Source organism: Lissotriton helveticus, chromosome 11 (assembly GCF_964261635.1).
Source record: "Lissotriton helveticus chromosome 11, aLisHel1.1, whole genome shotgun sequence".
Classification (NCBI taxonomy): domain Eukaryota; kingdom Metazoa; phylum Chordata; class Amphibia; order Caudata; family Salamandridae; genus Lissotriton; species Lissotriton helveticus.
In genome coordinates this window covers 1,041,288,648-1,041,432,826 of record NC_136072.1, presented here as the reverse complement: position 1 = coordinate 1,041,432,826, position 144,179 = coordinate 1,041,288,648, and the positions used below count along the sequence as shown (strand labels likewise).

General features: G+C 45.5%; 1 protein-coding gene across 1 annotated transcript; it reads right to left on the bottom strand.

Moving 5' to 3' along the window:
- Window positions 1–24,227: 24,227 nt before the first annotated feature.
- GPN3 (GPN-loop GTPase 3) lies at window positions 24,228–140,482 on the bottom strand. Its single transcript, XM_078667491.1, has 8 exons — window positions 140,284–140,482; window positions 130,439–130,547; window positions 122,022–122,189; window positions 107,728–107,852; window positions 92,085–92,200; window positions 62,517–62,613; window positions 26,424–26,552; window positions 24,228–25,850 (listed from the first exon to the last, which is right to left on the bottom strand). The coding sequence occupies exons 1-8, from the start codon at window positions 140,329–140,331 to the stop codon at window positions 25,782–25,784; spliced, it is 861 nt and encodes a 286-aa protein (XP_078523617.1). The 5' UTR covers window positions 140,332–140,482; the 3' UTR covers window positions 24,228–25,781.
- Window positions 140,483–144,179: the final 3,697 nt, after the last annotated feature.

Genomic DNA, 144,179 nt, shown 5'->3' with positions numbered 1-144,179 from the left:
CTCATTCTGCAAGATTTGACAAATGCCCAGCAAAAGGGGTCAAAGTGTTTAGAATGTGGTATAATTGGCTATTTTGCAAAAGTATGCAGGAAAGAAAGAATTGAAGAAATTATAAGATTCTGGTATTATTAAGCAAACTGAAGCATCCAAATGGATTCACTAGTGGTCATCGCCAGGAGAGCCAATTAAAACATCTATTTATGTGTAGATCTTAGATGTTTGAATGACAATATTGTGTTAGATTAGCTAGCTACCGCAAAAGTCACAAAGGATACATGTGAAAAGTGCCAGAAAAATTGCCAAAGGTGAGAACAGATTTAGCAAACCTAAAAGGATTTTCAAGATAATGAATAATACTGTTGACCTAGAAGATGGTGGTGTTTGGCATATGATTTGTATTGCCATAGTAAAAACCGGGTTGTGTATCAATGGGAGCGCTGCTAATCCCACAAGCAGATATTGGTGCCTGACTTCTGGAAATATGGGCCCAAGCTCAGCATCATCTGAGGCTAGTTCCATGAACTGTGATGTAACTTGTGGTACCAGAGACAAAGAGGGTATAACGTGTACTGATGGAGACATTTGAACAACTTGTGGGAAGAGAGTGAGAGACCATAGAAAATTTGAAACTTATGATAACTTGTTCGAATAACTTTTTCTTTTTGCCTTGTTTTATTGTTTTTAGGGGGGATTGTGTAGTGTGGTTATGTATATGTAAGTATATAGTGAGATATAAAACTTATTAAGAATTTGTTTTAGTTCTATGTTCTGGGTATTTATGTGGAGTTTAGAATGATAGAAGGTATTTTGTGAGGAGTGGAGGCATGTACTGGTGGCGTCTGGCTTTGCTCTGCTTCGCCTATTTTTGGAGTTGAATTGCACAATAAATATTTACATTCTTCACCTCTGCATCACTACTACAAGAACCTTTGTAACTTATTGGTGTAGTGAAGAGTTCGTTAATGGCGATGGGGAAGGTTTGGCTGCATTATAGGAGTGTGGAAAAAGTAACAGATGATAGGCTGAACATTTTTGGAAAAATCCAGGATAAAGGTGGTTCAAAGGAGCACGACTATATCTGTTGGTGGAAATGTGAAGAATGACTGAGTAGGATGGAGTCTTTACCTAATGGTACCAGGACTAGGTTATTGTTGGGTCTAGCTTCCGGTAGAATGTGTGATGCAATAATTACTAGAGACAATGTAGTTAGTTGATTGTCCTGACAGTTGCTGTTGGTGTTCTGCTCTGCTGGTTGTTCACTTCTTATCTGAAAATAAAGAAGTTATTTATCCTTATCTGTGACACCTTTTCCTTTATGTATTACATTTTTGTTTAACAGAGAGAGGTGTGTGTGTGTGTTGTCCATCTGGTGCTGGGCTGTGTGTGCTGGTAGTCTCGTGCCTGGGTGTTGTGGGTCTTCATGAGTGTGGTCTGTCTCAGGGTATGGTGGTATGGGGTAATGGTGTTCCTGAGACCCATAACATTCTTGGGGTTTGGAATGTGTAGACTGGAACTGCTCAAGGATCTGCCATTGCTCATACGGGCCGCTGTATTTAGATGGCCTATTAAACTTCAATGCTATTTCAGATAGCATCTGAGTGTGTCTTCATTGTTGACAACAATTACTCCCCTAGATACATTTCTTCTGCCATTGGGCAGTTCATGAAGATGATGAAAACCTTCTGGGCAGTGTATACACGGCTCTAAGCTCTAGATCTTTCAGGCAGCCCCTTACAATGCACCTCAAACAATTTCGGACTACTGCAAGATGGCAGCCTCTGCCTTTGCTGATACTGTAAGGACAGAAGTGTTCAGCACAGAAGCCTTGCATGGATTGTGAATTGCTCTTGCCTGTTCTCGTTTAATGCATTCTTACATTCTCCACGTTTTGCAAGACACTCAGCACTCTTATGTGTTGTTCATACGCCACCCATATGACTTGCAATACCCTCATTAGGTAAAGAGTTGAAGAAGGTAATGATATCAAGTTTCAAGTTTATTTTATTTGTTTTGGTACTCTACTGAGGACCACAAATATTATACGATAAAATTCAGTTACAAGTACTTTTAAAATATTTCATATTAGTACAAAGCTAAAAAAGGTTATATACATTTATAAAAGTTATAACAAACTAATTCGTTGGGGGGAAATTTGCATACAGTGATCAAGTCCTTTACGGTAGTGATACAGCAATTAATGTATATAGGATACAGATGTTTTGCCCTAGCTGCCACTACTTTTTGATTAGGGCATGTGAATAAAAGATGTTCTACATCCTGCTCCCCTCCATAACAGAGGTTACATAATGAAGTTCCATTTGAGTGCCAACTTGATGTTAAAGATAGCACTGGTAAAATGCCGAGCCGTAACAGGGTAATTGATCTCTTTGCGCCATGCGAGAGATTAAAGGCTATGTATTGTTGTACTTGCTTAGGTGCAATTGTTTCCGCAAAGCTTTTATACAGAGTCAACTTGGCGCAGTGTGAAAAATCAAGATCATAACTGAGTCTGGAAGTAAAACATTTTAAAAAGAGTTTCAGTTGTGATGGGGTCCATGTAAGCAACAAGTTTGCATTTATCTCAGCCAGTTTAAATGCAGTGGACATATTACTGAAGAATACTTGTTTCGAAGCATCACAGTCGAAGGTCTCGGCTTTAAGTAGAGAACGGAGAGTTCCTTCCTTTGCGTGCAGCATGTTATATGCCCACCTGATGACATTTGCGATGGCTCTTGAATAGGAACTCGTGATTGAGAATTCGAGGCGAAGAGCTTGCACCGGGGTGGATTGTGATACCTTCAGCATTTTCCTCAGTATCTTCCCTTCTTTTTGGTCCAGGAATGACCACTGTTTTATTGGAATATATTCCAAAGCAAATGATAAAACTGGAGGTATCTTTGTACTATATACTTTAAGAAGGGATGAGAAATGTCGGTTACCTGAGGCCGCATATAGTCTTTGAAGGGCTCTGGCGTGCACCTCGGATTTCCTGGTCAGGTTATTAACCTGTGAATTGTTTTTTAAGGTCTTAGTGAAAATCCTGCCCAAGTAGGTGTATTCCTCAGTCTCTTCTATTTTTCCACCGCCGAGTCTCCAGCAAAATTTGGTGCTTCTTTTTCTTCCTGAGAAGGAAACTATTTTTGTCTTAGTGAGATTCGGGATTAAGAAGTTTTCCTGGGTATATTTGTTCAGAGTGTCTAGAAGTCTTTGCAGACCGAAGGGCGTGAGATCTAGCACTACGATGTCGTCTGCGTATAAGAGGGCGTGAACGTTTTGGGCTGCGATCTTTGGAGGCAGACTTGGCACTTGTTGCAGGTGCTGAGGCAAATCACTAAGATATAGTGAGAATAACAAGGGGGCTAGGAGACACCCCTGCTTGAGTCCATTTGCTGTTGGAATTATGTTGGTCAGGCCCTTTTCACACCCCATTTGCACTTGACACCACGTGCGCGAATGTAGTGTGATTATGATTTGTAATAATTGTTCTGGGATTTTTAGCTTCCTCAGTTTTTTCCAGAGAGATGGTCTGTCAACTCGGTCGAATGCAGTTGAAAAATCAATGAATGCTGCGTATACCGGCTGGGATTTTCCTACAACGTATTTGTCGAGGATTGTTTGTAGTATCCCAATGTTATCGACAACCGAGTGCTTTGGTCTGAAGCCGGCCTGATATAGGGGAATTAGGTCCTGAGAAAATGCCCAATTTTTGAGTTGGTCCAATACTTCGGCAGCGAAGATTTTCCCCGTGGCATCTAGTAATGCTATTTGGCGATAGTTACTAGCCTGATGTCTTGATCCTTTTTTAAAGATCGGTATTATGATACTCCCCTTCCAGGATTTTGGGACTGATCCTGTTTTGAAGATGAAGTTAAAAAGGGGAGAGAGCATCTTACTTCAACCCTTGGGGTCTGCCTGTAGGACCTTGATTGGTATTTGGTCTGGGCTCCTGTAGATCTTGCCTTTCGGATGTACATTTCTATTGAAAACGGGGAGGCGGTTCCAATCGGAGCGTTGTTTCCTTCGCTTTTATTCCCAGTGTTATCAGCCTCTTCATTACTCGTGTTTGCTCTATACAAATCTGTCAGGTAGTTTTCCCATTCTTGAGGTGGAACTGGGATGGCTTGCAGGACCTTTTTTGTACCGGTTTCCTTTGCGATTAATGACCAGTAGGATTGTTGGTTGCGCTGTTTTGCCGCAATTTGTAGGTCGACCCAGTTTTTGTCCTGCATTATTCTTTTTAGACAACGCTTTTCTCGCTTGAGTTGATTTTTCAGTTTATTAATTTCTGCCTGTCTTGAAATTGAACGGTCCACGTATTGTGCTCTAATAAGTTTATTTAATCTTTTTGCAATTGATGAATTCAAAGTTTTATTTTTATTTATATTTTTTACTGGTAGAGCTTGTTGCAGTTTGTTTTGAAAAACTTGGTTTAGTTTCTCGATGATGGATTCAAAGTTTGTTATTGGGTCAGCGGAATATTCTATGGATAAAAGATGGTTTGTGTCAATTAAGGTGGTTATTTTATCTAACATGGTTGAGTTCCAATAGATCCGCCTTTGATTTATTTTTGCCTCTATTGTGCTATGTTTAAACATGATATTACTGGATGAGCAGGTTCTTATTTTCCATTGCGTGTGTAATAACAGGATTGCGTGGTCGCTCTCTTCAGTAAAATAGGTGCGAAAATGTAAAGCGGACTCAAACGACTCCAAACTGCAAATCATATAATCTAAGATTGAAAAAGTTCTATTTCCCCGTCTTGTGTGGGATGCAGGGATGTCACCTTCCACGTTCCCGTTCAAGATGATTCCATTTAGTGTTGGGAGTGACGCTAATAACATTTTCCCCCTTTTGTCAACCCTGCTTCTGATCGGGAATGTCGGCACCAGAATTTCTAGAACTTCATCTTTGTACCAGTTCGCCCAGTTGGATATTTCAGTGTTTGATATTTTGCCATTGAGATCGCCCATGATCAGGTATGGCAAATAGGATTGAGCTTCGATTGTTTGTTGAATGGCGTCGAAAATTTCCTCAAATTGGACATCATTCTTTGATCCGGGAGGAACATATACATTGAAGAGTAATAGACCTTTTTGTGGGTCTGAGGGGTGAGTCTCCAACCTGATCTTTATACACTGGAATTGGTTAGATTTTGTGTCAACAATCTCTTGAGCCCAGAGATACTCATCCCTTAATAGGATAGCTATCCCTCCCTTAGCATGTCCCCGTTTGGCTTCCTGTGCGGGGGTATCGTAAACAAAATATCTGTCCTGGTTAAAGGGTTTTGTTGACCAGGTTTCCTGCAATGCCAATATGTCCGGTCGTTTTTTTGTGGCTTCCGTCATTTTGTCTGTAGTTTTCCCTGCCATGTTCCAAGATGTTATCGAAAGGCCGTTGCTAAACGGTATGAGTCGTAAACTTCGCATTTTTCCTACCGTTCAGCGACTCAGTGATCCATGCCCATGACTGGAGCGTTTTTGCTGCTTCCTTTGCTTCTGCATCGTGGCTCCAAACTTCTCTTTCTCCATTCTTCACTGAGATCTTTAGATTTTGATTTAAATTTGAATTTGCTGCTGAGTCTTCAGTACTGTAGGTAGTTTTATTTTGAATATGGGGGTTTTTCCATAAAGGTCCTTTGAACCATATTTTTGGATTGTTGACTGTAATTTCCTGTGCTGGGATCAAATCATAGCCACATTTATGTAGGGTCTCCTGTTCTCTTAAGATGATCCCTGGTAACACCGATGACCAAAATACTAACACCGCTATTTTGGTATTTTCTTTATCTGGGAATATTACTAAATCGATTTCTTTGCTTGTTAAGGTTTGTAACGGAATAATACGTTGGAGGAGGTTAACAATTCTACCTCGATTTAGTGGGACATTATCTGTAGGAAAGAGCTCTGTTATTTGTAAGTGTTTTGACGATGTTTCTTCCCCGGGTGGGGCTTTTTTGTCATGGTCTTCTGGCCCTTTAAAGCGCTCCCTTAACCCTGTAATTGTTGGATTAAGGTGAAATTCTTCGGCTCTTGGGTTTAAAATGATGTTTTGTTGAGGAGTTTTATTGTCTGCGTTTATAACCACGTTTCGGTTTATTCCCTTTGTGGGAGTCGGTGTTTTCGTACTTTCTTCTTGGTCGTGCTGGGATGCAGAAGTAATTATTACTTTCTGGAATTTGAGCCTACGCGCTTTCTTCTTTTTGATTCTTCGTTGCGGCTTTCCTCTTTTTTTCCCAGCTCCTTCTTGGTTCTTCTTGGTTTTTTCTATATTCTTCGCTTGTTCGCCGTCGAGGATAATGTTAGCCTTCATTCCTTGATCAGTCACCGATTTGGACGTTATTAGTTTATTTTTGGTGTTAGTAAAAATAGGATATTGGTTATGGGTATTAATTGGATCTTCTCTAAAGAGCTTCTTTAGGGAATATATTGTTGATTCCTGGTGGTTATTCCGAGTTCCCTTATATGATATTCCTCTCGTTTGAGTACCGATTTCGCTTTTTCCCTGGACTTTCAGCGTGTTGGTGGTATTGTTGTTACTTATTGCCTCTTGAATGTTTACTGGCGTTTCTTGTGTTTTTATTGGCTCGGTGTGATCTTTTTTCCTTTTTTCTTCTACTAGGAATTTTAAAATTCCTATTTGGACGTCAAGAGTTTGGTCTGAATTCTCCAGAATGTGACCTAAGAGTGAAAGGACAGACTCTAAGATTTCTTGCAAGGTAAAAAGTGACTTAGACACAGGAGTGTTATAATTAGTTAAGCTGGTAGATTTGAACATGTAGAGGTCTGGTGAGTATTCGAGATCTACTTCTCGATCCGGGGATTTTTGTAGTGTACTGGTGAATATCTCATCTGGCCATATGTGTGGTTCGAGCTTCTTATCGTCCTCCTTAACAATTGTTTCTGGACGTGGGTTGTTACAGTCAGTACTACTTTGGATATTTAATGGACTCGGAGTAGTTAGGCCAGATGAGTCAGATTCCAAGGGGGATTCCTCTATAACTGATGGACTGATTTTTTGTTCAGGTTCAAATACGGGGTTTTGATCACCTGATTCGTCCTGTGAAGCTCCCAGTTTATCTTCTCCACCCTCCTACGACTCGGGTTTTATACCCTCTTTTTACGAGGAAAAATAATTGGTTATTGCCGGAGTCGTTGTTATCCGTCCGCTTTTCACCGCTTTATTGGAGGACTTTCTGATTGCCTCTTCAGTTCCCATTCGTTTCATGAAGATGGTTCGCGACCTCAATTTCTTGTAAGCCATTACCTTGTCCTGGGGCGGTTGTTTTTCCGCCTTCTCGGGGGGGGGGGGTTGTTTTGGGCTACCCCAAAGCTATCCAGAGGATAATGGGCTATAAGGAGGTGTTAGAATCTCTCTGGGCGTGAGTTAAATGGTTGAGTGGATACTCTTTGGAGGCGTAGGGCGCTTTGGGGGGGGTCGCTGGGGCGGGGGGTGGTAGTACTGACCGCTCAAGTCACCGCCACCCCTTTCCCCGAGTCCCAGGTGCCCCTCTCACCGTCCTATTGCAGGAGGTTTCCGTTCAAGTTGGCAGTCCCCTGCCTCAGAGTCCACCAGTTCTTGGGGCTTTATACTAATGCTTCAAGCCACTTTGATGCTGGCGTAACGCTGGCACATCGGAGTGTTTTTTCGGGTCTTCTCCTTTTACTCCGATCCGCTTCGATCCGTTCCTCGGTTTCCTCCACTCTGCCGATCGACGGCAGGCCTTTAGCTGTGCAGGCCGTGTTCGCCGCTGGGGCCGCCCGCGCTCTGCGTTTTCCGTTTTGGATATCGTCGGCAGATTGCGGGCTGATTACCACCACTTGGGCTACCTGCTGCGCTTCGGATCGCGCTGCGGGGGCCCAACAGGCTGGCGAACAGGCGGAGTAACTCTCGGTCGTGGAGTTGCCTTTGAGCCTCCTGCTCCGCTCCTCTCCGCTCCGCGCTATTAGAGAGACCCGACTGCTTGATCTCGGTTTGGTCGTTGCTGCAGGTTGCGGGTTGATACCGCCGCTTGGACTGCCTGCTGCGCTGCGGGTCGCGCTGCGGGTGCCTGATGGTCCGGTGGGCAGGCGGGGGTTCTTTTGATCGTGATATTGGCGGCAAGCCTCCCGCTCCGCTCCTGCTCCGCTTTGCTCCGCTCCGCTCTGGTCGGCGGTCCGTCTCTCTGGTTCTGCTCTCTGGCGCCACCGTCAGTCAAAAAAAAAAACGGATCTAAGAAGGTTATGAGAATATTCAGATTAGTTACAGTAATCCTCATTACACCATCCACCAACCCACCCTCTAGTGCTGCAAGTGCCTCTAAATGACATCGAGCGCCACTTCGTATTAGACGATGTTTATGTTCCTAAAGAGGATAACATCTCATATCCTGAAATATAGGAGGAGTAACAAACATCTTTAGGGTTGCGCTAATTAAATGTTTTGTTCAGCGGTGATTGCCCTCAGAGAAGGAGTGTGATGAAAGATCGAAGGATTCAGTGTAAGGAGTAGTTTCTTACCTGTAACTCCAGTTCTGTAGTAGGGGTATCTCTGTTATAGTCATAATCTGGTGAATAGTCCCGTCCATGTGCATGGACCCTGGAGCAATCAAAAATAATCTCTTAAATTGTCCTCAGTGCAGTCCTGCATAGACACTTAAGAGAGAATTAAAGACAATAATGCAGCCTATACCTGTAAGGCTACACTGTCCAGTACTTCAACTAGAAATGCAAAGGAAATTCCACCAACATCACATGCAACACAGTCTGTAAAGTTTCACCCATAGAGAAACTCTCCTTTCACAAAATCCTTGGAATGAAAGAGAGGAAGGGATGGACAGACAAGTCCCCATAGGCTGTCATTGTATGTCTGGAGAAGGGATACCGTGCCTTTAAGGAACTCTCCAGAGACCCTCGGTATCCCGTGATGCACAGCAAACTCCTTTTACTTTCAGTTCTTTTTGAAGGTGTATAATGTAAGGCCTGTAGCATACATTACAGTACCATTTTCTCCACCGGGGAGGAGGGCGGGCGCTTAGGACTATAACAGAGATACCCCTACTACAGAACTGGAGTTACAGGTAAGAAACTACTCCTTCTGTAGTAGGGGATCTCTGTGTATAGTCATAATCTAGTGAATAGAATGGCAAGCCCATCCCAACAATCCAACCAGCGGTGGAGAAAAAGACAACACCATTACTGTGCAAACAGATTTCTTAACGAAGCCTGCCCAACCTGAGCATCTGCTCTGGCATCAGAGTCCAGACAGTAATGCTTAGCAAAGGTATGGACCGACTTCCACGTGGCAGCCCTTTCAGATCTCTGCAATGGGAACATTACGTAGCAAAGCTGTTGTAGCCACTTTGCCCCTGGTGGAATGAGCCTTAGGCTTACCTCCTAAGGTCTTATTAGCCTTCTGGTAACATAACTGGATACAGGACACAATCCACCTAGAGATGGACTGTTTCGAGGTAGCAAGACCAGTCCTGACCGACCCATAGTTGACAAACAGTTGGTCTGACCTACGAATGTCCTTGGTCTTATCCAGATAGAATTTCAACACCCTTCTCACATCTAGGGAATGAAGAGATCTTTCCGCTGGAGTGGAAGGATTCTGGAAAAACGTAGGTAAAGTTATAGTCTGATTAACATGAAAATCAGAGATCACCTTAGGAAGGAACTTAGGGTGAGTACGCATCACAACCTTAGCAGCATGAAAAACAGTATAAGGTTCTTGACAACATAATGCCTGGATCTCACTCACCCTTCGGGCCGATGTAATGGCCACAAGGAAAGCCGCCTTCCACGATAAGTGCTGCAGTGAGGCCTTATGAATGGGTTCAAAAGGATCCTTCATCAATCTGGACAGCACCACATTCAATTCCCAGGAACGCGAAGGACTCCGAACAGGAGGAAACACTTTCTTCAATCCTTCCAAAAAATCCTGAATCACAGGGACCTGGAAGAAGGAAGTCTGTGAAGGACATTTCCTGTACGCAGTTAACGCTGCAAGGTGAACCTTAACAGATTCAAAATTAAGGCCAGACTGAGCCAAATGCAAGGGATATGGAAGGACCACATCTTCCTTGCAGGTTGTCGGATCATAGTTCTTGGACGTACACCAGATACAGAACCTCTTCCACTTGTAGGCATAAGACGTCCTAGTGGAAGGCCGCTTAGCCTCCTTGAGAATGTTCATGCAATCCTCAGGCAGATTAAGGTGTCCATATTGCACTATCTCAGGAGCCATGCCGCCAAACTCAACGATGAGTGGTTGGGGTGCACCATCTGCCCCCCGAACTTCGTGAGAAGGTCCGGCCGACACGGCAGTCGCATGTGAGGCTGAAGAGACCGGTAGAGCAGATCCGTGAACCACCACTGTCGAGGCCACTCCGGAGCAATGAGGATCATCCGTGCTCTGGACCGGGACAGCTTGATGAGCACCGCCGGAATCAGGGAAATGGGTGGAAAAGCGTACAGAAAGCTGTTCGACCAGCTGATCCATAGCGCAGTCCCCAGAGTCCCCGGTTGGTAATACCTGGAGGCGAAGTCTCTGCATTTTCTGTTTTCAGCGGTGGCGAACAGATTTACGTCTGGAGTGCCCCACCTCCCGAAGATGCCTTCTAGAACCTCGTCGTTCAGAACCCATTCATGGTTTTCTTGCACGAGCCTGCTGAGGGAAGCCGCCTGAGCATTCTGCATACCTGGAAGATGAGTGGCCGTTATTGTCAGTCCTCTGGCTAGCAGCCAGTGCTAGATCGCCTGCGCTTCCAGTGACAGTGTGCGCGATCTCGAGCCCCCCTGCTTGTTGAGGTAATACATTGTGGTCGTATTGTCCGTCTGCAAAAGCAAGGAGTTGGTCTGGAAGGACGGATGAAAGGCCTTCAGTGCCAAGTGCACAGCTCTGAGTTCCAGGAAATTGATGTGATACGTGGATTCCGCCGGGGACCACGTTCCCTAGATCTGTAGATGGTCTGAATGCGCTCCCCAGCCGTGGAGAGAAGCATCCATGACAATAGTCTGAGTGGGAATGTCCTTGTGGAATGGGACCCCCTTGAGGAGATTTTCAACAGAGCACCACCATCTCATGGATTTTTGAGCATGGAGGGACAGCTTGATCCTGTCGTCCCAGCTCCCTCGCTTCTCGTCCCACTGATACTCCAGACATTCCTGCAACGGCCTCATGTGTAGGCTTGTGTGTGAAGTGAGGAAGATGCAAGAGGCCAACGACCCCAGTAGAGAAGACACCGTCCTCACTGTTGTAGATGGAACAGCTATGAGAGCCTGAGCCTTCCAAAGGATCGATAAGCGTCTCTCCTCCAAAGGAGACACGCTTGCTGAAAGAGTATCGATGGAGGCTCCCAAGTACTGTAGGTACTGGAAAGGCGTTGGGACAGACTTGGACATATTTATGTGCAACCCCAGTTGGTTCAGCAGAACGGCCGTCCTGTTGAAGTGCAGTTGTGCTTCCTGGAAGGTGGAGGCTTAGCTCAGCCAGTCGTCCAGGTACGGGTAGACAAACACCTGGTCTTTCGCAGGTGCGCTGCCACCACTGCCATGCATTTCGAAAACGTCCTGGGTGCAGACTTCAGTCCGAACGGTAGCACGGTGTACTGATAGTCATTGGTGCCGACCAGAAATCGCAGGAACTTCCGGTGTTTCCGTGCAATGGGCACATGGAAGTACACATCTTGCAGATCTATTGCGCAAAGCCAGTCTCCCTTTTGTAGCTGAGGATAAATCTGGTGCAAACACAGCATGCAAAACATTTCTCTGCAAATCCACTTGTTTGCTTGTCGCAAATCCAGAATGGGCCTGAACCCGTTCTTGTCCTTCTTGCGCACGAGGAAGAACCGGGAGTAAAGACCCTTTCCCCTTTGAGACAAAGGGACGTCTTCTATCGCCCTCTTTCTTAACAGGGTATCTGCCTCCACCGGGAGCTCGCGCAGTTGGAACTGCGAGCAAACCGGTGGAATCGCTGGAGGCAGGCTGACGAAACGAAGACTGTATCCATTGCAAACAATATTCAGCACCCACTTGTTCTGAGTAATTTTTCTCCACTCTGCCAAGTAATGTTGTATGCTTCCCCCCCACCGGAGCGGGTAATGGATGAGGGGGAAGTAGAACCTCAGGGCCTAGACCCGGCCGGGCCTTTAGGCGTCGAGGAGGACTGCTGGCCGCCTCTACACCTCTGGCGTTTCTGGAATGGATGCCGCTGGTACTGTTGCTGCTGGTGTTGCTGCTGCCCAGCTTGATGACCTTACCCTCTGCCCTGGGCACCAAAACGTCTCTGGAAGGGGCGGAAGGTCTTCTCTTGCGGCTTTTCTAACCCGACAGCCGTCAGGGTTTCCGCCTCCGTCTTCATGCGGGCCATCTCTTCATCCACATATTTTCCAAATAGCGTAGCACCAGAGAGTGGCAGGTTGGCGACTCTCTGCTGCGCCTCCGGTTTCAGCGAAGTCAGGGGCAACCAGGCATGCCGGCTCAGGTTAATCCTGTGGCAGTAACCATGAGCCGCCAGGAGAGAGGTATCCGCAGCCGAGCTGATCACCTGGTTGGATACCATCATGCCCTCGTTGATGATCTCCTGAAAGTCCTCCCTCATGTTCCTAGGAAGGTGCTCTGGAAACTGTTGTAGGGAGTCCCATAAAGGCCGGTCATACCGGCCCAGGAGAGCCGTGGCACTAGCTGCTTTCATGGACGTCGCTGCCGTACCACACACCTTTCTTCCTGCAGAATCCATCATGCGGCTCTCCTTGTCAGGAGGCACCGTAGAGGACGTGGCAGTAGCGTGCTGCTTCCTAGCCGCCGTGACAATCACCGAATCTGGCATTGGGTCCGATCTAAGGAATGCCGGATCGGAGTCTGGGGTCTGTATTTTTTCTGCAGCCGGGAGGGCGCCGATCTTGTCGACCCAGGAGTCAGGAAGAGCTCCATAGCCGGCTCCTCCAGCCCTTGTACCAAGGGAAACAAAGGTCGAGACAACTGCCTCTTGTGCAGGGTCTCGAAGATCACTGACATCGAAGGTGTAGGGACTGTCAGCGTAATTCCCAACTTCGCCGCCCCTCTCAACAACACCTCTTGGAACGACACAATGTCATCCACCAGTGACACCCTCGTAAGCGGTGAATCCGACAAGGTGGGTGAGTAGTCGCGGGCACTGGAAGAGTTCGTGTGACGGGACCTGGACCTGCCCCTCCGGTGACGGTGTCTGGACCGTGTTGAAGAGCGACGGTCACTCCTTCAGTGGTGTCTCCTCCTGGACCGTAACCTTGACCTCCTAGGTCTAGGGTGATGCACTGGTCTTACTGGAGAGGTAGGCTGCGGGGGCCGGACCGGAAGCCTAGGTTGTGGAGGCCCTGCAGGCGGCGACGGAAGTCGCGGCAATGATACAGACCGTGGAGGCCGTGGTGGAGGAGGAGGAAGGGATGTATGACGTTACAACGCAGGCTATTACAACGCCTGCCTTTACAACGCGGTTTTTACATCGCAAACCTTTACAACGCATAGCACTTAGAGGTGCTGGATAGTGGTAAGTATCATTTTCTATTCCAACTCCAGTCCCCGTGGACACTAGGGAAGGTGTTGGATAGAAAATTAAACTTATTCCCTATCCTAGAGCGCCCCCCAGCGCAATGCGTTGTAATGGTTTGCGTTGTAATGACCGCGTCGTAATGGTAGTGCGTTGTAATAGTTTCGTTGTAAAGGTTGTTCACCAGGAGGAAGATGAGGCGGTGGAGGAGGAGTAGGATTACGAGGAGGAGGATCCTTAGGCAACGGAGGTGTAGGCGTCCTGGGTTTGGAAGGCGAGTAGGTCTGAGAGTAATCAGAGTCCGCAGACCGCACCAGTCTTGAATTTTTACCTCAAACAGGAGAAGTTCAAGATGTTGACCCTGGCTCAGGTTCTTTTGGCATTGCAGCAAGAAGACTGGATGGTGTTGATCGGTTTTCAGGATGCGTATTTTCACATTCCCATCCTGAAGTCGCATCGGAAGTATCTCCGATTTAAGGTGGGGCCTCAGCATTACCAGTTTGCAGTCCTTCCGTTCGGTCTTACTTCTGAACCTCGGATTTGCACAAAGGTGATGGCGGTGGTGGCAGCACATCTCAAGAGGTTGGGGATTCCTGTTTTTCCCTATCTGGACAACTGGCTGCTCAAAGCAAAGTTGCCAGAGATGGTGCTGTATCATTTGCAAGTAACACCACAGCTGTTGTTCAACTTGGGTTTTCAATAAATGTACCCAAAATTCACCTGGTGCCTTCTCAGCACAACCTGTTCATAGGTGCAGTACTGGACACTACTGTGAGTCGTGCCTTTCCGCCTCTACAGAGGATTGAAGACATGCAGGCTATCTTTCCACTTTTTTTAAATGGAGCGGTTGTTCCAGGCCTGAAGGTCTTGCGCTTGCTTGGTCTATTCGTTCCCTGCATACTGTTGGTCAACCATGTACGCTGGCCAGACCTCCCATGCCCTCACCGACCCGGAGGGCAGATACGTCATCCTACATGGCCTTCTGCTCGCTCAGCCTGTCACAATTGCCGCAGTCTATGGCCCTAATTCTGATGCCCCGGAGTTTTTTCACCACGTTTGGTACCTAGTTTCCTCCTTCGGCCCCGTGGCCATGATCTGGGGAGGGGATTTTAATGTCACCTTATCCGCGACGCTGGACCGATCGGGCTCTCACCTATCTCACCCGCGAGCCGCCGACGCTCTTTCCTCCATTTTAACAGACAACTCGCTTTATGACGTCTGGCGTCATCTCCGACCTGACGCCCGGGAGGGCACTTGCATCATGGGTGCAAGAGGCTGCTGGTCCAGAATTGAATTCTGGATCACCTCGCCCGACGTCCTGCCTTGGACTGTTGAGGCCACCCTCATGGCCCACACTCTCTCAGACCACGCGCCTGTCCGGCTCCTCCTCCAGCCTCCAAATTCTCAACAGGCCTTTACCTGGCGTCTTTCTCCCAATGCCCTTAAGGACTCGGTATTCTGTGACGAAATCCAGACCGCCATAACTAACTACTTCGAGTCCAACACGGGCTCCGTTGACTCTGCCTCTACCCTTTGGGAGAGTTTTAAAGTATTCATTCGCGGAGAATGCATCTCCAAGCAGGCGGGTGTCCTTCGCTCTATTCGCTCCGCCCTGGCTCGTTTGGAGGGGGAGATTTGGGACCTAGACACCGCCCTCGCGAGCGGCCTTGGCCCCCGACACTTTAGCGCGACTGCGTCAAAAACATTCTGAGTTTTCGGACGAGGCTGGCCGCGAGCTGTCCTTCCTTTGGAGGGAGGGTCGTGCCCGCCGCTTTGGTGAGGGGGACCGTCCTGGGCGCACCCATGCCAACCTACTGCGCCCGCCGCGCGCTGCCTCCTACATCACGGCTCTCAGTGATGGGGGACCGGATCGCACCACATCATCGGAGGAGATTAGGTCCCGCTTCGTCGCCTTCTATTCTCGACTCTATTCTGCTGGCCCCACTCCACATCCGGAGGAGTTTGATCAGTATTTCGAATCTATCGCCCTTGTCTGGCTTGCGGATTACCACCGCAAATTCCTCGACGAGCCATTTTCAAGGGAGGAAATACTGGCGGCTATTAGCAGCCTCCCAGGCGACAAGGCACCGGGTCTTGACGGCCTTCCTGCCTCTTTTTATAAAACATTCGCCTCTTTCCTGGTCCCGCATCTGGCTGCCATGTTTAACGAGTCCTTCGACACAGGCACTCTTCCGCCGTCTCTCCGGGAGGCCTCGTTGACCCTGCTTCTCAAGCCCGACAAACCCGCCGATCGTTGTGATTCCTACCCACCCCTCTCCCTTATTAATATCGCCAACAAAATTTTCGCCAAATTGATTGCCTCTCGTCTCCTTTTATTGATGCCCACCATAGCCCTCCCCGACCAATCCGGCTTCATCCCAGGTAGGGCCACCTCCCATAACCTCCGTATCATCTTTTCAGTTTTACATCAAATTAATCCTGACCTTCCGGCAGTGGCTGCGCTACTCAATGCCACAAAGGCGTTCGACACCCTGGAATGGCACTTCCTTTTTTTTATCCTATCGCGTATGGGTTTCAGTGACCACTGTCTGCGGAACATCAAGCTCTTGTACACCAACCCCACCGCCCGGCTTCGTATCAATGGCCATGTGTCTGACCCCATCAACATTGCTCGCGGAACCAGGCAGGGGTGCCCATTGTCGCCCATGTTGTTCGCTATCGCCATGGAACCCCTTGCTGCCCGGCTACGGCAACACCGAACCCACAGGGGTATCCGCTTTTCATCCCGCTCCCTCCTGGTCTCCATGTATGCGGACTATGTCACTCTCTACGTTCGCCATCCCCAGGATAACCTTAGTGCCCTGGTGCGGGAGGTTATTCGATTTGGCGGGCTCTCGGGCATTCAAATCAACTGGAATAAGTCTGTATTTTTCCCCTTGACGGATGCCACTCTCCCATTTAAGCCCGACTATCCCTTTGAATGGGCGTCCGGCCCCACACGATATCTGGGCATTTGGCTGAGCAGGGACCCGGATGAACCCGGGCGATCCAATTTTGGCCGCACAGTGGATTGGTTTGAGTCTAAGATCCCTCAGTGGAGCCGATTGCTGCTGTCCTTGGCTGGCCGCATCGCCATAGCCAAGATGGTGGTCCTCCCCAAATTTCTCTACCTCTTCTCCAACATACCTATCCCCCTTACCTCGTATTTCTTTCTCCGGCTACGGTCGCTGAGCGTCTCGCTGGTTTGGGCGGGGCGGCAGCCCAGGGTTGCATATGACATCCTGACTTTACCCATGTCGGCTGGCAGGCTGGGCGCGCCAGACTTCCGTCTATACGCACTTTGCGCTCAGGCTAGCTTTCTTCATTTTTGGCTTCATCCCACCCCCTATCAACCACACATTGCGGTGGAATCAGATGTCGCTTCCTCCTGGCCTCTATCTACTGCATTATTTGCCCCTGCGGTGCGCCCCCGAATGGAGGTGAATACGGTGGAGACGCTGCGTTGGGCGTGGTCATTTCTGCGCCGTCTCGCGGGTCTTTCTTTTCTATCGGCCGGTGCCATGCCCATCACCGACCACCCGGATTACCCACCTCTTCAGTCTTCCAGAATGTCTTGGCATGCGGTGCTGCAGGGCCTGAGGACTTTAGCGGATCTGTATCCTGAGAATTCCTACTACTCACTTCCAGAGTCCCCATCATTGATGGATACACTCCTATTTTACCAGTTGCGTGCCACGTGCAGGAAATTGCACCCGACTTTTCCGCAGGCCCCGCCTACCTTCCCAGCCCTGGATTTTGTATACTCCTCCGCATCCCCGCGTAAGCTTGTCACCAGACTATATGCTTTTGCCCTGGTATCCTCTCCCACTTCCTCGTCCCAGGCGCGCGAGGCGTGGATCTTTGCTTGGATATCTCGGATGCCGACTGGCTCTATTGCTGTAACCAAACTACAAAACTGTCCCCGAATTACCAGCTCCGCTTGGTCCATTTCAAGTTTCTGCACAGGTTTTATCGCACTCCATTGCATCTTCATCGCCTAGGGCTTATCCCCGAGGACTCTTGTGTGCGCTGTTCTGCACCAGCTGCGGACTTCGCCCACCTGGCCTGGCTCTGTCCTAGGGTGCAAGTATTCTGGCTGGAGGTCTGTTCTACTATCTCCGATATCACTGGTACTGCTGTTCGTCCTGATCCCCTTCTCTGTCTTCTCGGCTTCGTTAAACCTTGCCCTGATATTTCGCGCCGTCTGGTTTCGATGCTCTTGGTGTTGGCTAGGCTGAGGGTGGCGTTGTGTTGGGGCCGTCGGCCTGCCCCTGTAGTTGCACATTGGCTGGAGAATGCCTCCTGCTGTCAACCACTCCTTTCTGAATTTTGGGACCTGCTACCTGCTAGATCTCGCCCTGTCGACATTTGGGGCCCCTTGGTCACCTATCTCCTGTCCCGCTCCCCTCCTAGCGGACCTGCCTCCCCTGCGCTCCCCGCTGGCCCGGCCAGTGCATGACCCCCCATATGCTCCTCCCTCTCCCCCGGTGCTTCTGTTGTTCCTGGGCCCTTCAGCCGGTGCCTCTGCTGCTTGCCCCGCGGAAGGTGGTGCTTCCGGGGTGGCGGTGCAGGGATTGGACCTGGCCAACCCTGCTGCATGCTGGGCCGGATGGGATCCTGCCCCTAACTCCTGCATCCCCCGCTCTTGGCGTTGCCTCTCCTGCGCTCCTCGCCGGCCTCTGGTCCGCGGCAGCAGCCAGTGCAGGCTTGCGCCAGGCTCCTAATTGCTCTTTTGCTGGATGACCCTGCACCTCTGGCCCCCTGGGGCTTTTCTTTTCTTTCCTAGACTAGCCCACCTGGGAGTATATGTTCTCAGGGAGTACTGAATAGCCAGAACACTGTTACAGGCTTTTCTTGTTGATGATATGCCGCTCACTGTAATGGACATGCCTATGTTGGACCGTACCTTGCCACACTGCACTGTGTATCTGCATGGAACTCCTGTCTTGTATTTTACTGTTGTATTGCAATTACCTTAATAAAAAACTTTAAAAGAAAAATAAAATAACCATGTACGCTGGCACATGAGGGCCCTCCAGTGGTGCTTCCGCAGGCAGTGGTTTCAACACAACGGAGATCTCAAAGAGATGGTCAGCAGATCTGTTATGGTGGAGTGTTTCGTGCAACCTGTCTCAAGGGAAAGTTTCAACCTATTTCTCCGGTGGCCACAGTGATAATGGATGCCTCCACTCTGGGGTGCGGAGCACATCTAGGGGATCAGGAGGTCAAATGCCTTTGGTCTCAAGAGGAAAGATTGTTTCACATCAATCTTCTAGCATTGTGGTCGATACGTTTGGCTCTCATGGCCTTTCTTCCCTCCCTTCGCGGTCAGTCGTTTCAGGTCCTGACAGACAATACTACTGCGATGTGGTACATCAACAAACAGGGAGAAGTTGGGTCATCATCTCCGCAGAGGATCTGCGACTCTGGTCCTGGGCTCAGGACCATCAGATTTCTGTGATTGCAATAATGTGGCCAGAGAGCTTAATAAGCGAGCAGACTGTCTCAGTCGGTAGTAATCAGCCGCTCTCCATCCAGAGGTGGTCCATCACATTTTAAGGATGTGGGGATTTCCTTGGTTGCTCCAATTTGCCACTCACGAGAACACGCACTACCTGTCGTTCTGCAGTCTCCAGTATCCAGTGGGGGGGGGGGGGGGGGGGGGGGGGGACACGTTTCAGTTAGATTGGGGCTCACAGCTTCTTTACGCGTTTTCTCATACCCTGGATTCCTCAAGTTCTGAGGAAGATTTGCCAAGACTGGGTCCAAGTCATATTTATCTCCCCGGTTTGGTCGCAAAGGGTGTGGTACACAGACCTCCTTTACCTCTCATTGCATCCTCGGCTCCGTCTTCCCCTCAGGGCAGACCTCCTCTCGCAATTGCGGGGGCAGGTTCTACACCCCCACCTTCAAAGCCTGCACCTTCCTGCCTGAAGACTGAAAAGGGCAACCCGAGTCCTTTCTCTTTCCCACCGGATGTGGTGGATGTTATTTTATCGGCCAGGAGACACCCCAACAAATCTGTCTATTCTGGTAGGTTGGCCAAGTTTGTTAAGTGGTGTGGAGAGAGATCTATTGAGGGCCCATTTGTCTGATATTCTGAGTTTCTCTCTTTCCCTTGCTCAACAGGGTTGTGCAATAGCCACTGCTAAAGGCTAATTGTCTGCCTTTCTCTGTTTACCAGATCAACGCTCGTTGTTCAAATCTCCCATAGTTATGAGATTCTTTAAAGGGCTCACTAATAGGTTTCTTCCCACTCCCTTTATCATGCCTCAGTGGGATTTAAATGTAGTTCTTACTTTCTTGATGGTTTCTCCCTTTGAACCTTTACATAGTTGTCTCTTAAGGTTCTTGCTGTTTAAGACAATACTTCTGGTTGAAATCACTTCCGCTAGGAGGGTGAGTGAGTTGCAAGCTCTTAGCTCCAAGCCTTCATTTACTTCATTCCATGCGGATAAGATGGTTCTTAGGACCAGAGTTCCTTTCCTGCCTAAGGTGGTCACTCCTTTCCACCTAGGGCAATACATTACTTTGCCTGTTTTCTATTCTTCCCCTCACCCTTCTAAGGAGGAGGAGAGACTTCACCGCCTGAACCCTAAGAGGACAGTCCAATTCTACCTGGACAGGACTAAGGACTTCAGGTTGGATGACCAACTCTTCATCAGATATGTGGGCAAGATGAAGGGCAAGGCTGTCCATAAAAGAACGCTGTCCAGGTGGATTAGCCTTTGTATCAAGATCTGCTACACCTTGGCAAGAAGGAGCCTCCTGAAGGTATTCGAGCTCATTCTACCAGAGCGAAGTCATCTTCTCCGGCTTTGGCCAGAGGTGTCCCTGTTGTAGACATCTGCAAGGCGGCAATTGGGCCTCCCTCCCCACTTTTGAAAAGCACTATTGTTTGGACTTGGATGTGAGGAGGAACGGCCATTTTGAACGTTCTGTACTGCAGGATTTTTGGGTATAGGTAGGCAGGCATCCTCCTCCAAGAGCGGGACTGCTTGGGGATTCAATTAAAAAAGTGAGGAATTCACACGCAGATGTATCCATCAGAAGAACAAGTTACTTACCTTCGGTAACGCTTTTTCTGGTGGATACAGTATCTGCTTGTGGATTCCTCACTTATACGAAAAATAATTGATATACATTTTAAGTATTTTATTGTTGGAATAATGTGATATTTGACACTAGGAAACGTCTATAATTTAGAGTTTCCAATTTTAATTGTATTTTGTATAGTATCTATACTTGTGGAAATGTTGTCGGTTCACCCATTTGCCTCGAAAGCACAGAAAAAATGGGCGGAACTGACGTCAGCACGCCAACACCGTCTTCTTATGGCTACGAGGACGTCTCGCAGAGTCGCCTGCGGTGCCGTTCCATTGTGCCGTCCTCGTCGACGTGGAAGAGCTGAGGAGAAAAGTTTCTGTGAAATGCTGGGCAAGGTCTTGCTGCTTGTGGTTAAGCGCCCGGTCCACGTCCTAATTTATGCAAATGATGCAGTTCTGCTGGCCAGAACTGAAAATGGGCTACAGAGGATTTTTTTTATTTTTATTAATTCACCTCCTTTATGAAGAACCTGGATCCTAACACAAATTTAACTAACTCCTTCACTATGATATGTGGACCAAGGAATACAAAAGAGCGTATCCATGTAATAGACGATTCTACAGTGGGTCAGATTAAGACCTTCACTTACTTGGGTATTCCTTTACGCTCATCGCTATCTTGGGGTCATTTAATTAACATCGTATCTCAACACTTTTGCAGATCGATACAGCCAATCTTCAGGTTTACACAGAATGTGGTCATAAACCTACTAATTAAATGTATGTCTACGTATGGGGCTGGTTTGTGGGGCGTTGAAGCAGCAAATCGACTTCAGATAGTTGAGAACAGATTTTTAAGGAGGCTGCTGGTGCTCCCCCAATGGTTGCCCTACCTTCATTGGTCATAGTGAGTTGGGCTAATTTTACATCAAGGACTACATAAAGATCTGCCCACTTCCATGGTGGTTTTTCCGTATGGCGAAAGCCTACGCCGAGTCTCACTCAACAGATTATAAAATACTGTTTAACTCTGGGTAGGGTCTATTGTATTCCTTGGTTGATATATATAAAGGATACTTTTCAGTCCTTAGGCTCCCAAGAGCTTTTTAGTGACCCATAAAAAGCTACATTAATAAGCAAGTAAGTGGTGAAGCTAAAGTATGCTGTCACACTTGAAGATCTTAGGAGGTAAGTAAGCCGCTAGTTCGGTATCATGTTGATTTATTGTTGGGGATGGACCGGCATCCTACCTCTTGTGAATTAATAATCCTCAGCACATATTTTATTTATTGCGCTTCAGATTAAATACTGTGCACTTCCTAGTTACGTTTCCCAACTCTGGTCCCTGGTTTGAGAAATTGACAGACTCCTATTTGATCAAAGCACCACCCAGAGCACTCTGCACTTTATTATGGTTTGCAAACTTTTTTTGCTGCCTATGAAACTGTATCTTCTGCCTTTACTGTGACTTGAAGATAATAAGGGCTAGACAGGCACTACTAGCATTACAGCAATTAGCCTCTGTAATGACTTTTTTTTTGCAGTAACCAGATTTTTACAATATGCCCCGAGACTAGGGAATCAATGTGGTTAATCAGCCTCATAAGTTGCACTTTTAAGTATCTATTTCCTCGCTGTGCATTTATGGCTCTTGACATAGTGTTTTTACTACAATTGTACAAGATTCATTATGCGCTTACTTTTTCAGCTTTAGGTGATATTCATAAATGGGGGTGGGGTCGCACACTACTCACACACCGGCGGTGTCGCCCCTAAGGACTCTGGTCAATGTAGTAAAGTGTTCGCGATGCATCATCTTTCGATCTTCTGCTATCTTCGCTATCCCTGGACACGTGTTTCGGGGTATTACCCCTCGTCAGCAGGGATAGGCCGTGTACTGGGGTTGCCGATGGCTGCCAATATCTGCCAGGTATAGTACCACTCAGGCGCGTAGGTGCGGGATCCCAGGCTCGTCAGCCCACTGCTCACGGGAGCTTAAAAGTTACAAATGGGGGTGGGGTCGCACACTACTCACACACCGGCGGTGTCGCCCCTAAGGACTCTGGTCAATGTAGTAAAGTGCCGCTGGTCGGGGACGGACTTCTGGAGGGTAGTAGTAGCCCACATCCGGAAGGTCGCGGGACTGCGTCTCGACCTGACCCCGATACATTGCTTGTTAGCCCTGGTCCCCAAACCTAAGAAGAGGAATCTATCATATAAGATGCTCCAGCTGCTTTTGGTGCTGGCTAGACGGCGAGTGGCTATCACCTGGATGGGACAAAGGGCGCCAGACATGACGTTATGGCTTCGGGATGTGGGGGAATGGACACTAGCTGAAGAAACGCACATGCAACATTCACGTAGAGATGAGCGGCTACAAGAGGACTTGCTTGCATGGCGTATGATGTGTGCTGTGGGGTCGACTGACAATGACTCCGATGCTACTAGTGCTGCATTGTTCTCGTCCGAGGAATCGGGACCTGAGGAGGGGGTGGCGGGTGGCGAGGAGGGGGAATTGGGGCTGGGGTGATGCCCTGACTGCTGCGCACATGTTCCTATTGTCAGTTTCTATACTTGCACTGTATCCCGTGGATCTGATTCTTGTGTCTCCTGTACTATCTGCAACTATTGAAGCTGTGCTGGGAGTGTGAACTGCGAACACCTGTATTTATGTATACTGATGCCAATTTTGGGGGGGTACTGTATTGTTTATTCTGCTGAAAAAATAAAGTTTATAAAAAAAATGTAGTAAAGTGTTCGCGATGCATCATCTTTCGATCTTCTGCTATCTTCGCTGTCTTCGCCATCCCTGGACACGTGTTTCGGGGTATTACCCCTCGTCAGCAGGGATAGGCCATGTACTGGGGTTGCCGATGGCTGCCAATATCTGCCAGGTATAGTACCACTCAGGCGCGTAGGTGCGGGATCCCAGGCTCGTCAGCCCACTGCTCACGGGAGCTTAAAAGTTACAAATGGGGTGGGGTCGCACACTACTCACACACCGGCGGTGTTGCCCCTAAGGACTCTGGTCAATGTAGTAAAGTGTTCGTGATGCATCATCTTTCGATCTTCTGCTATCTTAGGTGATATTCATGGTTTACTGGTAACTTTGTTTAAAAGTGTTATGTTTTAACGAAATCTTCGCATGGTATTATTAACGTACTCCTTTGTGGACACATTCAACTTTCTTATCACTGTTTCTATATGTTATGTACTAGAGTACATTCGTGCTAGGCTGTGATTGTTAAATAACTCAAATGTAAATTGTGTTATTTTTTGTGCTTTTATGGCTTTTCTTTATCCGAATAAAGATATTTGACTGACTTCCCTATCAGAAAGTGGTAGTCCATAGTCACTGTAGTTCACGTACCATAGATCTTAATTATGCTGCATAACCTAAATATTAAAATTCCCTTAAACACAGGATGTGTCTTTTTAAAGTAATTTTTTGTAAACGCCAGAAAAGAGAGAATTTGCATTAAATGATCCATACAATGTTAGGGAGCAAAGTGGGAGGTCGGTCTGACTCTTCTCTGAAGCGCCTGTTTGGTGTCTCACACATCTTTTTCCCGTCAGGAATATCAGAATGAACACTTACCCTATTTTGAACTGCTGACCCGTTACCAAGAACAAAATGAAAGTACGAAATAGAGCAACATGCTGCAGAGATCAATATCTGATGTACTATAATTTTATTGTCTATTGATCTGATAATACAATGGGAAAGGAGACACTTGTAAAGCCAAGATAGAAAAAATAGTTGCGCCAAAGAACAAAAAAATTGAAAACTACAACTCATTTCTTGGACATTCGGTTTGTGAATACAATAAGAGTGAACATAAATTTGTGGGGGAACAAGAACCCGTCCTGAACCACATTTTTAATAAAAAACTGGCAGCTAGTCCGGTCGTTGTCTTTAGAAAGTCCAAATTTATTAAGTGCCATTGGACAACAAAATACCATTAGAACGGGCTTATGTGATTGATAACTGTGCTACCAACTAAACTGACTTGTCATGAGGATGCATTTGAAATACAAAGCTCTCCAAGAAGGAAATGCTTACACATATGAAAAAACTGGTCTGGGAGTTTCATTTCAGATGCAGCAAAAATGTGCTTGTGGGAGGCATTTTCCATCAGCCTCACAACTTAAAACGTTGGTGCTTAGTGTAGGCTATTCCGCGGTGTATTTTATAAATCAAATTGACCTCAATTGTGAACACCGTCTGTGGCTTGATAGTAATATAATGTCCAGGTAAGCCTGTGTTTGGCTACTTTCCACCAGAAGCAACAGTGAAGACACTGGTTTTTCCCTGATCATTCCTGGAAGAGCTTCCGCAGATACAGAATGTCTTCATAATGAAAGGATGTAAACAACACTAGTAGGAAACACTGCATCAACATAGGTCAGTGAACACTACAGAGGCATGCTTCTCTTCCAATTTAAAATTAAAAGGATCAGTACTAAAAGGCAACTGGACAGCAGTGTCAGCGTTCGGAAGTGTCCAGGTAAAGAAACAAGAATTAGTAGGCTGGGGCTTGACAACAGGATTATCTGAAAACTAGGCCACAAAACAAAAAAAATGATTTTCTGTGTTTTTCTCGTTTCTAGTTCAGGCTACAAAAAGGTTTGATTTTACCTACCACAGTTAAGCGATTTACTTCCTTTAACATTTTGTTTAAAAGAATATAATGGAAATGCGCGAAAGGGCACACCCTACTAGTGTAAAAATGCGGGCAGTCAATTATAAAAGTTATACATTAACCTGTATTACAAACACAAAGTCTTGGAGTGGACAAAACGGTTTGCTTAAATATTGAATTAATACAAGCCTATATACATCCTCTATAGCAAGATGTGTCCACAAAAATAAATAAATACAGTCTCTGAAATAGGTCACGTTCTTTTGTTGAATGTCCATTTATTTACAGATCACCGCACTAACGGCATGGCATGAGTGGAAAAACTACAATGGGCTTCAGGGTGTACAATTGTATGTGAAAAGTGTGGGCGAGTGCTTTCTGATGATCCAAGCCTTTCAGAAGTTAAAGAGCCAGTACTGCCACTGCAGTCATGACTATTTCCTTGCATTATTGTCACACATTTGTCTTCGTGTCTCTGGATCCAGAGGCGTCCAATGTAGACATGTACAGCACACGTCTTAATAAAGGCAATCTTGTCCGTCTATTTGTTGAAAAGTAATGAAGAGGGTTTAAACTAAACAGTGAGCTATTTTTGGTTATCGACTTGGTCTTGAAAAAATTCGTCGTAGTTGGATGATGGATCTTCCTCAACCTCCTGTAACAAAAGAAAACATTAATTATTATGGAACATTACTGTTGAGATGCAATTAGCCCGTACAAAGGAAATGTGTTGGAGAACCTTATTCTGCCCCATGTTCATTAAAAAGGATGATATGCAAGTAGAACTCAAAGGAGAGACAACATTAATGAGGGACACCCCCTAATTCCCTGTCCAGAGGCCGACCGTATTTACTCCACCCTCAAGCCCCACTTGCTGTGCTTCCTCTTCCATTCCGAGCTTGGGTCTGTGAAGTTCTTTAACTAAGTTTAGCTACTCAGACATCAAATACTATAGGAGAAAGTGTTCTTCGCAGGGTCTTTTTAAATTCCGCAGTCCAAAATCTGTTAGAAACTGCACTAGGGCTCTTGAGTCATGTAGGCCTTCTACAGTGTTTAGGGCAGCAATTGCTAAACATTGCAAAAGGACTCCATATTTGGCTCAGTGTAACAGAGCAATGTAATTGTTGTATCCGAAAGAGTTTTATAGCTAAAGTAAACACTGACGTAGTCAGAAGGTTTTACTTCACAGTAACAACAAAATCTGGTGTGGACGAGACACAATCTTTACCTTTGGCTCTTTAAATTCTAAATCCTCTCCATACTGGATGGCGAAATCAATGTGTTGTAGCACAATGTTAATACATTCTTCATCAGATCGATCGAAGGGTAAAAAGCGTACAATGCTGTAGTCATCAATCTAGACAGCAGAGATTGAGAAGAAATGTCAGCTTGAAAAGTAGATACATTCAATTATTTTCTATAACTATACGTTTGTTTTACTATATACTTTACTGCCTATGCAGTCTGTTGAAGAGCAGGCGAGAGTGGTTATTGTCAGTGTGCATAAATGCCTAAAGTATGCTCATTCTTTCAAAACTGAGATTTTAGGAAGCCGGGAATATGGCTCCATTGACTAACACTCATATTGAAACCAACATATTGCACAACCTGCGATTTGCAGGTACTTCAAGATAGGTAACATAAACCTTAACTATTTGAGGAGCCTTTCATATATGTGAAATGAGCACCAATAAATAAGAACGTCTATGGTTTCTAGCATTGCAAATCACATATGGTTATCAGAGAATCTATATAATCTAACGCAAGTCTCACAGGTTAGAGATCATCTGGGGTAAGATTGAACAAAATGAGAACTATCAAATGTGTGCTTTGGTGCTGTCCTAGTCCACACAATAGAAGCAGGGTAGTTTCCTTTTACAATGTCTTGTTCTAATCCTCAAATATCATTCACTACTAATAACAAGGTGGAACTTCTTTGGGTGAAAATTCTAGAAGTTCAGGAATCTTATGTGAACCAGAAAGACCAAGGGTCTCTTGGATTTTTTTTTATAAGCACATTTTTATTGATTTTAAAACATAAAAACACGTCAGCCAATGCAAGGAAATCCCAGATATAAGTTCATTTACACCATCACTATACCCCCCCAATCACGATCCCCATAAAATAACCTAGTCGAAACTCGAGTCCAATGAATCCGGACCCTCCACAGCCCTCAGCCATTTCCCCCACACTCTACGATAGTTCTTAACACGCCCCTTAGCTTTATACATAGCTTTTTCTTGGGTCGCACACAAGTCCACCCCTCTTCGCCACCTCTCCAGGGTAGAAGGATCAGGGCTTATCCAGGCCGCCACAATGTCCTGCTTGGCCACCATCATAGCTATGTTGTAAAACCTCTTATCATTCCTGGACCCATCCAGCCCATCAGTGATCCCCAGCAAGGAGTGACGTGGGTTGTGAGGAACCTCCCATCCCAATACCTCCATCAGCTCCACTTCAATGGATCCCCAGAACTGCTCCAAGCGGGAGCATGACCAAACCATATGGAGGAAGTTGGCCGGGGCATGCTTGCATCTGGTACACGCCACGTCTGGGCGCAAACCTGCTCGCTGTAGTCGCTGGGGAGTGAGGTACGCAGCGTGTAAGTAATATAACTGAATCAGCTTGAGTTTGGCGGAGACAGTGACTATTCTGGGGGCCATAAGGGCATCGCGCCAGTCTACAACATCAAGGGGGTCCACCCAGTCCACCCATTGGTCCCTCAACTTGTCCAGAGATGTGGGAGTGTTATTAACTAGGGTGCGGTAGATTCGGGAGACCCCCCCACACCCAAGTCTCCCAGCAGAGTCTGAGCCTCAGTGGGGCTGTAATCGGGGAGCCTTGTGTCGCCCGCAATGTGTTTGAGGAGGGTGTGTCTTATTGTGTTTTTATCCAGGAGCCTAAGCCGATATTTCTATTTTATGCCCTTGTTCGGTTATAATCAATAATATCCCTATAACGGCATAGTAATCATATCCATATTCAGTCGTAGCACATGCTGTCACCTTAAGCAATTCAGAAAAGGGGGTGGTGATGGACAGAGTATCTGAATTAAGCAGAACACTCCTACCCAGTCAAAAGATCAGGGCTTGATCCATCACCGTTTTTTAGCTCACTGCACCATCCCAGTTCAGAACCTGGCTACATGCAAATTAGTCTGTCCCTGGCCCAGTGCATCATGGGAACAGGGCAGACCAAACTACGAAGCCAATTCTTTACTGGAAAGGAAACAAGCTTTCGGGGACCGGTTTCTGGCATTACAGCCGTCTTCGGCCCGGCTTGCTTGAATCCTGATGGTGCAGTGAGCAAGGGACTCATGTCTGAGCATACCCTTCCACTCCTATAGTGGCCAAAACGATTCAGAAAAGGGGGTGGTGATGGACAGAGTATCTGAATTAAGCAGAACACTCCTACCCAGTCAAAAGATCAGGGCTTGATCCATCACCGTTTTTTAGCTCACTGCACCATCCCAGTTCAGAACCTGGCTACATGCAAATTAGTCTGAAACTAAGTATGCACACTTGACTGAGTGAAATAGCTGTCTATTGTTTTCACATGACTCTAGAGATACACTCTTATTCTGAGGTAGCAAAGTTATCATGTTATATGGTTGTCGGAAGCTAATCCCTTCTTGTCTAATCAGGAAAGTTAATTCCTTCTTGAACATTCAAGAAAGTTTCTAGTGACCTCTGAGCTAGCTGGCAAACCTTAAGTCTAATATAGTCAGTAAAGACCTAGTCGACCTCAGTCCTACGTCTACACTGCTGAACATATTATTCCAATGCGCAGGGCCTATTGGGAATATAGGAACTACACTACATGGCGCCCAACGTTTGGTAAGGCGATAAATCTAACGTAAATCAGTCGTTCCTTTTTCACATAGACCCTTTTTCCCGTAAATACTCCAAAAGACATCTGGAGTGGGTAAGAGGTTAAAATCCGCCGGAAATTAGTAGGAAGAGATTCCTATGTATAGTTTTTGGTTTAGTCAACGTTGAAGGATACAGTGTTCCAAAAATATTGTGCACCTAATCTTGGTTTCCTTGAAACTTGATCTGCAACAAAAACCTTTCTGTTAGTAAAAATGTCAGAAAGTGAAGAAGAAAGGGAGGCAGCTAGAATAGCAGCTCAACTCCTAGCGGATGACACAAGTCTCCGAGACAATGACCCGAATGCTATAATCATTCCGGTCAACATAAGAAAGACTATAACTCTTAAACTTATAGAAAATGGACTAACACCGAGATGTGGAATAGTCGTATTCGTAATTGAGGCCCATGAATATCGACACACAGGTATTCTATTCATGGATAAACTTTCCAGCAGCAAACGCTGTCACACACGACTTCCACTATTATAAAATAGAGGAACCTCCGGATGAATACACTCCTTTCGAGGAGGTTGAAATACCATTAAAATATCAAGAGCACCTGCTCTGGTTTAAAGGCGCCCTAAAACATAACAATCACATCACCAGGCTCGGTCCACTAGGTAGACCAGGAGCAACGTGGCCGGTTCTAGCTAGCTACACACCACATCCAGACATTGAAAAAATGTCAGGACCAGAACTTTTAGTCCAGCTAAAAGTACTAATTAAAATACATAGACAATTAGTCCAATATGTAATGCGGACGTCAACAGTCCAACCAGCTATTAACATTCCACAGCTGACCCCTCATCAGGGGAACACAAACAAAATTACACCACAGAACATAAATCATGTGTGGGTAAAGTACCCGCAAAACGGGAACAAATTCCATTCTGGTTAGCACAAAAAATAACTCAAATAGAGGCAGTATTTCCGGATACTACCCCTACTGAGAAACACAGAATTCTGACTATCTGTCTTCCAATGGGGATCGCACCACATGTGGAGGACTGTGACACTTGGGGCACAGTCTTTGCTTCCATTTACACAAAAACACATGGTGTTCCGTCCATGGCGATAATACCAGATGTACTAAGACAGATTCAAAATGAATACGGTGCAGAACCTGCTTTAACTCTGGGTATGAAATTACTGAAAGACTTCAGGCAGGTCTTGGCTATATTATTAGCCAACATAAAAGGAGAAGCAGCATCTGTGGCGATCCGCCAGAAATTGAAAGAAACAGATATAGCAGACCAACCAATTGAACTTGCCAGAATCATAGAAAAATCCTATGAAGAACTAGGAAGAGATAGTTTGGGTGGGAAACCAGTAAAACCCCAACTAACTGAAAATCCTGAAAAGATATTTATAAAAAATAATCTAAACACTCCAAAAAAGAGCTGAGATGGAAATAAACAATCCACTCCCAAAGAAAAAAGATTCCAGTCCAGAGGTAGGTCTCCTCGGCGGAGAGAAAGATCTCCGGACCAAGGACACAAGTCTCCCCAGAGGGAGCCCTCTAAGAAAAGATACAACCTTAGAAATAGGGATAATCTGAAGAAACCTGATAGATATCAAGACATTGATACACGTCCCTCTCAATCTTTTCAGACTTCCTCGCAGAAATCGGAAAGAAGAGGACGGTCAGAACACAGGGAAGAGCACGTCAAGTCCAAAGACAAAGAACCTGCTCATCAAAGTAAAAAGCTTACAATTTCCAAGAAACAAGGTAGCCAGTATTAAAATAATTAAACATGCCGAGGATACTGAGGACACAACTGAAAAACGGAGAGTGGGCCCAGACAATGCTAGACAGCGCAGCAGAAGTGACCATAGCTCGCAAGATCCTGATGAATCATCTGGAGACAGTGGACACGAATGAATACATTCAGGTGGAAACTGCAGATACTAGGGTTAGCAAACCTCATAAAATATACGAAATAACATTACGTATAGAGGGAGATAAGACTAGGAAAGTAAGGGGTCTATTTTGGGATAACCTTTCCAAAGGCTATGACATCCTATTAGCTGAGAAAGACTGGCCACCAGAGTTTGTCAGGGAGTGCCCTCATGGCGAAGAAATGATTATGCCTGCCTTCTCAAATCATATTCCAATTCATAAAAAATATACATATGCAAGAAAATGGGCAGCAGCCCAAGCCCCTGCATTATATAAAAATCATGTAGGATGGGATGAGGAGTCTCCTCCGCACAAAATCCAGTTAAAATGTCAACCAACTGCACAAAGGCAGTACCCAATTAAGCAAGAAGCTAAAAAACAAGTCAGGGAGATCTTAGATCAACTTGAATACCAGGGGGTGATTGAAACATGCACCTCACAAATGAACAATCCTTTGTCTCCTGTCTCCAAGCCAGACGATTCATATCGTCTAGTTTTGGACTACAGACACCTTAACTCATGTTGCAAGACATTTGCAGTACAAAACTCACACAGTGCAGCACTAATGAATAACATTGTGCGCAAAAAATACAAAACAACATTAGACATCTCTAACGGATTCTTTTGTCAAAACATTGCACCTGAAAGCAGGTATTTGACCGCTTTCTCAATAATGGGGTCGCAGAAAAATTTCTGTCGACTCCCACAGGGATTCAAGAATAGCCCAGGATTATTCTCAGCAAGGGTAACAGAATTACTACAAATATATGATGATGAAGCATTATCATATGTAGATGACATCTATCTAACAGATGATGACTTGGATACTCACTTGAAAATAGTGAACACCATAATACTTGGGTTCGCAGCAGGGGGTTACAAATTCAACTTTAAAAAATCACGAATTGCCCATCTAACAGTCCTGTTTTTAGGATATGAATTATCAAGTGAAGGCAAAAGCCTAGCAGACAATTTCTTAGAAAAGTGCACTGTACTCCAAGCACCTAAAACGCTGAAGAGCTTACAATCAATACTAGGTTTCCTGAATTTCGGAAGAACTTACATTCTAAATTATGCGGAGAGGGTTAAACCTCTCTTTGAATTAATAAAACCTGATTTTAAACCAATCATTTGGACTCAAAAACACACAGAAATTTTGAGATCATTGCAAACAGACATGTTAGCTAAAACAAAATTGCAAACTCGCGAAAACACACGCAACCTTGTAATCCGAGTCATCCCAGGAAGATGCGGATTCACGTACCTGACCTCTAATGAGGGAGAAACGGTACCAATAGCTTACAAATCACATTTGTACACACAAGCTGAAAAAACATTCAGTCTTACGGAAAATGTTGTAAATGCGGTTCAAACAGCTGTAGCAAAAGAAAGGGACCAAGCCCAAGGCAGAAGGATAACTGTTTTAACAGCAGAATCAGCCTTTGAGGCAATAACAAGCCCACATAATTTGACTACCGTGGCATTAGATCCAAAATGGATACAATGGGAAAATTCTCTTGCTACAGAAAAAGTGAAATACTATTTTGACCCGAGCATGAAAAAACTGAAAGATCTAACATATGAAAAAGAACATCCTCTGCCAATCGAAATTCTGCCCATACAACTTTACGCCTGTGTAATATATACAGACGGATCTGCTCAACCCTCAGTTTGGGGAAAGCAAGCTTACAATGCTACGTGCGAGGTTGTGAAATACCGGTGGCACAGAGGTAAATTGAGACCACTGGTAACTATGTCTCAATCAGTAAAAGACAATTCAGGTCAACGAACTGATTTATTCGCTTTAAAAATGGCGCTAGATATTGCCGATCGCGAATTCCCGACACTAATAGTGTGCGATTCGCATTACTGCGTCAAATCTTACAATAAAGATTTGCAGAACTGGGTTCAAAACGGTTACAAAGATGACACAGGTGCCACAATAAAGCATAAAAAGCTTTGGGAACAGGTAGTTCTTTTGCAGAAAGAACTACAAAAGACTCACGTGATACATACACTGAAGTCATCAACGTGATGGCGTTCACGTTGCAGGGAATTCATTGGCTGACACAGCCACAGCGGAAGCAACTAAACTGGCTTCCGTAGCCACAAAAAAGCGTTCAGAAAAATACATAGACGGGGAAACCATGCTGGCGGTAAAAACGTCTTCAAAAAGCGACTGTGCAGCATTACCCGTGAACTATCCACTCAATTATACATACATAATCGATGCAAACTCCGTTCCTTTTGCTCGAATCCCTGGAGTGGGGGATACCCGTGAACTATCCACTCAATTATACATACATAATCGATGCAAACTCCGTTCCTTTTGCTCGAATCCCTGGAGTGGGGGATAGAGTAATTCCAAACACAAACAGGAGAATCTTCTTGATTCAACAAGCACATATGGGATTATTAGGTCTAAGGCACCAGAAGATCAATGAATCTCTGAAAGAATTACAATCAGAATACTGGTGGCCGGGGATGAGCCTGCAAAACTACAATTTGCAATAAACTGTCCAAACTGCAACAGAGATCGCAGTGGCGAACCGGCCGGAGTATTGCCAGGACCCCTATTAGAAAGCATAAGGCGATCTATACGCAAAATCAAACAGGAAAAATGCGTCCCAATTTATATCATTTAAGACTAGATTCACTTAAAAATGTAGACACCAGCGCTCGGCTGACGCCAGAACTGTTATAAAAGATTTGCGAGTCTATATCGGCACATACGCAATTGGCATGCTACATTCTGACCAGGGTCCTGCTTTTAGCTCTCGAGCTTATAAGGAGGCCATGGCCAGCATGGGCATTGCATTGCGGTACTCTTGTCCCTTCCATCCTGAGGGAAATGGGATTGTGGAAAGAAAAAACCGAGACATAAAGCAATCTATAACGGCGAGGGTATTCGGTTCGGGTGATGGGTGGGTCCAACATTTAACAAGTGTCCAACGTAGTCTTAACAATCTGCCAAGAAATTCTCTAAAAGGTTTCAGTCCGTACGAACTATTGTTCGGTACTAGAATGCATATTCAGGACTTAGATTGTCAGACTTCAGTGGTAAAAGAAAAATGCTTTGATATCAAAGATCGTTTGGCTATTTTACAGGACTTAAATGAAACAAGAATATACCTGTGCAACGTAAAGTTAAAACAGCAGCCAACAACCACTGAAGATAAACCACCTGTCCCAGCAAGGCCTGTCTGGATTCCAAAGATTGGGGATCTAGTCAGAGAGAAGATTGCGGTGAAGAAGGAATTTGGGCCTTCTTACAGAAAAGCAGTACCTGTCTTAGCTGTTAGCGGAACAAGATCAGTTGTCCTCCGCCCCTTGCTGGTAAAAAGGAGAACAGAGTTGTATCCATCGACCTGGTAAAACCACCATCATGTGGCCAATAATAAGTAGTAGGCCCAGTGGACTCCCAAGAAGTAGCAGAACACCAAAACTTGCTACAATACAAGAGGTTCAAACTGAGAGAATAATCACAATCGATAAACCTACAGTGAATAAAAAAGGACTATGCAATAATGCCATGGAACTTGTGCCTCTTGAATCCCAAATTGCAACAGTTCGTCAAGAAACACCTGTCTACAACGATGTAGCCTCAGCCTATGCTAATGAAACAAAGAAAATTCCGAAAGCAAATGAAAATCCGGAAGCGATTCCAACAATTGACAGAACTGCATCTGGCTACTTCATCAATTTTGATGACTTTTCTGAGGATCCAAGCGAGCCTGAAGAACAGCCAACAACAAAAACTTTTAAAGACAAAGCAACAGAACTCTTTCATCAACTCAAAGAAACATATCCGATTTCTCCATGGATTGAATTTTGGATTGTGTTAGGTGTACTTTTCCTCCTGCTTTGGCTCATCATGGTTCTTTGTTTGGGAAAATTCATTGAGGGAAAATATAGTACAATGGACACAGCAAGTCAGAACATCAACTTGGTCCTAAAGCCACACAAGTCATCTCACATCGAGAAAAGAGAACTTTCATCAGTGAATGTCACAGCCAATTCAATACCCGGTGGGGTAGCTTGGGACAAAACGGATTACGAAATCTATGGCCCGGTCGAGCTCTTGAAATATCCACACCAGTTCAAGGTTTCATTAAGTGACTTTGTAAAACCGAGCTGATGATTGGGACTTTGAAAGCATTAATGATATGTCAGATTTAGTAATGTCAGCAAAATTTACAGAACATGATTATTTACAGGGTTCATCTAATTATGAAGAAATGTATTGCTACAACCACTTTGCACATCACTATTTGCATAAATCTGCTCAGCCTAGAAATGTTTTTATTATAATCAATGGGAACATTGTGCAACTCCACTAAAAGGTAGTTCTAAAACATTTTACGAGAAATTCCCATACTTCTCAGGGTTTAACACAAGTGATGCTGAAACGTTTTATTTCAATAAGACAGGGGTAAAAACAATGCTGACAAATACTAAATTGATTTATTCAGAAACATTTTATGACAAAATGACTACATTTGGTTTTGATTTTTGGAAAAAGAACATTGAAACAAAAACCATCTGGGGTACCAAAGATTGGCAGGTCCAAGGTCTAGAAGCATTATTTAGGGCCTGCATGATTCCAGATCAAATAAAAATTCTTGAATTACACCATTCAACAGACTACTTGTCTTGGCCTAGCCAAGATAAAAGATTTAAACAAACCTTCAATTCCAAAGCCAACACCTGACAGTAATAGCACTACAGATGTTGAGATAGACGTATCCCATATTTTAAACCAAAACAGAACACATCCTGATTGGAAAAAATGGTTGATCTGGCCCACAGACACAAATAACTGTCAAGATAGATTCCTGAACAAAATACAGGGGTTCAAATTGACCAGGCCAGACCCTAGATACTCCCAGAGACAACATCCAGGGACAGTTACAACATACAGTGTAGGAAAACTCTGCCTCGAATGGCTACAGACATCCACACTGGCAGAAATTAAGCAACACTTGACTTTACTTAAAGACGGTGCTGACTTGCGTGATTTCTTAATGGGACCACGCAAACAGCGTCAAAAACGCTTCATAGCGGCCGGTGTATACGCTGCGTACAACGAGGCTTGGAAAGTAATGCAAATTGAAACAGCAGAAAAAATACGGGAAACTGACCGTATTAATTTGGAAAAATCCCTTTCTGTTGTGGACAATGGGTTAATGACTCGGTCTTCCAGAATATATTCACTGGACAGTATTGTATCATCTGCTATTGATATAATAGAGCAGGACTTACTAATGTTACAACACAGTCAGTCCCAATTACGTTCTATTGTACAGCTTGGCTGGACGTTGCAAAATCTGCGTTCAGGCTACGTGCCCTGGCGTTTAATCAACACAACGGCATTATTCTCCATCTTTAACGTTACTGATACACAAATCAGTTTGGCACAAAAAGGAGCAGACTATACGATTCTGAGCATTGAAAAACTTGATAGATTACCATTGACAATGTCAGAAAGACCTGTCATTGAATGGATAATACACGGAATAATAACAATTCCGATAACAACTTTCCAATTTAAATACTGTCAAGAGTATATACCAGCAGGCCAGTATGAAAGGTTGGGTAAAGGGTACATTAAGTCATCATGGAAATTGCCTTACACACACACACGTGTTATAGTGAAAAGGAACAGAATGTATTTCTTAGTGGTAACAATTGTAAAAGATCACTGAGCGGTATACTTCTGTGTCAAGGTATTAACTTGCATGGGGCCTGTGAGGGGACTTCAAATAACCTTTCATGTCACCAGCATGGCACACCTGCAACACGAATAGAGCCATTCTTTAGACGGCTTTCTAACGGGAGCTATATTCTAATAGTGGACCACAGCTGTTGTGGCATGGCACCAGGAAAAGCTTATCTTGTGAGCGTTAGTTCCATGGTCACTTGCTGTATGCAAGTATTGTATCCAAACAGCACTCCAGACACGGAGGCGAAAATTTGGCCTTTTTAGGTTTCGCCTGGCGTTTACTGCGCAAGCAGTATCGCGCAGGCGAAAACTTTTGTAAACAAGTATGGAGCTTTCTCCCGCGACTGTCTTCCATTGGCTAGCTCCATAAATGGAGGCTAGCCATTGGAAGACAGATCTGTCCGTCATTGCCGGAGCAGATTCGTGGGCGTTCCCGCGATTTTTACTCATCCCGCCCCTTTAACGTCGTCATTGCGGCGGGGGGCGGTTCCTATTTATTTTTTTGGGATACCATGTTTTTATCATTTGCCGCCGGAAGATGTCCAGGTGAGTGCGTCCTTGTTTCTTTCTCAACCCTCTTTGCCTGTTTGCCTCTGTTATTATGCATGTCCCCCTCCCGCTGTCCGTGTGTGCCCGTTCCCGCCCCCCCTCCCGCTGTCCGTGTGTGCCCGTTCCCGCCCCCTCCCGCTGTCCGTGTTTGCCCGCTCCCGCACCCCCCGTTGTTCTTGTTTCCATATACACAGGAGCGCCTCCGTGTAAACTTTCATCGTTTATGTCCATTTTAGATTTTGTTTATTTTTTCCGTGTGATTCTTGTTTTAAAGAAGTGGTTGCAGCTGTTGCTATGACGCACCACGGCACTCTGGCACCCTGGCAGTTCAGTGCCTCGCTGTATTTACACATGATAACAAGCAGGCTGTGCATGCTGGAAAAGTGCAAGCAGACAACAACGTTTTCTTGTTTTTCCTGCTGTGGTTGTCCGCCGGCATAGACGTTGTGTGCCCTGTAATCAAGCGCTTCAGTGCCGCCACAACTCTACAATACTGGAACTGTGAAATTTGAATGACCGGAAAGTAGTCACCTGTAGTACTTTTGTCATCTTAGAGCTGGGGAGACAGTGTGGCACGAATGCCTGCAACTTTGGCGTTTGCATTTTTAGAAAAATCTCTCATTTGTGTAAACTGTAGACCAGAAGCGCGTGGTGTGCAGTCACTGCATGCAGTTCTTTTGTCATTTCACTGTACTATGAGGTCTTTGGGGACGCAGCAGCTATGATTGCTTCGTACAGCCAATCGGCTGCTCTTTGTCACAGCACTGGAGACGCGGCCAGAGCTAATAGGCTGCCAAACAATAGGAACACGAAGCCCTAATTTGCAGTGTTACAGCTTAAATGCAGGATAATTTCCAAAAGACTGATCTTGGCGATTAATAAATGAGCAGGTGGCCCTACAAAGCGTGTTGACTAGCTCTAGCCGTTCCACACTGAGCACAACAACGCATTTTATTGATAGCCTTCGGCCATCTGTTCTGCTGATTTATTCATGGCAAACAGAATATGTCACTTTGTTTACACTGTTTAGTTGAAATGAGTAAGAGTTCCCTATTTCAAGATGGCAACCATGCTTCTGTAACACCTCCACACGCAAGTTTCTAAGGGACTACGCAGTAACTAAGATGGCAGGCCCGTGTTGACATTAGTGATCCCTTGGGAGAGCAGATCGGTGGCTTTAGGAGCACTCCTCCATCTCCCCCTGTGCCCCCTCTACTGCGGAATCATGGCAGTATCTTTAGTGTCCTTGGCTGGGCCCAGTACGATGAGTTCCTCCGAGTCCCGGCACCCTTGTTACCACTCTCTGTGGATTCTCAGCCCCTCCCCGCCTCCTGGATGCAGAGAGAAAGCTGCAGCTCCCCAAGCTGAGGGGGAGCTCCGAAGAGGAAGAAAGCGACAGGGAGAGCCAGGACATCGTGCAGGAACTCTCCATGGAGAAGGTACACGTGAGTAGCACCTCTGGGGGCATATTATGCTTATAAATGTGCTGTTAACATTAATGTTATTAATGCTAGCATTCGTACGATCATAATCAAAACATTATTGTCATATCATATTACTGACCGAATTGTTCATATCCCCAATAATGATTGCCTGTGCCCGCCACATGTGACCAACTGCACAAATTATGCACTGTCTTTTTGTTGCCCCGTGTCCGGGGTGATGTGTTTTGTGCTGCATTCCTACCCTGTATGAATAATGACCATGTTAATAATAGAAAATTAAATAATATAAATATAATTGATATATACATTTATAATAAAACCAATACTAACGATAATTTCATTAACTGTAGTTCCCCTGGCTGTGCTTGCTCCCCTGCAACCTGGCTGTGCTTGCTTCCTTGCCACCTGGCTGTGCTTGCTTCCCTGCCACCTGGCTGTGCTTGCTTCCCTGCCCCCTCGCTGTGCTTGCTTCCCTGCCCCCTCGCTGTGCTTGCTTCCCTGCCCCCTCGCTGTGCTTGCTTCCCTGCCCCCTCACTGTGCTTGCTTCCCTGCCACCTGGCTGTGCTTGCTTCCCTGCCCCCTCGCTGTGCTTGCTCTCCTGAGTGTGTGTGTGCCTCTGGGTGGGTGGGTGTGCCTCTGGGTGGGTGGGTGTGCCTCTGGGTGGGTGGGTGTGCCTCTGGGTGGGTGGGTGTGCCTCTGGGTGGGTGTGTGTGCCTCTGGGTGGGTGTGGGTGCCTCTGGGTGGGTGTGGGTGCCTCTGGGTGTGTGTGTGTAGTAGTAATTGCTGTCTGCTGAGCTCGTCCGTAGGGTACAATAGGTCTCACATTTGCAAGAGATTAAGCTAATGGCAATGTAAATGACAATGCCATTTATTTATCTGTTTTCAAAACCAACACATACATACAAATTTTGTCATTTACAATGCTAATAGCTCTAACTTTTCCAAAGGCGAAACCATTGCATTGTAAATGCTTGTTTGAATATCTCTTCTATTCGAATTGATACTTTAAGCAGAATGAAGTCTGTTCTTTTACAGACAACTGTGCCCTTGACGTCATCAAAAGAAACATATGATCTGCAGGTTGCAAGGACAACGGCAGAGATACATAGCCTTTTATCAACAAATTGCCCCGTGCATTTCGCAGAAATGCTAAGCCAAATCCTAAATATGTCTGATACCAGTGGTATCCCACATATATTTAAGACAATTTTTTCGGGACTGTTAACACCCTTCAAAACAGTTCTGGGCATTTTTCCTAATTTTGTCCATTCTGTCTTTGGCGGCCTACCACTCCTTTTGGGACTCGCAGCAGGAATTTTATTTTTGATACTTCTGCTTCGATATGGCAAGCCAAATTGCAGACAAGACTCCAGCAACGATGGAAGAAACGATCCTAGCTATACGCTATCGGGACCGCATAACTAAAGTCCTTGGATTAGCCCGGCTAAGAGATCTGAATATGACCTGGTTTCTTTCATTAAGACCCATCTGGCAGAATTTATCTTACCTGTGCTTCGATGTATGCTATGCGGAGAAGAATGCGTGTTGGACGTCTGTCTTACACTACCATCAGCAGTACCATTGGATACAGATACTTTGCTAAGTCCTGTAACGGCTCATGCATCGTGTTGTCCCCAGCGGCTACCCATTCTGATGACAGCATTCGTTGAGACTTCACCACTACGATTAGGGGGTAGTGAAGTACGAGATGAGAGCAACATCACCCAGGTACGACCTTCTGTGAGCATTGCTGATCCGGACATCGATGATAGCAATCATTCTCACGACTGCATAGTTGCGGCATTTTCCAACTTGGTCGAACTTTCACCTGAAGCGGTAGACCACTTTTTTTGAAAGTCTGTCTGAAATGATGTTCTCCCCTGAGCAAAAAGAATAACTTTTAAGCGACAAAGTACACAGCGTTCCCTGAACTCTGAATTCGGCCTTCGGCTTTGATAAACAAAAGCTACTGAAAATATTTGGAACTATTTTTTCTCTTCTTCCCCTGAAAGCAAAATTATTTTTTTCCGATTCCAAAATATTTACCTTTTTTCTGGCACATGTACTCTGCTTAAAGTAGAACTCTTCTTAGAGAACAGAGCTTCTATTTTTAGGAACTCTAGAGACAATATATTACCTCAGCCTCTAGCACATTTACAGCAACTGTATTTATGTGTGATGGAATGGTCTCGACCTTCTTTTCTGTATTAAGAGCCATTTCATGTGTAAATTTCGCAAATCATTCATGCTGATATTTATATGCATCTTTTTTACTGAATGATTACACTGCTTGAATAGCGTACAGTACCTATAATCATTTTCGTGTATATCGCATACACCATTTCAAATGCAAAAAAATGTATTTTGGGGTGGGTTGGAATACACATGCACCTTTAAATGTTTACTATTGCTTAGTTTTAGTAATGATGGACATTAGATCGTGGAGTGGGTATTGTGTTTTTATCCAGGAGCCTAAGCCGATATTTCTATTTTATGCCCTTGTTCGGTTATAATCAATAATATCCCTATAACAGCATAGTAATCATATCCATATTCAGTCGTAGCACATGCTGTCACATTAAGCAAGGCTACTTCCCCAGACTCCTAGAAAGCACAACGAGTTCTCTAAACAAACCAAACCTCCAGCAACCTGGGAAATCCCCCTTGCTTTTGTTTTGATTTCGTCCTAGAACTCCTGTAAAGCACTGTAAGAACGGCCAGTTCTAAGTGACATCTTTATTGATGTCTTATGTCCAACCTTACGTCAAACCCGGCACCTTTCAGGTATAAATATACCAACGTTGCCGTAAGCAAACACACGGTGGTGGTTTTGGAGCAGAGCAGCTATCTACTTGCCCGAGAGCCCAGCTGATGCGAGAGCTCACGGACGCTGCCCCTCCCCTTTGACGCACAGAGAGACGCTGTCTTTTCTCCTGCCGAGAAATCCAGCTCCGGTGTTTCCAGATACCTTCGCGGGTTACTGGGATATCGAGTCCTGAGAGAGAGAGATACAACACCTCCTGCTTTCTAATTACCCAGGTACGGAGCTGACTAAACCCTTAAAGAGAATTCATGAGTCAGATTCTTGGCAAAAACAAACTTAACTTAAACTGCTACTTATTTACTCCTTCTCACGTATTAGGCTTAGGTCAGGTACACAGGGGTAGGCGTATTTAGAAGCACCAGTTGAGTACGTTAGTCAATGTATATATATTTTATCTATTTTAAAGTATCATATGGCTAAGAAACCATATCAATGCTTTTACAGTATTATTTTATAATCCTCCTTTTACTGTACGCACTTTACTTTACTATGAGTATTGCAATCGTGGCAATTCATTTCTCTTGCATGAGAAAGAAGACTGCTCAATAAATAACATCTTTTATTGAAAACGCCCGTCTCTCTTTTCTCTGCACTCTGGTGAAACTAAGTATGCACACTTGACTGAGTGAAATAGCTGTCTATTGTTTTCACACGACTCTAGAGATACACTCTTATTCTGAGGGAGCAAAGTTGTCATGTTATATGGTTGTCGGAAGCTAATCCCTTCTTGTCTAATCAGGAAAGTTAATTCCTTCTCGAACATTCGAGAAAGTTTCTAGTGACCTCTGAGCTAGCTGGCAAACCTTAAGTCTAATATAGTCAGTAAAGACCTAGTCGACCTCAGTCCTACGTCTACACTGCTGAATATATTATTCCAATGCGCAAAGCCTATTGGTTATATAGGAACTACACTACAGTCTCAACTGCAGATGTTTATAGAGCTGGGATGAGTGTAGGGAGTATTGAGTTTGGAGCACCTGGAAGGACAACATCTGACCCCATGCCCACACGTCTCCTAGCTGGGAGATACCAATAAGGTCCCAAGTTTTTAATCCCCGCAACTCACTAACCTCCCGAAGCCAAGCCCCCTGCCAAAGGGGAGTACACTGGGTTAGCTTCCCCAACCACCCTGTGTGTCGGAGCGAGGCACGCCAAGCTAGCATCACCGATCGCGTCACATCAGGTAGTCGGTTCGTAATGGCCTCCCCATATAGCATGGCTAGGATGTCCGTAATCCCCAGTTTCCTCAATTAAGAGCCTACAGGCTGGGTCCGACCAACCCCCACTAAACCAATCGTGGACCACTAATAGGCGTACTGCCAGAAAATACAAATACAGGTGCGTCATCCCCATGCCGCCGTCGTAAGAAGGAATCTGACAAGCAGACAGAGCCACCCGGGCCCGTCCTCCACTCCAGAGAAACTTAGTAATTAGACTGCCCAGCTCCTTAAACCAGGCCCTAGAAAACCAGAAGGGGGTGTTCTGTAGGACATAAAGGAACCTGGGGAGGATCATCATCCACCCTCCCAAGGGGGTTCAAAGGCAGCGTTTTCCATTCGAGGAGATCATCCTTAGCCTTCTTAACCAAGGAGGTCACATTGGGGGACCAGCCCAGTTTGGGAAGAAGGGCCATCCAGATCCCCAGATATTTAAAGGATTGCCTCCAGAGTGGTATGGTGGACTGCCAATCTAAGCACTCTAGAGAGATGAAGGGGAACCAACACAGACTTCCCGGGGTTAAGCCTCAACCCCGAGACCTGCTCGAAATCATGCAGGATCCGGAGGCACTGTGGCCCGGAGGAGGCGGGGTCAGACAGGAAGACAAGCACATCATCCGCGTATAATGCAATCTTGTCCGCAGCGGTGTTTGGCGATTCCCATCCACGGAGGTGGTCCTCTGCCCGCACCAGGGACGCCAGGGGTTCCATCGCCAGGGCGAACAGCAAGGGAGAAAGGGGACATCCCTGCCTAGTGCCCCTGGCGATGGGGAAGGCCTTCGACAGCACCCCATTAACCAGGACTCACGCTCTCAGATGGGCGTACAGGACCCGGACCAGAGAACAGAAGTGGGGCCCAAACCCCATCTCGACCAACACGCGCTGTAGGTATGCCCAGTCCACTGAATCAAAAGCTTTTTCAAAGTCTATGGACAGGAGGGCTAAGTAAGGGGTAAGCAGGTGCCGATACGCCAGGGCCTGCTACAGTCTTCGGAGGCAGTGGCGGGTCTCCCACTGAGGCATGAACCCGCACTGATCCGGATGCACCACCGAAGCCAAACAGGGTTTGAGCCGCTGGGCCAGAATGGTGGCATATATTTTAATTTCAGTGTTAAGGAGGGATATGGGGCGGTACTCTGCACACACTCGGGAGGGAGGCTGAGATGTTGGGAGAACCACAATGGTGGCAATATCAGTTTTTGGCGGAAACGAACCTCTGTCCACTGCCTCCTTAAATAAGTTTGCTAGGTGGGGCACTAGAGTGCCTCGGTAGGCCGCATAGTATTCCTGCGGCAGGCCATCCGGACCTGGGGTCTTACCCGGGGAGACCAGAGTGATCCCTTCCTCAATTTCTTTCAGGGAGATGGGGCGCTCTAGATCCCTCTGGGCCGCCGGCTCCAGCGTAGGAAGGCGCACCCCGCCCCAGTCAAGGAGAGCAGCAGCGGTCAGCTCAGGGGCTTGTGCGGTATACAGCTTCTGGTAGTACACGGGCAAAGGTATTTGCCATTGCCATGGGAGCACGGTGTACCACTCTGGCTGTGTTGACCACTTCCGGGATGATACGGTTCGCCCTGGGATATGTACCGTTCTGGTCTCCCCAGCCGTAAACTCTTGCCACCGAAGACCTCCAGAGGAGCTGGGCCGCATCCAGGGACAGTTGCTTAATATCATCCCGAATATGGGCCAACTGCCGAGTCTGAGCGGCATCCTCTGACGTGGATAAGAGATGTTCCAAGTGAAGCGCCTGCGCTTTCTTGGCAGAGATCTCCTGCCGCTGTGCTTGCCTCTGAATTTTACGCTGCCGCTTTGCGAAACCTCGGATGGTCGCCTTCCCCGCCTCCCACAGAGTACCCGGGGATGTCACTGAACCCTCACTGGAATCAAAGTATCGCGCAAGCTCTTTCCCTATCTCTTTCTTGAAATCTTTGTCTTGGAGAAACATTCATCCTCCATGTTTGACAGGCCGCAGAAGGGGGGCCCCCGATCTAAGGAGTATGGGGGAGTGGTTGGAAATGCCTCTAGGGAAGATACGGACATCGGCAATCATTGAACAATCAGGCGCGGGGACGAAGATCGCATCTATGCACGCTTGGGTGTGGTGGGCCGCAGATGTGTGCGTGAATTGGATGGTGCACGGGTGCCAAATGCGCCACGCATCACAGAGTCTCGGACCATGTCCACAGTTGTTTCGCAGTCGCGGCCCGAGCAGCTGAAGGGGTTCCCGATGTGTCGAGGGCAGGGGCTAAGACTGCATTGAAGTCTCCCACAATGACCATGTTGCCTGCGGGCATGTCGTGGAGCAAAGTAGCTGTGTGTGCCAAGGTGGGCGCAAGCAAGGTGGGAGGAGGATATATCGACATGATTGAGGGGTGTACCAGCCAGCGACCCACAAACTATCACAAATGAACCTTGGGGGTCATGCACAACTTAGGAAAGGACAAAGGGCAATGTACGCCTTAGGAGGATTGCAACCGCTCTCGCGAGCCCCTGGAAAAGCCAGAGTGCCATACCCTGTTGTAGCCGTAACGCGCCAAGAAGGGGCAGCAGTTACCCAGAAGGTGCGTTTTTTGGAGCATGTCTATGTGGAGACGCTGCGCGTACCTTAAAACCGCTGTATGTCTGTGACGGTCCAGCAGACCGTTTACATTCCACGACAACACGTGGAGAGATCCCATAGGGGAGATGTTATCGGTCATGTTAGACTGCTCTTGGTCTAAGCGGCCGGAGCGCGTGGCTTGGAGTGTACAGTCGCGCCTGGGAGCCTAAGGTGATGCATGTGATTGCGCATTGCGGGGGCACTCCCACCCCTCCCACCGGTATGTTGTGGCATTTTGTGATAGCTGAAACAAAAAACAAAGCAAAACAGAACAACATACAGGGAAAAACAACCCCCCCCCCTCGCCCCCACCCCACACTTCAGGAACAGAAGCATCTGTCGGCCCCCTAGCAAACAGCACACAATACACAGGGCGAACAACCAAACTACTACGCTTGGGAATGGGGAAGCGTGGAGGACCCCTCCTCGTGAGCGGATACGCGATTACAAAGACCTTCGGGAAACTAGGAACAAATCAGAAACACTGCGCCGTCTCCGGCCACGGAGCAAGGCCCGGCGGGCAGAGACCAGTTCAGGCAGGGTCCCTCAACAGCAGCGGGCTACAGGAGAGGTCTGTGTCTGGTAGGTCATTCGCGGAGGGCCGGGACACACCTCCACCGTCATCCAGTCGGCCAGAGGAACCTGAACGCCTCCCCCCGATGCTCCAACCTCGGCCCGGGGAGGCTGTTGTGTGTGACCCGGTGGGGAGTCCGAGCGGGCCCACCTCCAATCTCGGCGCCTACAGGAACGATTACGGGGAGGCTGAGGAGAGGAGGGAGCGGACTGACCCGGCCCGCCCCCCGCTTCCCTCCCTCCCATGGCGCAACCATCAGCCCATAGAGGATGCTCCTCTGTTGCCCAGGTCCAGGCCCCTGTCGGGCTGTCGAAGAACAATGTCTTAGTCTCAAAAACCACCCTCAGTCGAGCCGGGAAGAGGAGCCGGTACTCAATGTTAAGTGCCCTCAACTTATGTTTGACCTCTCCGAATGAGCGCCGTTGGCCCTGGATTTCACAGGTGTAATCTGGAAAAATCGTAATAGCACATTTCTCATGGAAGAGCCGAGGCGGTTTGCAGGCTTCGGACAAGATAGTGTCACGGTCTTTGAAATTAAGAACCTGCATGATAATAGGGCGGGGGGAGCACCCGGCAGTGGGGGCCAGGGACCGATGAGCCCGCTCGATCGCGAACCAAGGGGACACGGCTCCTTCAGGGACCCATGATTTCAGCCACCTCTCCAGGAATTCCACCGTATTGCCCTGCTCTGCCCCTTCGGGAAAGCCCACCAGGCGGAGGTTATTGCGTCTGGACCTGTTTTCTGCATCCTCAGCCTGGCGATGCAACTCTTGAGTGTGGGACTGAAGACAGGCCACCTGCCCCTTAAGTTGCTGCACGTCGTCCTCCACAGTGGAGAGCCTGGACTCAGTCTCTTTAATCCGGGCATTTGCGTTGCGAAGATCTTGTCTAATGAGAGTCATATCTACCCTTACTTCCGCAATTTTGCCCTCCACGGAGGTCTGGAATGTGTGGATGACCTGGAGAATGGCAGCCAGTTCTGCGGATGGAGGAGCCTCCTGCCCGGCCCCCCCTCCAGTAGTCCCCCCTCTGGGGTGGTGAAGCGGCCCATTTAGGTTTGGTTGACAGGGACTTTCGGGGATCTGTCTGATCTGCCCATGTTCTAGCCTCAGTGGGGGCCAGGCGCTCAAGAACCATCCAGTCAGATTCCGTTCCCGACCACACCCACCGTCCACAAGGACAATCCCAGATCCAGGACTGAAGGTACAGACGATCACAGAGGCGCAGCACCAGGCCGGGCCATGCCCGGGAGGGAGAGACCCAGCCAGGTAAATCCACCCTGCCCGCAGGGCACAGGAGAAGCGCTGGAAGAGGGGGAGGAGACGGGGCGAAAGGAAGGAAGCCGCACTGACCAGGATCCCCACGCACCCGCCAGCCCGGCGGCCGAGTCCTCCACCTCCACCCTGATGCCGCAGCACCCCCACTCCTTACCACCACGCCAAGGCGTTGAAGCTCGCCGGGGCCCAGGCCACATGTCCTACAGGAGCAGGCAACGAGCAGCAGGCCTCACCACATGTCCTCCTCGGATCCTTCTCCTCCAGAGATATTGTTCAGGCCCAGGGGTTGATGTGAGGAGAGCCCCCTGCCCTCAATGGCCATCCAGGGCAGCGGTGGTGTCTCTTCCTGGCTGTCCTCACCCCCAGCATAGCCCACAGCCGGCAGGGCCCACAGTGCAGGAAGCAGTCCACCTAGGCCTGGGCAAGCACCAGCCCAGCACAGCTGCCTCCAAGCCCCAGCAGGGAGCCTGCGGCACCCGGGGCCTTCGGCGTAGGCCCCAAGGGGTCACCTAAAGCAGACCACAAGTCCCCGGACTTTTTTTCAGTGAGGCCCCTCAGCGCCGCAGACCAGGACAGCAGGGCCCACCCCCGCCACTCGTAGAAACCTCGGGCAAAGGCCCACAGTGCCAGGTACCTCCGCTCGGCGTACAGGGCAGCGCCGAAGATCCTCACTCGCAGCAGGGCACACAGTACTCACAGTAGACGTCGCAGGGCCTCAGGCCTGCAGGCCTCCGAGGTCAAAGATCTGGGGAGTCTCCACACGTGGACCTCGGCACCCGTCCAGGGGGCCGGAGAAGCAAAAGTCACCAATCCGCGGCAGAGCAAGGTCTCTGTGGAATCACCGTGTTGAAACCAGCGGCGGAGTCAGGCTCGCAGCAGGGCAGCAGTAATCCCCCACGAAGCAGCTGTAGTGGTAAGTGTGCGATGTCTAAATGTTCTTTATTACTCCTACTTTAATTCTCCTGGATTTCCTGGATATTCATCATTAAACAGCAATGCTGCAGGCACTCAGTGGGAGAACACTTCTGGGGTTATCTCCGTGACGCAGGGCGTGCTCGCCTCCAGGCCATGCACCATCCTCAGTGTGCAACAGGCACTCGGGAACGCAGCCGCAAATCAGGCAGGGCCCCCGTTGGTGGCAATTCAGGTCCAGCAGGGCGGCGTGGGAGGCGGGCTCGAAAGAGGAAGGTCCCCACCCACACCACTGCCGCCCGCCCGACAATCAAGGCCGCCGCCTCGCCAGGCCTCCGGACGGGGTCCAAGCCACAGCCTCAGCAGCCCCCAGAAGCCATCACCGGGCAGGACAGCGTGGATGTAGCAGGGGGAACAAGACCCGACTCTCCCGTCCGCAGAACGCAGGCCTCGCTCACGAGGCCACAGTCGCGGCAGACATCGCAGCGCGAGATCCGCCCCAGGAGATGCCACGGGCAGGATCCCGTGCCTCTCTTCGCGCCCTTTGCCCAGCCGGACACACACCACCGGAGGAGGGAGGAAACACAGTGCCTCCGGTGCTGTCCGGGACAGTGTCGCCAGGCCCCTGGAATCGCCGCACTGCAGGCACCTCAGGATGAGATATGAGCCAGGACCGCCCGAGGAGCTAGGAAGCCGAGCCACCATCTTGGGGACGCAGCGAGGCCAAGGTCTCTGTAGGGGCCTCACGCGGCGCCCGCACACCACACATACCGTCACTGAAGGAGGCACAGGACTCAGGACAGACAGGTAAGTGGCCTGGGATGATAGGCGCTCCTCGATGGCAACGGGTTCAGAGACGGATGACGGAGGGGTCCGCAGCACTGCGAAAGTGCGACCGCCATCTTAACGCTCTTGGCCACGCCCCGGGTCTCTGGATTTAAGACAAGTATTAGGCTCTTACGTAGGGGAGAGGACAGAAGGCGAATATGAGGCATGCTGATCCTTTCTTGCGGTGTCAAGGCAGCAATCAACCAAGTGCTTCGCCTCTCAACTTCACAAGTGAAGGGTTCTATTCTGACTAAGGCCTGAGCCACATCTCGACTAGCCCTCATCCAACTAGTGCTAGAGAAGGACTTTGGGCATGAAACCCATGCTTACAATGGTGGCTTCCATTGGACTAGCAGGAGGAGGTATAATCCGCCCTTTTAAAGATTGTGCACTTTGTGGTCAGGTTGCCTGCCTTGATTGGTCTGCCACTTCCTTCCCCTTTAAAGTGGGGTATTTGTTAAACAGTAGGCTGTATCCTGGTTTTAAAATAAAATTGAAAAAGTACTTTGCTAATCCTCATTCCACCAATTCTAGTTCTTGCCCTTTTTGTATCCTTTTACTCATATCAACACCATCTGTGCCTGAAGCATGCAACCATATAGAATACTGTGCCTTCTCTGATTACCCGCTCTCTTTTGGTGTACACACGCTGAGTTTCCTACTGCCCATATGGCCAGGCTTGTGCTGTGTAGCTGCCTATATGCGTTAGAGCTTATTAAGAATATAATTTGCAGGTCCATCTCTCACATACCCTCACCCTTCACACCACCACACGAAGTGTACCATAGGTTAACTGCATCTCGGTGGTTATCATGCACATTATGAGGACACTACTCACATAGGCGCGATACAAAAACAGCACCATTTCAACCATCTACCCTACACAGCATAGACTGCTTTCAGTGTGGGTAAGCACTATACAAATTTTGCGAGAAAAAAACATTACAAACAGCACAAAGGAAGATGAAGAGACTGCATTTGTTAGACCAAGACCCTTTTTCCCCCTTCATAGATGAAGTGCCATTATTTGTCAACTATACTTTACTTTTGTGACTAGATGTCAAATTAATATTTAAACAAGGATTGGCAAAGCCAATAAACTCTCCTTTTACCTGCCAGTGCAGACATATTGGCTCCGACAGGGTTTTCTGATGATGCTAAAAGAAGCGTGCCATGATGTTAGCATGCGCATGCATCATGATGATCTGGCAGCCAGCTATGCATGTATGTATACAAAAAAAGTGATGGATGGAATGCCTGAATTAATCTCAGCCACTGGTATAAGTCTGGGCCAAATCCCAGTCCATACTTATTTTGCACACTACGTCACTTCAGTTTGAATGCAGGTATACACGAATCAGTCTTGACTCTGCTCCAATAGGACCAGTCCAGTCCGAACAGCCAGGCCAGGTCCTCCCTGCCTCGGAACACAAGCAACCTAAGCTCTGATGGGGCTCTTTAGTTGGGTGTACCGTACGTGTCACCATGGGTGCTCATGGCATGGCACAGCCATCACTTTGCGTCTTTTTTTCCCCTTTAGATTTACTGTTCCAAAAATGGCGGTTGCCAATCTTGGAGCGTTAAATAATAGAAGAAATTAATGTAAGTGTGTGCGAAAGTGCATTTTGTAAACGAAGCAGCCTGACAGCAAATTACCACCACTTGGCCCTCCCAAAAATGTAAAAGAAAATGTTTAAAAATAGATTTATATTGTAACGGGAGGGGTGGGGGACCACCACAAAAGTGGGAAGACAATACAGGAGGCAGGGATAGCAACGGAGTCTGGAGTAAGCGGGGGTGCAACAGAGCTTGAGGCGAGAGGGATTTAAAAAATAATAAAATGCAAAAATAAATAGCCCGGAAAAGGTGAGGGGAAACAGTGGGAGGTGTGGCTTTGGATGAGCGAACACAGGGCCAAGTAGCTGAGGAAGAGAAGTGGCACACGAAGAGGAGAAGCAGCATAGGAAGGAGAGAGCAGGAAACACATGAACTCCATACAGTGCTGAATAAAAAAGACAAAAGTACTTCCTTGAATGTGAGCAGTGGAAGGACAGAAATCAATCAAAGTGACAGTAAGGAAGCTTTGCTCCAGGGGAGGGGCAAACACAAGAGGTAGGAAGAAAAGCCATGAAATAAGAGGCAAGCAAATGAGACTAACTAGACAGCCAATCAATGCTAAAGAATTGGCTGGCCAAAACCTCCTTGTGAGCATTGGTACTGTCCACAATAGTCCTCTTACAACAGACAGCTAAAAGCAGTCTTTGGCTGAGACCTAAAAATGTTACCACCGGAGCATCAATATGTAAGGCAGCGTGAAGAATCATCATGCAAGTGCAAATCTAAATCTCATACTAGGTGAATTATCACATTTAATGGTTTATCGTTAAAAAGAGCACATCAATATGCAGATTGATGTTTTTCCATACTCTAGTTTCGTATCATGGTCCCATCTTACTAGAGATACAATGCACTAGTCTGTGGTTAATAGCAGATCTGCACTTGTTAAGATCCTCCAATTTACCCCTAACCGATGTCCATCCTGTCTCCACTAAAAGATTCAACAATGGTTTGTTGCCCAGGCACACGGTGTGCATGGTGTGCATTTAATTAGAAACGAGACCCGATTCAGCTGATAGTCAATGTGACACCATTAACAGGCATTAATACTTTTGCTCGATTAGTACATGGGTGCTTCACCAGTGAATCGAAGGCTAACTAGGCTAGAGCATTCATTGGAAATATGCAAATAGTACTGCACAACCGTAAGGTACATCTACCAGAGCATCGGACAACACATCATTTTGCACTTACCTGGGCTGAGCAAAATCTGCAAAGTTAATGAGGTAGTTTGTAAAAGTCAAACAATAAGAGGTAAGTGTCTTAAGATTTAAACGCTGATTAGACAGATTATCGGCCAAGCAAATGGCTTGGTGATCCGTTGGTTTCTGAAGTTTAAGTCGCCATCAGGCGTCAACCCCTCTGTAATGTACAGACACAGAAGCTTTGGGTACCGTGACAGTCATAAATGTCTAGGTTAACAAATATTGGCAAAGCCAATAAGTTCGCCCACTTTGCCAATGTTTCTTTTTTTAGCCAAACTGTACAGCAGCATGGCTTAAAGTTTCTTATTAAATAAAACATTTTCAAAAGCGCAATGATGTTGTCAGTGCTGGCAGTGTCACAGTGCTTTAAAAAAAAATAATCTTTCAGCCATCCTGCAGTGCAACTGCACTGTTCCCCTATGGCTAAAAAACCCACTGATAAAGCCATTTGGCTTTATAATGTTTTTGTGGCGGGAGGGGTGCAAGTGGGACTGGGCAAGCAATAAAGGAGCAAACATTGACACAGGAAATTGGGCGAACAAAAACAACAGGCAAGCAAGATTCATAAGGAGGCTAGAGAAGAAGAAAAGTACCTCAATCCCAGCACGAGCAGCAGAAGGACACTAATCAAAATAACAAGCAATCAGTACTTGGTAAATTCTACATAAAAAGAGAACAAAACGAAGAGAAAGTGAAACTGGCATGCGCTGACCAACCATACGCCAGCAAATAACAATCGACCTTGACCGAAGTCAAGATCTGGTACGCAATGGTTGGGCTCCAAGCCACCTTTATGTTACGAAATGTCATGCAGGATGATGTCTGGTGACAACACCATCATGCAGAGAGACAATTCACATACTACTCCCCTCCCCATTATCCAGACTAAATTATTTCTTGCTCCTCTCCTTAGAGGTGCACTCATCACGCAAATGTGAATCTTCCCAAGGGGACTCTCAGATCACTCCCCGGCGTGGTTGACTGTGAGGAGGAGGAGGGTGGACAGTTGGGGGAAATGGGTCCGGGGGGACTGAATACATGGTGGTTTCTGGATGGCACATTTGCGGAGCTGATCTAAACCACTATCACAGATTATTTTGACCCAAATAAAGACATAGCCTCTTCACCAGGCATCATCTGGGAGGTGTTTCAAACAGTCCTTCAGAGACTGGCCTTTTCATTTATTCATAGGTGCATCAAACAAAAGGGGAGCACGCTGCTCCGGCTAGAAGATGAGATTGCCCATGTCGCGCGTGCAACCTTTGCTTCCCCTTCACTGCCTATGCAACGTAGACCCGACCGGGCTCTTCTTGCTCTTTGGCAAAAACTTTTAGGCTCAGCTCCACTCCCAGCAGCGGGTATACATGATGGGAGATAAAATGGGGAGGTTACTTTACTGCCAACCGCCAAAACACTTTGGTGACTGAGCTGTGGAATGGGACAATCATTAAAGGGCAAACCACGTGTCCAGAGAATCTGCTGCATACTTTCACTCCTAATATGCCCATTAGGGATCTATTCATGTGGTCCCTCTTGGCAGAGCGGGGACCTTCACCTCCCAATTACCACTGAAGAATCCAGCAGGTGATCCGGTCAATGCCCTCGGGGAAGGCTCCAGTCCCGAATCGGTTTCCACTTGAGCTCTTCAAGACATACTCCTCCTAATTGATTCCGCCTCTGCTGGCAATATACAAAGATGTCTTTGACCGTGGGAGACTGCCCTATGATCTCTTGGAGCGGGAAAGCAACAATTTCAGTGATACAGTGATCCTTAAACCTCACAAACCCCCGAAAGACTGAGGTTCCTACCGCCCAATCTCCCTTTGTAATTTTGAAGTCAAAATCCTGGCTTCATGCCAAACAGGAGCACTAGACACTTTATGCCGTCTGCATATGGCATTAGTCCGTGCTGATTAACTACTGGGGGATGCTGCACTTCTCCAAGTAGACATAGAACGGGCCTTTGACACAGTGCACTGTCCCATTTTGATGGCAGTCTTACACAAAATGCGCTTTAGACCCTGATTAAGGAGGTGAGTGTCCATATTATATACAGAGGTCTGGGCCTAGGTACGAGCCCTCTCGCAGGAATTTCAGATCGAAAGGGGCACCAGGCAGTGTTGCCTGCTCTCCCAGTTATTATTTGCCCCCTTGCAGTGCTCATATGAGATGTTTGCCAATTTCAAATGAACCTTTTGCATTTCTACATGAAACTTTTTAGGAAAAACTAAACCTATATAACAAGTCCCATACCAGTGGTCTGGGAGGTTGTAGTAAGCTTTGTTCCCACATACAAAATAAATCCCAGGAAAAATTGGATATTTGCCTCCTCCTTTAAATCCCCAACCCCCCATGATACGATAAGTGTCTTCACATTGTTTGATAATTATTTTGTTGGTGCAAGTCAAAGTATTATCTCTTCTAATACAGAATTTTCCACTAACAGGCGTATCTATGTTAATTGCAACATTCTCAATTCTACCATTAAGTTTTTCATCTTCCATTTGCCAGAATTTTGACTTAGTATGTTTCAACATCTCATTTTTCTTGTAAATTGCCCTTCTCTCTTTCACCAAATTTAAGAACGACTTTTCTTCAGCTCTCAATTTACATGTTAAATTATTTCTAAAAGCACACTCATAGGTGAGTTCATTAGTTACTAGGAAAAATTCCCTCATCTGTTTAGCATGTTTCACTTTATTCAAACTATCTACAACTTTAAAATTTTCAAAAATGTCATCAAAATCCGAGTAGTAATATTCTAAACGACCAGTTTGATAAAACAAGCTAGCTATTACACTACAAGTAATGCCATAAGTAAGAGGAAGCATATTGTAAGTGACACCTTCAGACACAGAAGTAGGTAATTTTACACAGATGTAGCAATCTTTGGCATCCATCACCTTAACATATTCAGATAAAAGTCTAGAAAAGGTATTACTTGAAAAATCTCCTACAGATCTATCTTGATGAATTTCTGGACGGTGTACAATGATTTTATCAGATTTTTCAGTTTTAACATGATCAATCACAACTTTACTAGTCATATTAGTTTTATACATTTCATTATCAATTCCAAAAGGGAAAATGACAGCTAGAATTAACCAAACTAAAATTAACAAGACTACACATATTGAAGACATTTTGCAACATCTTCTAAATATAGAGCATCTAGAGTTATTATTATAAGAAGGCATTTTTACTAACAAACAGGAACCCTAAAAATAAAAATTAAAAATTAAAATAAAAATTAAAAATTACTAAATATACACCCCTCTTTTTTTTAACAAATGATTTTATTCTCTAACAGCTTTTCTTCGACCTTATGTCATACATCAATGTGTTTTCCAGCTAACACAATTTCTTCGACCTTGTGTCGCCTAACACAATTTCTTCAACCTTGTGTCACCTAATAAATGAAATCAATCACTATCACTTGCATCATCAAAATTACTTTGACTACTATTTACTTCAACTATTGGAGGGATGATAATATAAGTCCACTCAGGGGACTTGTACTTCTGATTTGGCTTTGTTACTCTTTTTGCTCTGCTGTTTATCACTTCTATTCTTTTGCCTGCTTGAACTTTCTTATTTGAGACTTCTTCTTTTTGACTTGAAATCTTGTTAACCTGCTCTTTTGCTAATTTAAACTTTAGGCTTTTGTTTTCATCTGGCCAATTATCTCCCTTTCTTGATAGTTTCTTCTTTGGTTCTGCTAAATTTTGTTCCACTCTCCAAGCTCTTTTTCTTGAACTTTTCACTTTTGATTCATCTCCACTTTCATCCGTTTCGCTTTCTGTGTTATCAGCTGATTCATTGATAATCAGTTTTACTTTGTCAGATTCTTTTTCAGATTCAGGAACTTCTTTACTCGGCAGCTTCACTCTGTTAAGAACATCATCCTTATAGCTGGTACTCGGAACTTCTTCCTTTTCTTCTTGGATTACTTCCAACTTCCCAGTTTCAGAACTTTCGTTCCTGCTTCCAGAGCTTCCAATCTGCTTTTCAATACTCTCCCGATCTTGAATCACTACTTCTTCAGCTTCTTCTTCTGCTACTTGATCTAGCAGATCATCATTTTCATGTTCTTCAGACTCTTGTATCACAATCTCTTCATTCAATGCCTCCATCGCATTTGAATCTTCCAGATGTCGACTTTCCTGTCGATCTTCAAGATCTGGATTTTGATTTCTTTCAGGTTCTTCTTCTGAATCTGAATCAGCAGTGTATCACCTTCGTCAGGATTCTCAGGTGTTGGGACTCGTATGGTATGGCTAGCATGAATCCATCTCTTCAATCCCCTACACTTAACTGCATTTGTTGTGACTAATATCACCTGTCTTGCCTTCTGCCACCTGGGTATTAGGCACTTTCTGCTTCGGTGAACTTTTGTCCTCACCCAGTCTCCAGGTAACAGATCATGAGCTTGTTCCTTCTCTTTTGTAATTACTTCAAAACTGCTGACATAAAAAATGCAGTTCAGGCATTAGTTATCTCCAGAATTGAATACGGTTGCTGTACCCTATGTGGCCTGACAAAGACTTCCATGGCCCCTCTAAAAGCTTGCCTAAAACCCAGCTGCTAGGCTCTTATCCGGCTAAAAAAAAAATTGACCACATTTCACCACATCTGAAGGCCTTGAACTGGCTTCCTCTTGAAGCCAGAATCAAGCTCAAGCTGGCCTGCATCACACACAAAGCCCTGTGCACGAACTCCCTGGCATACCTCGCCCAGAAAATTGTGGTATCTGGGAAATCCAGAAACTGCCGGTACGCTAGAGACCCTATGCTCCAGCCACCCTGCTTCCGCAAGGAAAAAACATAACTGAGCGTTCTCTGGGGCCGCCCCAAGAATTTGGAACTCGCTACCATCCTCCATCAGTAGAATACCTTCTCTATCAATCTTCAAAAAGAAAGCTAAAACCTTCCTAATGTGCAATGTCCTCCCATAACTCTCTTTTGTCACGCATACAGCCTTTTTATCCTGGCTTTTGTTTCGGTGCATTATATCCTGTACTGCTCGGCCCTCTCTGTGTACCAATTCTCACTCCTTCAAATGTTCTGCCGGTTCTCTCTGCTTTCTGTTAACATTTGCCCCCTCATATACAATTGCTTGTTTTCCCTTTTTATCGCCGACATGTTGCTTGCTGATTTTGGTACTGCACAGATTATTGTATAAAGCTCTGCTCTTGTCCTATTGTGTTTAATTCCCTAACCCCCATTCCTTGTATTTTGCCTATGCCTAACCTGTATGTAACGTTTTTATCCCTGTAAAGTGCTCTGATATCCTAACGGGTCACGTTCGTGCTCTAAAAACCTCAAATAAATAAATAAAAAATAAAAGGGTCATCATAAATGTGGTAAGTGCTCTGTGTGCTCATCAACTATTGAAGGAAATGAAATGGGAAACAATGGGCAAAAAATCTCCCATTTGGAAATCCCAAATTAAAATATGGAAAATGTGATTTACATTATAAAATGTCAGAGTAAGAAGTCATACGTTGCGAAGATCACACAAGAAATAAAACCAGTTATTATTCAATATAAATCAAGGATCCGTAAAAATATTAACTGCCCCATTGGTTCAACATTACATTAATTAGGACCAAACTGAGAATGAGATGATGTGGAGCGTTCTAAAACATGTATCTAATAAGAGCATTGATGTAGAGGTGGCATTACTGAGAGCTGAAGCATGAAAGATATTGAAACTGCGCCCTGTGGAAATTGACCTCAATGAATTATCTGAGATCATATGATGGAACAGTATCTCCGAGGGACAGTAGCCAATAAACCACATATTATGAATATTTTTAATTATTCCATGTTGCATTTATATCCTGCTATAAAAATACTCTCTAATTATGCCAAAACTGTACACAGATGAGCGACTGGCAGTCAAGCAGCGCAGAGCAAAAGACATTTCTTAAACTCCTATGCGTTGGTGAAGTGAACATTGACCCATTGGATTTGCACAAGGAGTCCGTGATGCATGCAGAAAATCGATACACATAGGTTTATCTTACACCACAGGGAAGTGGTATGTGTGTATGTTTTGTATATAAAATATACCAGCTACGATGAAGATCTGGGGAAATGGTTGATGTCCCCATGGAGAGCGAGAGGTGTTGGCTTGCCCAAGAGAGTGCTTCGATGCCCCCTTAGGACATGATTGAACTCTTTTTTTGCTTAAGGGCACTGTATGGCAACAGGGCAGGGAACTTTGGATGAATTTGTGTAAAATCTATGAATTTGCCATTTTCTCATTGTCAAAAGAGTTCAGTTGGGATAATTTAAATATGTGAGAAACAAGGTTTGTTCTTTTGTTAACATATGTAACAAGTCTCTTTTTAGCTATTGTTGTAATTAATGATGAACTAAAAGTGTGTTACTGTAATCTGAAAAAATGTAAATCATGGTTGTTCATATAACATCATAAAGGAAAAATGCTTTGTTTTACTGTGCTTTTGTTTGAAAATTGATTGAATTATTCCTTTTAGAAGTTGAAGTAATTACAAATAACTGTTGAATGAATTGTTGGGGACATGTTGAAAAAAGTCTGCATGTCTTTTAAATAAGTTTTGATATATGGTGAATTAATGTATTTGCCGTTTGTATTATTTGAAAGTACACCAACCCTCATTGTCCTTAATGGGTCCATCCCCAACCACAGCTTGTGTAAACATATATTTAAGTTCACTAAGAGCACGGTGATCAGGGCGAGAGTGGGGCCAGGAATGTTAATAAGGACACGTTTAAAAAACAATCATTTTAATAAATACCTCTCAATGTGGTGATACTGAGGTGAAATGCTTCCCCTTGTTGAAGAAATAAACATGATGTCTTGCACCATTCACAAGGCAAACATGTTCAGGGCTTGGATTGTGCACAAGCTTTTAGAGCCAAGCCAGACCCCCGATTTGGCTGTGGCTTGACCCTCCCTATTAGTTGGGCCACCCAGCTCTAAGCTGGAGTATCCAGGCATATACATCCTTGGAGATAAAATATATATTCAGGGTGAAGGGGTGGACGCTTAGTAGCACCTGAGCCCTGCAGGTGCTGCGAGTTTCTGTGAAGGGGCACTTCTTGGTATGTGCTTAGACTCCGCTTTGTACAGTACGGACATTAGCCGGGATGGTTATACTGCTGTGAAGTAATATTGCTGTGATACGTTAGGGTCACCAAAAAAACTGGGGAAGAAAATGTATACCATACCAGAATATGCCTGTTCGGTTAACAGTTTTAGGTCACATATTCGACCCTTTATTGTAGTGCTTTATATGAGCACCAGTTACATTACACAAGGCCACATTAAGTAACCTGCCCAAAATCACAGAATGTTATGCCAACTTCCTCAGTTTCAAAGTCAGCAGCTCTGGCTGTTACACCTCATCATCTTTACTACCATTTTATATATTTAAACGTTCATTTACAGGGTGTAGAGGTGGCAAAACTGTTGTATGCAGCAGTTCATTTATAGGATTGGCTCAGCGCCAACTGTTGTATGAAGTTATCCCTGAAATGTAAGGCATTTTTATGATAATGATAATTAGCAGCATTTGTGGAAGCAGTTCATTTATATGACTATTATTAAGAGCACAAGCCGGGAGCGAGCGGGACACTTGTAGGTGGAAATGGGGCATGCTACCCTTGACGACTGTGTGACTACATGGGCACGCTCCCCTGAGTGGCCGAGTGGCAACCTATAAACTGGTACCACAGCCCTGCTCTAACTTGGAGAAAGGCAAGTTAAGATGCCGTTTACATGAATTTGATTAGCATTGCGTGTGCTATATGTTCACTGTGTGGAACTGTACGTTGACACCCGGGGAAATACACCATAAACATCCTGATGAAAGCCCAGTACCACGCAGGCCATAGATAGGGGATCAAACATGTTGACTATTTAAGTGAGGGTCTTAAGATCATAAAATCCTAGTGATCCCCCAATGTGTTTTAACCTATCCCCACCTTGACCTTGAATAAAGGGATTCCTAGGGTCGAAGTGAGGTATTTTTATCTGTAGAGTCACTGGTAGGATATAATCAAAGCGCTCCCTGAAATAAGGTTGAGTCCACTCTGGCTTTTAGGGGCTAGGGTGGACCCGATGATGAAGCATGCCACTACTACAGTGGGTGAGGGTCATAACCAAAATAATTATTTTCTTTATTAGAATAAATTTATCGTTAGTTTGCCTAGAGAAGGAGTTTGATATCCCTCTGTGGCGAGCAATACTTAGCTGTGTGTATTATTAAGAGAACTCCGCACACGTGTGTCATCAGCATAGTTCTTCACTTTGTAACTTTTGACTACATTGCTCAACGTAATGATGTGTTTTTGGAGTTCTCACTGAAGTGGTTACTTGGGCCGAAACACCTTGGCGCAGCAGCTAAGTGCCAAGAATCGTCCAGGGCGGTCCAAGCCTGCTGGCTTCAGAGGCTCATTGGCAAAGAGCAGGGCACTCATCTCTGCAGCCGACTGTCCAAGGTTCATATTTGTTGTTATTGTGCCATGTCTTAGGCTGAATGGAGAACTTTGATGCTCCTTAATCATGACAAGTTTGTTTATTTGGATCTACAAAGCCCTTCATATCTTTCGATCCTTTCTAGGTTCCTTAGTGTAATTTATTTATTATTTTAATAGGCCATTTTAACTGAATATGACAAATAAATTGCTGCTATCGGTGCCCGAAAGCGTAATACTACTGTATGTACAAAGTCCCTATGCCTTATCTTAGCCAGGGTGCTTGCTGTTGCTCCACTGTTGCAGAGCGGGGATAGCACTTTACAATTGAAATTTTAATATACCCTAGTGCAGCGGTCTTCAAACTGTGGGGCGCGCCCCACTGGGGGGGGGGCGCAGCATCCCTTCAGGGGGGGCACGCACTTCACCCCACCTTCATCTTTTTTTGTTGATTCCAGGCGCGAGTCGAGCCGTGTGTCTCAGCCAGGCTGCTGCAGCTCCAGCTGCCTGGGGCCCGGCTGAGAGTGTCTAGGGTCACAGGTCTTAAAGGCCAGAGGTGCAACAAATTCGATTTCGGGTGGGGAGCGTAATTCTTCCAGCAAATGAGGAGTGGAAATGCAGGGGCTCTAAGAAGGGGTGACAAAACAACAAAGCCTCTCTTTAATGCGTAAATGGTCTTTTAAAGACGTGTGAAGTACTCAGGTGCGGCTGGCAGCTCCAAAACTGTCTGTGTGTGCCCTGGAGGCTGTCGCAGTCCGGGCTGACACAATATGCAGGGGGGAGTGGGGGGGGGGGGGGGGTTTGCATATTTACATACCTTTGTAAACTGATTACAGAGGCTGTTTGTTTTCTGGTTCAAGTACCCACTGTGCCCCCACTCTGCCTATCTTTACATTTTACTGCCTTAATGTGAGAATGCATTTCATGAACAGGGAATATAAAGTAGGGTTACCAAAATAAAAATGCCAGCCATGTGTTTTTTAAAGACCCTGCAAAGATCTTATCTTGACAATAAATAGGGTTATACATAAAATAGTATGTATTCATTTGTAATGTGATGTTTCAAACTTTGTTCCTTTTATTTATGTCATAGATCATTCAGGCAGCCTTAGAACACAATAAAAAATGTTTTCTATTTATTTTTGCTGTTCCAAGTATGCACAGATAAGTGCTGAAAATAAGCTTTAGTGGACTGCTTACTTTTGTACCGTCTGGGACATCACTATAATGAGCTGGCAACCCTAATCGCAAGACTGGAAGTTTGTTGCAGGATGAGCACAATATTTATTTCCTCCACCCTCGACCCCTGGACCCTGAATAATGCCATAAAAGCAATAGTTTAACTAATATCTGAAACCCTATGCCAGGCCTCAAGGACATGCTGAGTTACTCCAACTGTGTCTGGAAATGCACCCTGCATTCAGACAACTCACTCCTCATACCCGCCCTTCACTTTCACACTCACCCTGCACACACAGGAATCACATTGTACTCACACTGATCACTATGCACTCAACCCACCGCTCACCCTGGGCTCTGCAGGCGGGAATGGTTATCAATGATGCAGAGTACCAGCTTCCAGAACTTTTTTGTCAGGTGGTGGTGGTGGTGGGGGGGCTAGACGTTTAAAAGGTTTAGATGGGGGGGCTCGACCGACAAAAGTTTGAAGGGGGGGTGCATACTTTGCGGGCACTTTTGTAAATAAAATAATATATATATATATATATATATATATATATATATATATATATATGGATTTTTACAAAACTGCAAATTTCACGATTTTTGTTTGCAAATCGTGGAATCCTGGGGGGTCTGACTATGTGAAAATCACTGTTGTAAAAGGATTTGTATATATAAAATGAAAAAGTACCTTAATCAGAGTGTGAGCATCAGAGGTACAGTAATAAAACTATTAATCAGTACTTGGCCCATTTTCCATCCAGAGACAAACATACGAAGAGGAATAAAGTGAAAGCGAGTCGCTGACCAATGAGAAGCAAGGAAATGAGAGTGACAAAGGAGTGAAACAGTGGTAAGTAATGGGCGGGCTAAAAACCCGTTTTGAGAGTTGTTTTTCTTTTTTACAAAACATTAGATCGTAGCAAGGGACAACACATGCGAGACCTAAAAAAACAAATAATCCCCTCTGTTCTGGCAGTCTGTCTGTCACTTGCTCCACAACGGACTAATATAGATCATTGAAAATCACAGATTAAATGCAAGCAATGCAGTACGGTTACACAAGCAGAATAGATTATAAACATTTTACTGCAAATAAAGTTTCATAATGTAAACAATCATACACCAATACTTACCAGGCCGCATATTGCTTTTGTCATTTTCTTGAACTTTTTGGTTTTTAGTACACTTGGTGAATCCTCCATTAATGAATACATATCTGGGTCTAGAAACCTAGAGACATCGAACAGAGCCCAAATAAACATTAGCAACGCAGATATTTATTATGATATAACAACTGGATTCCTATTTATTTGTCAGGTTAGAATTTAAAGCATTCACATAGCTTTGGACATAATACATAAACTTTTGGGAAATAGTCCAAAATCAAAAATAATTACTGGAATAGTGCCTCAATGTGGAAGTATTTCCACATGTAGAACAGCAAGCATCTGTACATTTATGCGTGCGCGAGTACACATTTTTTTGTCTCTCCAGGGAAAAATACTTTTCCTCTAATCCTTCATTAAATATCAGGGCATTCACTCCAAATTGTGTTCTTGGAAAATCACACCGTACCCTCAGAGGAGTAGATTTCTCCTGGTAACCTTTTTTAGGTGGACCAGAGTCAGACTTTAGTGCACAAACACTTAAGAATCAGGCCCTTGGATAGCATGTGGTCATGTGGGACATGCCCCACCAGATATATTACATACCACTTGGAGTGTCTGGATCAGTGCAGCAATCGGACCATCATACTTGAAGTTTGTGTTTTTCAGGTTTGGCTTGACAGAGCAGCACTTCTCACACTATGTAATGATATGGAAAAAAGGAAGAGCTTCTGCTCTGTAAAGCGTTGATTCTACGATTGCAGAATGTATTGTTGCACCCTTTGCCTTGTGGGAAAGCTTATGTTCAATACAACAGGAGCGGTAATGGCTAACCAATAGTCAAGGTTTTCGGCCTGATCTGTCGACTAAGGAAAGTTACGTGCAAAGGCAATAGGGCTGAATTATTTCGTGTTCAACGTATATGCTAAAGCCAATAGGCCTTTAAAGGTGGTCTGATTATTTTGTGTTAAAGTTTGTAGACCGGTATTTTGCTACATGGAATCTGAGATTACCATTGTAGACAATTGTTTTTTCTGTTGGTCCCCCCCCCCACTCCTCCCGTGACAAACCCTGCAGATAAAGGATTTGCATTTTGATAATCCTTGTGACCCATCTTAAGAGTGACTAAAAATTGTTTTGCCAACTCTAATTATAAGCATATTTATATCATTTTGACTGTTTGCCTGAGGGTTGCCTTATGGGGAAGGTTATACTAGATATAGTAGGCCTGGGATGGTGAAAAGTCAATGATAAAGGGATATAGGCTTTATTGGTTCACTGGGAAAATTAGTCAGATGCCGTAGACATGACCCTTTTATTATGAAAAGTTTAATCAAAGGCAGTAGCCCAGACCAATGTATTGAGAAAAAGGGTTGTTAAAGCCATTGGGAGTTTACGGGTGTACTCATTACATTGTTAAAGGCTGTAGGCAGATATTTTGTTTGTTGGAATCTCACAGATTATTAATGACCCTTGCTTTTACAACATTGGAATAAACTAAGGGGATACGACTTCCATTTTGATAATCCTTGTTAGATCTTCTTCATAGAGATTGAGGCAAGAAAAGGGTGGAACAAACTAGTAAACAAATATAAGATCCATCCATGTTGTAGCGAGGCCCACCGTCCTCTTCCTGTATTACCACATGCCCCCTAAAGACACCCAGGGCGGTCCCAGTTTTGCCTGGGAACACTACTCCCCTATATCTCCTGGTATTATTGTTCTCACCCATGGAACATGAGTAGCTCGACTAAGACAGTTTTATCTTGGAACGCCACATATTTTGACTCAACTCTGCAGCCTGGTCTGACAGATCTGACCGGCATCTATAGTTTTTAGAACCCCATCTTGCTTTGATATGGACATTAAACGCTTTCCAGACTGTCCCACATTATATTGGAACTATTAAATTATGATCAAACCAAGTTAATTCTGAGTATCTTCAAACAAGGAGAGTGTGACCCGCTCGGGAAACTAACAAAATGGTTCTAGGAAGACTAGTCTCTTCATTGACCCAGCTACATGTCTTATGAGAGTAACCAATAATTTGTGCGAGACACAAGGTCAACAGCAAAAAAAAAAAAAAGCTAAACTATCTGCCGCCCAGATGTCAGTGATCCCAAAGCTCATGCAGCCCATTCTGGTCTATTATGTGCTGGTTCACTTTGTAGTAGCAAGAGGGTTAGCAGTTGTAATTCATTTATCTAGGGAAGAGTGTAAATCACTGTTGAAACTCAGCCTCTCAATATGGTGCCAGGGTTGAAACAGAGGATTCCAGTTCCACAATTTCACAGAATTGGGGATTATCATGAGGGTTGCCAATAGTTATCTGTAGGCTACACTTCACATCCTACACTACGAGCCAGTGACCTTTCACAACAGACAAGCTACTCCAATGGAACAAGTAAAATTACCAACAAATAAATATTGTTGCCCCCCTCTAAAATAAGTTGTGTACGAGATAAAATATCAATGTGCGCCACCAAAGTAACAAAACCGCGCATCAGAAGAGGAAGGAAATCCATGTTTCTTTGGTCAAGCTTCGACAAGCATGTTTCTAGTTTGCAGGCATTATTCCAACTACAGACATACCAGCCATAACAACCACGACCCACATCGAAAACCCCAACCTTCAGCAACAAACCTACTGCCTCCACCATCAAGCCAAATAGGACTACAATGCAAATTGGCAAAAAACGTTTCAGAAAAATACAACATGAAACATTCAGTAGTGATGCACATGGGGTGCCACATACCTGCAACCATTACAACCCCCATCAAGCAGATAAGGACTAAACAATATACTTTTAATCCATGATGCCACAGATGGGCTCCCGACTGGCCCCAAGATAACAATATTGAGGGCAATTGGTGTTATATTAAAAGTATCACTTTACATTACCGGAGGGCTCATTATACTGGCCAGTCACGTGAATGGTTTAAAAAAACATAAATTAAAACAAAATAGCTCCTCTAAGTCAGACATGTGAGGACACAATCTCCTCCAATACCACCACACAGCCAAATCGGACTAAAATGCATACTGAAAAAAATACAACATGAAACATTCAATAGTGTTACACACATTTAGTACCAAAGGTCGAAAGACTAAAAGCATCACTTAGCAGAACAGGTGGGCTGCATCTAGTGGCCAGTCACAAAAATTATTATATGCAAAATCTCATACACCCTCAGCGCAGTCAAGACATGGGGCATTTGTAACCCTAAGGAAAAATATGCAACGAGTAGCTTTGATCCCAGAGGATGGTGTGGCTGGAAGTGGAGGTGAGAAAAAGGTAGACCAAAATATGAATCGTTGGGTTCATTGAAGGAACAAATCAGTGAATTTCCTGGAGCAATAGCTGTATGGCATCGCCCCAGCAGGCACACTTTCCACCTGCTTCATTGTGAAGCGTGCCCAGAGGCCAGACCTCAAAACGTACTTCCAGGATACCCCGACAGCAAGGATTAATAATGAAGTGAACTAGAAAGTCCAAGATACAATACTGTAAACAATAAAGAGCCTGGGGAAGGTACATGGACTCCTATTTCATCCTGGTATTCCCGGACTGCATTTGCCAGTGCAGCTGTAGAGGAAATCCTTTGAAAGGGTAAACCAAACTTTGTGCTAAGAGTATTCGATATATGCTCCTCTACCTAGCCAGATTCAAGGGAATATTTCAGTCCAAGGACACCTTTTCTAACACCCTAGAGGAGACATGGGAATGGACAGAAGAAAGGCCCCATGTAGGGATGTGTGTGGGAGCTTTTTCTTAGACACTCTCCACTCAAAGAAGATACGGATAGCAGGATAAGGAAAGGGTGGTCCAGGAAATGTAGTTGTTCCAAACTTGGTTTAGCCACATGGCCAGAGACAAGGATGGGGCACACCATGTTGACTGACTTAGTCGATGAACCTCAGCCTTGTAGCCCAGAGCAGGGGAGTAATCTAGACACGATAAGCTGAAGCAAAGCCAGCCGGATTAAAAAAAGCACCCCTGACAACACAGCTTTAAATGAAGTGGCCAGCTAGAACTCGCTGGTGCCACTTGAGAGATGCTTCATAACATGACACCTGGTCAAGCTCATGGAGTGGTTGCAGAGAGTGGAGATCTGGTGGGCCGAGTAGTGTTCTTGCTGACACGGTCTCTCTGCATAACCTCGTTCATCCCTCCTTGAGATGTGCCACTTTAAGTATGACGATTAGACGGCACCAAGTTGGGAGCTGGATGTAGGGCCTGAATATTTCTAGCTCAAGCCTAGACAGCGCATGCACTGTATCTCGGAGACATTCTGTGTTCACTCTGTGGGCTTACAGCCCGCAATTGCCTTTTTATTCGTCCCTTTGATTGTCATTCAAAAAGGCGTGCTTGCTAGTGGTTAATTCTTCCTCTTTGTCCCTCCTTTTTGTGTATGGTTTTCTCCCACAGAGCACTGCCCAATTACTGTTAACATTATGCTTTTGTGTTTATGTGTTCATTTGGGGGACTATTTTGTTTCTTCGATTCCTGTTTGTGTCACTCTTTGCCCATCACTTAATCCCCCGTCCTGTTTAAATACTGAGATGAAATGTCAGACAAGGTTTTCGAAATCGCCTCTTCAATTTTCTTGGACTTTAAAGTGCAAGGATTTCCCCCAAGCCGCTCCTGCTTCACTACTTGTTGCTTTAGCGAGCCTAGGTCATCGGACCTTCAGCAGCCCAATATTGCAGAACTCTTAAGGGCAAGACTTGGGCAAATCCTGTCGCATTCAACTCAAAGGTGTTGGAGCACTTTACACGACTGCTAGTTACATTACACAAGGTCAGATTACATTTTTGGGAGCATTTTTAGAGAGCGTAATCTCACCAAACCCTAAGGTAGTGGAGCTCTATACAAAAGTGACAGTTACATTACACAAGGTCAGGTAAATGTTTTTTGTTTTCAGGTGCCCGGAGATTATGTGATGCGGACGCTATACCCGTTTATTTATTAATTTGTTAATCTGAAAATTGGGAGCATTTTGTTGTTGTTGCTATGTCCAGTGCTCCTATACTTAGGGGGCTGGGATTGAGGGCGGGCCAGGGGCTTGCTGGTAAAGGGATGGTGCAAGCAGTGTTTTTAATGGAAAACTCTGGAGAAGGGTGTCTGGCGAGTAGAGGTCTGGAGAGGAGGGATGAGATGTCTCTTCCATTGGAAAGGACTTCACTGCTTTTTTTCATAGGCTGTTCAATACTCTAGTGATGCAGTCGCACACACAATGTTATGGTGCTGTTGACTTGCACTGAGGCACTTGTCTTTCTGCCTGTGCATTAAAAAGCCTTGGAATGTTTCCATAAATGTTTCCTGAGGCAAGCATGTAATCCTGAATCACACTGCATGATACAGTCAGTTGTAATAGTTGTATAGCTCTTCAATCCCTGGCGGCACAGCACTCAGGATATTGTGCTGCATGGCTAAACACTTATAAGGTCCCAAAGGCAAGACCTAATGGCTATGACAATGCATGTTTTGTTTGTGGTTACATAGGTAACAGACTGAGGTTTATTGTTTCCTTTGCCTATGCTTTTGGTTCTAATATCTGTATTTTCAGAAGGGAATCGAGTTCAGTGTCTCTAAAAAACAATCTCAGGGACAAGGACACAGCCTGTGACAGGGCGCCCTTGGAGAAGGACTGCAGGTGTCCTGGAGTACCGCAAAGGTGTGTTTGGCATCTGTGGAGGGGCGGAACCCAGGACCTCAGCGAAACCTGGCAGTGGGTAAAGGTTCGCTAGGTGAAGGCGAGAAGGCGTTCAGCATTCGAGGAGGAGAAGCGCGGCCAGAAGGGAGAGAGGGAAACCCGGAAGTGACGAGTGCGGAGTGCGGGAACAGGACCGGAGACTAGGAGGCGCGGAGCTGACCAGCAGTGTTGGCTATCCCAGGGGAAGGCGCTCCAGGCGAGGCAGCCGTGGCTCCGTCATCGAGCAACGGCCTAAGGCAAGTGACACGAACAACCGGCTGATTAGTGGGCGGGTGGTTTTTCACACATGCATTTCTCACAGGGCTGTGAAGGAGCTCGTACGGGGTCTTGGAGGGAGGACAGAGATTCCCTTTGCTTAGAGTGAAGTCCCCAGTTCTGAGCCATGCTCCCTATTGTGGTGTCTTACTTTACTTTGACCCCCACTTCTTTATTGTTTAACTGCCTTAGAAGGCAGTTCAGTGACCTCCACCTGCCCCGTAACCCTACTACCCGGGGAATGTTAGTGAAGTAACTAATATTGTAGAGGGTGGCCTGATAACTGATTGCCTGCCCACCCACTCCCCGCCCCAGGGGGAAAACCAACCCAAGGGAGGACAAACAAAGAGCCGGAATGAAGAAGTGACCCGAGCCGAATCATAGAAGCATATCCACCAGAGGACCTGGTGGCACTTGGCAAACTGATAATAAAACCCTCTTTGCTACCAACCTACCGCCTTTCCTCATTGTTTGTCCTGTGACACAGCCACTTCAATTTGGAACTATAGGGTGGCGGGGATTGTTTGTAAGAGTTTTAGTTTCACTCTTGTGACATCAGACACTGGCCCACTGGCCTTCAGGGACAGCACCTACAGACATCCTTGGGACTCCAGTAAGTGGGGAGTTCCAACTATCAAGAAATAACATGACAACTATGCAGAAATATCCTAACTCAAGGTTCTATCCAGGAATGTCAATGAGTTAAAGAACATAATTAAGGGGGTGAGAGGTGTGGTTCTCAAAGCTACAAACATACAGATACTTCAAAACACTCATCTCTGTGCCTATCCGGTCCCTTTTTAGGGAGCTATGGATTCCCAAATGTTTTACATTTTGGTTATACCATAGTGTAACGAAAGGTTACTTTCCTTTGCCAGAGGAACTCTCCCTTACCTATCTAATGCACATTTTAGGATCCTCAGGTTCCTACTCTATGGGGGTCATATCCTCCCTCGTCTAAAAGTATATGTCCCACCTACAGTGTCTAATTCCTTCTTTAGCTCCTTTAGTTTAGTGATACAGTGGGATACTTCAATAGTGTCTTACATTAAGGGACTAGGCAGACACTCCCTCAGCCTACCCTCTCAGACTTCACCACCGTTTTGGGCCTCACAGAAGCGTGGCAAATAGTACATCCTATTACCAAAACATACAACTTTAAGAGGGCTCATAAATCCTCCAAATTGGAATAAGTCTTTATACCCCATGCAGACATGAACCACATCTCTAAGTGAGCATCCTCGCCAGATGTAGATCTAACCACTCTCCAGTAATGCTGTACTGTGGACTCCGGATTCCTTAAAAAAAGGTGTGTGTGGAAGCTCAATGCCTGGTGGGTCACAAATGAAAACGTATCTAATTAACTTGCAGAAAATCAAACTCTTACTTTACAAACTAATAAGGGATCAGCTGATTCATGTGTTGTGCTTTGGGCGGCTTTTAATCCAGGGAGCACTACCGCTTATATATTCTCTGTGTAGTATTTGTATAGTGCTATACTAACTTGAGCAGTGCCGAGACAGTTCTGATGGACACAGATAGTTTTCTAGATCCTGGATGCATAGATGGAGAAGTGCAAGGTTTGTGTTAAGGATAAAGCCAAGTGACTTGGCGTTCAGTGAAAGTTTGGGTTCAAATTTGTCCAGGTTCATGTCATTGAGCCAGCTTTGTGCAATTTGTTGCTTGTTGTTCTTGGCATTTAACTGGAATTTTGACTTGGTGGTGTTCAGCTTCAGGTAGGCACGGAACATCCATGTATGGATGAGGTGCAGTTAGGGCTTGAGGCATTGGATGTCTGAAGTGGCAGAGATTTTTAGTAGAGTTGTGTATCATCAGCACATTGGTGAATTTTGATGCTGTTATATGTGAGTAGAGCACCAAGGTGTTCAAAGTAGATGCTGAAGATGACAGGACACAGTATGGAACCCTGGGGAACTCTGCAGTTGATGGGGATCTTTAGGGACCTGTGTGAATCAATTGGTGTTTGAAAAGGTAGGAGGAAAATCAGTGAAGGACACTGCCACTGAAACTCATTTGAGACCCTAGAGTGTGGATGGCGGTAGGATGGTTGTGTGATGTATTTACTATGGGTACTGTATCGATCCCCCTATTTCTGACCCTTGTCTGGTTAATAATTAACTAGCAGCCATTCAACTGCACAGAAAACGTTATCTGATTAGCCATACAACGGCACAGAAGCCCGTTATCTGATTAGGTCATAGCGCATGCCATCTCATTAGGCAAGCACTATTTCTCCAGCCCCCTAATAGGCATACGGTGTTCTAAAAACAAATCAAACCTACCACGACCTGGGAAATCCCCACAGCCATTGTTTTGATTTGGCCGAGAACTTCAGTAAAGAATGTGCGAACGACCAGTTCGTATGACATCCTTATTGACGTATTTATGTCCATCCTTACGTCAATCTCGGCACCTTTCAGGTATAAATAATACCGACATTGCCTTAAGCAAACACACGAGGTGGTGACAAGATTGGAGCAGCGAGACTTGCGGAGGAGCCCAGCTGACAGCGAAGCCCACAGACGCTGCCCCTCCTTTCTGACGCGCTGAGAGAGAGACGCTGCCTTTTCTCCTGCCGAGAAATCCAGCTCCGGCGCTTCCAGCCGCCCTTGCAGGCAGCTGGGATATCAAGCCCTGAGATAGAGATACCAGCCCTCCAGCCTTCTAAATCCCAGGTACTGAACTGAATAACCCCTTGCAGAGAATTCTTGAAGCAGACCCTTGGCAAAGCAAACTTAACTTAAACTGCTACTTATCTACTCCCGCCCACGTATTAGGCTTAGGTCAGGTACATTGGGGTAGGCGTAGTTAGAAGCACCAGTTGAGTACGATTAGTCAATGTATGTATGTATGTATCTATTTTATCCATTTTAAGTATCATATGGCTAAGAAACCATATCAATGCTTTTACAGTATTATTTTATAATTCTGTTATTACTGTATGCACTTTACTTAACTATAAGTATTGCAATAATAGCGATTCATTTCTCTTGTATGAGAAAAGAGACTGATCAATAAATAACATCTTTTATTGAACACGCCCGTCTCTTCCTTTTCTCTACAATCTGGTGAAACTAAGAATGCACTGAACTGACTGAGTAAAATAAATTGTCTTTTGTTTTCACACGACTCTAGAGATACACTCTTGATTAGGGGAGAGCAAAGTTGTCATGTTCTATGGTTGTCAGAAACTAAATCCCTTCTTGTCTATCCAGGGAGGTTAAACTCCTCCTTGTCTATTCGAGAAAGTTTCTAGTGAACTCTGAGCTAGCTGGCAAACACTAAACTTTAAGTCTAATATCGTCAGTAGAAGACCTAGTTAACCTCTGTCCTACGTCTACACTATTGAAGATATTATTCCAATGCGCAGAGCCTATTGGGATAATAGGAACTACACTACAGTTGTGTGTGTCGAAAGCAGCTTAGAGGTCCAGCAATATCAGGAGGTAGGGATCATCTTAATCTGAGCAATGGAGGGTGATCTCTGAGACGTGCAAATTAGCAGGCTGCAGTGTGATCTGAAGCCAAATTGGTAGTCGTGCAGGAGAGGACTAGCATTGATGTGATCATGATGGGATGCATGTCTTGCCAAAAAGATAAGAATGAAGAGTTTGCACAACTGGAGGCCTATCTCCTTGAGTAAGAACTCAAGCACGGCACCTTCAATAACCATGCATCTCTACTAAACATCGAAGCTGCCCAAATCACCCTTAGTCAACAATTAACAAATGAGCCCAAGAATCAGCTATTTGCTTCCCAGAGACACTTCTACAATTGTAGTAACATGGCAGGCTACTTTATTGGCTGAGTCAGAGGTACAATCACTCTTGCCACTTAGCCAAAATATGTAATATAGCCCAGAACCGCTTGAATGAATGCCAAGTGGTGGCACTCACTTATGAGAGGCTATACAAGTGAAGTTCCAAACCGGGCCCAAAAGAGAAATTCCTTGAGTTTGAGTTGAGTTTAAAATATTTATAAAGCGCGCGTTCACCGGAACGGTTTCATGGCGCTGTGATAAACCAAGTCCTCAAGGACAAGAGAATGGAGCGGGGATGGACGGTAATTTATTGGGGGAAGGCTTTGGTGAATAAAAATGTCTTTAAAGCCTTTCTAAAAAGTGGATATTGGGTAGTGCCTCTCAGGTGGGCCGGGAGGGAGTTCCAAAATATGGGGGCAAGAGTGGAAAATTTGGAGCCTCCCCATTTCTTACGGCGAAATCGGGGATGACCAGCAGATGGAGGGTAGAGGAGCGGAGCTCCCTGCTGGGAACATAAGGTTTAATCTCTGAGGATATAAACATAGGGGCAGAGCCTGATAAGGCCTGAAAGGCAAGACAGACTACCTTGAATTGAGAGCGTTGGAGAATGGGGAGCCAGTGTAAGGATTTCAGAAGGGGGGTGACATGGTGGGATCTAGAGAGATTGTAGACCAGGCGTGCAGCTTGGTTCTGAACCAGCTGTAGTCGGCGGACGTTATAGGCCGGCATGCCATGATAGAGGGAGTTGGCGTAGTCCAATCGGGAGACGACCATAGCCAATGTGATGAGTTTTAGGGCCGTGAAGGAGAAAAAACGAGAGACCCTTCGGATGGTGCGGAGAGACAGAAAAGGGATATCCCTTTACCATTGCTCCTCCAGCCACTTAGAGATCATATAGACTTTGAACAGTCGACCAAGGCGTTTTGTGAGGCAATAGCACAACTCAAGTGCTGTAAGACTCCTGGGTCTACTGTGATCTCAGAAGAACTGTTTAAGTGGTTCTCATTCACATTAGTTCTTCATCTTCATAATGCGTTTCTCACAGCACAATAGTATGGGGCTCCCCCAACTGATTTACGAAAATCTTTCATTACAGAACTCAAACTTGAAGATCCTGGCGACGTGTGTGTCTTGTATAAGCCTATTTGTTCGATAAAAACAAGAGTTCAGGATTTTAGCTACCATTCCCATTGTTTAATTCCATGCATTCATACTTTTAGGATCAAATATTTTTATTGAGCATGTCAAGACAGGATGGATACAATACAGCCGTATAGAGTCACCCGCCAATCCGACAAGCAAGTCAATGCATCAAGTGGGAATAAAGCGCAGGTCCCAGTTACGAGGGTGCAGTTATACACAGCAAGCCGCCTACAACCCAAATTGGTCCGGCCGCGTTTAAAACAGGGCAACGTGCATGCATGACTAATCGTCGCTACCGGCTCCAGCGTGGAGGAAGACCTGAAATGTAAAACAATGTCTTGCAGCCCGCTGTCCATCCCCCGCCGACCTGCATTACCCCCTTGCCAGCGGCTGCGTAGTCCGCCAGGGCCTGGTGTACCTCTGTGACACACTTAATGAACAACCCCCCCCCGTTCCCAGCCCCACCTTCCCCACCCCAAGAGAAACCCTACCTGCCACCCCCCTACCGCACCCCAACCCCCGATCCACCCCAACAACTCTCCACCCCCTCCCCTTCCCCTCCCCGTGTGGTCCATGGTCTGTTCCTCTCTCCTACCCCATTCGTCCCCCCCCCCCTAACGGGTGGGCCCATCCCTCCTCTTCTCCTGTTCAGTTTCCGTTAGCCGCAGCAGTCTAAGATACCTCGGACAAGTTACCTCCACAAATTCAGACGACAGGAGGGCCAGAAATGGCTTCCAAAGCTCCGCATACTTGGCCCCTTCTCCTGCTTTATATAGGGAGAGCCGTTCCATGCCTAGTACTGTCCATAGGCGATGGAGCCAGCCCTGTCGCGTAGGAAGTTGCGCAGAGCGCCAGTGCGCCAGGATATTCTGTGTCGCCGACCCCAGTGCGATGGCTATCAGGCGGCCCCTCCTTTTGTTAAAATGGACCCGAGCAGCTTAATGCGGAATAACATTAGATGTCTACATAATGCATTTGCCCTTTCATTTAGACTGGCGGGCCCACTGGCCTTCTTGTCAGTCAACTTTGAAAGAGCCTTTGATGCTGTAGGCGTGGGACTATTCATTTGAAACCCAAGATAGAACAGGATTCTGAATCCACTTCTGGCCCGATTTCTGAATGTTATATACTTTGCCAATGACAAGGGTGGATGTTATCTTGTCCTTTCCATTTCCTACTGAGAGGGGAAACGCTAGAAGAATGTCCTTTTCTGCCTTGGAGCAATGCAGCTTATTAACAAAATCAGTTAAATATAGGAGTCACTGGTTCAAATTGGTTATATGCCTGGTACAGGGGTTTCCTGATGAGATGCTCTGTGCCCTGGAGCTCAGGTGGGAAACCCAGGTGTTTTAACTATTTAGGTAGCTGTTCGACATGCGAAGCACCTCAATGCAGGATGCGTAATATTAGTCGACCCTGTGACTTCTTTAAGCCATTGGTTCTAGGTCACTTTATCCATTCTTGGGAGACACTCATCAAAATGGTCTCCTTACCTAAAATACTCTTCGTTCTTCAGAAGAATCTGAATCATATTTGATGCTCCAAATGCTCTTTTAGGGCAGCAAGGCCCATGTGCCTTCATGGCAAGATACTACAGGTCTACATAGGACAGTGTGCACAGAATGATGGACATTTAATCATACTACTGGGCATCACACTTAACTGTCATCAATGACTGGGTTGTTATCAAGCAGGTGGACCCAGCTTATTGGTCTGAGAGTCGGTGTTGGGAGACCGGTCTCCCTTGCACTAACTCTATAGAGCGCATCTACAAATTGCTTTGCCAACTCCTACTAGACAAGCCCTTAATCTATGGCTCAAATCAATTCAGTGGAGCGGCAGGTTGACGGGTGAGACTCCCTACGAGTATGGATATGCCTAATCCTAGAATCCTCTTTTAAGGGTTTTCCTGTATGGAATCTTATTGGTATGAGGTAACCTAGGGAGTTGATCACCCAATCTTCTTCCTGATCATTCCGTGAACTGGAATTAGATTTCGATCTGCACAGATTTCTATTATTTCGATGCCTCCAGATGAGGCATCCCCCATCTGGAGACACAGCAAACTTTAACCTGCTAGAGGCTAAGCTTATGAGGAGAGCAATAAAATAGAGGAGAATCTCACAGGTCGCAGGATCACAAGATGATAACTGCTCCTCAACTCTGTATGGCTGAAAACAGGCCCTGCTGCCACAGCTAGGGAATATAGGGAGATGTCCCTACAGGCAGTTGAAGCCACCCAGACTATAAACACAGATGGCAGCGACCAAGGGTTCCAGTTTTGTGGCCCAGAATCAGCCAACAGCACCATAAAGCCTTCACAACCCTGGCATTTGAGAAAAGAGGCACTCACTTGGTCAATCATCTATTTGACATACAGCTGTGCAGGGAAGCCCATTGGAACTTCCAGAACAGGGATGAGAAACTATTTTGCAGCCAGCCAGTAAAGTTCCGTTAGCATGCTGCCATTTTGTTTCCTGTGCTTTAGGATCCCCCACCACACTTATTAACAAGCATTTGCAATGCGATAGGTCTCGCATTTACAAGAGTTTGAGCTATTGGCATTGTAAATGACAATGCCTTTTATTTATGTTTTTAAAACTGTTAAATAAAAGGCATTGTCATTTACAATGCCAGTAGTTTAACTCTCGCAAGTGCGAGACCTATTGCATTTCAAATGTGCCCTTGCTATAAAAATAAACAAGGATTTACAAAGCCAATAGGCCAGCTTTCAATATTTTTGTATTTTTATTTTCCAAACAAAGCAGCGGCTTGTGGGGTGGAGACAAGGGTACTCCAAGTTCAAGAGGGTGGTGATTCGCGGAATTGTTCTGGGTGGTTATTATTGCTTTATTGGGGTATTTGACATACACTTAACTCTGATAACCTACAGGCCAAGTGTTTACGGCACGAGCGCATCCTGTGTGCATAGGGGCGAGAACAAGCGCGTGGGGGGAGCAGTTGACACCAGGTAATGCGGTAAATGCACGAGTGCTGTAATGAAAACTGTGCAGCATGCTGTTAGTGCTGGAGGGGAGGTGGTTGAATGGACAGACATTCGCTGTTAAAAAAGATTCCTCATCTACAGGTGACGAGTTACATTCCGGGCAGCTTCCCCCCATGCTTAGATCGGAAAATTGAGTGGCATTTACATTTACAGTTGTTGTAGCATCCGTCTACACCACACGACATTCTAGTTTCTGTTATCTGCACTGCGTTCACTTCGAACTGTCTTCTTCTATAAAATGCTCCCTGTGACGCGATGGGCCGCTTCTGGGAGCTAGCCTCGTGATGCGAATTGCCTTTCTTATCTCTACTCCACATATCCTTGCGGGCAGATCGGCAGTCGGCTCTGAAGGCGCACAGAAACGCGCCACGCAAAAGAAAAGGAGCGGTCATTCAAATATAGCCCAAAAGTACAATATTGGAGACCCCAAATACTGAAATATTCCTATACATAATGTGTGTACATAATAGTGTGTTTCCTGCCCCAGCCCCACCGGTTCCTCCCAGCTCCCGGGGCGCCTGCGGTGCAGACACAGCAGTCGCCCCCGCCCCTGAGCCCTCCGCCATAGCTGCACCGGTTTAAATCTGCCTCCGAACCCGCTTATTTCTTCAATGAAGGCAGCGCACAGTGCCCCGGGGACAGTGCGCTGCTTGTGCGTAATGAACACACTGGCCATATGGCAGGGGAAAGATGTGCAGCGCGGCATGCAAAGGGGGCACTGTTTAATGATCTGGGCGTTCATTCCACCTCTTGGGGGTGGGGTGGGGGGGTAGGATGTGGCGTAACGGCTAGTGCTGCCGACTTTGGTGGTCGGGAAGGCTGCATGTTCGAGTCTCGGCGTGCGCACACAGTCTTGTGATTCAGGGCAAATCACTTCTCTCCCCGTGCCTAAAAAAAATGTATGTACCCTTGTGTAGGGTAAATGGTGATTATATAAAGCGCTATAATAATAGCTTAGGGTGGAGTTTGTGCTATATAACAAGTTAAGTATTGAAAAAACTCACCGCCGCAGCCCGGCATGAACAGGAAGCCAGGCAATCTGTGTTGGGACGGGGCGGGGCTGCAAAAATACAGGAAGCTGACGGGAGCCTACCCCGCGCCCGTCGGAAGATTTGCATGTCAGCTAGCGGGTCTCCCGTGCTCGTTGAGAGCCCCGCCTGTTGGTGAGAATGACCCGCTGGCTGCCGAGGGAGAGAGGGACACGCAAAAACAACCCGGTGAGTGGGGTGTGAGGGGGTTGTGTGCGCACGCGTGTGTGCGCGAGTGTGTGTGTGTGTGTGTGTGTGTGTGTGTGTGTGTGCGCGAGTGTGTGTGTGTGTGTGTGTGTGTGTGTGTGTGTGTGTGTGTGTGTGTGTGTGTGTGTGTGCGCGCGCGCGCGTGTGTGTGTGTATGCGTGCGTAACAAGAGCCCGATGACTGGGGGGGGGGGGGATGTGTGCGCGAGTGTCTGTGAGTGTGCGTGTGTGTGTCTCTGTGTGCTGTAGGAGTGTGAGGAACCTCACTGTTGCTACAATCAGGAACGAGCCTTCATCTGGTGTCCTTAAAAGAAGAGCCCGAGTTGTGGTCAAACCGCAAATGATCAATACCTGGTATGATATTAACTAACAATCAACCGTTACAAGATGGCCGCTGTATTGGTAATGCATTCGGCACCATTTTGTGCTACTTGAACAGTCTAGTCTTTAAGGGTGACGTACGCAGATTCTACTGCGCACTTCAATTTGGTTTTGGAGGAGATAACACGTGCTCCACCGTTTCTCCGCATTTGAAGCGTGCGTGAGAGAACGGTATTCCCTGAGGTTACAGTAGCAGGATTAGCCTCATCGATGCTTGAGATATTTTTATCCTGTGCTGGGCTATAATAGAACTGGGTGTGGTCATGACGAGCTGAGCTCGTCATGAGCACACGAGCACCGTGCCTCATGACGAGCTGAAGGGGTTAGAGAATTCCGCCCGTAGTGAGAGCTACACTACGTAAGGTTCTTGAGTATTTAATTTCCCGTCGTGGAAGAAGAATTCTTGGGAAGAAGTCAGAAGTGTTCCTGTGAGGCAGTAAGTAGTTGAGAAGTATCAACTGCTTGTCGCTTCTATCCGTTTAGGAGAAAGACTCGTTGAGGCAGAGGCAACAAGTCCGTGTAGAAGGATTTAAGTGGCTCGGAACTGAATGCAGATACGCCACCTCTCAAGTAAGAATATTCTATGGAAACTGTGCAGCGCTGGTCAACAATTCAACTGTTCTCCATTTCATAGAGAATCTGTCCTTCCTTGCACTTTTCCTTACCTTTTCCTTTCCCTTCTTACCTTCCTTGTTCCCATTTGCGCACCTGTTTGAAGGACATATCATATTGAACAAGTCAGCGAGTTCCAGGACATTACTAGAGAAAAACTATATTTAGAAACCTGATTGAAGAAGCAATATTACTTAACGACTTTCTTCAGAGTTAGAAGGTAAATTGTCGAGCTAAGTCACATCCTATAGAAGTGATACGAGACCATAGATGTAGGTTAACTCTCTCTCTATATATATTACAGAACGTCAGAAGCAATTCTAACTCTGTAGAGTGAAAACACAATCTACAGAAGAGAGGCTTATACTCCAAGAATAACTGGCAGGGTGAACTAGAGACAGAGTGATAATGTAAGACATGTCAAGGCAATTTTGTGGTGTTTAAGGCTTTCTCCTTCTGTGCATTAGGCAACCCTCCAGAGCAGAAGAAAACCGAAATCACAACAGAAATGTCAGAAGCGACAGAGGGTGGCAGCAGTTTGGAGTGTCTCTTCTCTTCCAATTCCCCTTTCCCCCCTGTTGGTGACGTTGCTCTGTAAGAAGCGCGGCGTCACCGGCAGAGGCGCATTGGGAGATAGCGGCCATTTGCTCCTGCGAAGACTACGGGTCCTTGACAAGGAGCTAAGGCAGACAGGAGATCGAGAACGCGCGCGCGACCTGTTCCGATTACGGTACAAAAGGGGGTGGTGATGGACGGAGCACCTGAATCAATCAAACACTCACACCCAGTCAAAAGATCTGGGTTTAATCCATCACCGTTCTTTAGCCCACTCTGCCACCCCAGTTCAGACATGGCTATATGCAAATCAGTCTGACCCTGTGCCTCATGGGAACAGTCCAGCCCGAACTGCCAAGCCATGCCTTCCCTGGACCGGAAACAAGCTTCCGAGGACCGGTTTCTGGCATTCCAGCCGTCTTCAGCCCGGCTTGCTTGAATCCAGTGGCAAAGTGAGCAAGGGACTCACGTCTGAGCATACCCTGCCACACTTATGGCGACCAAAAGCGGTACAAAAGGGGGTGGTGATGGAAGGAGCACCTGAATCAATCAAACACTCACATCCAGTCAAAAGATCTGGGTTTAATCCATCACCGTTCTTTAGCCCACTCTGCCACCCCAGTTCAGACATGGCTATATGCAAATCAGTCTGACCCTGTGCCTCATGGGAACAGTCCAGCCCGAACTGCCAAGCCATGCCTTTCCTGGACCGGAAACAAGCTTCTGAGGACCGGTTTCTGGCATTCCAGCCGTCTTCAGCCCGGCTTGCTTGAATCCAGTGGCAAAGTGAGCAAGGGACTCACGTCTGAGCATACCCTGCCACACTTATGGCGGCCAAAAGCGGTACAAAAGGGGGTGGTGATGGACGGAGCACCTGAATCAATCAAACACTCACACCCAGTCAAAAGATTTGGGTTTAATCCATCACCGTTCTTTAGCCCACTCTGCCACCCCAGTTCAGACATGGCTATATGCAAATCAGTCTGACCCTGTGCCTCATGGGAACAGTCCAGCCCGAACTGCCAAGCCATGCTTACCCTGGACCGGAAACAAGCTTCCGAGGACCGTTTTCTGGCATTCCAGCCGTCTTCAGCCCGGCTTGCTTGAATCCAGTGTTCCGATTACGGCAGGCGGCGCGTGCACATCTCTGGTCTCCCTTAGCTCCTTGTAAGCAGAACTGATCACAATCGGCCTCGCATCGACATCGCTTCGCGATACATCTCAGGTGCGAGACCTAAAAATGTAAACCGGGCATTTAGGGAAAGAATTGTGTTTCATAAAAACTAAATACTTTGTGTGAGGGGAATTTATATGTTTTCCAATCTGAAATACTGACAATCTGATGCATGGAGCTAAAATAACTTCATTCCTAAATATAGATATTAAAAACGATATCTGCATCACGATAGCACTACACATCACTCTGTTGATACAAAAAAGCTATTTTAGATCAATTCTGAATTTATAAAAACACACCATCATGGAACTGCACAATTGTGCTAGCAAGCAACAGGTATTACCATTACTCAAATTCATTTTAAGAGCTACCTAAATCTGCAAGGTTTTGCAACCTACGCAAGGCTCTACAAAAAGACTGTGGAACTCCACAATGTTTGGCACATTTTTTGTGAGTTTTTTGTTAATTTATGGCACAAATATCCTTAAACACTTAGATTAGCCAGTGTTTGTTAAAACTTCTACGAAAGGTAAATTTGAAGAGACAAGTTTTCAAAGCATTTCCCATTGTGTATAGAAAAGCCTTGCAAAAAGTATGTTTGCCAAAAATTATTCAGCATACTTTTTCTCGCTTGCTTTGGCTCAATTAGAACAATGACTACGTCGCTATGCAATAAAAATGTTTCACAGCAAGGAAAAAAGTAGTACACAGTTAATTGATCGTAGCCATACCAGGATTCAAATCTGTTGCTTAAAAATCACACACAGATGACATCAGCGACAACTTAGTACACCGAGTTAATATGCATGATTTACATTCACGCCTCAGATTATTCTAATAGCCCCCTGACACGGTTGTACTGAAGGTTTCTAAGCACTTTGACAAGAGATATAAAGCAATAACATGACGCTCTGTTTCAAGGATATTGCAAAGATTCTAATAATCAAGAATCCCTGAAACCAGCATGGGCATCCAAACTAGCAAAGCAGGAGGGATTAAGGTTGAGCTTTAAGGTTTAGAATAGAACTATGGTACCCGCAACAATTCCCTTTACACTGAGACATCCATGTATTAATTCGATAGTGCAAGTTAGATAAAAGAGAATCACTAGCGAGAAAGTAGGCTAAGCCCAGTAGGTTGCAGGAACGTTGGTTAAGACAGTGGCATAAAATAACGGCAGGCCATTTTTCGAATATCCTTTCTAGTAGTACACATTCGGTGACTGAAAACATTGAAGAAAACCTAGCTAACTATAATGCTCCAGTTTCTTCCACACTTGACCAACTAGCCCCCTTAAAATTCCTCCCCTCTAAATCAAACAGAGCACCAGCGACTTGGTTCTCTCCTATTCTACGGGAAGAAAAAAGCCACTGTAGAAAGCTAGAAAGGCGCTGGCAGCTTTCTCATAGTGCAACTGATAAATGAGCGTATAAGCTCTGCTTGACTCGCTGCCATAAAAATACAAGCATTTGCAATGCAATAGGTCTCGCAGCATTAAAGTTTGAGTTATTGGCATTGTATATGACAATGTGTTGCATTAAATTTTTAGCAAAGTCTGTATTGGTGTATAAAGATGATTTGCAAGATGATAGCTGTTGCAAAATATTAAGCAATGTTGGCAATAATATTATATTATAATAATATTGTAATTTACTGTTGTACTTATAAGCATATTGGTAGCGCATAGTGATGTTGTGGTGCCCCTGAGTGATGCTGTGGTGGTGCCGAGTGATGCTGTGCTGATAGGATAGATAGTGAGGGCGAAAGATAGATAGTGGGAGGGCGAGAGAGAGAGGGCGAGAGAGAGAGGGAGGGCGAAAGATAGATAGTGGGAGGGCGAGAGAGAGAGGGCGAGAGAGAGAGGGAGGGCGAAAGATAGATAGAGGGAGGGCGAGAGAGAGAGAGAGAGGGAGGGCGAGAGAGAGAGAGAGAGGGAGGGCGAGAGAGAGAGAGAGAGGGAGGGCGAGAGAGAGAGAGAGGGAGGGAGGGCGAGAGAGAGAGAGAGGGAGGGCGAGAGAGAGATAGAGGGAGGGCGAGAGAGAGATAGAGGGAGGGCGAGAGAGAGATAGAGGGAGGGCGAGAGAGAGATAGAGGGTGTGGGCGAGGGATGGCGTGTGGGGCGAGGGATGGCGTGTGGGGCGAGGGATGGCGTGTGGGCCGAGGGATGGCGTGTGGGCCGAGGGATGGCGTGTGGGCCGAGGGATGGCGTGTGGGCCGAGGGATGGCGTGTGGGCCGAGGGATGGCGTGTGGGCCGAGGGATGGCGTGTGGGCCGAGGGATGGCGTGTGGGCCGAGGGATGGCGTGTGGGCCGAGGGATGGCGTGTGGGCCGAGGGATGGCGTGTGGGCCGAGGGATGGCGTGTGGGCCGAGGGATGGCGTGTGGGCCGAGGGATGGCGTGTGGGCCGAGGGATGGCGTGTGGGCCGAGGGATGGCGTGTGGGCCGAGGGATGGCGTGTGGGGCGAGGGATGGAGTGTGGGGCGAGGGATGGAGTGTGGGGCGAGGGATGGAGTGTGGGGCGAGGGATGGAGTGTGGGGCGAGACTGTCCCATTGTTCGGGGTGTCCACGTGGCGCGGACATGTTATCACGACTCCCCCCTCTACGTTTCGCAACCAGCTCTTTTCATCTTACACTTACAACCCTTTTCCATTCACAGCCTCTCAGGCACCACATTTTTCAAATAATTCTTATTTTAAAATGTTTGTCGAGACACACATTTCTTAAAATGAGTCTTTATAACAAAGGAGTAATTGCATTCGGACACAGTTTAACGTGTCTCCTGGATACGGAAAAAATTTGAATTTCGCCTCCAGCTCCCTAGAGCGTAAATTCACTTAGAAGCTCTCTGTAAAGCCGCGGGGAAAAGCCTTCAAATAAGACAGCCAATGTTTATAAAAATAACAGAAGAGAGGAAACGGCACAATAAAAAAGACACGTGCTCATGAACTGCATAGTGAGGGACACTTCGAGGCGCACCCCAGAGCTCCCCCCCCCCCCAAGAAATAAACACAATAACAGTATAAATAGTATAACACCGAAACAAACTCTAAACTCAAAAAGTAAAATTCCTAATTGTAATGTTAAAACGGATCACGGACTACCCTTTAAATATTTTTAAAAAAACTTTTGATTGCAAATATAAAGCTTCCAGTGCGTAATTTGAACTTAAAAATGTGCTTCTTTGAAGGCAAAATGCGCATTTTCAAAGCCGTGAATTGTATTTTGAAACAATGCGTGTGCATTCCCCAATGGAAAAGGTGCATATTCAAGAGAACCTGGCATTTCTACAGTAGAAAGGTGTGTTTTTGTGCGTGGTTTGCTTGCGCAAGGACGAAAGGTGTGCTTTGAGGCGATGTTGCAGTGCAAGGATGAAAGGTGTGTTTTTGTGCAATGCTTGCAGTGCAAGGATGAAAGGTGTGTTTTTGTGCGATGCTTGCAGTGCAAGGATGAAAGGTGTGTTTTGGGCGGTGCTTGCAGTGCAAGGATGAAAGGTGTGTTTTGTGCGATGCTTGCAGTGCAAGGATGAAAGGTGTGTTTTGTGCGATGCTTGCAGTGCAAGGATGAAAGGTGTGTTTTGTGCGATGCTTGCAGTGCAAGGATGAAAGGTGTGTTTTGGGTGATGCTTGCAGTGCGTTCGTCGTAGGCGAGACCTAAAAATAGACTTTCCCTCTTTTCACTGTGCACTAATGCACCATAGCCGCACCTAGCCAGAAGTGCACCAGTGTGTGAAAAGCAGGACACAAACTAACAGGCTTTTCCAAGTGCGTTGTACCCATGCTCTGAGGATTCTAGCGCCTATTCGGGAAATACTGAAAGTCGAGGAGCTTGCAAACAGAGCCTTGCAGCAGTGTGTGGTGGAATCTTTATGCAACAAACCATGCTTTCGTCTCTATAGGTTGTTGAAGTGTCACCACTCACCTGTGTAGAAGTGGGGATGGCACGGGCATTCAACGTTTTTCTCTGGGGAAACACCTTGTTTGTTTCCAAGCTCTTGTTCTCCGCTTTTCCAAGTGCCGTGGCAAAGACAAATCAGCAGGTCTAAGTCAGATGTCTCCAATCTCAGACAGTCCAGAACTCAGAAGCTGTGGGGGTGATAACAGCTCTGTACGGAGGTGCCCAGGAGCACACTGTGTGCTGGTGCGTGTTTGAAGGGACCCAGCCAGTGTTTCACGTGGTGGGGTGCCCTATCCTGGCATGCAGTGCAGTGCAGTGCCATCAGGGGTCCCCCAGTTCCCTGTTACAGCCCCTGCATGCTCCAGTCCACGCAAACACAAATCAAAGCCACGCCCTCGTCATTGACCTTGCAGCTGGAGTCACGTGTTCAGACACGTGACATTACAATACAAGGCCCATTTAATGCCATGACTGCCCGGTGGGCACTCCCTCGAGGAACCCGGGCTCCTGGAGACGGTTGCATGGTTTGTGGAGTGGCTTTGGACTCCGCACGTTAAAGATGTGTGCGACACTTAGGAGCATACATGCCAATAGACCCGATTCCGGCGGAAGAATACAGATTGTTCAAGCCAAAAATGGCTTTATTTTAGCTGTCTCCCGCCTGAAAGGGCACTTTCTACAATAAAAGTCCATGGGGAATTTTCATTCTCCCTATTTTTTATTTTAAATCTCCCACGTACGTCCCTGTCCTAAAATGTTGGCATGTATGCTTAGGAGATGCTTTTGAAACGTCCTTCAGAGCTCATTTTTGCGTATTTTGGGCCCCTCTGTTTGTGGTTGGCCTCAATGTACATCATCAGTAAAGTACCTGCCGGCTGTCAGTCAGTGCCAGCCACTTCTGCCTCTCTGTACTACTTCGTTTGTAAATGAATGAATACTGGAGCCCAGAGCGAGTCAATGTCAGCCGCCCAGTACCAGGGCCGTGCAGGCTTCAATTCACACAAGGAGTTCCCTTTAATCCACTTCCAGACACTGCCCCTTTATCTCACAATTGCAGGATTCTTTGTGACGAGGGTTCCGCCTTCCTCTTGCTCCTGTGTGTGGTTGTTTGCTATCAGTAAATGTTTGATTAGAAAATGTAAGCGCCGGTGCCCCCCACCGGCTGAAATTAAGCACTGCTGTTTCTATCTTAACCTACGCGTGTCTCTTGATCTGATGCTTGTTCCCACATCATTGCATCTTCATCCTCCGGAGCAGAGTGATTCACCCTATTTGGGAGCTAAAACTCACCCTCCTCCTTTCATCCGGCCTAGGAAGACACTTACTGACTCGCATCCCTTTAGGAGCCGGGAGCCAGCCTGCGGCATGCACAGTAGGAACCCTTTCTGCCTTGAAAAGCAGCATGGATTAATGAATGAATGAAGGATACGCTGCAGCCTACGCCCAATCGCCAGGCTGAGGTCTCCTCTTTGTAGGTCTGGCTGCAGATCGCTTCAACTGTGCTACCTCGCTCCAGCACACAACACAAAGCAACCCATACAGAAAGAGGATTTGGGTTTCCCACGTTCCCATTGGCTTCTCGGCTCTTCAAGTGAACGGATTTTATTTGTCTTACCTCGTGGACAGAGCTCAGCCAATCAAATAAAGCCACAATATCGAAATTACTAGGGAGAGCAGTTGGCCTAACGGCTAGGGCGATCGACCCCGAATCCGGAGAACCAGATTCGAGTCTCGAAACAACCTGTGATTTTGGGCAAATCACTTAATCTTCCCGTGCCTAACAAAATAATGAATGTGTCCTCATGTAACGCAACTGGTGCTATGCAAAGCGCTCCGATACCTGATACCAGGTCAAGTTCGCGCTAGATAAAACTCCGTAATGTTTTTAAAAAAACAATTACGGTTCTCCATTCTCAACCAGGCCTTTTCTTATTTGCAGTAGAAACGTGCCCTCAATACACAGATAGAAACTTACTGGGAAATGCCTCTAGTTTCTCAGCTGCCTCACTGAGGATCTGTTTCTAGCGCAAAGTCGGTGGCGGAACCAGGCACTTTACAAACGGATAAATAAATTAGTAGAAACATGTAATTTTCAAGGTGAATTTCAACCGCCTTGTCATTTATTCACTCATACATATCATTTATTTCTTCTCAATGGCTCGCTCTATAGGTTTCTTGAACGTTTTTTTGCATCGTCAGCAATTATTTCCACCTTTGCATTGTGAAACTCTAGTCGGAGAAAGGCTGTCGAGGCTCTTACCCCCATAGTCATACTTGATTTGATGACTCTTTGTTGTCTAAATGTTTGTGAAAATGCACTGATGCACAACTTCGGTTTCTGCACACGTTGTCCCCCGTTTGTTCCTTTCTTACATGTAATACCTCTTGCACACATTTAAGTATTAATGACTATTATGGTTTTGTGACCGTCCATTTTTTTCTTTTTGACATTTCGGTGATCCTTGTAATCAATCCCCTGTTGACCGGAAGAGTGAGTTGTTTAATAAAGAACTGACTTTGCCAATATGCAGACTATTTATCACCAGCTGTTCTGTCCAATAATCACCAATCAGTCAATCGATTTGTAGAGCGCAGAGTGACGAGAAGCCAACGTGAATCCGCTAATTAAAAATACATGGCGGCTGGGGTGAGAGCGGAAGGAATAAGCGTGGCGAAAAATACAACTGAGTGAACGCTGCCTGTTTATGAGCGCCGCGCGCCCCTCTGCAGACTCCCCCTGCATTCCAGAGAGGCGCGCAACGCGATCCGGTCTGGAATGCAATTCTGTGGAGACAAGACCTGGCCGCGCGCACAACGTTATCCTATGGGAAAACGCTGCACGCGGCCAGGTCTTGTCTCCCTTCGTCGCTCTCAGACTGCTGAGACGACGACTATAGTTCTCGCTTGCGAGAAGGCGCTTTCAGCGCGTTCGTCGTAGGCGAGACCTATTAAAAAAGGCTTGCAAGACGCACATTGAGTTCCAGCTGAATCAGGCAGGAAATTCCTCTAAGGAGCTTTTCCGCATTTTGAATTCATTCATCAACCCCAAGGCATGCTATAACAATGTAACACCCTCACAGGACCTCTGTGATAAATCGGCTAAGCACTTCACTCAGAAAATGTAAGACATCAATGACAGTATTATTAAAGATACAGATCCCCAACTAACTAACACTGTATTTCATCTACCTCACCCTAACCCCGCAAACTTTTTAGATTGCTTCCCCCCTCATAACCATAGACACAGTGGAGTCTCTCATGAAAACAGTCAAATCTGGCTCTCCTCAGGATATTTTACCTGTCAAGACTTCCACGCTGCTTCATAAACAGCTGTCTCCATTGATCTGCCCTATCCTTAACTCCTCATTGACCTCAGGCACACTACCTTCCGAATGGAAAGCTGCCCAAATAATACCAATCCGGAAAAAATCCAATGCTCCTCAGGAAGATCTATTTAATTACTGCCCTATCTCCTTGTTGCCTTACTTGAGTAAACTTCTACTTGATCGGGGGTCTAGATTCTTCCCAGTCGAGCTTTCGCCCCAGATTTAGTACAGAGACAGCTTTAGTTGCAATCACAGACAACCTCCAAAATTTCCTAGAAAAGGGACAAGTGGTACTGTTAGTTGCTGCTGGATTTGTCAGCAGCGTTTGACACGATATCCCATACTATTCTTCTATCCAGACTTAGAAATGTTGGCATTCAAAATCAAGCTCATCTGTGGCTGGCTAATTTCCTAAATAACCGCACCCAAACTGTCACGTTAGGTACTTTCCAATCCTCTACATCAAAGCTGACTAAAGGTGTGCCCCAGGGATCCTGCCTAAGCCCCACATTGTTTAACATTTATGTGGCCCCCCTGGCAGATCTACTGAGGACGCTGGGCTTCATCCCTATTTCCTATGCGGATGACACCCAGCTGCTATTGGCATTTGACAGAAATTCTGCTAACACTCAGTCGGCCTTCTCTGAAGGTATGAATTCTATTTCGGAATGGATGAGAAACAACTTTCGCCAGTTAAATGCCAGTAAAATGGAAATCATGCTCTTTGGAGAGGCACCCTTACTATGGTCCCCAGATTGGTGGCCCACCAATTTAGGTCCCGCTCCTACTCCTAAGGCAGTGGTGGAAAATGTAGGTGTGCATTTAGATTTGAAACTCTCGATTTAAACACAAGTTTCAGCCACAGTGGGCACCTGCTTCCTTACATTAAAAGTTTTTTGAGAAAGGCTTTTCCTTTTCTCCCTCTAACAGTCAGGAAAACTCTGCTACAGGCCCTTGTGGCAAGTCGTCTTGACTACTGTAATGCCCTCCTGATTGCAGCCTCTGCAGCATCTCTCAGTAGACTTCAGGTGGTTCAAAATACAGCCGCACGTCTGGTGTCCAATTCCCCATCCAGAGCCGCCTCCTTACCTCTACTCCAGGCACTCCATTGGCTGCCTGTTCGGAAACTGATCCGCTTTAAAATCTGCTGTCTAGTACACAAGGCACTCCACGGTAAAGCCCCCAGTTATCTTAGTGATAGTCTCACGCGCCATCAGCCCTCCAGAACACTCCGGTCTGGATCGAAATCTCTCCTTGTTGTTCCCCGGATAAAGAAATCATGCACTGGAAGAGGGGGGGGGGGCATTTTACTATCTTCCCCCTTCAGCTTCCACTTCACCTTCATGAATGTACCAACTATCTCCAATTTCAACGACTTCTCAAAAACGCGCTTTTTTAATTCCCCTTGGGGACTCTTTAATCCCTTATTTACGCAACGCTGCCCTCTAAGCACTACTATAGAGCAGAGATAGCCCTTTGGGGGTGATTTGGGCGCTCTATAAGACACATAAATAAATAAAAAATACATTTACTACAGCTTCAATAGGAATCTTGCCCCCAGTGCGATTTGACCAAGATGGACTCTTGCTGGTTCGAGGGTTCCTTTATTAATGTTTGCATACGATACCCTAATTTTGTCTAAAACACAAGTTGGTCTGCAAAGAGCCCTCGACCGGTTTAGCCTTTTTTGTAATGACCATGACCTTGTAGTCAACGTTAACAAGACCAAGTTCATGGTCTTGCACATAAAAAATAAAACAGTGAAAGCCAGAGTAGAAATGAATAATGTGCCCCTTAAACACACTGAGTCATTTACTTATTTAGGGGTTACAATGGGCAAAAGATTGAATTGGAAGCCACAGATTGATTTGCTGGTTTTAAAGCATAATCAACTTGCGGGGGCCCTCCAAAAAGAATACCGTCTATCCCAAACCAAACCAGTGGCTCCAGTTACGGCTATTTTTCAAGGAAAGGTTAAAGCCTCAATAATTTATGGAGCTGAGTCTGGGGATTTGAAAAGTTACTTCCTTTAGTCCAAGCACAGAATATGTTTTTGAGGGCATTGACTGGTCTCCCACCGTCTACAACACTTTGACAGTTATTGATGGACCTTGGGTGTATTTTCTTCGAGGAGGCAGCAGGCTTTAGACCTCTTGCCTATTGGCGATGGCTTTGGACTACCCCGGAGCTAGCTCCTTATGCGCAAGCACTTAAGCACATTAGAGAAGCTGACAAATCTAACAAAATTTCAGGTACACAGGATTAAGGCTACTTTATTGGATATGGGCCTCAACCACTTGTGGCTGGACCCTGAAGGGAATTATTTCCCCTCAAAAATAGAATTTAAAGCCTTATATAGGGAGATGGTCTGGCAGAAGTCCTTCTCTCAGGTGAATGGTGATTGCTTAACAGGACTCTTTCTGGGTCATAAAATCGAGTACAGAATGGAGGCCTATTGGGACACCATTACCAGATTTGGTGATAGGAAGCTCTACCACCAATTCAGAGTGGGAAGCCTCCCTCCAAAAAACTGGGGGACTGAGCTAGATTTATATTGCCATTCCTGTCCATGTGAGGAAGAGACCTTGCCGCATATCCTTTTTGTTTGCCCTGCATATAAGGCGCCTCGGCATAAATGGCTTAAGACAGTTTGTGCCAAAATAGGAACAAGATCCTGCCAAACGGCTCTGCGTATTTTAAAATCTGATACCAGCTAAGTTATAGGTGTTGCTATGGCTAGATTTTGGAGCTGGGCGTGGGCCATAAGAAGGAACAGGATGCAGGGCACTATGTAATTATGCAATTATTTAAATACTTGACTTCTCATCATGCAATAGATGTTAATGAGCTTTGGTGTTTTAGCATTCTCTAAATGAAATATGTTTATATGCCTATATGAGTGTGAACATCTGTTACATGTAATTATGGTTCTACCTTTTGGTCATGATTTTATTCATTTTTAATGATAAAAGTTCCGCTATAGGTATATGAATTTAGATGTTTAATTCGATTTTATTAAGTTTTAGCTTGTGATATTTTATATGTTTTAGTAAGTCATTCCTGGTTTTTATTGTTCTTTTGTATATGTGTCTTTTATGATTGTTTATAATCGAATAAAGACTAATTAAATTGAATTGACATTGTCACCAGTTTTTATCCATTAGTGAACTCTCCATCTCATATCACATTTGGACAAGTATGATACCAAAGGACATGAAAGCACACAATTTCAAAATATGAAAGGCATGGTTTTTACCCCTAGTGCTCATGTTCATGAGAACCAATGGTTAGTGTTTGTAAATCGCTAAATTTGTGCAATCATACAATTATATTATATATCCATTTGTAGCCCGCTCGGATACTCATGAGTGTCCCGGCGCGAAGTTAGATAGAAACTACATTTTTCCCGTACTGTTTTCAAGTGAGTTGAACTACTTTTACATAAGCATATTTCAGAACTGGAAGCAGTCCTAATCTACAAATTAATCTCTGGGATAATAGGATTTGACCATTAAATGCAAAGAATGTGCAAGTCCTGTTCAAACCTGGTCATTGTATAGTTGTAACATTTGCACTTCGTGCATATCTGTAATCAACAGCCTCAAGATTCCAGTCAGACCCTGAATGCTCTTTCAACTGGCAAAACAGGGAGGGGAGCTCTGCAGTAGCACTTTGCCCCCATTACCTTTTTCAAGTTTAAAAATTCTGCTTGTTGAAGGAACAGATTTTAAGAGTTCCACATGATGAACTTTCAATATCAAGACCTGTGAATATCTACCCTTAAAGGACAGTAGTGAAATTAAATGTGCACTCCTAAATACGCTAGTGAGAGAATGCTGGAGAGGTGACTTGGAAAATGCATACGAGGTACTACTAGTAGATGAGGTCTGAGGGTTATTTCTCATTGCCCCTTGCCCTCCATAGTCAGACAGGGACCAAGACTAACATAGGTTAGGATTTGTATTGGTAAAATTAAACACAGTGAATGTTTCATACTGGACTTCAATAGAGTGAACAACTCAGAAGGTGGGCCATTCATAAATGAAGGATGTTATGCTCACACACATTATCGTTTCAGCTTATGGCAATCTGCCCGAGTGTGCAAAAAAAAAAAAAAAAAAAAGAAATTTAACACGAATTATGTATGTGCAATTTCAGACAACCCTGAACTCTATCCTCGGACACTTTCCTGATAATGTGCCTTAATGCTGTCAGACATCCTATCCATCCACATTCTTTTACACAAGGTCCTGCTCGTTTCATGTTAGATGCTTTGGCTGTCTGCACATGCAAGTAGCAGTTATGCCTTTTAGCATCTAACCGTAGTCAGTACCTAGAAAGCAGATTTCTTCAGTTTCAATTGCAATGTAAATAGCAATACTGTAGTAATTTCTGGGTTTTCAGCAATTTTCCAAATATCAACATGAAGAAAGCTGGTATCCAGTTTAGGGCACACCCGAAATATTACACTGCATTACTAGGTAAGGTTTTAACTCTTAATCAAAACTTACTTTTCTATTTCTTTTTTAGCCTTCTTGCTCAACAGATCCATCTTTGTCATTATGTTAATCTGTGGAATCTCCAGTGATACCATAGCACTGAGGGCTGCCAGGACGCCAGAAATAAACTAAAGATGAAAAGAAAAATATGATTGACACATTTTTATTGCACGCATTATATTTGTGATTATTGCAACTGTCCATCCAAGTATATAAAGTGTGTTAAACAAAAAGAGGGTAACTGTCATCAAAACAACCACGAAATAAACAAGCATTGAAAATGCAATAGGTCTCGCAATAGAAGAGTTTGACATTTTTCGTTTTTCAAATGGATGAGTGGCGTTGCGTGGATGAGTGGCGTTGCGTGGATGAGTGGCGTTGCGTGGATGAGTGGCGTTGCGTGGATGAGTGGCGTTGCGTGGATGAGTGGCGTGTGTGAGTGGCGTTGCGTGTGTGAGTGGCGTTGCGTGTGTGAGTGGCGTTGCGTGTGTGAGTGGCGTTGCGTGTGTGAGTGGCGTTGCGTGTGTGAGTGGCGTTGCGTGTGTGAGTGGCGTTGCGTGTGTGAGTGGCGTTGCGTGTGTGAGTGGCGTTGCGTGTGTGAGTGGCGTTGCGTGTGTGAGTGGCGTTGCGTGTGTGAGTGGCGTTGCGTGTGTGAGTGGCGTTGCGTGTGTGAGATGTGTGTGCGACAGATGTGTGTGCGGTTGTGAGTGTAGTTGTTTGAGTGGTTGTATGTGTGAGTGGTTGTTGTGTGGGTGGTTGTATGTGTTGGTGGTTGTATGTGTGGGTGGTTGTATGTGTGGGTGGTTGTATGTGTGGGTGGTTGTATGTGTGAGTGGTTGTATGTGTGAGTGGTTGTATGTGTGAGTGGTTGTATGTGTGAGTGGTTGTATGTGTGAGTGGTTGTATGTGTGAGTGGTTGTATGTGTGAGTGGTTGTATGTGTGAGTGGTTGTATGTGTGAGTGGTTGTATGTGTGAGTGGTTGTATGTGTGAGTGGTTGTATGTGTGAGTGGTTGTATGTGTGAGTGGTTGTATGTGTGAGTGGTTGTATGTGTGAGTGGTTGTATGTGTGAGTGGTTGTATGTGTGAGTGGTTGTATGTGTGAGTGGTTGTATGTGTGAGTGGTTGTATGTGTGAGTGGTTGTATGTGTGAGTGGTTGTATGCGTGTATGGTGGTGGGGTAGGAAATTAAACAGCAATCGAGTTTTGCATGCGGTGACTGTTGCCATGTTTTCGCCGTGCCCTTGTTTATCCCCTTACCACATTTGCCCTGGAGTTTCGTTGGCTGTGCAATTTAAGGATATCCCTGCCTGTCTTGGCCCCCGGTAGCAGGGAGGAGAGCGCGCCGGACCGGTCGCGTGGCACTGCTATGGACCCCCGTGTTATTCTTCGAGAGCAGCGCTGCTGATTGCCTCAGCAGACGTCCGGGTAATTATCTGCAGGTGGCGTTGCCTAAAGCGCTGCCATTATTATAAAAATATAGACCCATGACAACATATGAAAAAGCCAACACACAGCACGGTACTAATAAAACATAGTTGAAACGCACTCACATGTGTGCGAGAGGCAGGCGATCATGTGGAGAAGCGTCCTCGGTTACAAACACCTCGTGTAACTAACAGCGGCAGCATTTTAAAACATTGTTTGCACTTTAAAACAAAGAGATTACGACAAACATATGTTTAGTTTAGAAGAAAGTGCCTGTATTTTAGCCCACCTTAACAGTACTACAACAGTGCGTTATAGAAGCCAAAGGAGGGTAGGGCTGGGGGAGAGTCAATGGCTGCAGCGCTACCCAGCATGAACCCAAACATCCCATGTACATTATAAACGCACCAAAGAAGACGCAGCCTTGGTTACAAACACCTCGTTTGACTAAGGCGAGAGGGGGAGGTGGGGGTGCAACTCTGTGTGGCTTGTGCTCTCCTGGCGCCTCTGGTCTGTTTACTGTTAACACATGGAATTCCAAAGCAATCATTAAGCCGGATGGCTCCGTCTATGTTGTGCACCACTGGCGCCTTTTGTCTGTTTCCAGCAGAGAGGAAGGAGCTGGAGAAGCAGGAAACTGAAAGTACGGCCGGCCACCGGCCAGCCATGAATGAACCCCTCGGTTGCCTGCACAAAAATACGGGCATCAGAAGCAAAAAAAAGACGCTGCGAGGCAAAGAGAGAAAGGAACGCGGGCTCATGTTTGTTTGAGGAAATCAGAGTTTAAAAACGAAAGGCACTAATCTCTTGCTCTTTAAGTTCTAGACACGGTCGTTTTTTATGTTTAAATCAAAAGAACTTTTGGCATGCTTGAGATACTGTAAAGAAACATACGGGCATCAGAAGCAAAAAAAAAAGACGCTGCGAGGCAAAGAGAGAAAGGGACGCGGGACAGAGAGAAAAGAAGAAACGGGTAAAACAAGACGGAGGGCATTGCTGTGGGGAGGGGGGAGGAGAAATGCGACACGGCGGGCAGGGGAGGGGGCGGAGCGGGGAGAGCGGCATGAGGGTGTGAAAGCAGCAGGGGCCTGGAGTGCGGCTAAGGGAACTGAAGAAACGCGACACGGCAGGCAGGGGAGGGGGCGGAGCGGGGGTGTGGGAGGAGTGCGGCGGAGGGAAAATACATGCAAGCAGGCGGCTGGGGGCATGTGCACGCGCTTTTAAGCTCAATGCACATGCGCATTAAGCTTGAATTTCACGGGCACTGCAAGGAATCGCCACGATTCCTTGCAAGTTGGTTAAAGACTGTTTAAGCCCCAATAGTCTCGCAAGCTCGATGCGCATCGACAGGCGAGACCTAAAAAGACCCCTAATAAGCAACAGGTTCAAGGAAACTTGCAATTATATACTTGCTAGTGCCAGCTTTCTGTGCCTGTTTAGGGTACTTTGATCAAACTCACAATCGAGTGAAATTTTACATAATGTTGGAGCATTCAGAATTTAGTTACTTTTTGCTGTAAAGTCTCAGAGAAAAAACTGATATTAAATCAAAACGTGGTTAGTTTAAGGAAGTCATTTAGATCAAGGTTTCTTCATTTAATTCTAATGCATCATAATATCAATAAGAATTCCAAAATACAACCTAATCAGAATTGGTCTTCTTAATTAACATTATTCGAGGTTTTGAACATGACACAGCACTGAAGCTTGTATATAGGATCCTGTATGTATAACAAAGCTAAAAAGAAAGCCGGTGGAGTAAGAAGTGAGAAATAAAGGAAAACAAACACTGGCAGAGTCACCATATTTTGACTTTAAATGGCCGAAATATTGGCTTTAGCAATGCTTGCTGCCCCAGAATGTAAACAAATGCATTGAGAGGCACGCACATGCATAGCTGGTAATACTGAAAAGGGTTTCCTACCTCAAACCAATTCCCCGATGAAAGTCCTGCATCATGCTGCATGCACACGTCACAATGAACACTTCTGTCGTGGACTTGTGTGCCATGGCGTGTGTCCATCAAGGCACAATGGTCATTTTAACTTACCACTGCACCAAACAGCATCTTAGAAGGGTTACTTTAAGTGTTTAAAGCAAATACTCATCAGTGTGAAAAGGGGTGTGAGCAGCCCATGGCAGCTACTTAGCCAGAGAAGACAGTGGGTGTTCGAGAGGAGAATAAGTGAGAGACAACTTGGACAGCAGAGGGTGGGGGATGGGGAAGCAAACTGACAATGAAGAGTGGGTGGGCATTGATTGGGAAACAACCAACAATGGAGGGTGGGAAGAGATGGCGAAGCAAACAGTCAACAGAAGATGGGCGGATGGAGAAGCAAGGGTCAACAGAAGATGGGCAGGCAGGGAAGAAGAAGCAAACAGACAATGGATGGGGATGGAAAAGTATACAGACAATGAGAAGGGTTCAGGGAAGCAAGAGTGGCAGGAGAAGGAGGACAAAAGGAAAAACGTCAACTGGGGGAGGGAGGGGGAGGGAGAAACACATTGGTGAGAAAGAGGAACACAGTACACGTGGGAGAATGCTAGAAAACGCACACTCTTTTAGAGTGCTTAAATTAAAAGAAAAAGTACCACCTGAAAAGGGAACAGTGAAAGATTAAAAGTAATGGGTCCATTTGGGAAGGGACAAACACCAGAAGTGGAAGAACGCCCCAGAGATGCTCACCAATACGTCGTAAAATAAAGCACAGATAATGAGTAGCAGCCAGTAAAGCAGTTTCTGTGCTGTGAACTGAATGAAACCCAGACTGGTACAGACTATCACAGTATTAGATTCGAAAAAATGGGAAACCTGGGTATTGACAAGTTGTTGAAGCAGTTATGTAGGAAAAGATCAGAGTGGTGGGCCGATAATTGATCATGACGTTAGGGTAGGTATGTTGGGTAAAGGTAGTACTCAATAGGGGTCTGGAAACGTTTTAAATATACACTTGTCTAAGGGACAAACTGGAACGGAAATATACTTGTCCTGCAAAAAAAAAAAAAAAAAAAATACCTCTTGTCCATCTATTCAGCAGTTCAATTACATGCCCGGGCACATACAAGGTGCTGGTTCATTTTGTTTCATTCAAAGTGTCAAACAAAATGAATTCCTTACAATAATTATGCTGAGGTAAACATATTCCTTTAACTGTAAGGATATGTCCTTAGCAAGGTGAGCCTGATGTGGGTCTGTGTGCAACATTGGTGGATTTTAGGAGTACTGCTGGTGCTGGTATAGAATCTTCTCGCACCTTTGGAGACTTGGACTCGGAGTCCCTTCTGAATTTGATCCCTTGTACATTTGTGTGGAAGTGCTTGGTTTCATCTACCATCACTGCCTCCTACTTTCAAATGACAGCCTTGCAAAGGATGCTGCTTTTCCTTATTAAAAACATGTTTTTCTTTGCTCACACTACTTTTAATCGTGGTACAGGAGTTGCTGGTCTCCAGTTTCAAATTTCTTTTATCCAACATTCCTAAAAACTGACGTGCATCAGTCAGTGCGCCAGGAATCATTATGGCTACCCCAGCCCCCCCACCACCCACTGCCCCCATACCTTGACAGGCTACATAAGCAATTTTTCTGCACGTCCATCCACACAGAGGATGTGCGCACCAGAATTGCAGAGATAAAGTCATTTGAATTGACCAACTCCTCTAATTATGTACAGACTCAATACGAAAGTTAACCTTCTCTCCTGCCGTATTGCTACTCAAGCAACACGCCATGGCCCATTCAGCCGACATATTTGCAGTTTCTCTAGTCTCTATTCTCCTGTACATCCTTCTTGTGATTCTCTCCCACCTCAACCTCTTCCTCTTCTAGTATTATTTCTCCAGCGCCTCTAATCTATCTCCTATCTATGCCTCTTCCCACAACATCTCATTAGCTTCCAGCCCATGTCAGTCGTCTTGCTATCTGGGACATCATCAAGTTCCACTATTCGGACCTCTTTTTTCTGAAACTTGGCTTAACCCATGCTCATCTCATTAGCCAATCCTCAGGTTTACTCCATATTAAAGCACAACAAGCCAAATGAACAAGGCAGGGGATTGACCATAATTTTTCATTTTGTTCTTCAATGCACAATTTTCGCTTTTAACTTCTTCGACTGCTTGGAATTATCGTTCTTAACGTAGGACTAAACACCAGCTTTATTTTTTGTAGAGCACTCACTGACCGCCCACCGGGCCATGGGACGGCTTTTGCTAAAAGCTGGCTGACTTTATTTTGAAGGCTTTTGATTTTTCGTTCATAGGGGACGTTAACTTCCATCTGGGATATTTGGAAAGCAGAGACTCACACACCCTCATTAATGATCTGCACATACTCTGCTTCCACCCCTCCCACATTGTAGGCTACATACTGGATCTTTTTTCCACAAATGTTAAGGGTACTTTTACATCCGCTCCTTTACACAAAACATGGTCTGACAATTTTATTGTAGTCTTAAACTGGCTTTTGTCATCTGCGCCCAGTGTTTTCAATTCTTCTACTGTCCCCAAAGACTCTTGTACCTGGAACATGGTCTCACAGAATAATTTCACTTGTGCCTTAGCTACCACTCCTTTAATACCCAACACTGCTGTATCTTCCACTACTACTAATCTTAATCAGTGGATTACTAACTGTCTGGAGCCATACCCCATCTCAGAGCCTGGCACTCCAACTGTAAACATCCTTATTTTGCAAACAATAAATAGCACACAATCATTCTAAACAATTAAAGGGAATGTGCACAAATGGATACAAAGTAATACTATGAGAATAATGACAAAATGAAATCACACATCAATGGTGGGTAGAAAGGCTACAACTCTTTCAGGAATGCTCAGAATTCAAGCTTCCCATGTTCTAAGTTCTTTTTATCAAAAGTGATACAAAAAAAATTACATTGCAGAGGTGACTCTTACCACCTTGGCGATAGAGCTTCTGCACTAGTAGTGATGAGATAATGAGACTGCAACCTTTTATGTTTTGGATTTTAAGGTTCCTCTGTCCGGTTGAGGATATCATACGTTTTCTTCACCAAAACATATAACCTATCCTAACCTCATTTGATTGGGGAACTCCTCGAATAACTAACAAGAACCACATTATTGTATTAACAAGGTCATAATTGGCAACACTACCCACATTGTTCCTTGTTGAACAATCAGGTCTGACAGATCGGGACACAGTTGCCCCTAAAACAGTTTTCAAATGTGTGTTCTCTTACTTCTAACTCACACAGAACAGGATTAATCTGTTTTCATAATATTCACTGCAATTGATTAGAATGATTTTATAACAGAACATGCATTTATGAAGTGTAGGTTCACTCCCTCTGATGTATTAGTGTTGGATACCAGCTGCTTATTTTTACTCAACTCAAAGGCACTCCAGTCAGGATTCCAACTTGCGACCCAGAGGTCAAAAACGGATTCCGCAAGAGATGCAGTGATCCTCCTACCCACCGGTACCAGCTGTGTGCAACACATTGTATGTGTTATACAAAATGAAAGTGCTTTAATGAGTGGTTTGTGGATACCTACTTCTTAGTTTATCGCTAAGTAACTATGTGATGCAAAAGGTATTTTTGCCAAGGGATTATGGAGTTGTTTTATACCAGAGTAAACACATATTTTACGACCGTTTTCCTAAAATGTTTGGTTGAAAATAGAAAGTAAATTCCCCATTACAAAGTCAGTTTAGGATGTGCGTCTGTGTAATAAACAATATTTAAAAACATTTCCCCTGTGGAAACTTGCAGTGCTCACTTATGTGAACCCCCCCTGGTTATATCTATTAGGTGTCTGGACATGATAGGGAAGTGGATTTGGGATGTGTCCCTTCATATGAGAGTTTCCTCTTATGAATAACTGTTGTGAAGGTCGTTTTCCCTGCAAATTGCTGCATAGAAAGATTGTGTATACCGGTCTGATCCCAAGTGGAGCAAATGCAGTGATTATAGCACGAGACTTGATTTACAGGATGCCATAATAGAATGTTATGTAGTGTAGTTCCTATATTCCCAATACGCTCTGCGCATTGGAATAATGTATCCTATAGATTTGACGAAGGACTTAGGTCAATAGGTCTCTATCGAATATACTAAACTTAATAGTGAGTGCCAGCTAGCTCAGAGGTCACTAGAAACTTTCTCGAATTCACAAGAAGGGATTATTTTCTGACAACCACATAAACATGACAACTTTGTTTCCCCAAGAATAAGAACATATCTCTCAGAGTCGTGGAAACAATAGATAACTATTTTACTCAGTCAATCGTGCATGCTTCGTTTCTACAGAGTTTTGCAGAGAAATAGTGAGACTGGCGTTTTCAATGAAAAGGTTTATTGAACAGCCTTCTTTCTCATGCAAGAGAGGTGAACTGCTACAATCGTTAGGCAGAATGGAAAGTATAATGCGTACAGCGTAAACAGTAAAATGAAATAATACTGTAAGAGCATTGTATGGTTTCTAAGCCATAAAAATACATACATAAATAACAGACTAAAATACTCAACTGGCGCTTCTAAAATACGCCTACCCCAATGTACCTAACCTAGGTCTAGTACATGGGAAGAAGTATGTTCTGTTGCATAGGTTTAGTTTTGCCAAGAATCTACCAAAGGTTTCTCTAGGTTCTAATCAGCTCCATACCTTTTTAGAATGAAGGAGGTCGGGTATCTCTGTCTCGGAACTCGATTTCCCAACACCCCGCAAGGGGAGTCAGAAACACTGGAGCTGGATTCTCAGCGGAGGAGGGCAGGTTCATGATCAGTGCGTCAGCTGAAGAGTTGGCTTCCTCGGGCACTTGCTGTAGCGAGCTGTGTCGGGGAAGTAGGTCTTCGAACTGCTCTGAACCACCGTGCTTTGCCATAGCAAGTGAAGGTATATTTATACCTTGAAGGTGTTTAGGAATGCCAGCTTTGACGTAAAGTCGGGTATATGAACGTCATGGATGAACCCCTAAGGAATAGTTGTTCATGCATAATTGGAGAAATCAATACCCAGGCTAGGGGAAGTCCCTTACAGCTTAAGAATCTGGTTTTCCAAGAAATCGTTGTGACGTTGATGAAAGGATGGAAGTAGCCATGCCTGTATTTGGGTAGCATGGGCTATGCCTAAATAAGGGCTTGATTTCTATGCCTATATAAGGGCAATGTGGATTGTACCTATATAAGGGCATGAATCGGGAACATGCATACGGAATCTAAATCGCCACACAACAGTTAGAACACTGTGCCTTGGGAGATGCAGATAGCATTGCATAAGAAAATCTGAGAAAACCAGTTGACAGTCCAAGCACAGCTGAAACTCTGGCAATTAACTTCATATTTCTTCCCACGAGAGAGCTATCACAAGGACTGGACTTAATTTGGATTTGTCCAGTTTTGGAAATAACCCCAAGCACAATGCCTTAAAACAGAGATATCAGGCTGTCCCACTATGGACCTAGAAGAAGATTTTTTTAATTTTATTTAGGGTGTTTTATAAAGCGTGAACAAGACCCAAAGTTATCAGAGCGCTGTACATACGACTGGAAACAGAAACATAGACCTGAAAAATAACAAAAATACACCTAACATAAAACAGACTAAAAACTAAAGCAAGATATGGTATGTTGTAACAGAGTTATTATTAAGAATCCGCCATTCATTTATGAAGCACTGAGACAGATTCTCTAAGATGGCTTTCTGAGCCGGCTCGGAGTCAGTTCACCAGTTACCCAGGGGAACAGTGTTTATGTGTGTTTTTTCATCTCTTTTTTAAAATCCGTGGAGCCGATCCTAAAAAGAAGCGTGTGTAGGTTTTTTGTTTTCTGAATCTCAGGTGTGGCCTAGCCTGGAAGTGCTTGTACTTCGGAGGGAGCAGCTGACTTCTAAGATTTGAATCCTTATTGCCAGGTATCTGGGTTCATTATAATGTAAAGCTGTATGCATGAGGTAATCAACTTTCAATTGAGTTCTGGCCTATAGAGGGCGCCAGTTGAGAGACCTAAGTGATGGGGTAATGTGGTAAAAGCGACTTGTGCCGGATACTCGTCTTGCTGATGCGTTGAGGGTCGCTTTGAGTGAAGCAGTTCTCGATTTGGGAAGACCTGAAAGGGTTTCATAGCCATATTCTTGTCTGGAGACCACTTGTGATTGTACTGCTAGTTTGAAGTCTGGAGGTGGCAAGAATGTTTCACTTTCTTCAGCAATTTGAGTTAGAATGATGCACTGCACGTAGTTGCACTGATATGTGCTAGCATGTTCAGATTCGTGCCCAGTGTTATTCCAAGGGATTTAGTGGAATCAATAATGATAGGTTTGCTGTTGTGGGCGTCTGGGTGACTGAGCCAATCCTGGATGTGTGGGACGCTGTTATGAGGGGAGAAAAGTAAGAATTCTGTTTTAGAGAGTTCAGCTTGAGATTGTTTTGTGATAGCCAGGTCTGAGTTTACACTAGAGTGTTATTTAGTTGGAATACTTCCTCTAGAGAGGAAATCTTTAAGTATAATTGTGATTTGTCTATGTACATGTGACATGCAAGGATCGATTGTTTGAGGATTTTTCGTTTGCGGCTCTATATAGAGATTAAAGTGTGTTGTGGAAGGTAGGCCCTTGTGGGACTCCGCATCTTACTGGTGCGGCATTTGTGAGTGAGTAGCCCAATTTGATTCGTTGTGAGCAGTTCTGCAAGAAGGATGTGAACCAAGAGAGCACTTTCCTTGACAGCCCCATTCTGTTTTCTAGCAATTCTAGTAGGTTTTTATGATTGACCATGTTAAACGTCAATAAGAGGTCTAGGAGTTTGAGTAGGTAGGAGTCATTGTGGTCTAGCATCTTAAAGGTGTCATCCATGATGTGAACCTTCGCTGATTCTGTAGGTTGAATTGATCAATATGCGAACACAATTGGTTGTGTACACATTTTTCCAACAATTTGGACAGAAAGTTGCTCATGGTTGTAGGGTCTGCCCCTACTTTTTTCAAGAGGGGCGTCAGTTGCCCAATCTTCAGGCAGTCCAGGATACTGCCTTGTTTTAGCGATGAATTTCAAATCTTCGCCAGTATGGGTGAGAAGAGGTGACTGGGTTCCTTTAGTATTGTGGCTGGGATAGGGTTGTTGGAATGTGAAGTTGGTTTCATGGATAATAAGGTCTTGTGGACCTCAGCCTCAGCAATTGTTTGGAGTTCACTGCAGAATGCTTGATTTTTAGTCTTGGATGGGTGATTCTTCGTATGTTCCTCGCCTGGGAATGGAGGTTCACCTTCGGAATGGTGATTGTTGTCTATAGTGGCTCATAACCTTTGTCGATCACAATGGCTTTATTGATTTCTCAGATTTTTCCATTGAAAAAGTAGTTATTGCTAATCCTGGTTTGTCCCAGTTTGTTGACTGAGAATTTCGAACATTCACCCTGGGAGATTCCTTGCATTGTCGAGTTGGGATCTGAAAGACTCTGCTTTTGAGTTTCAAATGTGTTTTTGTAGCTGTTCCGTCGTTCACGTAATTTGATTAGAAGAAACGTCAAGGGTTCCTGTCTCCACCTACACTTTGCATGTCTAAGACTACTCCTTTCCTCATTAGGCTTGGACTGTACCACGGGTGAGAGAATTAGATTTTTTGTCTTTTGAGACTCAGTGGTGCTATTATGTTTGATATTATTTGGCTGTAGTGCTCAGTTAATTTGAAAGTATTCTGGGTTAGTGTTGAAGGAGTGAGGTTTATCATGCAAACTGATGTCAGTTCCGCTCGGTCCATGTTTTTGGTGGTTCTAACCCAGCATTTATGTTTGGTTTCTTGCTCTTTAGTTCTCGGTGTGCACGCATTTAGGTGGAATATGGTTGAGTGATGATCATACTGGTCGCTGGGTGTGATGGAGTCAATTGTCAGCGCTCCTTCTTTGGATGTGATTATGTCGAGCATTGATCCTTTGTTATGTGCTAGGCTTGTGCAGGATTGGGCCAGGTTTTGATCAGAGAGGAACTGTTTTAGAGTAGAGTAGAGACCTGCGCATCACCCTTGTCGTTCCAGTGAAGGTTGAAGTCTCCGAGAAAAATGCCATGGGGTGTAGCATAGAGTGTATTTTAATGGTTTCCATTCTATGTTCATAGAACAGTTTGTTGTCTCTTGAAGGGTGGTAAATAAGGTGACTTTGGCTAGCGATCTCTTTTCTGTGGCGATTTCTGCACCCATGTGTTCACAGGATGTGAGATTATCTCCTTGGAAAGTCTTGACTAGTAGGGAATTCTCATGAATGATTGCGATCCCTCTTTCATGTTGTTGCGGTCGGTCAAGACGCAGAATGGTGTAGTTTGGAGGAACAAGGATGTCAAGCAGGGATGTGGACCATGGCATAACCAGGATCTGTCAGGAATAGAATGCCCACTTTGTAATAGAAGATAGTTTTGGCGATGTCTGCAGCATGTTTGATCGTTGAGCTGCAGTTGAGTAACATGCATTCTTTGGGTTGGTTTAGAAAGGCACGAGGGATTAAGATTTGGTGTTAGTGGTATCTGGTAGTATAAGCTAAAATGTGGTATCTGGTAGTATAAGCTAAAATGTATCATAAAAGCATGTACATATTAAAATTCGAGTACTAAAAACATGTGACCAAATAAAAATGCATTATACTATACATTAAATTCCAAACAGTTAAAAAAAGAGTGGGAGATAAAAAAAGGGAAATCCATTTTCACAAGGCCAATAATATCGGATTACAATCATAGAGGATATTGCACTAAACATTGTTCTCTTAGAGCTCACTCTTATCTGTCAACCATGCGCATTCCAGGTGTTAGAGCACATCACGTTTTTCGCCTGGATCTTTGTTCTTATCAACCATGCACATCCCAGATAAGAAGTATCAGTCTTTAAAATACGTAATGCAGCACAATGGTTCATTAGGCCTGCCATTTTACAGACCGGTTTGAACCATTTGGCTCTAGCCATCCTGTAGGCCGGGCATGCAAAGAAGAAATGGGCAATAGACTCATTGGGATAGGCACATCCTGGGCAGGGCGCTGGTGTTGAATTGGGCCACCCTCCAAGATGCTATTACATTATTAAGCAATATCACATATATCCCCACCCTGGCCAAACTGCTGGAGAAATGTGTCCAACTCCAACTAACTAAACACATTGACCAATTTGACCTCCTCAACCCTCATCAATCAGGCTTCCGAGCGAAACATAGCACAGAAACAGCTATGACACACATAATTGATGACGCCCTCCAAATCCTTGATCGCAATGAGTCTTGCCTCCTCATCCTTCTTGACCTCTCTTCAGCATTTGACACGGTCAAACATGAGAACTTGCTGGAGCTGCTAAGCACTAGAATGGGTCTATCGGGAACTGTTCTCAAATGGTTTTCGTCCTTCCTTCATAACCGGTCTCAGAAGTTCAAGATCGACAATGTGCTATCTACACCTGTGCCTGCAGATCTAGGTGTTCCACAAGGATCCTCCCTCTCCCCCACACTGTTCAACCTCGTCATGGAACCGCTCGCCACCTTGCTCCAAGCTTCCAATGTCCAATTCCATATGTACGCCGACGACACACAACTTTACCTAAAGCTACAATCCCCGGAAGATATCAAACATCTGAATTCCATACTTATTAACACTCAATCTTGGCTGGCCGATAATCACCTCAAACTAAATGCTCTGAAAACTGAGTTCCTACTCATCTCACCCCCGGCGAAAATTTCCACCACCCAAACCTGGCTCAATAACTTAACAGCACTCAATGTCCAACCTACCATCGTGGATTCGGCGAAATCCCTAGGCATCACACTCGATGCCAAGTTCAACATGCAGCAGCACGTTAGCAAAGCCACAAAAGGAGCTAACTTCCAAATCAACACACTGAGGAAAATTAAACCCTTCCTCCCTGCCGAAGACTTCCAAACTGCTGTACAAGCTTTAGTCATCCCTCGAATAGACTACGGAATTGTGGCCCTCAGCGGACTCCCGCTATCCACAACAGCACCCCTAAGAGCCTCCCTGAACGCTGCCGCGAGACTCATTACTGGCTCAAGAAAACACTCGCATATATCCCCAGACTTAAAGTCTCTAAAATGGCTGCCTTTTGAAGCCAGAATACAGCTAAAAATTGCCGTTATGACACACGCGGCCGTGCACCACAATGCACCCAACTACCTCGCTCAAAAGTTGTCTATATCAGGAGGTTCGAGATCCAATAGAAGTACAAAAAATCTACTCCTGAAACCTCGTAGATTCCGGAAAGAGAAAACATACAAGCGCTCCTTCTCAGGAATGGCACCCAGGATCTGGAATGCGCTCCCTCCTGAAACCAGGCTCATCTCCTCCACTGCACTCTTCAAGAAAGAGATGAAAACCATCCTTCTGGCCAATATCTCCTGAACTTTATAGGTACTGGATCAGAGACTCTGCATCGCTTTGTATCACTGTTCACCTTGTCCTTTGGCACTATACTTCTACTTGATGGTGACACTACTACGCTACTCTCTTACTACCGACCAATATATGATACACTTTGGTACACTGTATCACCCTCCCGATGCCCCCACTCAGTGTTCTCTCTATCCTAAGTAATTGGTATAAGCCATCCACACATCCAAGGTTTACCTGAACACTTCTGTAGTGGGATTGATGACTTGTGCCGTCTTATATTACTTGTTTACCTGATTGTATATTGATATGTTTTCTGTACGTTATGATTATCCTACTATGTTAGCGACTATTATACTGCTCCCAGTATCCCTGTTCATTCCTGCTGCCCCTACCCCTGTCTCTGTGAAGCGCTCTGATATCTGTAAGGATCTTGTTCGCGCTATATAAAACTTTGAATGAATAAATAAATAAAGCGGGAGGGTCCCTAGTCTCATCTTCATAAATAGGACCCTGTCCCTGGGAACCTGTATGAAATCGGGGTAGGGTTCTAATTTGCAGATGGATTTATGCTCGAAGAACGCCTCGGTAAGTTTCCCTGTTTTGGGATAGATAGCTATTGCATCTGCACCCAATCACAATAGGCACGCTTTAGGTCCTGTTTAGATGGTGGGGTCTGGCTAACCCAAGCCTCTCTGAATCCAATATCAGTTAGAAGCTGCCTAAGGTCTGCTATCCATTTGATCCTGCTCCCTGTGTCGGCTGTTACCAATTCGTCGAGGGCAGCATCATAGTTGGACAGCTCAACGGTCCTTCTTATGCGCGCCCAAAAGAGCAGGGGACGAAGGCGTGCAATGTCCTGAATGGAATGTCTTCCAGTATCATAAAATAGGGGGCTTCAACAGGATGGAAGTAGGAAGGGAGATAAGGTCTCTTAAAAACGTATTTTCTGATTTAGCAAGCTTGCTAGTATTCTCAAAGCCCCAGAGTTCGGCCCCGTATAGGGCCAAAGGTAATGCTTTGCCGTCATAGACCGCAAGCGCCGAGGCAACTGGCCTACTCACAGGCAGATGTTGTTCTCTAATGATAGCCCCAGACACCCTCTTGTGGCTTAGGAGCATCTTTGGCTAGATGGGAACTCCATCTCATGTTTTTAGAAACCCGAATTCCCAAATAGTCAAAAGACTCGACCGTGTCTAAAGGGGTTTTGTTCAGGGCGATGCCATTTCTAAAACATTTTGATGGGTTGATTGTCATTAATTTAGTTTTGTTTGTGTTGATTATCAACCCCTGAGAATTGCAAAAAAAGACAAAATCTGTTTAGAAGTTTTTGGAGGCCACCCGGTGACTTGGAAATCAAGAGGGTATCGTCGGCGAACAGGAGGGTTGGTGTCTTCTCCCCCGCCAGAGTGGGAGCGTCATCTGGTTCCTCTTTAAGATGATCTACCACCCCATTGATGAATAGCAAAAACAGGGTGGGGGCCAGCGCGCATCCCTGGCGCACCCCCCTGTTCACCACGATCCTCTCTGTCAAGTGCCCCTGTGATCCCCACCTAATTTTAGCATAGGTGTCCAAATGCAGTCTTCAGATCTATGAAGGCCAGATACAGACCACTTAGTGGTATCTCAATTAGGCTGAGATTAAAGGTATACTCAGACATGAGTGGTCGACATATGAGTTCAGGTCTGAGTGGAGGACAGATTCACATTACACTGCAGACAGGAGAATTGAGTGGTGCTACATGGGCCTTATCACCATAGCCGAGATAAATTTGCTGTTGCTCTTTACAGATAAAAGAAGTTACTGGATAATAGTGAGAAACAAATGTAGAATTAAACCAAAAACACTATCAGTGTAATAATTCCGTATATGTACCTTAAAGGATTCCACCATGAATTGAGAATCAACTAGAAAGACTCCACAAACACGAAACTCCCACTGCTGCAGCTGGTCCACGAGATGCTTCATCACAGGCAAGTGAGTGTACAGTTCAATCTGACCTAGGATATTGGGAGTCAAACATGCCACAGATGACATTTGGGAAAGCATAGATGCAGTAACAATATTTGAATGCAGGATGCAAATAATTACTTTACTTTCACTTCTCCAACCCAGTCACACATTCACATGCGTTGAAGACCAATAAGTAACTACTGAAAACAACATGAATCTTGAAATCAGATTTTTTAATGTGTAAAGGTACGGAAAATTCAGAGCAGGGTCTGGAATAGAACAGCAAGTGTAGCTTCGTTTTTAAATGGAATTTCTGTCCATATATATGTTTACAGACAGTTAATGGTAGTGGAAACATCATACCATTTTGGAATTTCAAGTCCCATACAAGCCTTTTCTTTTCTCCTATCCCTGGTTGAGAGTGACAAGCATACCGGTTTCCCTCTCCAAAGTTCCATTAAAAGATGTCATGACCAGGCCCTTTGCTGACACCGTGAGTAAATTGTATATGTGCATGAAGTATCAGGTGACTGGTGGGATGAATCTGTATGCAATATGAGTGTGCGGTTATGAAACCTGTGGGATCCATTTTGGAATTCCCTTGGTTACGCACAAAATGGAAGTTGCATAACCGCCTCCCAAACAAGCAAAGCATATTCTGAAGCTTTTGTGCAGCGTTAAAAGTATTGCAAGGTAGAAATGGGGCTCCCTGTAGAAATTCAGTGTCCAGCCTCTCCCATTAGGATAGATGAAAGACGTGGAGAAGTGGCAACATGAGTCGTCTTCTAAGTGCAGGTTGAACCTTTCTGCCAGGTCTTGCCATCTGTCTAGCCAAAAAGTTGATGGCTTGCAGACACAAGCACTTAACTCATCATTGTGCTAATTTTGGGTGCTCTCCCTGGAGACACCCTCATCCATCCCGGACAATCACCTGAAGACAAAGACTAGGACTACATCAGGAGAGGAGGAGCACACAAACTGAGCAACCTACCCCAAACTGTTTCCAGAACAGTGAAATCAATATTCATCGTCTGGTAAAGATTCCATAGCTGAAAGTTTGAAACTTCCTCATATGGTTCCAGAATTCCTCACTGACCCACTAGATGTCACACTGCAGTGTCAGGGTAATTTCTGAGATCCAATGCTTGTGTCACAGACATCCATTCTCCTGGAGGTCAGCAGATATGACCTGAAAGTCTTCAACTACATGCTGGAGGAGAGGCAAGGGTCCTTGTAGAAAGGCGTTCACCTGGCCTGTTGAGAGGGGACCGGTGGGAGCCCTGCAGGATGAAGTCTGACCAGAGGATAAACCCAGCTGCAATGATCTGAAGGATGGAACTTTTCAGAACAGCGGATTGGCTGGAGGGATGTTGGAGGAAGCCGACTCATTTGCTGGTGTGGGTCTCCTTGCCTCCCCTATCTGAAGCTGGTATGCTGCGTCAATGAAGAGACAAGCAATGCCATTTGTGGCCTTCTTCGTGCTATGCTTGCAAGGTTTATGACTCGTGATTGCGCCACCTGTCCCCTCTGTCCTGTCCCAGGTGACTTACCAATGACGTCTGGGTGAGCTCTCATTAACATTTGGGTGGAGAGGTTTGTGCTTGGGCCTCTACTGTCCCAGAGATTGCCACCGCTCCAGTGAGTAGTCCGTGGCATTTTCTGCTCCACTGACATTGGGAAGAAAGAAGGCAGGGCAAATGCACGCAAAGCATCCACTGAAGACTTGGTAATAGTGCTCCACTGCACATAGATGGTAAGTGCTGCTTGTACACTTTCCCAAAGACAGGGAGGGCTTAGAACTTAGCCTGCACACCTAACTTCTCACAACACAGATAGCATAAAAAGACTGACCTGTGAGTCAGACTCTGTAACCTGCTTGCATGTCTGCTGTGAGCCTGCATCTGCAATTTGTCATCACAGACCACTATTACCTTGCCTTAGCACCTTGTTATATAACCTGTTACCTTGCATAATCTATTTGTACTGCATTACAAAGTGGGTGTAATAAACTAAGTTTCCTTTTTTCATAATGTTAAAACACTGCGATGGACAGTCATTATTGTGTTATAGTGCGTGATTGTTGAGTTTGAAGTGTCTACCCCCTATACTTTTTCCCAGTGAAGCCTCGTTCTGCTTGCCTTGCTATCCTGAAAATGTAGTGTTGAAAAGATGTACCTTGTTCTCAGTTACCAGAGCACATCAACTCCTAGGACATCAATAGTAAAAGGCCTCAACAACCTCAGTTGTGGTCCAGTAACCTTTGCCTGCCCTAGAACACCCAACTGTTTGAAGTCCTGAAGAAGGTGGTTTCTAAATAAATAAGAATAACGTACCACCGAAACGCATCAACGATATTTGTTAATTTGAATCCAACCACAAGAATTCAGGAAAGTAAAATGATTGTAAAACCCACCTGAATTGTAACTTGATGTTTTATGTTGGATCAATCAACACAACAGTCAATTGTTTATAACTGTGTAGATAGGGTCTCCTGTATTTTATTGTTTATTACTATAAGTTTGATGCTTATAAATTGTGATTATTTCTCGGATTTTAACATGTGTGCAACAAATTTTTATGAAATTGAAATGTGATTATGTTTTTGTTTTGATTAAATTTAGTACATTGTATATGAAGTTCTATCTTATTAAAAAACTGTAGAATTGGTTTGATCAACGAGAGGTTAGACCTCTTTGTGATATGTTAGGCACGTTATGTAGCTAAATAAAAATAACTTTTGAGCGCTATATCTCTGGCCTGGTGGTACATTGGTTAGTGGGTGGGTGATTGTATGACATTACCTGAGTGAATGGCGATAGGGAGAGCCGGATTGCTTTAGTTCCTTTCACCTCAGGCCATATGTTTTCCCTCAGTGCTTTCACTCTGTCCTCGCTGCTGCTCCTAGTTCACTTAATGTCCTGTGCTGTTCCCAGAACAACATCTCCTGCCCCTCGCAGCTAGTTTTGCATTTTCAACAGCTGCTCTTCACTCTCTCTCTCATGGGGTGCAGCTGCCTCCTCTTCCCTACGCCCTCCCTGTTAATGAAGTTAGGAGGAAGCTTTACATTTGTTTTAAATCAAATACTGCCTCGTAGTAGATGTACAGTAGTTCACGTTTGCTGGGTGATTGATTCTGTTTTTTTGGGCTTTGCAAACATCCTTGAACTTTGAGCTAGCCAAGCAGTCCTATCGAAACCGTAATTATTAAGGAGGCTTCATTTTAATTTAAGAGTCACTTTTATTTCCTGGGGCACAGAACGCAGAATCCAGAAACCAACTTCCAAGGTGGATGCTATAAGTAACTTTCCCGGAAACGTGCATTAAAAAAATCAGATGGTTTCTGTCGATGTTCTGTTGTGATGTAAAGGGCTTAACTTGTCCTAGAATTGTGCCCGTTGGCATTTTCAGTGAGGCACAAAATACTAAAGGGCAATTGGTGGGGAGAGGGGGTTTTAAACACCACTTCCCCCTCGTTAGCCTCCCTTGGGGTAGGCTGAACCAGGATTCATGTATGGCACCGCTCTCCTCTAAGACTGTCTACAGTCAATCAAGCCTTCACTGTGAAAGTGGCACTGTGTGGTTTTCCTTGTCACTTGTTCCCTTTCAAACGGAAACACGCTACAAATCCTGTCCTATGCTTCCCTGAAAGTGGTTTCAGTAGCCTAGTTTGCAGGAAAATAAACTAGCTGAACACTCCAGATTTCACGTATATTTTGTTACATTCTGTTTAGTTAATTTATTTGTGCAGCTTAGCATTTATATTCATGATGAAGAGTGGATAGGTGTTTAAAGCTTTTAATAATAATATACTTTTTGAAAAGCTGCTTATTGCAACATATGGACAAAATATAACCTGACACTTTATTGCCAATTAAAAAGGGTACATAAGACAAAAAATAATATATATGTGGATTTTGATCTAAATATAAAACATTTGAAGCTCATCTGGACTTTAATGCATCTTTAAAAAGCTGTACCAAGCACGTCAAACCTTTTTTTCTTCTCCAAAGCCATGGTGCTTAGCTTTGGTATGTATTTAGTTATGCTGGAAGGCGACTGTGAATAATGTTGCCTTAAGCATTCGAAAAAGTACTCATGTTTTAATTTACACTCTTCTGTCCTCCGTCGCCTCTTCCCCCTCCCAAGTCAGATTGGCCTCAAATACAGACATGCTTTATTTAATCACTCGTCAAAGTGCATATTTTCGCTCCCCACCTCAAAAAGCTGCAAGCACTTCTTTAATTTCTTTTCATTTCAAAAGCGCTTTAACCAATCGGCTTGGCACTTTCAAGTTTCGTCACCAATGTTGGATCAGCACACCTTTGTTGGAGGAACTGCTTATAATAAATGTATTGTCCCAAAAATGGAGCAGTGAAGCACTCTGTTAATGACTACTTCGAATCCTCCGAATAAACAGCGTGTTGTGTTTGGATTGTTTACCTGTAAAGGGCACAGTGGGTCTGAGGCATTTTGCTTTTATATCAAACTAGCAGCCCGCCCCAGCGTTGCCTGGGGCAGAAGGGGGCTGGGGGCAGCATTTCCGGATTGCGGCAGCGTTGCCCGGGGCAGAAGGGGGCTGGGGGCAACATATCAGCCCCCCCCCCCCAAATCTCCTGAGGCGGAAAGCCGGGAGAAGTTACTAATTGTATTTTAACTGTGTTCTTAAAAATCTTTACTTTGTTTGCACTTGGTCGCCGTGCAGCGGAGCTAGCGCTGTCACGTGACCCACCTGACTCTGTTCCTCCCGCCTCACCTCCGCCGAGGCCGCTGGCCACGCCCACTCTTAGGCCACGCCCCGTCCCACCCCCAGAGGCTCATACATAAATGTGTAACTTCAGGAAGCGCAGCGGACGAGTGCAGCGGGTGCGCCGTTTGCGCGCCGAAGGCGAGCCAGTCTGCGCCCGTCCGCGACGGGCCGGGAATAGGGGCTGTGACTCCTGGCCGGTCACCCCCTGGTCCGTTACACACCTACTCTAGGGAGACTCTGCTCAAGTTCAGGTCACCACTCTGTGCTTATTGCACTATATTGAATCCTCTCCATGCCCCTTCCATTTGCCCAGCCTGTTATCTCCCCCTTACTTCCCTCCCCTCCCTAACCAATATAGCTTCATCCGACTTCCCTCCTGCACGTTTAAAACCCACATCTACAGGTACTCTTTCAACTCGGACACTGATTAGCCTAAACTGCAGATCCCTAGTGAAACATAAGAGGGCAATATTTGACCTCCTTGTCTCTGAGGAACCTGCAGCCCTGTTCCTCACTGAGACATGGTTAAAAGATCATTCTGGCCCAGACATTGCTGCTGCTCTCCCTGATAACTACACCTATGTCGGAAAAAACAGAGCCTTGAAAGATGGCGGGGGAATAGCTATAGTCTATAACAGACGGTACTCTTGCAAATGGGAAGACATTGTACTGCCTAACTGCGAGGTAGGTCTCTTAAAGCTTTCGCTATCTCCCAATTTTACCTTTTCCGGATTGCTCATTTATCGCCCCCCCGGACCAGCGAGTGCATGGGCCGCCTCTCTTCCTGAGCATATAGCACCTCTCATCCAGAAATCCACTAACTTTTCAATTCTTGGTGATCTCAACCTACATCTAAATGATCCCTGTTGCTCCATTAGTAGCAACCTTCTGCAGGACCTGGCTGCATTAAATATCATCCTACATAACGCGGGTCCCACGCGTATTGCAGTTAATCAATCAATCAATGACACTTATAGAGCGCGCTACCTACCCGAAGGGTCTCAAGGTGCTGGGGGGGGGGGGGGGGGGGGTGCCGCTACTGCTCGAATAGCCAGGTCTTCAGCTTCTTCCTGAAGGAGAGGTGGTCTTGGGTCAGGCGCAGGTCGGTCGGGAGGGAGTTCCAGGTCTTGGCGGCCAGGTAGGAGAAGGACCTTCCTCCTGATGTCGCTCTTCGGATGCGGGGGACAGCGGCGAGGGCGAGGTTGGCTGATCGGAGGTGGCGTTTGGGAGCGTGGAAGTTGATTCGGCTGTTGAGGTAGCTCGGGCCTTGGTTGTGTAGGGCTTTGTGTGCGTGGGTGAGGAGGCGGAACGTGATTCTTTTGTTGACGGGGAGCCAGTGAAGGTCTCTCAGATGTCCGGAGATGTGGCTGGTTCGTGGGAGGTCGAGGATGAGTCTGGCTGAGGCGTTCTGGATCCGCTGGAGTCTCTTCTGGAGTTTGGCGGTGGTCCCGGCGTAGAGGGCGTTGCCGTAGTCCAGCCGGCTGGTGACGAGGGCCTGGGTGACGGTCTTCCTGGTCTCGGTGGGGATCCACCAGAAGATCTTCCGTAGCATGTGCAGGATGTTGAAGCACGCCGAGGAGACGTTGTTGACTTGCCTGGTCATGGAGAGGGAGGAGTCCAGGATGAAGCCCAGGTTGCGTGCGTGGTCCGTCGGTTTGGGTGCGGTACCCAGGGCGGGGGGCCACCAGGAGTCGTCCCAGGCGGAGGGCGAGGAGCCCAGGATGAGGACCTCCGTCTTGTCCGAGTTTAGTTTCAGGCGGCTGGTCGTCATCCACTCGGCTACCTCTTTCATCCCTTCGTGCAGGTTGGCTCTGGCGGCGGCGGGGTTGTTGGTCAGGGAGAGGATCAGCTGGGTGTCGTCGGCGTAGGAGATAATGCTGAGGTTGTGTTTGCGTACGATGGCCGCGAGGGGGCTCATGTAGACGTTGAAGAGGGTTGGGCTCAGAGAGGATCCTTGGGGGACGCCGCAGATGACTTCGGTGGCCTCTGACTTGTACGGTGGTAGGCGGACTCTCTGTGTTCTTCCGTCGAGGAAGGAGATGATCCATTCCAGTGCCTTCCCCTGGACTCCGGCGTTGTCGAGGCGCTGCACTAGGGTGCGGTGGCAGACCGTGTCGAAGGCCGCGGAGAGGTCAAGGAGGATGAGGGCCGCTGTTTCTCCATTGTCCATCAGGGCTCGGATGTCATCGGTGGCGGCGATGAGGGCGGTCTCGGTGCTGTGATTGGCTCGGAAGCCGGACTGTGAGGGGTCGAGGGATCCGTTCGTCTCGAGGAAGGCGGCCATCTGCTTGTTGACGTTCTTCTCGATGACTTTGGCTGGAAACGGGAGGAGCGAGATGGGGCGGTAGTTCTTGAGGTCGGTGGGGTCCGCTGTTGGTTTCTTGAGTAGAGCGCTGAGTTCGGCGTGCTTCCAGCTCTCCGGGAAGGTGGCGGTGTCGAAGGATGTGTTGATGATGTCTCGCAGGTGGGGTGCGATGACTGCGTCGGCCTGGTTGAAGACGTGGTGAGGGCAGGGGTCGGTTGGTGATCCGGAGTGGATGGAGTTCATCGTGCGGATGGTGTCTTCGGTGCTGATCGGGGTCCAGGCGTGGAGGGTGGTGGTGGGGGGTGGTTGTTCGGTCATGGTGTGCGTTGGTTGGATGTTGAAGCTGTTGTGTATGTCCGTGATCTTGTTGTGGAAGTATGAAGCGAGGGAGTTGGAGGTCTTGCGATGGGGTGATGTCGTTGTTTCCTGCGCTGGGGTTGGAAAGCTCTTTCACGATGTTGAAGAGTACCTTGCAGTTGTGTGCGTTGTTGTCCAGCCGGTCCTTGAATGCTGTTTTCTTGGCGGCGCGGATCAGCTGGTGGTGTTTCCGGGTGGCGAGTTTGAAGGAGGTCCTGTTGTCCGGTGTCGGTTCCCTTTTCCAGACTTTCTCGAGGGCTCGGCAGTTCTTCTTGGAGCTCTTGAGTTCGTCGGTGAACCATGGGGCCTTCTTGCTGCCGGGTCTGCTAGGCGGGGTCCTCAGAGGGGCGAGCTCGTCCGCGCAGATGCTGATCCACTTCGTGAGGTTGTCGGCGGCCTGGCTGGGGTCTGCTGAGCTGGCAGGAGGGTGCTGGCTCAGGGACGTGGCGAGCTGGTCTGCTGTGATCTTGTTCCAGCTTCTGCGGGCGGTCTGTTGCTGGTGGGTCGTCGTTCTCTTGAAGGTGAAGTGGACGCAGCTGTGGTCCGTCCATTGAAGCTCAGTGGCGTGGCTGAAGCTGACGTCTTTGCTGGAGGAGAAGACTGCGTCGAGTGTGTGTCCGGCGCGGTGGGTGGGGGTGGACACCAGTTGCTTGAGTCCCAGGTTGGCGAGGTTGTCGAGCAGGGTGCTGGAGTTGCGGTCGTTGTTGTTTTCCAGATGGAAGTTGAGGTCTCCCAGGAGGATGTAGTCAGCGGAGGGGAGGGCATGCGGGCTGACGAAGTCGGCGATGTCCTCGCTGAAATGTGTGCGTGGTCCGGGGGGTCGGTAGATCAGGGTGCCTCTGAGGGTGGTGTTCGGGTTGGTGTGGATCTGGAAATGCAGGTGTTCGGCGCTGGTCAGGGTGTTGTCGGTGCTGGTCGTGAGACGGATGGTGTTCCTGTGGATGATGGCGATGCCTCCTCCCATCTGGTTGGCGTTGCGGTCCCTGCGGACGATCTTGTAGCCTTCTGGGATGGCGATGGCGATGTCGGGAGCTGAAGAGGCGTTCATCCAGGTCTCCGTGAGGAAGGCAACGTCAGGGGCTGTGGCGTCTAGGAGGTTCCAGAGTTCTACGGCGTGTCTGTGGACGGAACGGGTGTTGAGCAGGATGCACTTGAGGTGTGTGCTGCTGGTGTTCGATTTGGCGGGTGCTGGTGTGAGGCAGGTCCGGATGCAGGCGAACTTGCAGGCGTGGCAGCTGAAAGGTCCGTGGGTGCGTCGTGGAGTGGCTTGGTGGCACTCTGGGCGTCGGCCGGTGTTGAGTGCGTTGAGGGTGGCGGCGGAGTACGTCCTGCGGGTCGGTCGGGCTCATCGAGGTCCAGGGGTCCTGGCGCTGGTCGCGGTCCGGTCGCGGACGGGCGCAGACGGGCTTACCTTTGGCGCGCCTTCGGCGCACAATCGGCGCGCCCGCTGCGCGTGACCGCTGCGCGTTCGCACGGTCGCCATTTAAGGCGAAGTGCGCGGGTGGGCGGAGCAGCTGGGAGGCGGGAGCGGGGAGGGATACAGAAGAGAAGAAAGGGGCGGGGACAAGCGGCGGTGGCGGGAAGGGAGGGTGGAGGGCGGCGGACAACACGAAGGAGGGGGATGAACAAAACAGGCACAAATCTGCTACAAAACAAGGGGTATGAGGGGAAAGATACCAAGATACACGGAGAATACTACACAAGCACAACTGTTGGACAAAACAGGAAAAAAAAGGAAAGAATAAAGGAGATGCACGGAGTTAAGGAAAGAAAACAGGCACAAATGTTTGTCAAAACAAACCCTACTGCGGGGGCAGCCGGCAAAACGAGGCAGTAGCGAGGCAGAGGGCGGGCAGGGGCACACGCAGCAGCTGGTGGCCGTGCGGCGCGGGGGTGTCCCACAAGTGGGTCACACTCACCTGCGTCGCACGGTCGCCATTTAAGGCCAAGTGCGCGGGTGGGCGGAGCAGCTGGGAGGCGGGAGCGGGGAGGGATACAGAAGAGAAGAAAGGGGCGGGGACAAGCGGCGGTGGCGGGAAGGGAGGGCGGCGGACAACACGAAGGAGGGGGATGAACAAAACAGGCACAAATCTGCTACAAAACAAGGGGTATGAGGGGAAAGATACCAAGATACACGGAGAATACTACACAAGCACAACTGTTGGACAAAACAGGAAAAAAAAGGAAAGAATAAAAGGAGATGCACGGAGTTAAGGAAAGAAAACAGGCACAAATGTTTGTCAAAACAAACCCTACTGCGGGGGCAGCCGGCAAAACGAGGCAGTAGCGAGGCAGAGGGCGGGCAGGGGCACACGCAGCAGCTGGTGGCCGTGCGGCGCGGGGGTGTCCCACAAGTGGGTCACACTCACCTGCGTCGCACGGTCGCCATTTAAGGCCAAGTGCGCGGGTGGGCGGAGCAGCTGGGAGGCGGGAGCGGGGAGGGATACAGAAGAGAAGAAAGGGGCGGGGACAAGCGGCGGTGGCGGGAAGGGAGGGTGGAGGGCGGCGGACAACACGAAGGAGGGGGATGAACAAAACAGGCACAAATCTGCTACAAAACAAGGGGTATGAGGGGAAAGATACCAAGATACACGGAGAATACTACACAAGCACAACTGTTGGACAAAACAGGAAAAAAAAGGAAAGAATAAAGGAGATGCACGGAGTTAAGGAAAGAAAACAGGCACAAATGTTTGTCAAAACAAACCCTACTGCGGGGGCAGCCGGCAGCCGGCAAAACGAGGCAGTAGCGAGGCAGAGGGCGGGCAGGGGCACACGCAGCAGCTGGTGGCCGTGCGGCGCGGGGGTGTCCCACGGTGTCCCATGCAGGACATCTTCTGGACCCCATTCTTTCCAACCTAGAAACTATCGATTGTGAGACCTCACTACCGATCTTATGGTCTTACCGCTTTATGGTAACTTTCACTATTACCATCGGTCGCCAACTCAATATCCCCCCTAAACCTACTGAATCTAGATTTTCTAGAAACTGGAACTAACTAGACTTATATGAATTCAATCTCCGTCTTGAGAACACTAGACCTCCTATGGAAGATAATTGTACTGAAGCTGCTGAGGCTATTAACGCCTGGCTAGCAAAGGCTGCAGATGCATGCCTACCCCAACGCATGCAAAAACAATCTTCACCATCCGCCCGCACCCTGGTTTACAGCTGCCTTAAAAAGTAGAAAAAACTATCTGCAAAAATCTTGAACGCAAATGGCGCTTAAAATATGATCCTTGTTCAAAACAAATCTACAAAACTGCTCTATCTAAATACCACTCTTTATGTAAAATTGAACATGTTAACATTACCATTCTTGAAGCACAAAATCGCCCTAAAGCTCTCTTTAAGGTAGTTCAGAGTCTGTAGGGCGCATTGTGTCAACCCAAACCACCATGCCTAGATACAGCACAATGTAATTCATTGGCCGAATTTTTTATAGCCAAAATAGATACCATTTATTCCAATTTTGAGAAATCTGTCCCCTCCCCTTCGCTGCCTTACCTACCCACCCCTATCTCACTCTCTGAACAGCTGACACCAGAGGACTTGTCTCTTACTTCAGGTCAACTGACCCCTTCCACTCCCCCTGAACCCACGATCTCCTGTGATTCCAGGATTTTCCGAGAAACCAGTTCTCCTGCTTCTCCCTTGATCGATACTTGGGAGCCATTTAACACTACGACTCTCTGATATCATTTGCAAAATTAAATCCGGTTCTCCACTGGACTCCCTTCCTCCCCATATACTAAACAAACTGGACCATTCTTCTCTTGCACTTATTGTGGATCTTCTCAACACCTCCCTTAAAGCAGCTTCAGTACCTTCTGCATGGAAACATGCAATGATAGTACCCCTGTTAAAAAAGCCTAATGCAGACCCTAGCTTCCCATCCAATTTTCGCCCAATCTCACTTCTTCCGGTTTTTTCTAAAATCATGGAAAAACACATCAACTCCCAACTGTCAACCCATGTTGAGGCAAGCGGATTATTACATCCATCTCAATCCGGGTTTAGACGTGGCTTCTCGACTGAATCCACTCTGTTAGGGGTCTCCGAAAACATCCGGTGCCGGGTTGATAAGGGGGAAACCGTGGCACTTATTTTACTTGATCTTAGTGCCGCATTTGATACGGTTTCCCATCCCATCCTTATCAATGCCCTCAGATCATCTGGCATTATCGGCACAGCTCTCAACTGGTTTGTTAGCTTTCTTTCAGATCGCACCTTTCAAGTTTTCTCCTCGTCCTCTGCTTCTCAAACCTTCACATCGGCGTACGGTGTGCCGCAGGGTTCCATCTTGAGCCCCTTGCTATTCAATTTGTATGTCAGACCTTTGGCTACTATTGCAGAGCAAGCTGGGCTCACTATTTACACGTACGCCGATGATACCCAGGTCATCTACTCCCTTTCCTCCGACTCTCACTCCTCCTCCTCTTCCCTCCGTACAGGACTGAGTAACATCGCAGCCTGGATGTTGGACAACAAACTACAACTAAACGGGGGTAAAACTGAGGTTCTTCTGTTCGGTCACACCACCACCTTATGGGGACCCCGGCAATGGCCTTCTCAAATGGGCCCTTTACCTACCCCATCCAAAACAGCTCGCAACCTTGGCGTCACCTTCGACGACCAACTATCTATGAAGAACCATGTGGTCAAAACTTCATCTACTTGCATCACTATCATTAAGTGGTTGCGAAAAATCATTTGGATGCTTCCCTTGGACACTCAGAAAACCGTGGTCCAGGCTCTTATCACTTCGAGACTGGACTACGGGAACATCCTTCTTCTGGGAGCCAGTAAAGAGGTGACGCGTAAATTGCAGACAGTTCAGAACATGGCCGCGCGACTTCTCTGCAAACTACCTAACACTTACCCTACCTCCAATGCCCTTCGCTCCCTGCACTGGCTCCGAATTGAAAACCGGACAAAATTTAAAGCCCTCTGCATCATTCACAGAATAAATTCTGGTCTAGCTCCACCCTATCTCAACCCCTTGGCGCAACTATACAATCCCCCTCGTAATTTACGATCCTCTAATCAAAACTTACTTTCAGTTCCGAGAATTAAAAAAGCCAGAATGGGTGGCCGCTCCTTTGCCTGGCTGGCCCCCTCACTCTGGAACTCTCTCCCCCTTCAGATACGAACTGAACCCAACTACCTTAGGTTCCGCAGACAGGTAAAAACCTGGCTATTCAACATCTAACAGTTCTCTTCTGATTCTCCCCTCTCACTTTTTGGTTTTAGCGCCGGGAAACCTACGGGTAGCTGAGCGCTTTAGAAGCTTAATTATAATAATAATAATAATAATAATAATAATAATAATAATAATAATATCAGGCTTGGGTGCACTCCCGCCCCGGCCCCCGCCCGCCCCGACATTGCCCAGACCGCCTCCCGCCTTTGCCTTTGCCTTACCTGAGCCGCCGCTCTTCCCCGCGCTCCGGACTTCACCGCCACTCCTCGCTGCTCGTCACCGCTCCTCCCCGCCTGTCATCACGCACGTTGCGGACATCGCTAGGTCGCGGCCAGCGTTTAGGGGACTACTTTGTTTTTAAAGTTTAATTTAAGTTTTTTTTTTATTTTATGCAGCCTATGTCCATCTACACACCCTGAGGATTACAACAATGTATTGGGTGTGTGGATTGGCGCTGTGGTTCCCGAGTTTACCTTGCCAAAAGGTTTCTGTTCTCTCTTTATAATAGTAGTATAGATATAGATGTGCTTAATTTGTAAAAAGATAAAAAAGAAAGAAAAAAAGAAGAGGTGCTGCATGCCTAAATACTCATAGCTTATCCACATCGGTGCTCACAGTGGCGCTGTGCTCATGACGAGCGGAGCTTGTCATAACCGTCGTGGAACGCCCATGCGGGGATAATTCCCCTGCTGTGCATTCCATTAAACGGGCGTGGTCATGACGAGCTCAGCTCGTCATGAGCACAGCGCCACCGTGCAGCGTGACGAGCCGAGCTCGTCACAAGCACCGCGCGCGGTCCCCCTCCCCGAGCCGCGGGGGAATTAGACCCGCGGCGAAGGGGGTTATAGGTATACTTATAGATGCTTCTCTGGTCTCATCGGTAATTCCTCATTTTAAGTCCTCTAGGCAGTGCAGCAGCTGCATCTTTGGTCCTGTCAGTAATTCCTCATTCTAAGTCCTATACACAGTGCTACTACCTGCTTCGCTGGTCTCATTGGTTATCCTCAGTCTAAATCCAGTGCTGCAGCTGTGGCTCTGTTCATACATCCACTATACTCCAAACCATAACACATAGGTAAAAGACTTTGTCATTTACAAAGCCAATAGCTCTAACTCTAAAAAACGTGAGACCTGTTGCATTGAAAATGCTTGTTCATCATTAATTTCGCTCCATCTTTCCATTTTCTTTAGCAGCACACAGCCACATAACTTGCCTGACTTAAAATAAACACTTGGATCATAAGGGTTCCTGCTGGAAAGACTCCATCAAAACCTCTCAAGTTCTACAGAAGATCCACTTTCACATGTTGCAATATTTTATTTATTTCTTAGCTGTCTATGTGGAGTGCTCCACCACAAAGAACACAGATTTAAATGGAATCGTGAGTTACAAATTCACATGCCGAGCTTCCTCCTTTTAATTGCTTCTGAGGAGTGGCTTTGTGTAGATTTTTGCACCAAAGAAAAATATGGAAAATGAAAACTAATGGGTATATAGAAAGGTGCATTGGATGATCAGTCAAACTTGTTTCAGTGAAAACATAGGTAATCTTCATCCAGACACAAGAGAACAAGAAATATGGCAGCGATGTAAGCTTACTTACCAGGGCAATCAAAGAGTATGTAATCATCTTCTACGTGTCCAAGGCAATTTTCTAGCCAGTCAAAGTTGTTTGCAAAATATTCCATGCAAAACACCAGGCCACCATTGGGGCCGAAACGGAGGGTGTCATCTTCCATGACATCATCAACCTCAATCAGCTCTCGGATATCTGCAGCAAAGAGGCCATATTATATTAGTTTATATAGGCACAATGGCGAAAGACAGGATATTTGGTTTTACTATAAAACTTTAAAAGGGGGACGTGGTGTAGTCAGTTTTAAGTACATAAAGGGGTGAAAAAAAAAGTAATTCAAGTAAGAAAACATACTTTCCTGGTCTTGTCAGTGCTCAAAATTCTTAAAAACAGCCAAGGATCTCAAAATCCATTTGCATTATACAGCTGCGTTTTGACCATTGTTTTTTTTTTCTCTCGTCCCAGCAAAGCTACATTTCCTCCACTCAAAGGAAGATACATTGAAATAGATTATTTATTCAAAGTTTTATATAGCGCGAACAAGATCTTTACAGATATCAGAGCGCTTCACAGGGGGGGGAGTGGGCAGCAGGAGGGTGACTAGACACAATAATTGGGTGACTAGACATAATAATTGGGCACAGTATAGTAAATGTGGCATAATAGGATAACAGTCTTGTGCTGATAAGATACCAATAGGCACTCAGATAGACAGTAAAATAAAAGGGGGTGCAGAGTCTTTGATCTGGCTACAATAGAGATCCTGAGATAACAGTAAACACTCAAAATAGACAATAATATAAGACGGTGCAGCGTCTGATCTAGCTACAATAGAGATCATGAGATAAGAGTAAACAATCAAAATAGACAATAATATAAGACGGTGCAGAGTCTGGTCTAGCTACAATAGAGATCATGATATAACAGTAAACACTCAAATAGGCAATAAAATAAGGCGGTGCAAAGACCCTGATCCAACTACAATAGAAATCAGAGGATACCAATAAGCACTCAAAATAGACAATACTATAAGACGGTGCAGAGTCTTTGATCCAACTGCAAAGGAGGTCTGGAGGTCATGAATATAAAGTTATTGGACCAGTAAGTATCCAACGTTACCGAAACGGTGCAAAGTCTCTGAACAATAACAGTAAGGATCAGGTGCACTTGGCCATAAGGATGGCTTTAATTTCTTTCTTGAAGAGTGCAGTGGAGGAGATAAGCCTCGTTTCAGGAGGGAGTGCATTCCAGATCCTGGGTGCCATTCCTGAGAAGGAACGTTTGTATGTTTTTTCCTTACGGAATCTGCGAGGTTTCAGGAGCAGAGTTTTTGCACTTCTATTGGATCTCGAGCCTCCTGATATAGACAACTTTTGAGTGAGGTAGTTGGGTGCCTTGTGGTGTATGGCTGAATGTGTCATAACAGCAATTTTCAGCTGTATTCTGGCTTCAAAGGGAAGCCATTTCAGGGATTTCAAGTCAGGGGTTATGTGAGAGTGTTTCCTTGAGCCAGAAATGAGTCTCGCGGCAGCATTCAAGGAGGCTCTTAGGGGTGCTGTTGTTGCTAGAGGGAGTCCGCTGAGGGCCACAATTCCATAGTCTATGCGGGGGATGACTAGAGCTTGTACAGTAGTTAGGAAATCTTTGGCTGGAAGGAAGGGTTTGAGTTTCCTCAGAGTGTTGATTTGGAAGTTAGCTCCTTTCGTTGCTTTGCTAATGTGCTGTTGCATATTGAGCTTTGCGTCAAGTGTGATACCTAAGGATTTCGCAGAGTCCACGATGGTGGGTCTGACATTGAGTGCTGTTAGGTGATTGAGCCATAATTGGGTGGTGGTAATTTTCGCAGGGGGTAATATCAGGAGGAACTCAGTTTTCAGCGCATTTAGTTTGAGGTGATTGTCGGCCAACCACGATTGGGTGTTTCTAAGTGTGCCGTTCAGAAGTTTGATATCATCTGGGGATTGTACCTTTAGGTAGAGTTGAGTGTCATCGGCATACATATGGAAATGTACATTGGATGCTTGGAGCAGGGTAGCGAGTGGTTCCATGATGAGGTTGACCAGCGTGGGTGAGAGGGAAGAACCTTGTGGGACGCCTAAATCTACTGGCACAGGTGAGGACAGCACGTTGTTGATCTTGAACTTCTGAGATCGGTTGTGTAGGAAGGAAGTGAACCATTTGAGCACAGTCCCGGATAAGCCCATTCTGGTATTTAGGAGCTCTAGTAGATTCTCATGTTTGACCGTGTCGAATGCTGAGAAGAGGTCCAAGAGGATGAGGAGGCAGGAGTCGTTGCGATCAAGAATTTGGAGGGCGTCATCAATTATGTGTGTCATGGCCGTTTCCGTGCTGTGTTTCGCTCGGAAGCCTGATTGATGAGGGTCGAGGAGTTCGAATTTGTCAATGTGTTTTATTAATTGGAGTTGCACACATTTTTCCAGCACCTTGGCCAGAGTGGGGATATTGGTGATCGGGCGGTAATTGTTTAAGTCAACAGGGTCAGCTGTAGGTTTCTTGAGTATAGGCGTGACTTGCCCCACTTTGAGGGAGTCTGGGATGAGACCTTGCTGAAGGGAGCTGTTAATGATTTTAGTCCAGAGTGGGAGGAGAATGGGGGTGAAGTCTCTTACAGCATTAGCAGGTAGGGGGTCTGTGAGGTGATTAGAGGGCTTCAAGGTGCCGAGCAGTTTGTGTATTGCTTCTTCAGAGTAGGTGTCGAAAGACGACCAGGAAGCGTTATTTTTAGGTTGGGTGTCGGGCCTTTTGATGTGGCTCGGGTATCTCATTACATCATTAAGGAGGTCACACCTTATGCTGTTGGTCTTTAACTTAAAGAAAGCAGAAAAGTCTTCACAGTGTGGGATGTCGTTTGTTGTGTCGTTTGATAGTAAGGGTTGCGTCTTGGTTTGAGTTTTGACTAGTTCGAACAGCTTTCTTGGTCTGTTTTTTGCTTGGTCCAGCTGAAGAAGTCTGATTTCGCACGCTTGATTTTCCTGAAGTAGGCATTTCTCTTGTTCTTAAGTGTTTTGCGATGCAGTGATGAGGGGTCAGATCTCCATGTGCGCTCTGCCATTCGCATAGCACGCCTGTCTTCATTGAGTCTGCCGTCATACCAAGGGTTCGAGATCTTGGTGGAGACTCTCTTTAGTTGCAGTGGGGCGGCTTCATTGATTATTGAATTCATAGAGTTGAGGTAGTGGTCAGTCAGCGATTGAACATCAGAGGTGCCAGGAGGGGGAAGGAGGCGATTGGTGAGGAGAGGAGGCAGGGAGTTGGGGTTAAGATTCTTCGATTATTGCCAACAAATGATCACACTCTCATTCAATTATATATTCTCATAAGAATAATTGAGCAGCACACAAAAATGTTTAGCTATAAATACACAATTGTTCACTAGAACACACACTTCTTTATTTTCGGGTTTCCTTGCAAAATATCTATCTTCTTTAACCCAAACAAACACACACACCCACACAGTACCTCTTCAAAATGTCTTCCCTTGAAACAGAGCATCAGACTCCTTCTGCGCTTTAAAACCAGATTATTCTATAGAACAATATGTGAGTATTCTGCCACAAGTTGTTAAAAGCTCAACAGCTGAGGTAGGAGATCTGAACAAAATTGAAAATATGCAAAAAGTCCTTGCATGTCACAAAAAGATGTGTTACAGGTTTGAACATTTCTAATGAGGTTATACCTTCTTATTTGAAAGGTAAATAAGAAATAATTAACGGCAAACGGCCCTGTAACAAAAACGGCCCCCACCCGTGCGGCGCACCGGGGATTGCGCGGTGCCTGCTACAGCCAGTCCGGCCCTGCAGTTTCAGCCTATTTGGGCCTTTCCAGTCTTGAATCAAGTGGTACACTGAGCACAGGAGTGACATCTGGGCATACCAGTCACACTTAGGGCGTCCCAATGAAGAATACAAAAAATTATGGACGGAATGCTTGAATTAAACTCAGCCACTGGTAATGACTCTGGGAAGCACCCCAGTTCATAACAAGGGCTAGCACCCACTCCTTCTGTGCAGACATGTGTCCAAGGGGAAACCACAATGGGTCTAATAGTGGGTAAGAATAATTCAAGATGTGAGCAAAGACTCTTGGCCCACCAAGTGAGTGCACTACACTAGAGAACAATAGTGGTGATTCCTTGCGTATTTGGAATAAGAATGGCATGTTTACTTTGTGAGAGCTGTTTGAGGAACTGATTAAAATAACACAGCATATCAAACAAACCTCAATGCCTCTATAGAGATGCAATCTAGAGGCATAACAGAAAAGGTCAATCTAACACAACCAATCTAAACCTGCATGTTAGATCAAATGTAACATTTGTTAGTAGACGCATTTGAAATCCAATCTCACATTTGTATCTAAATCTCAAATCCGTCAAATGTTTTTAGGTCGAACCTAGCGCAACTCGCATGTGCTGCTCTATGGAAGGCTTTTTGTGAGAGCTCAAAACTTCTCTGTGTGGGTCTAACTCCTCCCACACATTTGACTGGCATTTGGGTGCGTCTTTCAATAATGAAAGCACGCAAATGGCCAAAGGCGGGTGCATGTCCCACCTCTTCTCCAAAGGTTCACTGCCACTGCTTTTGCTCTCGGGAGCAAGCAGCAGCGCGCAGGGTGGCAGCTGCATTCCTCATCGTGGATTAAGTTACTAATTAAACACAGCGCGGTCGCTTTCTCTTTAGCAAATGCGCTTACAGTTTTGTGTGGGCGTGTTTCTCTTGTCTAAGCTGTGACAAGATAATTAAAAAAGATATTTGTTGTTTTCTGGAACAACAGCGCTAAGATAATGGTTTGGAATCTTTCAGCTCGGGCAAAGAAGTCCCACTTGCGCTGTAAAAAAAGGTTGTTTTAAATCCGGGTTTATTTAAGCGCTGATTGAACATTTGTAAAGGCCACGTACCAGGGATTAACTGGAACGCACAGGCACGTGGCTGTAGCGCTTGCCCAGTTATCAGTTTCAGGCTTACAAGAGGATTGGCCGTGTACCTTCATGGCGAGCTTGGGGATTGCGCTGCACTAGACACCTTATGAACTGCGCAAGCCTTAGTGGCAGTCATTAAAACGGTAGGCGACTGAGCTCGATGCAAGATTTCTCAGATAATTGAAGGGAAAACTCCCTGAGTGCAAAGGCCTGCCCTGCAGAATAAGTCACATTAACAATGGCTGGAGCTCGAAACCAAAATAATCATTAGGTTTACAAGATTAGAAGACTGGCGCATTAGAAGAAAGTAGCGGAATTCAGGAAGTAGCTGGCTATGTGCAGGTGCTGCACTTGCTGAGAGCAGTGGCATGTGTGGTTCTATTTAGCGACAGCTGATTGTACCACATGGTACCACAATGTTGATCTTTTAAAAGCAAGATGTTACCTACTAGGACTTTAGGTGGGCCCTCTCCTGCCGGTACTGAGCACCGAAACAGGTCGTTATCAGGCTCTGTTTTCAAGCCTGGCCTTTCTATGCCATGCCCTAGAAATACAGATTAGTGAGGGCAAGCTTAACAAAGATGGTTGATGCATTGTTACGTGAGTCACACGTAATACTTCCTCCATGAACGTGGAAACTGGGAAGTATTTGTAAAACGAGTGATGTTGTTTTAAAGGTATCCTGGTATGTTGTGCCTCTTTTCTCGCTGATATCATCTAGAGTCTCTTTGGAGCCTCTTGCAGCTACCCTGAGTAATTTTGTGTTGACCCGTCCTCTCCTGCTACATGCTATGACCATGCTTTCCTGCTCGACGTGGTGGTGTTCGAAACTGAAAGGGAACCATCCCCTGGACTGTCAACACATTATGCGAGTCACAGGTGGCACTTGGCTGAAACTGGCCTTTCCATCCTTCTGCGCAAGTGTTATGTTATGTTTATGTTATAACGAAGCCATTAGATGACAATGATGAACCGTAAACGTATGTTTACTTTTATCTTCATTCTCGTTTCTAAACATATTGATTCCTCCTGCAAGAGACAGGCAAAAATCTTCAAGTCTCCACATCCAGTATGATAATACCCAGGGCACATAGACAATGAGTCACCGCCTGCATAATTATGGATTTACCACACTTGTCAGACACTCCACTCTCGCTATGCAGTGTAGATATTTCAACGTCCTGTTTTTTTTTTATTTTAAAACTAAAAAAATGTTACGAAATAAAACTAAATGGGTAACAAGCACAATGGCTTAGCACTTGACCATTTGTAGAACTCCAGGGCCATTATTATCCCATGCGTGCACATGCTTTTTAATCTATAACATAGGCAACCATGGAATACAGGTGATTCAGGTGCCTTCAGTTGCTTTTATTTCCACACCTTTCAGTCCAATCTACCTTTCCTGATTTGCCCCCATAAAACTAGAGGGCACTCTAGTCATATAATCCAGACAACTAGGCAGAGGAAAAAATCTCTGGCAAAGAGCATCCTAGAGGGGCCATTTGGGACTTGCAGCGCCAGCCCGAAGAAGAGCAAGAGCCTAGGATCAAGCATGCCATCAAACTGGGTGAGGATTTATATAGGATATAGGACAGCTTGGCCTACCTGAATTGGTCTGATGATCATTACGGAACTGCACATACATTTGTGGGCATTAATTGATAGGGAGCACGTGTGCAGGACCAAAATTACCACCATCGCCTTTCTGCTCATTGTAGCACAACGGCAGACACTGTAAAAGTTTATTAGTCATGTTTCAGGGGTGATGGCTGCATTTAGTTAAACTTTTTGCTGCAAATGTGTTACTATCCATAATTGAAGGACTAGCGTGACTTGTCTACAGCATGACAACAATCAGACAAAACTCAGACAGGGTGGAAACAACAACTGTTTCTTTTACATGAAAATGTTTTATTCAATTATTCATGTCAAATGTTTTTCCAACATGACTGTTTTACCACACCCGATCTATCTGGCACGGTTTTTAAATTAGTTTCTGGTCTTAGGCAGAAGAAACATATCATTAAGTTTGAGAACAATCTGTCCGTATAAGTCAGGGACTGCAACCTTGCTTTCGCCATTCAAATACTTTTAATGTAAGGGGAAGGCAACTGAAAACCACATCAGGAAACATACTCTAACGGCCTAGAGACGTAAGGGGCTTTAATGCATTCTTAATCATTGAGGTCTATAGTAGATAACCAGCTTTAAAGGTGTAAATTACCTTCCCACACCAAAACAACAAACAAATAAATAAAAGGTCTAGGAGGTCAGTCTCAAAATACATAACAATACTACCATGAAACCGTTCCTTTAACTCCAGTTTTCAATGCTCGGTTTTGTTTTGCACGTTTCTAACACCAGATCTTAATCGCAGCAGGCAACTTGTGAGGACCTAAACGGATACCCTAACCAAGCACCTTCCTGCACTGCAGCAGTACTGGCTTAATAACAGTTAAGCCCTGCAGGAGGTCTAGTCATTATTGGTAGGGATATCGAGCTGCTTGTTCGTCTTCACTTCTCCATACTTTTACTACGTTTTACCTGTACTTTCCGCTCCAACTCTTAACACTGAAATTAAATATATTTCATCCAACCTTCACTTCATCCCCTCTTGTTAAACTTTACCATCATATTGTTTTCTTAAACTTGCTTTTACTTGAATTACATTAAATGTCATTAATACTATATATATTTTAAACATATATGTAATTTGTTTTAATTAGTTAAAATAATCAGTTACCTTACTCTAAAAATAACTAAATTCCTAAATCAATATACTAAAACCACGTATTTCTTTATATCTATTACATTTAAACATGAACACCTTTATTGAAACTAATTGACCGTAAATATATAATTTAAATAAATTAACTTTAAATTGATTATTATTCTAATAACGAAGTCTTACCCTGTCCATTAAGTAAATCAAATTATATTGAAAAAATAGATTTTTTAACCTTATTGCTCAACCTAACATGACATTTTATAAACTATATTCACTTTTCCTTTTTATGAAATTATTTTAAATATGAAAACTTACTTCTAACTGCAAGTGATTGTGATTTATTTTACATTAAATGTAAATAAATGAAGAGTTTATTCTAACATTAACAATTGTTGAACTTTAAATCATTTTGCTTGTAATTACAGTAATACTAACCCTGAATTAAACAAAACTACACCAACATCAATTGCTTACTAACAATTCTAATCATAAACTATGCATACCTTGAAACCAATATTCCTGCTTTGGAAAAGTGATAGCATAGTTCTGTAAAAGCGTACAACGTAAATGTGATCTTGAGGCAAGTGCAGGGAATTAAATATTAGGTGGAGGAAATGGGGCATGGTATAAATTGGACACCACCCAGCTGTGCAAGTGGTGAGGGGCATGAGCTATCCACCCAAATCACCTGTAAGGTTATCCACAGCACTATGAATGTATCACCTGGTTAAGCTGTTTTATTCTTTATCAAAAATAAACAAAAAGATAACTGACCTGCCATTACAGGGTAGTCAAAGTGTTCCGCTGCTGGATCGAGGTTGACAACCTGTACAGATCTGTTCAATTCTTCACAGTGCTGCACCAATGTAGAACAGTAGGTGCTCTGAAACATAAAATATATTGTTCCGCAAGTCTGATTGAAAGAAATGGACAGTCCTGGCCTCCTTGGTCACCACAGAGAGTGTACATGTTTTTGTCAATTAACATGGCATGGCAACGACTTCCAACCTTCTCTCCTCCACAAAAGAAAATGTGTCCTGGGTGTCTCAAAAATAAATTTCTACCACCTCAATCTTGAGCCACAGTCTATGCCTCCTACCTTTCTTGCAGGAGATCACGGTGGTCAATACCTTTAGACACTCTGGGCCTTTGCATTTACATATAGCTAGGTTTCCAGCAACAACCTTAGTCAGAGTAAAACATTGAAAATGCAGCAGTGCTATTGAGGTAGAGGATATTCAACCACATGTTGACCAGGCATAATGAGCAGCATGGGCCCTCTGTAAACATGACCCTTTTAAAATGGCTGGTGTGATTCACCAAGTCTTCTATCTGGACTACCTTTTTCTGTCAAACGTATACCACAAATACTGCCATGTGGCAAACCTTTGACCAACCTCCCACCTGCTCTTTTCTCTGTACCAAATACGTATATGCTAGATGGAAGGGTATATATCAGACAGCCAAAGTCTCAGTTATTTGGAATTCTTATTGAGATAATAGGGAAGATAAACGTACTTCTCTTTTGCAAACATCTTAAAAATGTGGTTGTTTGAGACCTAGTTCCATCTGTGATAGTCGCTTTGAGCTTTGCCTCGTGCTCTGAACAGTTCCAAGAGATATTTATTAGAGGGTGTTTATTTTTCTCTACAAATATCAGAGAAGAAAAAAAAGAGTAAGCAACAGCACCATCCTTATGGGGTATTGTGAGTGCTCTAATACGTGCTCAATTTACTTTGTCTTAGTAGTTCTATATGTATTTGACATTATTTGGAACATCATTCTTGTCATCATGGGGACCAATGGTAGTTCCAGGACTAGTTCTCTCCCGAGTAATTTCGATATGAAGCAAGAGGGTACACTTGAGGTCTTCTCTTGTAAGCAGGAGGCCAACCCAAAACTACTGGTAAAAGCCTAAAGGTTTGCAGAGGAAGATACCGTCCTTCTTGATTTCCCCACGCTCTGCCAGTAACTAGACATTTAATTTAATTTAATTTAATTGCGGGTTTATATAGCGCTAGGAATCGACTCCCGGAGGAGTATCTCCACGCTTCGACCGCTGGGGAACCCGTCCTGGCTCACCCTGAGAGATGGTCCCTGATGGGTATCTCTAAGGTGCGACCAAGCATCCCCGGCGGTCTGGGGGGCCATTGTGAAGATGAGGCAAGCTGATGCCCAGAGTTGCCGAGTGTGGTTTCTGACTAGAGTAGGCACCGAGGCGAGAATTATCGAGTCCGCTGACCCTGGTCCACGACCCTGCCGCGTCGGGAATCGAACCCTGGTCCCGGGCCGTTCTCTGCTTACGGGTCTGCCGCCTCTAACCAGTGAGCCACACTTCTCCACATTCAGTCTGCAGGACAAAGACCACCTGCTTCCGCAACCTTTATGCATTGGCAGTGCCTCCTGCCCTCTGCCATTGAGCCTCATTGCAGCTTTCTACTCCCTGTTTGTCTCAGAGTGACCACGTTTTAATCTCAACTGTCCACTTAAGAGGAGAACAGACAGTCTTGGGAGTAGAAATCCCACCACCTACTGAGACAGCACCAGCAACTGAAAGAGACAAAATAGAAACAGTGTTGAACTGTGCTAACATGTTGTACTGTGTGACCACTCAAGGGAGACTGCCCAATTGTTTTCCATTACTGCTTTCCCACACTGTGCTTGAGGTCTCAGCTCCCAATCAAAGGCAATACATCTACCCTCATCCCAGACACTGTGCGAAGGACAGCATTTGTTTCACTCCTTTTTTCAACAGTTCGGTATCAGCTTCCTGCAGAAAGATACTGTTAATAAGTCATCAAAAAGTTTAACAGCCCTGCAGAAAAATGCATCAACTGCCCCAAGACAAATTTGCAAATGGTTGGTCGCTGCCTGCAGTGAGCAAAACATGACGGGGTGTGGTTCAGAGTAATTATTAGCAGCTGAGAATTAAAAAAAGCAATCCACCTATCCATTTTTTCTTCCCCATATGAGTATGGAAGTCCTCCAAAGAAATACTGATACTATCCCATTAAAGGTGTAGCTGTCCTCAAAAGTCCCATTAAAAGTACATATAACCCTTCTGAGAATACGTGTACTTTCCAATACTTGCACAAGAACCAGCTGAGTACTGGTTTTGTCCTGCATTAGTGCGGCAGACAAGTCCTGTGCTGTCACACTAAAATTACAAACACCCATGCTACAAGGTTATGTTACTGCCCATCAGAATCCTAGCATCCCGGCTGAAATGTGTTCACAGATTCTATCAGAATGGCATCCTTGCTTAGAAGTGCTGGTACAGTCCATTGCGGGTATGTTGAGAAGAGTTATTACCAGCCCACTAAAAGCCCAACAACCCACTTGGCAGAAAGGTACTATCTCTTATACGAACAGCAGCACGGAAGAGTTGTACTGCTACCGTCCACTAGAAGGAGTGCTTTAAATGGGCTGCTTTTCACTGATACTAAAGTACCAGCATTATTTAATTTACTCCCCGGAGCTTTTCTTTCTTCAAGGAGTGTATCGGTACTCATGAACTCGACAAAAGGATCAGAGGCATGCGTGGGTCACTGTACGGCCATGCATCAGTGTTGCTTGCTCTAAGCAACAGCTCATTTGATTTATCAGGGCTGCCCGGGGGTTTGGACAGCATGTATTTATTGCACGGTAAATAACAGTACAGGATCAATTGACACAGGCAGGTAATCACATTGCAGGTGTGCAATGCAAGGGCCCACTGTTAGTCTCAAGCGAAACACGCGACAGGAAACCCCAATTTGTGCAGAGCTCAGTGATTTGGCGTTACAGTCCAGTTTAGAAGGCAAGAGTCAGTGTTAAAACACACGAGTTCCACATGGACACAATTTTACCAGGGGTGGTGGGTGACATTTGAAAGTGGTGGGGCGCAAAGTGATTTGCATACAGCACTGTAGCGAGCGCGCCCGAACCCCAAAAGGGGGGTTTGGGGGGGATAACCCCCCCCCAAGCAATTTTTTTAAAAAAAGAAGAAAAATCGTGCATTTTCAAGCAAATTTGAGAAAGCAGGAAGGTTAATAAAGCAATTGTGAAAGTGCAGTTATTACATTAATAGATGTCATAACATAGGTAGCTGCTTATTCAGTATAACCACAGAGCTTCATACATTCCGTCCTATTACAGACTCCGATATCAGCTTCAGCTAGGTTTCCAACAGCATAGCACCCCTTTGCTACATACAGATTACAGGTTCAGCCACATGATGAAAATAGCAACTTATTCAGTGTGATAATTAAGGGAGCAGAGCGCATGGAAAACATATTTAGTGATGGGCCGAGCAAAACACAACAAACAAATTAACTTCTTTCATCTCCTTTATTTCAAACCATTTACAGGGCTCAGGTGTTTTAAACCTTGTGATAACAACAAGCTAATTTGGTGAAAGCATACTTAGAAATCTTTATTTATGTATTGTAATTGTAGACTGGACCAAAAAAACGAGTGAAGGGGCTTCACCAAAGCAGATATGAAGATATGGCTCCTTACCCAATGCAGATTTTAACATTACAAAAGCCCTCCCTGTGGGTCTACTGACCTCAATAGTGTCAAGCTGGGCAGTGGCAAATTTGAGGTATAAATCTTTTGTGATGGTAACATCCCCGGGGCTTAAAGTGTCATGTGCAAAGAAAAGGTCTGGCCTTCCTATGTCCTGGAAGGATTCCTTTATATAACGTATCCACTGGATTTTTTTTACCATATTCCAAGGCCAGACAATCTGCTAAGATCAGGCTGGTTAAACCCTTATCTTCACATGTCCACATCTTTATGCAGCAAAGTACGGGTCTAATTACCAATTGGTCCACCATATAATCAACCTCAAAGTCTTCATGCACAGACCAAGCTGGCGTACCTTGGGGGACTCGCAGGACCCGGTGCAAAAACTTGTTTTCCACCACATGTAGCCTATGAGAAGGGATGTACCCCCAAACCTCACTGCTGTATAACACTTTCGCAGAGGCCTTGGATTTGCACAATTTTAAAATGACCTCCAGTGCCCATGATCCCAGTCTGCTAGCAAAGGTTCTAATAGCACCCGCAGATTTGTCCAACTCGCTAAGCTTCCCATTTAAGAGGGCTCTCCATTGTAACCAGTCGTTGAATAACACACCTAAGTAGGGAAAGACCGGAACCGTTTGCGAAAATATGGAGACCAACTTTAAAACTTTTCATCCGTGTCCCCCGACGTCTGGCAACGAATACAATCAACTTAGCAAAATTAACAGACAGGTCCAGCCTGTCCATAAAGGAGACAACGCCGTCTATTAAAATCTGCAGGCCGCTGGCCGTGCGATCATAATTGTCAAGGGATTAAAACACCACATTAATATTTAAAGGCAAGCCTATTAGTTTTATTAAAAGATCACCATCTTAATAATAAAAATAACTTTGATTTGATAGGGAATCATCAGTAAAATCAATGCATTTCAATGCCATATTTAAAGATTGTGAACAATAATAAGAAGCATTGAAATGTTTAACAATAAACATGAAGATTGTGAACATTAATAAGAAGCATTGAAATGTTTAATAAACATGAAAGCAATTTTTTATTGAATGCAATGTTAAACATGTGTTAGAATCTTTCTTCTTCATGTCTCAGTCCTGATAGAGCCGTAAGACCAACCACAAAGGGTTCCTGCAGTCGGAAGATGAAGAGCAAATACTCTAGCTTCAAGAATGCTTGAAATTATCACAAGCTTTTCCTGCAGTCATGTCCTCTATACCCCAAGAAACATAGGGTCCATTTTTGTAAGCTATTTTTAGGGGCCGCAACTCTCCCTGCAACTTACCCAAGCACTTATAAAATACTGGTGGTATCACTGCCCAGATTTGGGCACCACCATGCAGCAACATTTATTTAAAGTAGCCAAAGAAAGGCAGGGTACGGTGTTCCCGGGGATGGGGTCGCCGGGGAGTACCACAGCTTGGAGAGGGGGTTTCAAGCCTCTTGGCCCATATAAAAATAGATGCGCAACATCTTTGTTGTTGAGACCGCCATTGAGATCTAATCTTTTGATCCGCTGGTTCCACTCATCCTATGCAGCATGTAAGATACATAGATTTTGAACTGTAATTTCTCAAAACGTACTAAACAGATTTACACCAAATAAAAAAAAATGCTTTCTTGCTAAACATCTAGCTTGCTGCCAAATTTGGAGTATTTCTGTTCAGTCCTTTTTTTCTGCATCAGTGTTCAATTCCCCCTTTTTCCTAGGCCCTGCTTGATGGGTCACCAAAAGAACTTTCCAGGAAAGAACCTAGGTTGATGAGACTATTTTTTGAAAGTTTTGTGAAGATTCATAATACGGCGTCAAAGTTATTGGGAAACCCCAAAATCTATTTCCTATGAAAACATAGTCCTAATTATAACTACCCAGTTGCAAGTGTTACTAGGTAGTGTGTGTATCTATCTAAATATACACAAACACATATATATATATATATATATATATATACACATACACATATATATGTAATAAATACATATATATATATACACACACATACACATATATATGTAATAAATACATATATATGTGTATATGTATGTATATATTGCACACCAGGTGCTGTCAGGAAACGCCGTTTGCCTGCCTTCAAGCGCCGGTCCCAGCTGTGGCGACAGCTACCACGATACAGCAAAAGTTCAATTCCACAAGATAGGAACGAGGCGCCACACAAAATTCGATTTCTGGTAGGTTTAATCACCAAACAACAACGCGTTTCAGCCGCAGAAAGGCCTTTGTCAAGTTGTTTTACGATACCTCACAGTCACCATTTTGTATGCATGATGTCACAATGGACATAGAAGAAACACTACGGTCCGCAATTGCGGATTTCACCAAAACAAAACACAAACTCTTTTATACATGGTTATGTCTCTAAAAATGATTATAAATCATTATTGAAATTCTGTTGTGTGTATTTACATAATTTGGTACCGCAATGCCGATTTGATCATCATGATTCCATTTCTTCACAGATTTAATGGAAAGGGAAGAAAAGAAAACCGAAAGGAATTGCTGCATTTAAAATATGTCAGACCTCAGCAGCATTGCCAAATTTGGCGTAGCACCACGCTCAAAATTTATTTTGAAAATATGCTCCTGAGTGTCCTACACCACAATAGAGAAAGAGTAGCCAGGAAGGGAGTGATCAGGCTATTAAAATGAGAATGTTAGATGGTACAGCAAAATATAAAAGAGATTCAAACACCTTGGGGTACAGAGTACCCTGCCTATGGAGCGCATAGTGAACCTTTTGCATATGAGAGTCTTTCCTGCTTACAAATAATGTAATGTGAACACCAAAGATTCAGAGACAAGTGCACGGTAGTACTGAGGGGCACAGGAAGCGAGTATATGCTATGAAATCACAGCAAATACTGCAGTTTGGTATAAGTGATACTGCCCATGACATGGATTGAAAAATACTTTGGGCTGAAGTAAAAGTTGCCGTTTTTGGTGCAGAATAATTTACAGCTTTCTACCACAAACGATATTGGCCCTTTATTCAATGTATTCTTTCCAGATTCTCCTACTGCACAAAGTATACATCAGCACGGACAAAAATAATCTGTATTTTGAACGGTGCAATGGGCCCAAAATGCAAAAATTATGTGATAGCTTTGTGTCATAATGATTTTCTGCTGTAGGGATCTTCGCGTGACTGCACTTTTTATTTTGAGAGGGAGCGTACCAGCAGGTCTGAGCAGATTGTGCTATACTTAAAAGTAGAGAGTAGGGACACGTCTTAGAAACAAGCAGATTCGCGGGTACAGGACACCTGCACTTCAGATTTTCCATTTGGCTGCACTGAACTAACTGAACTCATCTCACACAACCACGCGCCAAAGAACAGACTCCATCGCTTGCTGGCATCCCCAGTCCATCTGAAAGAGCGCTCTGGTCGAGAATGAACTACAATTCCATCAAAATCATAGCCAGCGCTATATTTCTGCAAATACAATAACACAACTAGTTTCGTTCAATGAAAAGTATTTGAAAGTTGTTCCTAGTCCATTCAAAGTTTTAAACTGCTAGATGTGCGAATTACGAAATGCGACGTGTTTGATAGCGAACCCGTGCACACCCCCATTTCATCTTTTCATGACACTCGAAGTGTGACGTAAATCGTGTGGGTGACAGTCTGGATTTGTGCAAATACTTCTGGTACATTATTGTGCTCTGCTGCCTGTCTACCGCCTTCCGTAACTAACGGCATGAATAAGGACAACACATCTCTGTCGGCGCCGCCTGCTCCTTAGCGCCCTTTGCCCGGACCCCCATATCCTTTAGCGGTGTGCGCGGATTATGTGTCTGTGAGAGACTGAGTGAGGAAGGCAGGCGGCGCAGAAGTTTTTATAACTTGAGCCCATGATGAAACGTGCAGGCCCTCCTCCCTGGCTTGTGTGAAGAAGGAGCGTGCCTGAGTGTGAGAGAGAGTTTACTCGCCTTCCTCACGGCACTCGCCGCCTTTCCTCTTGTTATGTTGGGAGTCATGCCTTTCGCTTTTGTCCCCATCTCTGCGCGCGTGTCCCCGTCAGGTGTGAGCAGCCACTGCTTATTAATTATTATTAACTTACCAGCTCGAGTGACGGTCTGTCTGACAATGCCGAACTCAGTGTCAGACTTTAGTGCGCAACTGCCAACTACCGGAAACGTCACGGCGCGCACGTCCCCGACGGAGGGGGGCACAAAGATTACTCGCCCTGGCGCCATTTCAAAGGACGGGGCCCAGCAGACACACCCCCTGGTCCCTCTCAGTCAACTTGACTAAGTTGACGCTAAGGCGCATGCGCGGGCAAGTTTCCGCCCGTAAGTAAATTGCGCAGCAGAGTCAGTCGACTTGTAACCTAACCCAGCCCCACCCCCTGCGCACTCCCTATTCCATCGGGGCTGTCCCGGTCGGAACCCCCGAAGCGCTGCATTTTATTTAGGTGCTCCGTGCTCTCTCTGTTGCAGCCGCAGGTGCGTCCACCAGGCTTAGTGGGGCTACGCCCCTACGCCCCAATGGACGCACCGCTGCTGAATTTTACTCAAACAAATAATTAAGCTACATTCATTTTCCCTCAGTGCCCTGCCAGAAAGGGAGAGACAATGAAGGAGAAATGGGAAATAGAATGAGCTGAAGAGGAGAAGAAAGAATAAAATGAATGTGCTAATGAACTATACGAGTAAGAGAAGGAGGCACAACTACGAGAGAGTGACCGATGACAGAATGGGGTGGTATTGCTCTTGTCTTCCACAAGAGTAATATCAAGTTAGGAAAGGATGATTCAGACAGGAAGTCACAGATATAATTAGAGAAAGGATGAGAGAATGGGCTAGCGAGAAAGGATGAGAGAGCAGAATGGAGAATGAGGGAAAATGAGATGGGAAAAGTGCAGTTTTCGATTAAAAGTGAGCTACTAATGAATCACTTTTTAGGGGGATTCGATTTGATTAAGTAGCTTGGCTTCAAAATAAAATGCTATTTTTCTTCACATAAAGTTGCATGCTGAATGAAATGAAGGAAAGGTGAAACACTAGTTACAATCATAGTAAATATTTAGAAGACGCTATTGGGGTCTTTAATTATAAATAAAACAACACTGGAGGAACTATGAAATCATAGCAAACGTTGCTATGAAGTCGGGTGGTTCGTGGCAACGAATAGTGCTTAAATAAATCATCCATGCATGTTTCTTAGCCTTCACTTGGAGTTTCACAACTGTTGTTTTTGTTCTTCAAATACTTTTTACAAATGTACTTAATTATTTTTTTTACTTTTAAACTGACTAGCTCAACTTGGCGAGTACCTGTACTTATTTTTCCCATTTAAAGCACTGAACACAAGCGTAACAGCCTATCTGAGGAGTGATGGTGCTTTTCCACTGTAAACATTCCATCTCTTAAAAGATGTGGCAGTCCTAGAGAGAATTAATTACTGGCAATACACCACTGAAAACACACGAGGCCTTCTGGGAAATCCTGGTACTGTCCAACTATTATGACAAAACCCAACGGAATAGGTGTGGTGTTGACCAATTTTTGTTGTTGCAGTTTATATCGCGCAAACTTGACCCGAAAGTATCAGAGCGCTTTACATGAGCAGCAGATGCATTACAGAAGAACACATACATTTTTAGTAACGGGGAGATTACTTGATTTGAGCAGAATCACAGGATGTTTGAGCCTCCTGCCAAACTCGTACTTGATTCCCCACCGTCAAAATCGGTAGCTCTCGCCGCTAAGCCACACCATCTTCCTTTAATTCATTGAATCTCTATTCTAATTTTGAAGCATGGGGAGGTTTAAGACTGCCAGTACTAAAACGGTAACAAGACGAGGCGCTTAAATGCAATGCATTTCGACTTCTAATATTCATGAAATATTAGTCACACTACCAACTGTGCGACAACTTCTCTAGGGGTGCATGTCTTCATTTACCGCACTGATGTTTTGGGTCAGGAGAACTATGAGCATGTCCCCCTCCCCAGCCTCTTTATCTTGGCTTTCTCCCGTACCCGCGAGAATTGCGACTCATTTTGCAGTTAGGCAAAGGTGTCGCATTGATATAAGTTGATTCCCGCCACTGTCACTCTGACTGTAAACCTGTCTCACCTTGCCGCTGCCGGCAGGGCCCATCACCAACTGGGCATAACGAGGCATCGCTGCGGCCTGCAAAGCACTGGTCCAGCTATGACAGGACACTTCACCCAGCCGGACGCTGCTCAATCATCCCATCAGACACCCGAACCAAGCTTCGACAACAAGCACAGAGCCGACAAATGTGGCTCCGGTACTGACATAAAAGAAGGACTGCTTAAACCTAATCCACGGTAGCCATAGCCTGTTCATAGTAGATCATAGTAAACATGTCGGCCATCTTTAATTTTGTAACAATAACAGTATTTCCACACGATTTGTAAGAAGTATTCGAAGATGCTACTACACTTGAGATAATCAATGGAGGTTATTCTTAGATTAGTATTTCTTTTACATGTAAACGTGACGCTAAACGCCTTATAAAAATATGCTACTATAATGGCACTCGACATATTGTTATACTGCTGCTGTTCAGCCTGAGTGCCTGGGAGAGAGAATGTGGGTGAATTAAAAATTTGCTAACATTCGTGCCAAGAATTTTCAATTCTATTAAGGACAGGAGGCGAGGATTATGCTTTCTCAATTTCTTTACTGAAAAACACAGCAGCCAATCAGTACGCAGTAAAGAAATGATAAACTACATTACCCATAAACCCAGGGCAACCATAGAGTAGGTAAATGTATAAATAAGGTCATAGAGGTGAACACTTCCTCTTTCTTTGTCCATAGTTAATAAAAGAATCCAACAAAATTAAACAATCCATCAAAGGAGTCCCCCGGAGAGGTCATCTTCCGGCTGACGTGGAGAAGGAACTTCCAAGAACCATAGGAACAGCAAGAGACCAAACAGGAGAAGAAGATCCCGATACACCTCATTTAAGGTCGGAGCCTGAGGAAAAGAGATAGAGGCAGTAAAAACTGTTCCCCCAAAAGTTGAACACAGTAATAACTACAGGGAGGGAAAACATTCATAAGAACCAGAATCGTATAGCATAAAAGCAGTATGCATCATATAAAGATAAAAATTAATACGGGTGGGATAATCCTCGCCTCCTGTCCTTAATAGAATTGAAAATTCTTGGCACGAATGTTAGCAAATTTTTAATTCTATGGCAGGACGGAGGCTCAGATTATGCTTGTTTAAAGCTTCCTCACCACAACAGATGCAACATCTACAATTGGTTTAAAATAAAAGGTTTTAAAAACAGACTCAGATGACCAATCTGCAGCTCTCATGATATCTTGAAGACTAGCACCCATGGTAAAAGCCTTGGAAGCCATAGCTCCTCTCGCAGAATGGGCTCCAAATATGGAAATATCAATGCCCGATTCCTGCATGAGCCAACGTAACCAACGTGCCAACGTGGCTGGAGAAACAGGCTTGAAAGGCTTTTGCAAAGCAATAAGCAATTGACCTTGTGGATCGGAACGTAAAGATGTAGTGCTTACCTCATAATCCTTTAGGCATTGGACCACACACAACTGAGGGTTGTGCGGAAAAGAAGGATAAGTAACTGCAGCAGTGTTACATTTTGTCCGCTTAGAAATGACAAAAGAGACACCTTCAGGTGTAAAGGAGCGACCCGCGAGATCCAAAGCCCGCACATCAGACACTCTTTTACAAGAGACTAAACATAAGAGCATAGTGAGTTTAGCCGAAAGTTGTTTGCGGGATAAAAGAGTATTGGAAGGCCAATTAGATAGAAAACGTAAAACAATAGACACATCCCAAAGGGCAACATACTTGGGGCAGGGAGGTTTTACCATCCGGATACCCCGCAACAATTTAGATATTAAGGGATGTTCTCCCGCTGGTTTACCATCAACAGCAATATGACCTGCAGAAATCGCAGAACGAAAATTATTAACCGTTCTGTATGCTAGCCCTGAGGATGCCATTGAAGCCAAAAAATTAATGATCAAAGAGATATCCGCTGAAACGGGATCCACCGACCGCTGTGAGCACCAATCACACCAACGCTTCCAGCTTGAGTTATAGCGTTTATGTGTGCTGGGGGCCCAAGCCTCATTGATGAATCTGTTAGCGTCTCCCGATAAGCCTTGGATGTTCCATCGTTCCCCGAAATTCTCCATGCTACCAGCAGGAGTTGACCCGACATGACCAGAGGATGCGGCTCCCGAAGAGGGTCCAGCAACAGGTTCCAAACCTGTGGAAGAAGGATCGGGGACGAGCAACTCATCTCCAGAAGAACTGGAAACCACGGTTGAGCCCTCCAAAGAGGGGTTATTAGAATGAGTTCTGACGAAAAGAGACGGGCCCGAGCAAGAACTCGGGGAATCAGGAGGAATGGTGGAAATGCATAACACAGTAGAGGAGGCCAGACCTGGAGAAACGCATCCGTGGCCAGGGCTGCCGGATCTGGTCTCCAACTGTAGAACTGGGGAACCTGGGTATTGAGGCGAGATGCAAAGAGGTCCAGGTGACAAATCCCCCAATGTCGGGACAGCTTGCAAAATAGACGAGGATGAAGCCTCCAATCGCTGAAATCTCGCAGATGGCGAGAGTTCCAGTCCGCAATCAGATTGCGAGAGCCCGGAAGGTATTCGGCAATAACAGTGATCTTGCGGTCCAGGCAAAGGTGCCAGAAGTCCTTTGCAATTTCCGAGAGAAGTCTGGACTTGGTACCCCCAAGTTTGTTCACATAGCGAACTGCTGAAACATTGTCCATCCTGAGAAGAATGCAACAATTTGTTTGGAGGGGAGAGAGACATCGAATCGCGAAGGAGCCCGCAAGAAGCTCCAGGCAGTTGATGTGGAGAGACAACTCCTCCGACGACCAACGACCCCCTGTTGACACTGAACCGCACCGGGCTCCCCAACCCCAAAGGCTGGCATCGGACTCTATCACAACATCTGGAGTCCTCCCGAACAGCGCTCGACCGTTCCAGGAGTCCATGTGGTCCAACCACCACCTCATCTCCGACCGGGCTTCCTCTGAAAGAGGGACATGATCCGAATACCGAAGACCTTTTTGGAGATGACGGATTTTGAGGCGCTGAAGCGCACGATAATGTAGTGGGCCCGGAAATATCGCTTGGATGGAAGAAGAAAGAAGACCCACAATCCGAGCTACTGAGCGCAGAGAGACTGTCTCTTGAACAAGAAGCAACCTCAAGTCTCTCTTGATGGACCTTATCTTCTGTCCTGGCAGAAGCAACTGGCATGAGATGGAATCTATTTGAAAACCCAAAAAATCCATAGTTTGAGATGGAGAAAAGCGCGACTTCAAGGGATTCACTAGAAAACCCAAAGATTGCAGAAGATCCACGGACCATTGCAAGTGCGATAGAAGAAGATCCGGACACTGAGCCAACAGGAGAATATCGTCGAGATATATGATCAGACGAACTCCGCGGGACCTCAAGGATTCCATCACAGGCCGGAGGAGCTTTGTGAAGCACCACGGGGCGGAAGAGAGGCCGAAAGGAAGGACCTTGTACTCGTACCAGTTGCCCAACCATTGGAACTGCAGGTAGCGACGGTGAGGGGCATACACCGGAACTGAGAGATAGGCATCTTTCAGATCCAGCCGAACAATCCAATCTCCTTCTTGAAGAAGATCTCTGAGTAGATGGATGCCCTCCATCTTGAAATGTCGATAAATTACGCCACCGTTGAAGTCTCGTAAGTTGAGAACTAAACGAGACCCTCCCCCTTTTTTCTCCACGAGAAACACATTGCTGACGAATCCCTGGGGATGAGGAAACGTCGGAACGATAGCCCCTTTGGCCAACAGGGACGAGATTTCTGCGGAGATAACCTCCTGATCTGGTCGGGAAAAAACAAGAGGGCGTGGCCGAAGGCGTTGGAGAGGGCGAGAGTAAAACTCTATCTTGTACCCTTGTACCGTCTCCAGCACCCAGGCATCGTTTGAGATCAAACGCCAATT

Bases quoted from the DNA above. Each gene is read 5' to 3' on its own strand.
- GPN3 (XM_078667491.1), bottom strand. From the start codon at position 140,331: ATGCCTCGTTATGCCCAGTTGGTGATGGGCCCTGCCGGCAGCGGCAAG. The intron at 122,190-130,438 runs GTCAGTTATCTT...TCTTTGCTGCAG, and splicing joins TGACTACCCTGTAATGGCAG to ATATCCGAGAGCTGATTGAG. The intron at 62,614-92,084 runs GTAAGTTTTGAT...CGATGTCTCTAG, and splicing joins GCTAAAAAAGAAATAGAAAA to GTTTCTAGACCCAGATATGT.